At 37.4% G+C, this 140,969-nt stretch overlaps 3 protein-coding genes and 5 pseudogenes across 3 annotated transcripts; 6 read left to right on the top strand and 2 right to left on the bottom strand.

The window, feature by feature from the left end:
- Nucleotides 1-17,692: 17,692 nt before the first annotated feature.
- Nucleotides 17,693-18,137, bottom strand: LOC140531470 (small ribosomal subunit protein eS24 pseudogene; annotated as a pseudogene).
- Nucleotides 18,138-31,776: 13,639 nt separating this feature from the next.
- Nucleotides 31,777-32,715, top strand: LOC140531469 (olfactory receptor 6C2-like; annotated as a pseudogene).
- A 12,483-nt stretch (nt 32,716-45,198) lies between these two features.
- On the top strand, nt 45,199-46,138 carry LOC140531468 (olfactory receptor 6C2-like; annotated as a pseudogene).
- Nucleotides 46,139-67,261: 21,123 nt separating this feature from the next.
- On the top strand, nt 67,262-68,205 carry LOC140534203 (olfactory receptor 6C2-like; annotated as a pseudogene).
- On the top strand, nt 68,064-96,278 carry LOC140534202 (olfactory receptor 6C2-like). The gene is made up of 3 exons (XM_072654942.1): nt 68,064-68,233; nt 79,315-79,593; nt 95,322-96,278. The coding sequence occupies exon 3, from the start codon at nt 95,340-95,342 to the stop codon at nt 96,276-96,278; it is 939 nt and encodes a 312-aa protein (XP_072511043.1). The 5' UTR covers nt 68,064-68,233; nt 79,315-79,593; nt 95,322-95,339.
- A 3,273-nt stretch (nt 96,279-99,551) lies between these two features.
- Nucleotides 99,552-100,051, bottom strand: LOC140532000 (four and a half LIM domains protein 3 pseudogene; annotated as a pseudogene).
- Nucleotides 100,052-109,190: 9,139 nt separating this feature from the next.
- LOC140531467 (olfactory receptor 10P22-like) lies at nt 109,191-110,120 on the top strand. Its single transcript, XM_072650407.1, has one exon. It carries the CDS (start codon nt 109,191-109,193, stop codon nt 110,118-110,120), a length of 930 nt encoding a protein of 309 aa, XP_072506508.1.
- Nucleotides 110,121-128,545: 18,425 nt separating this feature from the next.
- Nucleotides 128,546-129,421, top strand: LOC140531466 (olfactory receptor 10P22-like). The gene has a single exon (XM_072650406.1). It carries the CDS (start codon nt 128,546-128,548, stop codon nt 129,419-129,421), a length of 876 nt encoding a protein of 291 aa, XP_072506507.1.
- The last annotated feature ends 11,548 nt before the right edge of the window (nt 129,422-140,969 follow it).

Here is a 140,969-nt window from a genome sequence, read left to right as displayed (position 1 = left end):
CATTACCCTTAATGATTTTCAAAAAATATTAAGTAAAATATTAACAATGAGATTACAGCAACAAAGGAGAAAGATACACTATGTTCAGGTTGCATTTATATTAGAAAGACTGCATTCAATATGTATAAATCATTATGTAAATGTAAGTCATAATGTACAACATTACAGACTGTTAAAAAAGAAAATGACATAATTTTATTAATATAATTGAAAAACTTTGAAATAAATGTCAGCGTTGATTTCTATTAAAATCCATGGACACTTTTTATGTCAATATTAATACTTCCACTCACAGGTTGTGGTGAGAAAGTGCTTTGTTAACTTCAAAGTGATATCTATATCTCTACATATATATACATCCCCATATCTTATAACAAATAAAATATATATTGTGGGTATCCTGAGGGGTTTGACTAAGTCATTCCCAATCAGTTAGGTATCCCCCAACCCACATGTTGAAATTTCACAATGTAAGGAGCTGATACGCAAGACAAAAAATTATTAAAATGTGTTCCATTCAGATTTTCGAAGTGGCTCACAGCCAGGGTGATGTATTCACTGATTATATAAAGGGTATGAAACTGGGAGTGATCTATTGGCTCATCTCCTTTGGATTTTGTTGGGCCTCTTCAAAGCAAGTCTGAAGAGGCGTTCGTATTTCTTTTCTCTTTTAGGAGGTGAGAAGAAATGCTTCAGTCAGAAGAATAATCAAGGTCGTGGAAGTTAGATCTCTTTGCTAATCCAGATGAGAATTAGATGGAAGAACCTAGCTCATGAGAGAGCATCAAAGGTCTATGTGGTACCTGCGTTGCCTAGCTATAGTTACTGTTCTTGTCTTAGCTTTTACCTCCCTATAATTTCTTTAGCAGTGGTAGTAGCTACAGCTGGCAGCTGTTGTGGCAGGAAATATATCAGTACTGCTGCTTCTGGTGGTATCCTCATCTTCCCTCTTACACTGTATTCTGCTCCTTTTACTCTCAGGTTACTTTTGCTCCAGCTTATAGTGGCTATGATTCTCTCCAGATTTCCAGCATAGTAGCTAAGCTGTCATATCATCTGTCTGCCAGACCTCTTGCCAGCTTGCTGTGTATAAAATGTTTTTAAACTCTGCTTCACATTCTTTTTAAAAATATTTTTATATTAATTTTATTTATTTTCAGAGTTTTACAATCACTACCATATAACTTAGATTTTTTTCCCCTCCCTCCGCCCTACCTTTATCCTCCCTCTCTGAGACAGTATACAGTTTTATATAGGTCCTACACATATATTCCTATTAAGTACATTTTCACCATAGTCATAATGTATAGAAGAATTAAAATGAATAGGAGAAATCATATAACAAACCAAAATGTAATACAAAAGAAAATGATCTGCCACATTTTGGGATTGAATTCCATAATTCTTTCTCTGGATGAGGAAAGCATTTTGCCTTAAAAGATCACTGGGAATTTTTTTAAGTCCCTTCATTACAATGATGTTCCAAGTCTACCTGAAAAAACTCTCCTACATTGTGGTTGTTGCTGCGCACAAAATTCTCCTGGTTCTGCTCATTTTGCTCAGCATCAGGCCTCTCTGAAGTCTTCCTCTTCATCATTTCTTACAGCACAATAGTATTCCATTACATTCATATACCACAATTTATTCAGCCATTCCCCAATTGATGGGCATCCCTTAGATTTCCAGTTTTTGGCCACCACAAAGAGTGCTGCTATAAATATTTTTGTACAGGTGGAATCCTTTCTCATTTTTATGATTTCTTGGGGATACAGTTCTAGAAGTGATATTGGTGGATCAAAGGGTATGTATATTTTTGTAGCCCATTGGGCATAGTTCCAAACTGCCCTCCAGAGTAGTTGAATCAGCTCACAGCTCCACCAACAGTGAATTAGTGTTCCAATTCTCCCACATCTTCTCCAACATTTATCATCTTCCTGTTCTGTAATGTTAATCAATCTGATAGGTGTGATGTGGTACCACAGAGTTGTTTTGATTTGCATCTCTCTAATCAATAGTGATTTAGAGCATTTTTTCATATGACTATAGATATCTTTAATTTCTTCCTCTGAAAACTGCCTGTTCATATCCTTTGACCGTTTATCAGTTGGGGGGTGACTTGTATTTTTGTACATTTGACTCAGTGCTCTATGTATTCTAGAAATGAGGCCTTTATCACAGACACTAGCTGCAAAAATTTTTTCCCAGTTTTCCATATCCCTCCAAATTTTGGTTGCATTGGGTTTGGTTGTGCAAAACCTTTTCAGTTTAGTGCAATCAAAATTATCCATCTTGCACTTCATAATGCTTTCTCTCTCTTCTTTAGTCAAAAATTCTTCCCTTCTCCATAAATCTGATAAATAAATGCAGAAGATTTGTGTGGGTTTATTTTGTAACCTGCAACTTTGCCAAAGTTGTTTATTATTTCAAGTAGTTTTTTATCTGAACCTCTGGGATTCTCTAAGTATATCATCATATCATCTGCAAAGAGTGATGACTTAGTTTCTTCTTTGAGTACTCTAATTTCTTCCATTTATTAATCTTCTCTAATGGCTACAGCTAACATTTCTAGTACCACGTTGAATAACAGTAATGATAATGGACGTCCTTGTTTTACCCCTGACATTATTGGAAATGCATCTAGCTTATCTCCATTGCATATAATGCTTACTGAAGGTTTTAAGTAGATACTGCTTATTATTTTATGGAAAGTTCCCTTTTTTCCTGTGCTCTCCAGTTCTTTTACTAGGAAAGGGTGTTGTATTTTGTCAAAAGCTTTTTCTGCATCTACTGAGATAATCATGTGGTTTCTGCTAATTTTCTTGTTGATATGATCGATAATGCTAAGAGTTTTCCTGATATTGAACCAGCTCTGCATCCCTGGTATGAATCCTACCTGATTATAATATATTATTCTCATGATAAGTTGCTGTATTCTTTTTGCTAAAATCTTATTTAAAATTTTTGCATCTATATTCATTAGAGAAATTGGTCTAAAATTTTCTTTCTCTGTTTTGTCTCTTCCTGGTTTAGGTACCAAAACTTTATTTGTAACATAAAATGAATTTGGGAGTTCTCTTTCTTCCCCAATTTTCCCAAATAGTCTATATAATATTGGAATTAACTGTTCTTTAAATGTTTGATAGAATTCATTTGTAAATCCCTCTGGCCCTGGAGATTTTTTCCTAGGGAGATCATTGGTGGTTTATTCAATTTCTTTTTCAGAGATGGGGTTGTTTAAGTATTCAACTTCCTCTTCTGTTAATCTGCAATTTATATTTTTTAAAATACTCACCCATTTCATTTAGATTTTTGTATTTATGGGCATAAAGTTGGGCAAAGTAATTTCTAGCTATTGTTTTAATTTCCTCCTCATTAGAGGTGAGTTCACCCCTTTCAGTTTTGATATTGGTAATTTGGTTTTCTTCTTTCTTTTTTTAATTAAATTGGCCAAAGGTTTATCAATTGTATTAGTTTTTTTCATAAAACTATTAGTCTTATTTATTAATTCAATAGTTTTCTTAATTTCAATTTTATTGATCTCTCCTTTGCTTTTAAGTATTTCTAATTTGGTATTTACTTGGGGATTTTCAATTTGTTCTCTTTCTAGCTTTTTCAGCTGCATGCCCAATTCATTGATCTCCTCTTTCTCTATTTTATTCATGTAGGCATTCAAAGATATAAAACTTCCCCTAAGAAGTGCTTTTGCAGTATCCCATAAGATTTGGTAGATTGCCTCATTATTGTCATTCTCTTGAATGAAGTTGTTGGTTGTTTCTATAATTTGTTGTTTAACCATTCATTCTTTAGGATTAGATTGTTTAGCTTCCAATTAATTTTTGGTCTATCTTTCCATGTCCTTTTATTACATATGATTTTTATTGCATTATGATCTGAGAAAGATGCATTGACTATCTCTACCTTTCTGCACTGGATTTTGAGGTTTTTGTATCCTAGTACATGGTCAATTTTTGTATATGTGCCATGTACCGCTGAGGAAAAGGTATATTCCTCTCTATCTCCATTCAATTTTCTTCAGAGATCTATCATATCTACCTTATCTAGAATTTTATTCACCTCCTTAACTTCTTTCTTGTTTATTTTAAGGTTAGGTTTATCAAATTCAGAGAGGGGGAGGTTGAGGTCCCCCACTAGTATAGTTTTGCTCTCTATTTCTTCCTTCAACTCCCTTAACTTATCCTCTAAGAATCTGGATGCCATACCACTTGGAGCATATATATTTAGTAATGATATTACTTCATTTTCTATGGTGCCTTTTAGAAGGATATAGTTTCTTTCCTTATCTCTTTTGATTAGATCTATTTCTCCTTTTGCTTTGTCTGAGATTAGGATTGCTACCCCTGTTTTTCTTACATCAACTGAAGCACAATAAGTTCTGCTCCAACCTTTTACCTTTACTCTGTGTATATCCCCCCATTTCAAATGTGTTTCTTGTAAACAACACATTGTTGAATTATGACTTTTAATCTATTCTGCTATCTGTCTCCATTTTATGGGAGAATCCATCCCATTTACATTCACAGTTATAATCAGGATCTGTGTCTTTCCCTCCATCCTCTTTCCTACCATTTGTGCTTTCAGTTCTCCATTTTCACTTCCCCTCCACAATAGAGTTTTAATTTTTTACCACCATCTCCCACAGTCTTCCCTTCTTTCTTTCAGCCCCCCTCTCTTTTACTGCCCTTTACCCTTACTACTTCTTCCCTCCCTTTTAGCCTGCCCTCTCCTTTCTTTCTCTCTTCCCCTCTTACTGCCTATAGAGCTAGTTAGATTTATATGCTTAATTAAGTTTGTTGTTTCCTCCTTGAACCAAATCAGATGAGAGTACCTCTCAAACAATGCTCATCCCCCTCCCCTCTTTCTCTCTACTGTAATATAATTTTCTACTTCTTCCTGTAATGTAATTTACCATTTTTTGCTTCCTCCTTTTCACATCTTCTATTACAATCCCTTCATATGCTTAAATCACATTTTTATCATCACATAATTTACTTTATACCTGTTCCCTCTATCTCTGTATGTCCCTTTTATATTTCATAATAGATATACAATTGTCAAGATTAACAAGTATCATCTTCCCTTATAGGGAGGCAAACAGTTTGCCCAAATTGAGTAACAAGTTTTCTTTTCCCCTGTTTACCTTTTTATGCCTCTCTTGAGACCTGCATTTGAAGATTGAGTTTTCCATTGAGTTCTGGCCTTTTTATCAGGAAAGTCTGGAAATCCCTCATTTCATTGAATGTCCATCTCCTTACCTGAAATGTTATGCTGAGTTTTGCTGGGTAATTGATCCTTGGTTGTAGTCCCAGCTCCTTTGCCTTACGGAATATTGGATTCCAACTCCTTTGATATTTTAATGTAGAATCTGCATGGTCCTGTGTGATCCTGACTGTAGCTCCTCGATATTTGAATGGTTTCTTTCTAGCTGCCAGTAGCATTTTCTCCTTCACTTGATAGTTCTGGAATCTGGCAATAATATTTCTTGATGGTTTTTAGTTTTGGATCCCTTTTGGGAGGTGAATGGTGGATCCTTTCAATGACTATTTCACCCTCTGAATCTAGCACTTCTGGTCAGTTCTCCTTGATGATTTCTTGGAAGATATTGTCCAGACTCTTTTTTTCATCATGGCTTTCTGGTAGGCCAACAATTCTTAAATTTTCTCTACTGGATCTATTTTCCATGTTAGTTGTTTTTCCAATGAGATATTTTGCATTTTCTCCTATCTTTTCATTCTTTAGATTTTGTTTGACTGATTCTTGATGTCTCATAGAGTCATTAGCTTCTACTTATCCAATTCTAATTTTTGTAAAATTGTTCAGTTAACTTTTGCATCTCCTCTTCCATCTGTCCAGTCATTCCTTTTAGGGAATTACTTTCTCCAGTTAGTTTTTGTACTTCCTTTTTCATTTGTCCAATTTTCCCTGTTAGGTTTTATGCTTCCTTTTCCATTTGTTCAATTTTCCTTTTTAAGCAGCTGTTCTCTTCAGTGAAATCTTTTCCCATACTTTTAAAATCATGGGCCATTTTTTCTTCTATTTCCTTCTTCAGCTGTTCCAGGAGTGTTTTTGTGCATGCAAGCAGTTCATAGTCCCTTCTGAAGTTTCAGATGGGAGTACATTCTCAATACTGACCTCTTTGGTATTCATGTTTTTGGTCCTTGTCCCCATAGAAAGAGTCTATGATCTTTTCCTTCTTCTTTGCTTCTTGCTCATGATGGTGAGGCTTCGTGTGTGTAGTTCTTTCAGCTAGATACTAAAGAATTTGGTGCTGATCTGGCTGGTGTGGGAAAGGAAAGGTGAATTCTGTTTGTGTTTCCTCAGGTTAGCCCTGGAACTAGCTTATAAGTGTGGGGGAGGGGTGGTTTGGTCATGGGAGATCTCCTCAGCTGAGCTAGTGCAAAGGTAAGCTCAGTGCTTGGTGATCCCTGCTGCTCTATTGTCTTCCAGTTTCCCCTGGAGTGCTGAGGCATGCCTGGGTCCTAGTCAAGGCTCCACCTCCGTCACTCTGACTATCTGGGACAGTTCTGTTCCTTGGCTACAGTAAGAGGAATATTCTTTAGCGATTTTCCTACCCTCAGGTGCTACAAGACTGTTTACCCCTTCTGCTGCTCCCACTGATCCAGGATTTTTTTTGGGAAATATTTTATGGTTCTTTCAAGGTCAACAAGCGGAGGAGAAGAGAGCATTTATTGATCACTCCACAATTTTGATTCCCAGAAGTTCAAGTAGGTGACTTACAGATATTTAATCTGCGGGCTGATAGTCTCAGGAGCAGCTGTTGCAGAAACCTGGGCCTCCTTCTGTGGCTCTCACTTGCTTGGCTCCACTTGACTCTTGCCCTGAGCTGCTATCCCACCATGCCACCACTTCCTCAGACCTCCCAGGGGCTTTCCTGCTCAGCTGTCCTGCAGCAGGGATGCTGTGCTGTGCTTTGTATGCTCCTCCACCCTCATGGAATAGATTCTTCCCATTGGTCTTCCAGTCTGTCCTTGGCTGTGAAACTGCCTCAGTCTGTCTCCTACTGGATTCTGCACCTTCAAAATTTGGTCAGATTCTCTTTTTAGAGGTATCTGAGGGAGTTTGTCTAGCAGCTTAGGTGAGTAGTTGCTCTCACTCTGCCATCTTGATTCTGCCCCCCCCCCCCACCTTCACACATTCTTGATGAAAAGACCAGAGCTGAATAGAAAATTTGACTTTCAAAGACAAGAATCAAGAGAAGCATGAAAAGGTAAACAGGAAAGAAAAATCATAATGATCTTACTAAAATTGAACTGTTTACATTCCTACATGGAAAGATAATATTTGCAACTCTTGAGAATTTTCTCAGCATTTGAGTAGTTGGAGGGATTACGTACATATAGAGAACACAGGATGAGTTGAATAGGAAGGGATGATATCTAAAATGGGAGAGGGATGTATTGGGAGGAGAAAGAGAGAAATGGGATGGAGGAAATTATCTCTAATAAAAGATTCAAGAAAAAGCTTTTTCATTGGAGGGGCAACGGGGGAATGTGAGAGGGGAAAAGTGAAGCTTATTCTCACACATTTGACTTATGGAGGTAATAACAAGCACACTCAATTTGGTATGAAAATCTATCTTACACTACAGAAAAGTAGAGGTGAAGGGGAGAAGTGGGGTAGGGGTATGATAGGAGGGAGGTCAAATGGGAAGAGGGAGTAATTAGAAGTAAACACTTTTGGGGAGGGACAAGGTCAAAAGAGAGAATAGAATAAATGGGAGGAAGGGCAGGACAGAGGGAAATATAGTTAGTCTGCCACAACATAACTATTATGAAAGTCTTTTGTATAACTACACATGTATAGCCTATATTGAATTGCTTGTTATCTCAGTGGAGAAAGGTGGGGAGGGAGGAAGGGAGAGAAGTTGGAACTCAACGTTTTAGGAATGAATGTTGAGAATTGTTTTTGCATGTAACTGGGAAAAAAGAAATACAGGTAATGGGGTATAGAAATCTATCTTGCTCTACAAGAAAAGAGAGAAGATGGAGATAAGGGAAGGGAGGGGTGTGATAAAAGGGAGGGCAGATTGGGGAAGGGGTAATCAGAGTGCTCAGTGCCTTGGGGTGGAGTAGGGGAGAGATGGAGAGAAAATTTGAAACTTGAAATCTTGGGGAAATGAATGTTGAAACTAAAAACAAATAAATAAAATTTTAAAAAGAGTACAATTGACCAAATGGAAAAGAAAGTACAAAAGCTAAGTGAGGAAAACAATACCTTAAAAGTTAGAACTGGGCAAGTGGAAACTAATGAAGTTATGAGACATCGTGAATCAATCAAATAAATTAAAAAGAATGAAAAAAATGGAAGAAAATGTAAAATACTTCATAGAAAAAAAAACAACTGACCTAGAAAAAAGATATAGGAGAAAGGAAATCAGAATCATTGGACTACCTGAAAGTCATAATCAAAAGGAAGACTGGATAGCACCTTTCAAGAAATTATCAAGGAAATCTGCCCTGATATCCTGGAACCTGAGGGCAAAATAAGCATTGAAAGAATACACTAATCACTTCAGGAAAGAGACCTCAAAATAAAAACCCCAAGGAAAACCATAGCCAAATTTCAAAACTATCAGGTCAAGTAAAAAAATACTACAAGTGGCCAGAAAGAAACAATTCAGATACTGGGAAGTCACAATCAGGATCACACAGTGCTTGACAGCAGCATCATTAAAGGATCAGAAGTTATGGAACATGATATTTCAGTGGACAAAGGAGCTAGAATTACAAACAAGAATCACCTACCTGGCAAAACTAAGCATAATACAACAAGGGGAAATTGTGCATTCAATGAAATAGAATTTCAAACCTTCATAAGAAGAGGACCATAACTAAACCAAAAATGTGACCTCCAATAACAAAACCAAAGAGAAACATAACCAGGTTTAAAAAGGGGTGGGGGAAGAAATATAAGGAATTCAATAGAACTAAACTATTTATATCCCTACATGTGAAGATGCTGCTTGGAATTCTTAAATATTGTAATGCTAACATTACAGATGGAAGGACTATACATAGACAGAGGGTACAGTTATAAGGTGAATTTGAGGGAATGACAGAAAAATATTAAAGGATGGGAAAAAAAAGTAAAATGGGCTATAAAGAAGGCAGAGATAGAATGGAGTAAATTATCTCACATTAAGAGGTGAGAAAGACCAATTATAATGGAGAGGACGATAGGAGGGTGGACAATGAGCATTGTTTAAAGCTTACTCTGAATATTGTCTCAAAGAGGAAATAAGATAAACCATCAATTGAATATAAGAATATATCTCACCAGACAGGGAAGGAGGAGGAGAGGAGATTAAGTAAAGTAGGGGGTGAGGGGACTGACATAAGGGTGGGCAGTATCAGGGAAAGTAGTAGACAGAAGCAAAACACTGGTGAGGGTATGAAAGAGTGAAAAGAGAGAGAGTTAAAACAGAAGGAAGAATAGGATGGAGAAAAATACACAGATAGTAATCATAACCGTGAATGTGAATGGGATGAACTCTCTCATAAAATGGAAGTGGATAGCAGAGTAGATCAAAAACCAAAATCCTACAATATTTATCTTACAAGAAACACACTTGAAGCAAAGAGATGCATACAGAGTAAAGGTAAGGGTCTGAATCATAATCTATTATGGTTCAGCTGAAGTAAAAAAAAAAAAAAAGCAGGAGTAGCATTCCTGATCTGACAAAGTAAAAACAAAAATAAACCTAATTAAAAGGCACTATAGATAATGAAGCAATCAAATTGGATGGGCAAGGAATGGTTTACCTGTTGAGTCTATGGGGAGAGGTAGAACTCTTGCTCAAACAAGGGATATAATTACTCTATGTTCATATTACATTATGTACATATAGATATACATAGTGTACAAAGTGTTCACATTACACTATGAAATGTAGAATAAATAATTTTTATCAGATTAAATTGAAAAGTTTTTGTTCATACAAAACAAATGCAAACAAGATTAGAAGGGAAGCAGAAAGCAATTTTTGGCAAATAATTTTAACTACAAGTTTCTCTGATAAGGGTCTCATTTCTCAAATATATAGAGAACTGAGTCAAATTTATGAGAATACAAATCATGTCTCAATTGATAAATTATCAAAGGATATGAATAGGCAATTTTCAGATGAAGAAACCAAAGACATCTGTAGGCAAAGGAAGAAGTGCTCTAAATCACTTCTGATTAGAGAAATGAAAATTAAAACAGCTCTGAAATACCACCTGACACCAGTTAGATTGGCTGACATGACAGAAGGAAAATGATGAATGTTGGAGAAGATGTGGGAAAATTGGGACATTAATGCATTGTTGGTGGAGTTGTGAACGGATCCAACCATTCTGGAGAGTAATTTGGAATTATGTCTAAAGAGTAACTGAACTGTACATACACTTTGATCCAGTAATACTACTATGAAGTCGATATTCCAAAGAGATCATAAAAAATTGAAAAGGACATACATAGTCTTTCTCATAATGGAAAAAATATTGGAAATTGGGGGGGAAATTGGGGGAAATTCCATCAATTTGGAAATGCCTGAACAAGCTGTGGAATATTAATGTAATGGAATACGATTGTGCAATAAAAAATGATGAACAGTCACATTTCAGGGAAATAAAGACTACAAAGGCATATAGACTGGTGCAAAGTGAAATGAGCAGAACCAGGAAAACATTGTACACATTATCAGCAACTTTTTGTGATGAACAGCTATGAATAACTCAGCTCTTCTCAGCAACACAATGATCCAAAACAAGTACAAAGAACTTGTGAAGGATAATGTTACCCTTATCCAGACAAAGAACTGATAGACTCAGAGTGTAGCTCAAAGCATATTTTTCCACTTACTTTATTCTTTCTCATGGTTTTATTGCCTTTTGATATGTTTCTTCTTCCATAACTGTGATGAATATGGAAATGTTTTACATGACAGAACATATACAAACTTATATAAACCTGCTTACCCTTTTCAGAAGAGGGGAAGGATGAGATGGAGGGACAGAAATTTGGAACTCAAAACTTGTACAGATGAATGCTATAAGTATTTCATAATATGTAATTGGGGGGAAAATAAAGTGCTATTTAAATTTGAAAAAATCAAACAAGAAAGCTTAAAAAGTAACAAAGCATATTTGCATTATCCTAACATTTTGTTAATCAATTTCAGTATAGCTTATCATTACAACTGTATGAATACATATTACTTTGCTTATAAGTTATTTTAAATGAACAATGTAAAAACAAAAAACCTAATTTTGGGATCTTTTCCCATAAAAAGGTGAACAGGAAAGAGAAATCATAAGGGAATTAATAAGTTTAAAATATTTACATTCCTACATGGGAAGATGATATTGTAACTCATAAGACCTTTCTCATTAATAGGGTAGTTAAAAGAAATATATAGAAAGAGAAGGCACAGGCATGAGTTGAATATGAAGGGATGACATCTAAAACCTAAAATTAAGGTGTGTGAGAAAGGAATGTATTGGAGAAAGAGAAAGGGAGAGGTGGAGTGGAGTAAATTACCTAACATAAAGAGTGGAAGGGGGGGAGGTGAGAAGGAGTGAGTGAACCTTACTCTCATCAGAATTGATTGAAAGAGGGAATAACATACACACTCAATTGTTTATAGAAAACTATCTTTCCAGACAGGAAAGTAGGAGGGGGAAGGGATAAGAAAAGCAGGGAGGGTGATAGAATGGTGGCAACATTGGGGAGGTGGTAGTCAGAAGCAAAACAGTTTTGAGGAGGGACTGGGAGAAAGGAGAGATAGGATAGAATAAGTGAGGGAGAAGTAGGATGGCGGGGAACAGCAATAGACAGTGTGAAAAAATTTTAAGCAAATTTCTCTGATAAAGGACTCATTTTTCAAACATATAGAGAACTGAATCAGATTTATAAAAGTCAGAGCCATTTCCCAAGTGATAAATGATTGAACGATATGATCAGTTTTCAGATAAAGTAAACAAAGCTATCTATAGCTATGTGAAAAAATACTCTAATTCACTATTGATTGGAGAAATGTAAATTAAAATAATTCTGAGGTACTACATCATGCCTATTAGGTGTGCTAACAGGACAGAAAAAGTAAATGACAAATGTTGGAGAGGATGTGGGAAAAATGAGACTTCAATGCAATGTTGGTAAAGTTGTTCAGTCATTCTTTAGGCAATTTCGAACTATGCCCAAAGGGTATAAAACCATGCATACCCTTTGACCTAGCAAATCTCAAAAGAGATAAAAAACAAAAAGGAAAAGGACCTATATGTACAAAAATATTTATAGCAGCTCTTTTCTGGGGGTAAAGAATTAGAAATCAAGGTGATACCTATCAACTGGAGAATGGCTGAACAAGTTGTGGTATGTGATTATGATGGAATGCTATTTATTGTACTATAAAAATGATGAGCAGGATGCTGTCAGAAAAACCTGGAAAGATTTGCATGGGCTCATGCAAAGTGAAATGTACTGTGTACAAAGTAATAGCAATATTGTAAGATGATCCACTGTGAATAACTTAGCTATTCTCAGCAATACAACACTCCAAGACAACTTTGAAGGACTTAAGATGAAAAATGTTATCCATACCCAGAGAAAGAACTGATGGTGCCCGAATACAAAATGAAGCATATTTGTTTTTATTTTCTTTGTTTTTCTTGAGTTTTTTGTCTATTTTTTCACATCATGACTATTATGCATATGATTAGCATGATTACACATGTATAACCTTTATTAAATTGCTTACTTTCTCTGTCAGTGAGGAGGAAGAAGGGAAGACAATTTGGAATTCAAAGTTTTAAAAACAAATGTTAAAAAGTGTTTTTACATGTAGCTGGGGGAAAAGAAAATACTAAATAAATATTACATAAAAAAAAAGAAATGATGAGCAAGATGCTCTCAGAAAAACCTGGAAAGACTTGCATGGGCTCATGCAAAGTGAAATGTACTGTGTACAAAGTAACAGTTTTGATGTAAGATGACCAGCTATGAATGACTTAGCTATTCTCAGCAATAAGATAGTCCAAAACTACTCTGAAGGACTTAAGATGAAAAATGCTATTCATCCCCAGAAATAGAATCAATGGTATTGAATACTGATTGAATTATTCTTTTTATTAACTTTATTTTTCTTAAGCTTTTTTTCTTGTCTATGTTTTCTTTCACAAGTTGACAATTATGGATGTAATTTTTTAATTGTAGTCATGAAAATTTTATACAAACCTATATTGTGCAACCTACATTGAATTGCTTACCTTTTCAATGAGGGGGGAAGGACATGGTGAGGGAAGAGGGGAGAGAATTTGAATCAAAGTTTTAAAAATGAATACTAAAAATTGTTTTTACTATAGTGGAAAATAAAATACTAATTAAAAACTAAAAAGATGATCTAATTCAAAGTTTAATAAAATAAAAGAGATTAGAAGCTCCTTTTTTCAAAGATATGTTTTGTTTTGCTAATAATCTTTAAGAGTAAAAAATAGATTTCCTTATAATATTATACAACTACATTTTTTGAATTCTATTGCCATTTCTATGTTTCTAGTGATACTCTTGGCTCATAAAAATTATAAGTTACTAGATAAGGTACCCACATAGAGAATTTTCTTTGTCATCCTGAGTCAATGTGCAGAGAAGGACATTTCTTCACAGACCTAGATCCAAGAAGAATTATTATAAAGGAAAATGTTAAGTTTTGCCTCTAACCCCTGAGACCAATTTGGATAGATCTTAGAAGCAGGGAAAATTGATAAGAATGACACAGAATAATTTAGTAAGTAAGACCCCTTTCTGTATATAAGAAAGGCCCACAAGTCCTACTTGTAGGCTATTTTTCTTTTTATTGGCCTGCTTCCCAGTTTTTGGCATTTATACGTTTATACTGGTGAGATCAGGAGAGGGCCCAAAGTCAGAGACTCACAAAGGCCTAAAGAATCATACTGCTTCTAGAAGCCCTTAAAAAGACCTATCTTTCTTTTTTTTATTTTTGTAAATAATATTTGATTTTTTCCAATTGCAGTTAAAGATAATTTTCAACATTCATTTTCCATAAGATTTTGAGGTTCAAATATTCCCCCCTTCCTTTCTCCTCTCCCCCATGCCTAAGATAACAAGCAATCCTATAAAAGTTATACATGTGCAATTATATCAGACCTATTTCCACATTGGTCATGTTGTGAAAGAAGAAACAGAGCAAAAGAGAGAAAAAAACAAGAAAAAAATTAAAAGACTATGTTTTTAACTGCATTAATATTCTATAGTCCTTTACCTGGATATGGATGGCATTTTCCATCGTGAATCTTATGGAACTATATTAAATTATTTTATTTCTGAGAATAGCTAAATTCATCATAGTTGGTCACTGCACAATGTTGCTATTACTGTGTACAGTGCTCTCCTGGTTCTGCTCACTTCACTCCACATCTAGATTTTTCTAAAATTCATCTGTTCATCATTTCTTATAGCACAATAGCATTCCATTGCATTCAAATACAACAAGCTGCTCAGCAATTTGATTGATAGGCATTCCCTCAATTTCCAATTTTTTGCTCCCACAAAAAGAACTGTTTTCCCTTTTTATGATCTCTTTGTGATATAGATCTAGTAGCAGTATTTCTGGATAAAAGGATAAAAGGCTTAATTGCCTTTTGAATGTAGTACCAGAATGGTAGTCTCCAGAATGGTTGGATCACTTCTCAACTCAACCAATAGTGCACTAGTGTTCCAAACTTCCCATATCTTCTCCAACATTTATCACTTTCCTTTTCTGTCATATTAACCAATCTGAGAAATATAAGGTGGTGCTTCACAACTGCTTTAATGTGCATTTCCCTAATCAACAGTGATTTAGAGCATTTTTTCATATGACTAGAGATAGCTTTAATTTCTGAATCTAAAAACTGTCCATTCATATCTTTTAACCATTTATCAATTAGGGAATGACTTGTATTCTTATAAATTTGACTCAGTTCTCTAAATACTTGAAAAGTGCAGCCTTTATCAGAAAATATGCTGTAAAAATTGTTTCCGAGCTTTCTGCTTTTCTTTTAATCTTGGTTGCATTGGTTGTGTTTGTGCAAAACCTTTATAATTGAATATAATCAAAATTATCCATTTTGCATTTCTTAATGTTCTCTATCTCTTGTTTGGTCATAAATGCTTCCCTTCTTCTTAGATCTGACAGGAAAAGTACTCTTTACTCTCTTAGTTTGTTTATAGCATCAACCTTTATCTCTAAATATTATACTCATTTTGTCTTTATCTTGGTATAGGGCGTAAGATGTTGGTCTATGCCTAGTTTCTGCTATACTATTTTCTAGTTTTCCCAGCAATTTCTCTTAAATACTAGGTTCTTCTCCCAGAAGCTGTTATCTTTGTTTATCAAACCATAGATTTATCAATACAACTACTACTGTGTCTTGTGTACATAATCTATTCTATTGATCTGCCATTGTATTTCTTAGCCAGTACCAAATAATTTTGAAGATTGCTGCTTTGTAATATAGTTTGAGATATGATATTACTAGGTCACCTTCCTTTCCATTTTCTTCATTAATTCCTTTGATTTTTTTTTTATTTTGTGCTTTCAGATGGATTTTGTTACTATTTTTTTTCTAACTCTATAAAACAATTTTTGGTAATTTGATTGGTAAGGCACTAATTAGGCAAATTAATTTAGGTAAAGTTGTTACTTTTATTATGTTAGCTCTGCCTACCCTGCAAAAATGATATTTATCCAATAGTTTACATCTGAATTTATTTGTATGAAAAATGTTTTGTAACTATGTTCATATAGCTCCTGGGTTTGTCTTTGCAGGTAGACTCCCAAATATTTTATATTATCTCCAGTTATTTTAAATGAAATTTCTCTTTTATCTCTTATTTCTGGGCTTTGTTGTTAATATGTAGAAATCCTGAAGGCTTATATGGGTTTTCTATCCTGTGACTTTGCTAAAGTTGCTAATTATTTCAAGTAGTTTTTTAGTTGATTCTCTAGGATTTTCTTAAGTACACTATCAGATCATCTGCAAAGTGATAGTTTTGTTTTCTCATTGCCTGTTAGAATTCCTTCAATTATTTTTCTTCCTCTATTGCTAAGGCTGACATTTCTAGTACAATATTTTATAAAAGTGGTGATAATGGGTATCCTTGTTTCAACCTTGATCTTATAGGGATAACTTCTTAGGTTATTTCCATTACAGATAGTGCTCGCTATTGGCTTTACATATACTACTTATCATTTTAAGGAGAGCTTCGTTTATTTCTATGCTTTCTCATGTTTTTAATAGGAATGGGTGATGTATTTTGTCAAACGCTTTTTCTGAATCTACTGAGATAATCATACAATTTCTGTTGGTTTTGTTATGGATAAGGTCAATTATGCAGATAGTTTTCCTAATACTAAACCAGCACTGCATTCCTGATATAAATTCCTCCAGGTCATAGTGTATTATCCTCATGTTAAATTGCTGTAATCTTTTTGCTATATTTTACTTGAAATTTTTGCATCAATATTCATCAGGAAAATTCCTCTATAATTTTCTTTCTCTATTTTGTCTCTTCTTGGTTTAAGTATCAGCACTATAGTTGTGGCATAAAAAGAATTTGGTAGGACTCCACCTATTTTCCAAAATAGTGTATATTGTATTGGAATTAATTGTTCTTTGAATGTTTATTAGTATGTGCCTGTAAATGCATCTGACCTTGAAGAATTTTCCTTAGGGAGTTCATTGATAGCTCATTCAATTTCTTTTTCTGAAATAGGATTATTTAAGTACTTTGTTTCCTCTTCTGTTAATCTGGGGATTTTATATTTTTGTAACTATCCATTTCATTTAGATTGTCAAATTTATTTCTCCTACAATTGCTTAAAATAGCTCTTCATTATTCCTTTAATTTCCTTTTCATTGGTGGTGAATTCACAATTTCACTTTGATACTGGTAATTTGGTTTTCTTCTTTTTTAACCAAATTAACGAAAGGCTCGTCTATTTTATTGTTTTTTCTCATAAAATCATCTCTTAGTTTTATTTAATTTAATACTTTCCTTACTTTCAATTTTATTAATCTCTCCTTTGATTTTCTGGATTTCTAACTTGGTATTTAATTCAGGATTTTTAATTTGTTCTTTTTCTAACTTTTTTAGTTGCATGTCCAATTCATTGATGCTTTTTCTTTATTTTATTGATGTAAGTATTCAGAGATATAAAATTTCCTCTATGTACTACATTGACTGAATCCCGTAAATTTTGATGTGTTCTCACATTATTGTCATTCTCTTTGATGAAATTATTAATTGCTTTTATGATTTATTGTTTGACCTACTTTTTAGGATTAGATTATTTATTTTACAATTAATTTTTAATCTATCTTCCTATGACCCATTATTACATGTAATTTTTATTGCATCATGATCTGAAAAGGATGTATTTAACATTTCTGCTTTTCTGCATTTGACTCTGAGGTTTTCATGCCCTAAAATATAGTCAATTTTTGTGTAGGTGCCATGTATCCCTGAGAAAAAGATATAATACTTTCTAAACCCCACTGAATTTTCTCCAGAAGTCTATCATATCTAAGATTTAAAGAAAAAGTTTTTACATAGTGTATTTATGCTCTGATGAATAATTATCTTTATGGATAAACAACATCCATAGTGCCTTTTATTCTTTCTTTTTTTCAGCACCAGCACTTGCCTTTGCAGTACCCCTAGCTTTCTTTGTACTGTTCTTGCATTCCTTTCACTGCTTTCTTGATGTCTCTTTCTTCTCATACAGGCCATGCCTTGTAAGTCTGTGCTTTGGTTCATTTTACTTTGCATAGGCAAGGGAATAATAAATCATGCCAAAGCCTGTTGTTTTGACATCACCAAAATGGATTCTGAATCCAAAGACAAAAATGACATCTGGAGTTGTCTTGTATTTCTTGATCAATATTTTTTTGAATTTCAGTCTTGGGCACTATGGCCTTTCCAGGATGAAGGACATCTATAATCATCTGTTTGTGCTGAAGAAATCTGTTTGTCATGAACTTCCTGGTTCTGATGATTACAGTGTCATTCATGGTGGCAGATGGCTTTTTGAGCTGCAGGTGAGAGGAAAAGTCATTTCTAAGTTTTTAAAATTCTATTTACCTCCTTAACTACTTTCTTGTTATTTTGTGGTTAGATTCATCTAGTTCTGAGAAGGGAAATTTGAGGTCCCCCACTAGTATAGTTTTACTGTTTATTTCCTCCTCTAACTTATTTAATTTTTCCTTTAGATATGTGGATGCTATAACACTTGGTGCATATGTTTAGTATTCTTATTATTTCATGTCTATGGAACCTTTAGCAAGATATGGTTTTCTTCCTTATCTTTTTGAATTAGATCTAGTTTTGCTTTTGCTTTATCTGAGATCAGGATTGCTATCCCCATTTTTTTTTTTAAAATTTCAGCTGAAGCATGACATATTCTGTTCCAGCCTTTTACCTTTGCTCTGTATGTGTCTCTCTGCTTCCGATCTGTTTCTTGTCAACAATATATAGTAGGATTCTAATTTTTAATTCATTCTGCTATCTACTTCCATTTTATGAGAGAATTCATACCATTCACATTCACAGTCATGATTGCTAACTGTGTATTTCCCTCCATCCTATTTTCCCCGTTTATACTTTTGTCTTTCTCTCCATTCACCCTGTCCATCCATACAGTGTTTTGCTTCTGATTGCCAACTCCCTCAATCTGCCCTCCCTTCTATAAATCCCACCCCATTTCTTTTCTCCTTCCCCTCTTACTTGTCTATAGGATAAGATAGATTTCTAAACCCAATTGAGTGTGTATGTTATTGTAATGATAATTTAAATGGGGAGAACTTTTCCATTCATTAATAGGCCCCAGTGACCTGTTTAAGTCATATGGAAGTCTAAATCACATGAGTTTGAGTCACATGAAGCCTGTGGTGGGGGGAACTTGCTGAATGGGTGGAATAGGAAGGGGTAGAGAAGGGAAGTTGGAACAGGAAGAGGTGGAGCTAGAGGAGAACTGAAAGGAAGTTAGTCAGGATAGTTAGAACTGAGGGAGAGAGAAAGCAGGCAGCTGGCTAGTGTGAGTGAGTGGGAAAGCTTGTTTGTGCTTTGTTTAAGGGAACTGGTTTGTGGGAAGACCCTAACAGGAAGAAGGCTTGGGGATGGTGTTGCTCTCTGCATTGTTATTGTGTATAGATTTCTTTGTTATTATGGTGAATTTATTACTGTGGTGAATTTTGGTGTTGGGATTTGCCTTTCTGATATCTGAATAAACATTTTGGTTCTGTCTTCCATGTGGAGAGTCTGTCGTATTTCACTATTCAGAATTGCATTGGCATATTCATGGCCACTGTAGGTGCTGTGAATATCACATTGGCACTACAGTTATTTCCGCTTTGAGTCAAATTTGATGACAGTAAGATTCAATGTTCACTGTCCTCCTTTCTTTCCCTCTACATTAATAGGTTTTTTGTACCTCTTCATGTGATATAATTTATCCCATTCTGGTTCCCCCTTTCCTCTTCTCTCAGTACAATCTTTTTTTTTCACTCCTTGATTTTTTTCTCATCACGTCAAAGTCAACTTATACCCATACCCTTTGTCTACGTATACTCCTTCTAACAGCCCTAATAAAGATAGTCTTTTTAAGAGCTACAAGTATCATTTTCCCATGTGGACATGTAAACATTTTAATCTTATTGAATAAGATTTTTTCTTTGCTGTTTACTTATTTATGCTTCCCTTGAGTCTTGTTTTTGAAGAAAAATTTTCTATTCAGCTCTGGTCTTTTATCAGAAAAGTTTGAATGGCCCCTATTTCATTGAAGGTTCACTTTCCCCCAGAAATATTATGCTCATTTTTGCTCAGTAGTTGATTCTTGGTTGAAAAATAAGTTCCTTTCCTTTCTGATATATCATATTTTAAGCCATCTAGTACTTGAATGTAGAATCTGCTAAATCCTCTGTAATCCTGGTTGTGGCTCCTTGATAATTTTAATTGTTTCTTTCTGGCTGCTTGCAGTATTTTCTCCTTGATCTGATAGTTCTAGAATTTGGTTAACATATTCATTTGAGTTTTCATTTTGGGATCTCTTTCAGGAGGTGATCAATGGATTCTTCCAATTATTATTTTACCCTCTGGTTCTAGGATATCAAGGATATTTTCCTTGATAATTTCTTGAAATATGCTCCAGGCTTTTTTTTTTTTTATCATACTCTTCAGGTATAAATTCTTAAATGATCTTTCCTAGATTTATTTTCCAGGTTAGTTGTTTTTTGAATGATGTATCTTATATTTTCTTCTATTTTTTCCATTCTCCTATGTTTTTGTTTGACTGCTTCTTGATGTCTCATAGAATCATTAGCTTCCACTTGCCCAGTTCAGATTTTTGAGGAATTATTTTCTTTAGTTAGTTTTTGTAGCTACTTTTCCATTTGTCTGTTTCCACTTTTAAAGGATATTTTTCCAGTGGATTTTTTCCATTTGTCTATTTTTAAGGAGTTGTTTTCTTCACTCAGTGTTTGTGCTTTCTTTCCTAAGCTGTTGACTCTTTTTGTCGCAATTCTTTTGCACAACTTTTATTTCTTGTCCCAGTTTTTCTTCTACCTCTTTTATTCATTTGTTAATCCTTTCTGAGCTCTTCCAAAAGAATTTTTTGGCCTTGAGACCAATTCATGTTTCTCTTTCAGGTTTTGCATTAGGCTTTTTGACATTGTTGTCCTATTCTGAGTTTGGGTTTTGATCTTCCCTGTTACCATAGTAGCTTTCTATGGTCAGGGATCTTTTCTTTTAAATTTTTTGTTAATTTTCAAGACTATTTCATGGTTTTTACAGTTGAGCTCTGCTCCTGGGATGCAGAGTGAACTGTCTCAAGCTTCTTGCCTACGAGCACACTGGATTGGCCCATTCTCATCATAATTCTTATATTCAAGCTTCCTGAGCAGGCAGTGGACCTGCTGTTATTGGGCTGGAAGTCTTATAGCTAGCCTACTGTGCCACTGGACTGCTGATCCAGGATCATGGGGCCTAGGATGCTGATTTGCGCTGTGGCTCAGAGGTTCCTTCTGGTTTACCTGACCTAGGCTATTCTCTCCTTTTACACAAGAAATACAGATCTTTGTGAAGTAATTCAAAGTTATCTTGGCTGAGAAATTTTTTCATTCCATCTCTGTGGGTTCTGTCACTCCCAAATTCATTTGGTAACTTGATTTAATGTTGTTTCTGAGGTAAACTGGGGAAAGTTCAGGCAATTTCCTTGCTTTTTTTCTGTGACCTTGACTTTGCTTCAAAGGGCCTATCTTTCAAAAGCTTTATTCTTACCTATTTGAAACCAAGGGAAAATGAACTGAATTCCAAAATATCCTTCAATAAAATAACTTCAGACATATGTATTTTGAACATTAGCTGTCTTTCATTTCTTTGGTGTGTCCACTGCTATTCCAAAGGTCATTCAAAAATCATTTACTACTAAATGGTAGGTAAGAAGTAGAGGAAGGCTGAATTACACTGTATATGGAAGGTTTTGTAATATCAACCTGGCAAATTAGGCTGTACACTGAATGTCAAATTTGAGGTTGAAAAGGGTCTATAATTTAGAAAAGGAGACTGGAAAACATTCTTCACATTAAAAGGCAAAGAAGAGAGAGAAAACCTCAGAGAAATAAGTATTTCTAGTTGGAGATAATTAGCAATACCAAAAACTGAAGTAATATTAAGAAGGATGAGGAGTGAGATAAGGCCAAGAGTTTTAGCATTGGAAGGATCATTGAAAGTGCTTCCATTTAGATGGTCACCTGGTAGATGACACAAAAGTCCAGTTCTCCCATATTTTCTCCAACAATTACAAAGAAGGAGCATCAGATTAAATGATGATTAAGAAATCCAAAGAAAAACCTGAGTAAGATTATTCATGCCATCCAGGACTGCACAAAAAAACCAGACAGAAGCTATAGACAAAGAAAGCAAAGTGCTGTCAGAGAAAGAGCAGAAACATAAGTAAATAAACTGGAAATCTGAAGCAACACCACATGGGAAGCCTCATGGAGTTGAGAAACCACCCAATGTCCTAATAGTGGAAACCACAGGAGTAGAATTCTAGAAGCAACTGTCTCCTTAATAGGTAAGTCCCAGAAGGAAATAAAAGACCACACAGCACCCTGATCATGGAAGATCCATGGCTCCTAGTACCATGACCATATTAACTTCAAAGGAGACAGAAGATGCAACATATCAACTAGGGAAAACCCAATTATGAGCAGAAATCCATGCAGCACCATAATGAAAGCCACTTTGGACAGGAAGAAAACTATGTAGCACTCTGATCAAAGAAGACTCAAAGGAAACAGACCATTCCTAATCAAGAAATCTTCAAAATTTTGTTGAGTCATTTTTCAGTTATGTGTGACTCTTTGTGACACCTTTTGGGGTTTTCTTGGTAAACATACTAGAGTAGTTTATCATTTCCTTTTCCAGCTCATTTTAAAGATGAAGAAACTGAGGCAAACAGGATAAGTAACTTGCCCAGGGTCACATAGCTAGTAAGTGACTGAGGCAGAATTTAAACTCATGCCTAGATGACTACTGGTCAAGTGCTCTATCCACTGTGCCACCCAACTGTCCTGCCCTCAGAATAGAGTCTCTAAAATGTCCTTATCTAGGAAGCCTCAATAGCAACAAAAGACTACTCAGTACCCTGAATCAGGGATTACAAATTGCAGAGCAGGGAAGGAGAAAATTGAAGCCTGTCCTTCGTGAGCAGACAAATAGAGGAAAATAGAAACCAACAGCAGGAATAGAGAACAGTAAGATTAAGACCAAACAGAACTTGGACGTTCCATGCAAAATATTAAAAAAGATTGCACATCACCAGGTGTTATTTAGAAAAGGAATGAAGAGTTGATTCAATATGAGGAAAATGATAAATATAAAACATATTAATAAAAAAATAAAAACCACAAGATTACTACATTAGATGCAGAAAAATGCTTGTGGCACAATAAAGAACTGATTTTTTCATTAAAATTTCTTCACTCATAAAAAACATGGTAATAAGTGGAACATTTATTAATATGGTACATAGTATTCATCTAAAACAAGCATGGACAACATAGGCCACTTGTGGTCCACCAAAGGATTTCTTGCATTCTGCAAAAAATGTAGAGCATGTAAAACTGGTCTGCACAACATACCACCCATGGGACACTTTGGCAGTCCACAAGTGACCCATGGGCCATGTGTTGTACAGGCCTTATCCAAAACCAAAAGGTAATATTAACTGGGATGGAGAAATACTAGAAGGCCTTCCAGTAAAATCAGAGATAAAGCAAACATGTCTATTATCACTATTATTATTTGATATAGTTTTAGAAATTCTAGCTGTAGTAATATAAGAAACAATGTAATATTATTTGTAATAATCTTGTATTGCCAAAGAGGGAATAATCATAGACAAAGAGAAAACAGAATTATCATATTTTGAAAATATGATTGCTTAGAGAATACTAAAGATTAAACTAAAAAGTCATTGAAACAACAACTTCAACAAAGTAAGAGGATATAAAATTCTCATAATTCATCAGTTTTTCTATACATCAACAACAAAATGCAGCATGAAGAGATAGAGAAATTCTGTTAAAATACTACAGAGTGCATAACATCTGAGATTCCACCCACCAAGAAACAAGGGCACTATGTGAATATACCTACAAAATATTCTTCATAGAAATAAACAAAACTAAATAATTGGAGATATATTAATTGCTGATGCTTGGATCATGCAAATGTAATAAAAATGATAATACTTGCAAAATTTACTTATTTATTCTGTTGCATAGCAATCAAGGCACACAAGATTACTTTATAAATCTAAAAACAATAATAATAAGAAAATTTATCTAGCTAAAAAAAGTCCAACTCTCAAAGTAAATAATGAAAAATAATGAGAAAGAGGCATAGTAATAGCAGATCTCAAAGTGTAATTCAAGGAAGTAAATATCATAACCATTTGGTACAGGCTGAAAAACTAGAAAAAAATGTTCAGTAGAATAGATTAGTTATACAATATATAGGTGCAAATCAGCAGAGTTGCATTATCTCTGATAAATACCATTGTTAGAATGATCCATTATTCCACAGAAACTACTGGGGGTGGGGAGCACAGAAAAGAAAGAAGTCTGAAAGAAATTCGACTTAGACCAAGATTTCACTCCATATATCACAATAAGCTCTGAATTCAAACATGACATAAGATATTTTTAAAAATCATATTATAGACAGATCACAGAAACACAGAAATGTCAGACCACTCCAATGTCTTTACCAAGAAAAGTTTAAAAAAGGAAAAGAAAGAAAAAAAGAAAGTCCATGAGATCACAGAGAGTCAGACACAACTGAACAAGAACAGTTCATTTAGAAGAGGGTTGGCAAAAGAGGATGTTCAGTTGGAAAATGACATGTCACATGTTTTTGGAGTTTAGAATTGTAGCAAACAGAGCTTAAAAGAATGTCCTTTTTTTTTTTTTTTTTTTGGTAAAGAATTCCTTTGCTGAGAATAAAGGGTAAGAGTGAAGTAAGAAGCCTGAGGAGAGTAGAAAAGGTTTGGAAAGTCCCTCTTATGATAAGATAATATAAATTTATAGTGACTTCCATTGGCACAGTTGTGTAATTTGAAATAGCATGAAGTGGCGCTTCAGGAGGACAAGAAAAAGAAGATTATGGGGATGAGCTAGCTAGTGTTTTCTTTTTTAAAATATTTACAAAGTTAATTTGATCCTCACAGTTCTGTAAGTGCGTAATGTGAGGAAGTCAAAACTTTTTCACTACATTTTTGTATTTATTTCATATTTTATTTTTCTCCAGTTACCTGCAAAAATAATTTTTAACATTTGTTTTTAAAACTCTGAGTTTCAAATTTTCTCCATTCCTCCCTCCCCACCACCTCCCCATTGAGAAGGTAAGTAGATATAGATTATATACCTGTGCAGTCATGCAAAACATGTCCATGTAAGTCAAGTTGTGAAAGAAATCATAAAAAAAACAAAAAAAAAAAAAAAAGTAAAAAATGATATTCTTCAATCTGTGTTCAGACATCATTAGTTCTTTCTCTAGGAATGGATAATATTTTTCATCATAAATCCTACAGAGTTGTCTTGGATGTTGTATTGCTGAGAATAGCTAAGTCATTTGCAGCTGATCATCTTACAATATTGCTGTTACTTTGTACACAGTACATTGCACTTTGCATGAGCCCATGCAAGTTTTTCCAGGTTTTTCTGAGAGCATTCCACTCATCATTTTTTATAGTATAATAAATAGCGTTGCAACATAATCATACCACAACTTGTTCAGCCACTCCCTGATTGATGAGCATCACCTTGATTTCTAATTCTTTACCCCCAGAAAAGAGCTGCTGTGGATATTTTTGTACATATAGGTCTTTTTCCTTTTTGTTTTTTACCTCCTTTAAGATACAGACCTAGTAGCGGTATTATTAGGTCAAAGAGTGTGCCTGGGTTTTTAGCTCTTTGGGCATAATTCTAAATTGCTCTATGGCATCACTGAATCTAACTGTTATTATTATTTATTATTTCCAGGATAAAATATAAATTCCTCTGTCTTTTACAAAGGCAGTCTCTCTCTCTCTCTCTCTCTCTCTCTCTCTACATATATATATGTAAACATATATGATGTATATATATTGTATGTGTGTATACATATGTGTGTATATATATAAACACAGATAAGTAGATGGCTTTGATTTAATAACACTCATCTTTTGATGTTCCTCACACAAGACACTGTCTCCCAACTCTGGACACTTTCACTGGCTGTCCACTATACTGGGGAATTTTCTCTCTCCTCATCTTCATTTCTTGACTTCCTGAAGTTCCAACTAAAATCCAACCCAATACAAGAAGTCTTTCCCTCTCCCCTTAATACTAAATATCTTCTCTCTAACATTATCTCCAGTTTATCCTACATGTATCTTGCTTATAATAGTTGTTTACATATTAGATTCTTGGTTCCTTGAGGATGGACTTTTATTAAAAGTTTGCTCTTATTTGTAATACTTGTGCTTAGTGCAAAGCTTGACACATTGTACCTGCTTAATATATAATTGATTGCTTAACTTGATGGTCTTGTCAATGAACTCATGCTTCTTACTCTCATTTGTTCATTTAAGTGCTTCTTTGAGTGCAGGAGAGTTGGAGTCTTTCAGCTTTGCTCGCAGAAAAGAAACATACTGATTGTAGGCATCTGTAAGCCACTCCATCCTTAGAGACATAAAAGCACAGGTGAAATGGTACATGGGGTCCTCACTCAAACATTAGAAGGCTGTGGTTACTCTTAAGGCAAAGCCTGTGCTATTCCTTACCCAGGATTCCCCATCTCCCACTCAAAGTGACTTTGAACTGGGATTCCCTCAGATCTAGATCTCTTAGATTCCCTTGATGCTACTCAAATTCCACCTTTAGCAAGAAGCCTTTTCTGCTCCTATTTCAACTTCCCTACTCAATGCCTTCTCTCTGAGATTACTTTCCATATATTCTCTATATATTTTATATGTAAAGCTATGCTATCTACTCCTTTAACAAATCTTTTAGGACAGGGACAATGTTTTTGTGCTTTTTAACCCAAGCACTCAGATACTAAGGATTTAATAAATGCTAGTGACTGACTTTCTGATTCATTAATAAAGTAGCATATTGCTTAATATGTAAATATGTGTATGTGTTTGTGCATGAAGTGCATATTCAATTTTTAAAACTGATATAAGTGGAGGATCAAATAATTTTGGAGGTCACTATCATAAACAATGTGGGGAGGAGCAACGAAATGTCACTCTTCCATCATTCTCACTGCTACATACCAATTCTGTGTTAGATGTTATTGTTATTTTTCCCATTCTTTATGGGTACTGGCCCCACAGCTGCCTGTTTTAAGCTTTTGCCAGAGTTGATTGCAATAGAGATTCATTAGTGATTTTTGAACTTGGGTCCCCAAGGGCTCTTTTGTTTGTGAAGTCAGTTGGTTCCCATGAACCTGCAGCACATTGGACAGATGAAACAAATATCCTCTGCTGTTAGTGTACAGTTTGGAGGGAAACCTGTCTCCCTGCCCAGACAGGTCAGACCAGGGGATCCAAAGAAAGACAGGACCTAAGACTCCATTCTCTTTCCAATCATTCTGTTTTTCTTTCGGCAATATGCGGCTTATCAAAATATTTCCTGCATTTAAAGCAGGACATCTTCTCTGATGCAGAAGAATTTTAGAGTTGGTCGAGAGAGAGAGATTGGTTCATTCTAGAATATGGGAACCTAGGAGAACTCCATTCTATCTGTTAGGGTGAGGTCATGGGTTTGTGAGATAGTGTGACCAGAAGTAGATATGTGCTTTTCCACTAATTATTGCTGTTCAACTTTGAATCTTTCCAGGGACTTTTAGGCTAAAACTGCTTGCTGAGACCAGAAGAACGGGTGGGAAAGTAAGATCATTGTTTTAACCTATTTTTTAGCTGTAGGGTTAGAAGAGATGTGGCTGATTCCCCATAGAGAACAGAGAAACCAAACCTGTCTGGAAGAAGGAAAGGAAGGAAGAAAGAAAGAGAAAGAAGAAAAATCTGTCAATTGTAGTATATGTTTCAGAGAGAAAATGAACAGTCATTTCTGAAAGGCTACATTCTGTATTGCATGACCTTTGACATATGCACTTTGGTGGGAGTACTTTAATAGGGTCAGCTTCATACCTTCATGGATTACATAATGGTCTTTGCAATTTGAGGGATTCATGAGAGCCTCTCACCAAAAGCTATCTCTCCATTCTCATGCTGTACACTTCCTAAAATTCACAATTAGAGATATTTTCTTTGAATGAACAAGCTTCCTCACTGAATAAATCAGCATCCCTGAGAGGATTAATACATTAAGTAATTTGATAATTGCACAAGAGATTGAATTAGTTCAAACATCCTTTCTAGCCAACGTCTAGCTGGGAACAGAGTTCAGAGAGAAAGAGGTGGGGAGGGAGGAAGGGAAGGTAATTTGAAAAATGGGGCATTCACTCCCATGGGAGGGGGAAAACAGTAGAGTCCAGAGTGGGCAGTGTGAGGTCACTAAACTCCTGGAGATGGGGCTTACAGAAAGAGGAAGATCCAGAGATAATCTTGGAGGCTGCAGTTTTGACACAAGTGGACTCTCTGTGATCTTCCTTTGAGGCAGTACTGATGGGAGGATATTTCATTTTTCTTCTAATCATGGCTCTAGTTGATGCACATCAGCACATTGCTTGTGAGAGTGCCTTTAACCTTGGACCCTGCATTACATGACATGGGCACTTAGCCCAAGGTGACCCAAACCATCTCAACTGCCAAAAAGAAGCTCTGTTTCTCCAAGTTCAGGGGGGAAAGTACTCAGGGTTCTTGGTGGAAAATATCTTACAGTAGTCATGTAGAACTGATCCCTATAACTAATTGAGTTCTCTTGAGGAATCCTATTCACACTCAGAATAGAAAAAAAATAACTGAAGTGTAGATGGAAAATATTTGTTTAGCTACAGAATATCATTAATTAGTGATTAATGAAAAAACATTGTGAGGGAGTTAGATGGCACAGTGGATAGAGTACTGACCTTGGAGCCTGGAGGACCTGAATTCAGATGTAGCCTCAGATCGACCTTGGGCAAATCACTTTATCTCACTTGCCTCCAAAAAAAGAAAAAAACAATTTCTAACCCAAACAGAGGGAAATTTTCCTTTCTCTGGTCATAGAATCACATATACAAAAATATTGAAAAGAGGCAACATCAACAAATAAACAAAATCATCAGTGAAATGTGATACCTAACTATCTGCAGCCAATTGCAAAGCCAACAGTAACGGGACAGAGGGGCCTCATTATGCCTAAGAAAAGGGTAGACAACAAAATTATCCAATAGATTGATCTAAACCACAAGAATATGGGCTCTCTTCCAAAATCCTTTTTATTGCACCATCACACAGGCCATCCCCTAGCACCCTGAAAGTAAAAAAGGAATTCTGTGCTTTCCACAAACAAAAACATCTCTTTTAAAACCCCCAAAATACTATGGGTATTCCAGAATGGAGTCCAGCATCTGTATGAAGAAGTTATTCTTCTGAATTACATGAATATTGACTTTTGCCCTTTGATGGAAAGTGGGTCCGGCTTAGAGCTTCATAGATAGGTGAGCTGCCTGTGTGACAACAGTGGTACAGGGAACTTTCTCTTTTACCATGTGCTATTCATTTCTTGAGTTTCTTCTATTATAGTTATTTCCTTTGAATGAAAGCTTCCTTACTGCGAAGGAAAGCAACCCTAAAAGACTTGACACTAGGGGACAATTTTTCAAACATGGGAGTATAAGTTACTCAGAGGAAGGGCCCTCTGTTAGAAGAATAAGATAGGGTAACGCTTCTCAGAGAAGAAAGAATTGTTTAAAGTGCACAGGAAGTCCTAGGTATGAGAGGAGGTAGTTTGTCAGGAAGAAAAACTCAGAGACAAGTTTCTACTAAGCCACAGTGCTGGCTGCAGAAGTCGTTCTATGTGAAATCTTTTCTACAAAACCTAAACCAAAGAAAAATTGCTTCTCCACTGGTCATATATGTAGGAAATCAAGGTCAATGTTCAATGTCTTTGAGGTTGTCTGCAATTCTAGGTTCTTCACTGTGTGAACTGGTCATTCTGGGATACAGAGTCTTCACTTCTCAAAATCCAGGAGAAATACGCCCTAGAGATCTTTGTGCAGAATGTTTTATAGCAATCAAGCAAAATCCATTCCTACAACTAATCGAGTTCTCCTAAGGAAACCTAATCTAGGGAGCATGGAGGAAAATTGCATGCAGATGGGAAATGTTTGTATAGCTCCTGAATGGAATTAACTAGTAATTAGCGAAAAGCAAATATGAGAAAATCCTCCTCACAGCAAGTTAGATCACCCATCCTTTAACCTTAGAATCACAGTGACAGAGTGAACTAACAGAAACGACATCTACAAAGGTACAAAGTGTCACTGGCAAGAAGTGATGCTTGACTAGGATTTCTTTGCATTGCCATGCTCTACTCTGATGGAGCAAATAAACTCTTCCTGTCTGAGATGAACATAAAATATGCAAAGATCACAACAAAGATTCTGAAATACAGGGGAACTCCATTAGGAACCTTGTCACAACACTCAAGCTGCCATCTCTAAGTAGGGAAAGAGAGAATTCTGGACTTTACTCTCCAATATCCAGAGCCTTTCAAGAAATAAAAACCATCTCAAACTCCCTGCTCTACTCAACTAATGCAAGACAGTTTTACATTTCCTCTGTGACTCTTCTTGTCTCTGAACTTGGCCTCCATCATTGTACGTAGAAATTGTTTTACACACTGATAAAATACATACTTAACATACTTTAAATACATACTTAAAAGATAGGGAAAGGGACAGCAGGGGAGGAATGTCAATTAACCAACATTCCCCACTTAGCTCGATTTTCTGCAGAAGCAAAATAGGTTGTAATCTTCATGGTGAGGGTGTATGTGCATTCATCCACTTTCAAATAACAATAATAACATATCCCCTTCTAAAGGTCAAACTATTCTTTGCAAGGGGCCATTATCAACTATTACTCCTGAGCTTTATTAGGTCTTCTGTTACTTCATTGCAGAAAGAAGCAATTAAATAGGGAGTCCAGTGCCAGGATGTAGTGGAGGCTGTAGGATGGGAGAAATGGGCAACGGCATTGAAACCAGAGAAAGCATTAGGAGACAGTTTGGAGAGTGGAAGGAAGCCCCCTTAAAACTCTAATGGGAACCTATTGTAATTGGGATCTTTCTTAAGCTAATTCTTCTTTTCTTTTCTTTGAAAGGTCTCAGATAAAAAGACCAGAGGACAGCCAGGAAGTACAGAAGAGAGAAGCTGGTGAGCTAAGGGAACACAGTTGCTGTTCAGTCATGTCCAACTCTTCTGGACCCAATAAAACATACTGTACTTGGAGTTTTCTTATAAAGGAAACTGGAATGATTTCATTTCCTCCCCTGGTAGATTCAGAGGACCTTTTGTCAAACAGAGGTTAAGTGACTTGTTCAAGATCACACAACTGATAAGTGTCTGAGGCTCAATTTGAACTCAGCTCTTCCTGACTCCAAGCAGAGCCTTCTATCTCCTGAGCCACCGACTGCTTCTAAGGTAAGAGAGAAGCAGGCAAAAAAGCTGGTTCACAGTCAAAATAAAATGGCAGCTATAAATGAGACAAAAACATCTTGGCATGCACTATCATAGATGGTCACCAGGTTGATCTTGCTCAACTGGTTTTTTTTTAGATTGCAAAGAGAGATCAGTGAAGAAAGTGTATTTTCATATGACTATATTGGGAAAATAAAAGGAATCAACAAATCAACACAACCAAATTAAAGTTGATTTGGAAAAAATGGGTTAGAAGTAAAGAATTGGAGTTAGAAAATATATTGGAGAAAAAAGTCTTTACAAAAATGCTATGTCAGTTGCTGATACACAGCTCAAAGTCATTAAGAATAGTGAAGTGTTGGCATGATTTTTTATTTAGCCAGTGAAAGAAAAAAATGGTCTAAGAGGGACTTCTGAGGATCATCATCATCATCTTCATCATCATCATCATCATCATCATCATCATCATCATCATCATCATCATCCTCTCTCTCTCTCTCTCTCTCTCTCTCTCTCTCTCTCTCTCTCTCTCACAGATCTATCAAAAGACAGAGGGCAGATATGAGAAACCATACAGGAATAACATTATTCATTCTTTGGGGATTGACAGATGACCCACAGCTGCAAGTTCTGCTTTTTATCTTTCTGTTTCTCACTTACATGCTGAGTGTTACTGGAAACTTGACCATCATCATCCTCACTTGGGTGAATCCTTACCTTAAAACCCCCATGTATTTTTTCTTTAGGAATTTTTCCTTCTTAGAATTGTTATTCACAACTGTCTATATTCCCAGGTTCCTGTACAACACGTCAACTGGGAACTATACGGTGACCTATAATGCATGTTTCACTCAAATATTTTTTGGAATCCTCTTTGCGGTCTCAGAATTTTTCCTCTTGGCTGCCATGTCTTATGACCACTACGTAGCTATCTGCAAACCTCTACACTATACAGTCATCATAAACAACTGAGTTTGCAACCAAATCCTTTTGGGTTGTTGGCTTTCTGGGCTAATGGTCATCCTTCCACCACTTGGTGTGGCTCTTGAACTAGAATTCCGTGACTCCAATATTATTGACCATTTTGTCTGTGATGTGGCACCAATACTGGAAATCTCTTGTTCTGATACACAGTTCCTAGAAAGAATGATTTTAACATGTGCTGTACTGACACTCATCATCACTCTAGTGTTAGTGGTTCTGTCTTATGCCTACATTGTCAGGACTATCCTCAGATTCCCCTCAGCTGAGCAAAGGAAAAAAGCCTTCTCCACTTGTTCCTCCCACATGATTGTCTTCTCCATGACTTATGGAACCTGCATCTTCATCTATATCAAGCCTTCTGCAAAAGAAGGGGTGGCTTTGAATAAGGTGGTGGCAGTACTTGCAACATCAGTGGCACCAGTAATGAACCCCTTTATTTACACCCTGAGGAATAAACAAGTGATACAAGCTTTTAGGGACACATTAAAGAAGGTCGTATTGATTTCAAACCTATGAGAGACTATAGACATTGAGGTGCAAAATCAGTAAAAGAAAACCTGAATACCTTTGAACTCTTTGCTCTGGGTCCTGTGACCCAATTTTGTTATCTTACTAATGCCACCTTACCCATGACCCAAATTTCACAGCTCTTTTCCTCTCCTATCTAGAAATCCTCACTGATTAAGGCTTTCCCCTCTCTACTCCATCCCTCTTTCTTAAGGATTTCACTTGTTTTCAACCACTTCAATCACCACTGTATTTCTATAAAATTCAATGAACATGTATTTAGAATCAATTATGTATATGATACTTGTTATCAAGAATTTTCCAGCCTCTTATTAAATAGTCAATATTCCTTTAAGTATCATACAAGCCACTGTCCTAAGCACAAAGATACAGATAGGAAAAAAGAAAGACAATTGCCCCACAAGAAGGTAAAACTTAATTAGGAAAACAACACACAAAAGAAAGTTGAAAAATGGGAGAGAGAGGGAAGGTGCATGGCTCTACCATCCAATCAATCCGAGTCAGAGAATAGGGATGAGGTGGACTACCAAGGCTAAGGAGATCCTACAGGATGATTGTCTTCCCAGTAATAAACTTCCTGGGACATGGTGGAGATATCAGTCAGAAAATACTCAAAGTAATGCAGCCAAGTGAGAAATCAATTTTGCATGATGATCCATGGTATAAAGCATGAATGCCCAAATACTGAAATCTCCTACCCGAACCCTGAATTTAGTCTTATGTAAATTGTCATATAGGGTTTTGGGCTTAAAACCTTGGAAGTTAAAAGACAAAGCCTCAAAATAAATCATATCTTCCAGACTGAAAATCTGGAGGATGCCCTGAAACAAGAAATCAGAAATTATTGTCATTCATCATTTACTAACCATCTCTTTTACCCTCAGCTGTATCTTATGGATTTTGTCCTTCCTTTAAAAATAAGCTATTTCCCCTTGCATTCCAGACTCACTTATATTTTATATATTTATTTATTACATTTTTACAGACCTGTAAGTGATAAATTGTTGGTCACATGCCCAGAAATGATAGTTGAATACAGGCTATAGGGAAACTTGGTTAATAACTTTCCCCCCAAAAATGCCTTTTTTTGCATCAGGAAGTATATGAAGGTGAAAAATAACTTTTTACAATTTCCTGTTTTCTAGAGTCCAGTGATTTTAAAATGTTATTAATGACCTTTATTCATATGTATTGTTTCCTCTAATCAGACCTTTGGATCTATTAGCATGTATCGGCAAGTCTTTATGTACTCTTGTTTTTTCTTCCCTCTAAGACAATTACTTGAGAGGATAGTTGACTAGAGTCCTGGCATTACATATATGTAGCACTTTCAGGCATCAGTACAGCCTACAAAGTGGGTCCCCTGAACAGGTCATACCATTTTAAAGGGGGAAATATTTTATTTCTACTTTTCTTTCTATTCTGTCACACTGAGTCCTGTTGTTTTGAACTAATTGTGTCTTTGACCTGACAGAGTCAAACATATTGGAGGGGTGGATCATAATCTACATGCTGTTTTTGAATGAGGGTATACCTACTGTGCAGCACCTAGAGGTACCACTCCAACTCACAACATCAGTCCCAACACCAGGCTACATGAGGTTTGAAGTACTCTCTAGGTTGGGATTCACTCAAAACCATAATTTGCTAGCTTCCACCAATAAAAATAAAATATTGATGCCTGACAGTCCTATGTAAATAGACATGTGGAAGGATATGGAAGCCAGGAGCAAGAACAGAGAAAAAAAAGATAAAGGTCAAACAGAACTTGACTATACTTTGGAAAATATTAAAAAGATTATACATCATGACCAGGTCTTATTTAGAAAAGGAATGAAGAGCTGGTTCAGTTAGGAAAACTATACATATAGCACACCAATAATGATAACAAAAACAATAAAAATCAAAAAGTTGCTGCAACAGAGGCAAAAAATGCTTTGTTAATATACAGAAACTATTTCTGCATAAAATTTAAAAGTTATAGGAATATATGGAACATTTGTTAATATAGAACACAGTATTCATATAAAACTAAGAAGCAACATTATATATAATGGAGAAATGCTAGACTTTCCAATAAGATCAAAAAGAAAGCAAGAGTTTCCATAATCATTACAAATATTATTTGATTTAGTTTTAGAAATTCAAGCTTCAGCAATATAAGAAAAAGAAATTGAGAGAATAATGATGAAGTATAAACAAAACTGCCACGCTTTGTAAATGTGATGGTGTACTTACAGGCATGGTGAATCTGTGGCCTCAAGGCCCATGTGACTCTCTAGGTCCTCAAGTGTGACCCTTTGAATCCAAACTTCACAGAACAAATCCCTTTAATAAAAGGATTTGTTGTAAAACTTGGACTCAGTCAAAAGGCCCCACTCAAGGACCTAGAAGTCCACATATGGCCTCAAGGCTGCAGGTTTCCCACTCCTAATTCAGGGAATGCTAGAGATTCAAATAAAAAGTCTTTAAAATGACAGCTTTAACAATGCAGGAGAAAATAAAATGAACTCACAAAATCTTCAGGTTTTCTGTACGTTAACAACAAAATGCAGTATGAAGAAATAGAAAGAAAAACTATATTGAAAATATCTACAGAATGGATGGCATATTTGAGTCAACCCACAAAAAACCAAAATAACTATGTGAATATGCCTAAAATATTCTTCATAGAAATAAATAGATCTAAATAAATGGGGATACATTAATTACTGATGCTGGGGTCATGCTAATATAATTAAAATGACAATACTTCCAAAACTAACTTACTTGTTCAGTAATGCTCAGTAGCAATCAAGCTACACAAGTATTATTTTATACACCTAAAAACAATAATAATAACAAAATTGATCTGGCAAAACAAAAAGTCAAAATGTCAAGGGAAATGATGAAAAAAATGGGGAAAGAGGCATAATGATACCAGGTCTCAAACTATTACTCAAGGAAGTAAGCATCAAAACCACTTGGTACTGGCTAAAAACTAGAAAAAAAAACTGATCAGTAGAATACATTAATTATTCAGTATACAAAGGCAAATCAGAAGAGTAGCATGGTCTTTGTTAAATTCAGTTGCTAGGATGACTCATTATTCTAAAGGAGGAAAGGAAGGAAGGAAGGAAAAAAGAAAGAAAGAAAAGATCATTTGTTAAGTGGTTACTATGTATTCAGAACTGTCTTAAATTCTAGAGAATAAAATCCTGAAATGAGTCAGTCTCTGTCACCAAGAACTTTACATTGTAATGTAAGGGGTTCAAGACATGTAGGAGAGTGTTGGCAAAGGAGTGTTTAGTTATAAAATTACATATCAAAGGTTGTTTCAGTTTAGAATAGGAGACAAAAGAGATCTCAAAAGGATGTCCTTTACTTTTTGAAAAGTAAGAAGTCAGGTGGTGCGCTGAGAGGGTGATGTGAAAATGGAAAAAGAGGTCTGAAGAGAGAAGACAAGTTTGGAAAAATCCCTCTTTTCATAAGATATATAAAGTTGTAGTGACCTCCATGAGCACAGTTGTGTACCTTGAAATATCATGAAGTAGCCTATAAGCAAGACCACAAAAAGAAGATTTTGAGGATAAACGAGGCTGGATTTTCACAGGGTGTGAATAGTAATGGGAGAATGAGGCAAGAACAGAGAATAACCTTTGGCTGAATTAATTAATTATAGGGTCGAGATTGTGAAGTAAAAAAGAATAGCTGCTGTACAAGTTAATGATGGTGAGAAAAATGGGGAAGAAGTGTGACAGGAAGGGATTTGTGGCAGGGTACTGTCTGTTGCTCATATAGATTATATGTGTACACAGGTCTATCTACATAAAGTTCACAGGAAGATATATATATATATGTATATATACATATATATGTATGTCTGTATGTCTGTCTCTCTGTAGGTATTTACTGTCTTCCGGAGACCCTTCTCCAAGGGAAACTTTGATTCCTTCGAAGAGGGGAGGCAGAAGATTGGCATCAGATGCTAGATATTCCAGTCTCCTCAGAGAAAAGAAAACATTCCTGAATTACATCTATTCAGTCCCCTAAAGGAGGTGAGGTTCAAGCTGAGCTCCTGGTTGCTATCACTTAATGAAGAAGTACTCTTAGCTAGCTATCTAAAACTTGACCCCTTTTATGTCATTTTACAATAAATATGCACATAGCAAATAGCAAATAAACCATTTATCCAAGCTAATAGCAAAAAGAAATCAGGGAATGTAAATAGACCAGAATAAATCAGAAAATAAAGAGTGAATGAGCTCTCCTATGGAGAGTAAGATATCTCAACTCAACCAAGAGACTTCTAAATCTCACACAAGGGGAGATTCTCCAAAGTCTCTGATGTGGTAAACAGGGATGGGGATACCATCAATCTTCCACCTCCTCCACATATTGACTTCTTCCTAAAGTCTTTCTTTCCCAGCAGGGACTTGAAGAGAATCTGGAACTATATGTTTTTTTTTCTCTCAAAGTTGGAAGCCAGAAGAATGAGATTTCTCTTCTCCCAAGTTCTTACCAATTCTGCCTCTTGTGCAGGCACAGAGCATTGAGTAATTAATCTCCACCAATAAGAAGAGTCTTATACAAATGGGTTTTGAGCTTCAGGTTACAAATGGAATAATTTGAAGTCCTTGTGAAGATGAATAAGTATTTTGTACTTTTTAAAAGAGTGACACAGATCATATACCTAACATAAAAGCTAGGGGACACAAGTAGCATGTTTAATGAACCCAAAGACCTGAATTACTGGTAGAAGTAATCACTATTTGATAAAAATTGTTGGGAAAGTAGTCTGACAGAAATCAGATTTAGACCAGAACTTACACCATACTCCAAGGTAAGTTCCAAATGGATATATAACCTAGACATAAAAAGTCACATCATAAATTAGAGAACAAAAGAAGAAATCACCTTTCAAATGTATGGTTTAAAGAAGAGTTCATGATTAAACAAGTCATAGAGGAGATTCCACAAGATAAAATGAATGAAATTTTATTATATAAAATTTAAAAGGTTTTATACAGGTAAATTGAAAGTAGTAAAAATTAGAAGCGAAACAAGTGAATTGACTTGAGCAACACATTCCTAACTGAGTACTTCACATTGCAATGATGAATGTGGATATGAAGTGGAATAATGTTTTATTTGAATAAAATTAAGAATTGTATCCTAATCAATTTTATCATAAGTTGTATTTGTTGCATTTTATCACTTAATGCATTCTAACTCCAGATCTGAATTCTGGACTGGTCTGAATTGATCCTAGCACAGGATAAAAGCAAAATCAAAGCAATTGTGAGCTCAGTAGTTCTACATAATATGCAGAAACAGCAGCATCTGTGCAAACCAATGAGCAAATACTTATTAAGGTTCTATTGTTTATAAAACTGCAAATCTATTATATGCAACTGGCTATTCGTTTCAAAGATCCAATAAAGTTATCATTTAACTTTCTTCTTTTTACTTCTTTCCTCCCCTCAGCCTCCCTCCCCCCCCAGTGATGGCTACCATTCGACACAAATATGTGTGTATATGTGTGTGTGTATGTATGTATATATGAAAAATCATTCTATCCATAAGTGCCTTAGTCACTCAAAGTTGTTCTTAAAACAATATTGCCATTATTGTATACAATGTTCTCTTGAATTTGCTCATTTCACTCTTTACTATTTCCTGCCAGTCTATTCATGTTTTTCTAAGATCATCAAGCTCATCATTTCTTACAGAACAGTAGTATTCCATCATAATGATATACCACAGCTTGTTCACCTGCTCCCCAATGGACTGGCATTCCTATAATTGTCCATTCTTTGCCACCACAAAGAGAGCACTTGTAAATATTTTAGAACACATAAGTCCTTTCCTTTTTCTCTAATTAGCATTGGAAACAGAACTAGTAGTGGGTAATACTGGGACAACATCTATAGGCAGTTTAGTAACTCTTTGGACATAATTCTAGACTGTTCTCCAAAATGGTTGGATCAGTTCACAGTCTCCATTTTTCCACATTCCCTCCAATATTTGTGGTTGCCCCCCCTCTATCATTTTAGTTAATCTGATAGGTGTAAAATGATATCTCAAGGCTGTTTTAATGGAAATTTCTCTAATTAATAATGATTCAGAGAATTTTTATATGACTATAAATCATTTTGATTTCTTTATTGGAAAAATACCTGTTCACATACTTTGACCATTTATCAATTGGGGAATGGTTTCTGTTTTTATAGATTTGTCAAATTTTTTCTACTATGTTATAGAAATACTTGCTTTATTTCTTAAATTAAGAATACAACAAATATTTTAAAAACAGAAAATATATTAAACATTAGCACATTTTTCATTTTTAAATAGTCAATGAATTCTTAATCAAAAAGAAAAAGATAACTATTTAAACATTTAATGGAACTTTAAAAAATAAGAAGCTCCTGTTTTGTACTAAGCACTGCGCTTGATACTGGAGACGTAAGTACAAAGAATGAAAGCACTCCTTTAAAATAACAAGCATAATGTTAATAATAGCTAATAAAAATAATAGCTAATAAGATATATTAGTTATAAATAATATCTAATAGTAGCTAATAACAAGTGTCAAAGCACAGCTACAGGCAGATGAATCTACAGTGTCTGAATTTTATTAATTCAGGGCTAATTTGACATCTGATTATAGCATCTTAAGTTAGTCTGGTCACGAGTCAAATAGTTCTGTCTGAGATCTTTTGACCAATCTGCTGCCCTTTAACTAGTTGATAGTATGGGGTAGTCAGATTCTTCATCGGAACTATAGCCATGCATCTTTAAACCTGCTCTTGTGGTAGACTTAGTCTAGCTAGCAACATTGCAACGATCTATACAATATGTCTGTACTCTAGGAATCATTATAGCTGAAGTTCTGGGCAGAAAAGCTATTGCTTCTAGGTTTAATTCTCCCCCTGCCCCACAATTTGAATTGTCTAATTTAATAAATTCTAGTTAACTAATTGACTGTGTCATATATTAATAAAGTAGAATATTACATGACACATACGTATTTACATATATACATACACACTACACACATATATGTATGTACATATACACATACAAATATGTGTGCATATAGATACATATACAAATATATGTGTATGTATATACATATATATACATACACATGTATATATTAAACTCCATCTTCTCTTGACATGTCTGCTTCGAAGATATTGGTTCATACTAACTTTCCACAACTGGCAGATTGTTTCTCTTCTTTAGAGTCTACTGAAGTATATGACCACCAGTCATTACCTGTTCACAAAGGAGTCTAATTACTTGACCTATGGGCAATAAGGGGTTGCAGAGAATTGTCTTCACAAGGTACCTGACAGAATCTGGAGTTATTGGAGGTATTGGTACACTTGGATATATTAATAAGTATATTGCCCAGTCTGTCTACCATTATCTGCTTGTGTGTGCCATGAACACCAAGATTTTCAGCAAAATTCCATCCTCTTGTTTAAGGATTAAAACTAATGGCTCTAGGATTAAATATAAAATCTGCTGTCTTTCTAAAAGACAGTTATTTTGTATGTGTATATATAGACATATAGCTATAAATGTATACGTATATGTATATCTATGTAAACAAAGATATATGCACATATAAACACATACATTCATATATGTGTGTGTACATATACGTATATATATATCTTCTGTGATTCATTGACACTGATCTCCTAACACAAGACACTCCATTGCCCAACTGTGGGTCCACTATGCCTGGAATTTTCTTCCTCCAAATATTTATTTCTTGGCTTCTTGACTCTGTAGAGGACCATGACATCAAGATGATGACATGACTTGCAGTTGACTTTGATTTGAGTGAGGGAGGGCTATGCAAGGTCACCAGCTTCACTTACTCCTCCAGAGTCATCTGAGTCCATTGGCTTGATATTCATCAGGGTGACTGGAGATGACCCAGCTGGCTTCCTGAAGTTCTAACTAAAAACCCACCTTCTACAAGAAGCCTTTCCCTCTCCCACTTAATGCTAAGTATATTCCCCCAGATTTTATCTCCAATTTATCCTATAAACATCTTGTTAAACGGGAAGCTAAGCAGAGCAGTGAATGGAGTGCTGGGCCCAGAGTCAGGAAAAATCATCTTCCAAAGTTTAAATCTGGCCCCAGATCTAGTCACTTAACCTTGTCTCCCTCAATTTCCTCATCTGTCAAATGAGCTGGAGATGGAAAAGGCTCCATTTTCTTTGCCAAAGATATCTTATGGGGTTATGACATAACAGAAACAACTGAACAACAAAACTCTACAAGGATGTTATCAATATGATTATTTACATTTTATCTCCTCCATTGAAATGCAAGCTCCTTTAAGACAGAGATGATGTTTTTGTATTTGTTACCCCAACACTCAGCCTAGTGTCTGGTATATACTAAGCATTTAATAAATCCTAGGTAACTAATTTACTGCATAATACATTTAAAAAGGAGTATATGTATAAATGTGGAGTAGAAAGATAGAAAGATATACATATATATGGCATGCATGTATTCCATTTTTTAACTGATGGAGGTGGAGAATCAAATAATTTTGGAGACCACTATCTTGACAACGTGAGGAAGAGCACTGAGATGTCACTCTTCCTCTATCACCTCACTCATTGCTGTATGCCAAGCCGGTGTTGGATGTTATTGCTACTAATGTCATTCCCTAGGGCTACTGGCCCCATAGCTGCCTGTTTTAATCTTTTGCCAAAGTGGATTACAACAGAGATTCGTTAGTGACTTTTGAATTTCGGCCCCCAAGAGCCTTTTTGTTTGTGAACTCAGTTGGTCCCCCTGCACCTGCTGCACATTGGACAAATGAAACAAATATCCTCTGCTGTTAGTGTGCAGTTTGGAGGGAAAGCTGTCTCCCTGCCCAGACAGGTCAGATCAGGCCATCCAAAAAAGGCAGGACCTGAAAGTTCATTCTCTTTCCAGTCGTTCTCTCTTTCAGGAACATACAGCACATCAAAATATCCCCTGCATTTAAAGAAGAAGATCTCTGGTGCAGCAGCATTTTAGAGTTGGTAAAGAGAGAGAAGATTGGTGTATTCCAGGATATGGGAACCTAGGAGAACTCCATTTGGTCTACTAGGGTGAGGTCATGGGTATGTGAAATGATGTGACCAGAAGTGTATACATGATTTTTCTACTAATTCCTTGCTGCTCAGCTTTGAATCTTTCCAGGGACTTTTGGGCTATAACTGCTTGGTGAGACCTGAAGTCTGGGCAGGAAAGTAAGTAAGATAATAGCTTGTCACATCACTAATCATTCTTCTTTTTGTGGGGATAGAATGGATGTGGCTTATTTCCTACACAATAGCACAAAAATAAGACCTGTCTCAAAAAAAAAAAAAGGAAATTCATCTATTAAAATACATGTTTCAGACAGGAAATATATAGTCATTTCTGAGGTGCTGCTTTTATCCTGTATCATGTGAATTTTGACATGTGCTCTTCGGGGAGAGTATTTTCATAGGACCAGCTTCATATCTGCATGATTTACATAATTTGAGGGGTACATGAGATCATCCCACCAAAAGCTATCTCCCCACTCTCATGCTCCACACTTCCAAATTTGACAATTGGAGATATTTCCTTTGAATGAACAAGCTTCCTGACTGAATAAACAGCATCACCAAGAGGATTAAAATATGAAGTAATTTGTTAATTACACAAAAGAATGAATTAGCTAAATGATCCTTTTTAGTCAATATCTAGCTTGGAATACTGCTCAAAGAGAAATAAGAAAGGGAGGCGGGGGTAAAGGCGACTTTGAAAATGTGGCATTCCCTAGCCAGTGAACAGAGGAGGGTCCATGGTGGTCAGCGTGAGGTCACTAGGCTCCAAGAGATGGAACTTATAGAAAGAGGGTGTGGGTTGGTCCAGAGATAAGCCTCTTGGAGGCTACAGTTTTGAACAGGTGCTCTCTATGTGATCTTCTTTTGAAGCACTAGTGATGGGGGGATATTGCATCTTCCATCTAATCATGATTTTAGTCGACCAAGGCCAGAGCACCTTGCAATGCCTTTAGCATTGGATCCTGCATTATGTAACATGGGCACCTGGCCAGAGCCGACTCAAACCATCTTAGCTACCAGAGTGAAGCTCCATTTTTCCAAGTTCAAGAGAAAAACCCCTCAGGGTTCTTGGTAGATAATATATTACAACAGTCAAGCACATCCTATCCCTATAACTAATTGTGATCTCTTGATTAAGCCTATTACCTTGCAGAATGGAGAAAAAAACATTAACTGAAGTGCAGATGGAAAACGTTTGTTCAACTCCTGGATATCATTAATTAGTGAATGTTGAAAAACAATTGTGACCAGGTCTTACCCCAAACAGACGAAAATTTTCTGTTCTCTGGCCTTAGAATCATATATACAGATAGAGTAAACAGAGGCACCATCACCAAAAAGCAGCATCACCAGTGAAAGGCGATGCCTAATTATTTCTATGACCAACTGTCCCAACAGTAATGGGACTAATGAGCCCTTTTTGACTAAAAACAGGCTAGAGACCAAAATTATCAGATAGAGTGAAGGAAACCACAAGGAAGAGGGCACCCTTCCAGAATCCTCTTTACTGCACAGGCCAATGCCCACCTCCATGGAGGAAAAAAGAACTCTGTGCTTTGCTACAGAAGACACAAGTTCTTTTCAGAAACAAAACCTCATTTTCTTTGATCTTAGAAATAGAAATCACAATGACTATTTTTAAAATTTCTCCATTTATAAATGGAGAAAGAAACTGACAGCATGGAGATGCCCTCAATAATGCTTTGATCATAGAATCATATATTTAAAGTTGGAAGGGAGAATAGAGGCCATTGAGGCCAATTCTCACTTCACTGATAAGGAAACTTTCTGAGACCCAGAAAGGTAAGGGTTTTACCCACAGATGGTAAATGCTGAGATGGGATTTGAACCCAGGTCTTACTGAATCAGAATCCTATGACCTATGCATTATGCCACAATACCTCTTCACTGGAGTTCCCTTTTTGGATAGGCAGAGTAGATAGAAGTTTCTATAATGTGATTTTAGAACACTGTGAACTGTTTTGCTGCCTTACACCTCCTAAAATGATAATTCATTCTCAAAGTTAAGCTACAAATTGAAAGGTGCCATTATCATCTATTTCTATCCCACTGTAAATCAATTTATTGAACCCAGTACATAGAGTAGCCTTTGTTTATATATATATAAAGCTTGAATTGCTAGTTGAATTGATTGAAATCTTTTTCATCCTGACAGCTACATGAAAGCAAAAATGCAGAAAGATATGGATATTACACAAATTTTAACAGAAAGTAGTGGAAAAAGATGTGTACAAATCCATGATTAATATATTATAGGTAGCCAAGGGACAGTATTAGGAGTAATGGGGAGCTGTCAAGAGTAGCACTTTGGAGAGAAAACTTAAGAATGTATTATTTTTTGTTTGCCTTTTGGTGATCCTGGTGATTTACTGGTAGGTGATTTACCCACCCCCAACATATACACAAAAGATTATTGTTATGAATATTTTGCAAAATATAGGATCTTTCGGTCATTGATTTGTCATTGTTCTCCTTGGGGTATATGAAGGGTATAGTAGTAATTGTTTTAACAACCAGTTTTCCCAGAAAAAAAAGTAGGACTCACTTTAAAGTTTAATCTTCATTATCAACACTTTTGCATCACTTTCTTCTAGACATTCAATAAAACATTAAATCAAGTCCTAGTTCGTAGAATTTGTGAGTTTCTAAGGTATAAATGCTCATACTAAAATATTTAATCCATGTTTAGTAGCTGGGTTCAGATGGCTTTAGCACATGCCTATAATTTTTCAATTAACTAGACTACTTGATCTAAGAAAATAAACTGGAGACTTTTGGAAGAAGTGTAACTTTAGGAATGCTGGTTAGACCACCATACCACTTCTCCCCCCACCCCAAAATAAGCATTTGTTCCCTTCTTTAAATTAATCTTGTAATTGTGCTTTATATTATGCTATCCATACCTCAATGTGAAGCAGTCTTTCTGATGACTGTTAATTGTTCGTAACTCATCTATTGACCATATCCTGTAACCAGTTATCTATTAGGGAATCCTCTTAGGGTTATTTATTTGTGTTCCTTCCTTAAGTATAACAGACTCTTGTCAAAGATCTTTGATGCAAAAATTTTTTCTCTGTTTGACACTTTCTTTCTTTCCCTAGTTACAATGATTTTTGTTTTATCCTTTATGATTTCTTCCATTCCAGGTTTAGTTAAGAACTCTCCTTGACCATAGCTGTGAAGGTATGATCTGGTCACTGGAAGGATTTTCTCTCAAGTTAAAGAAGAAGGGGTACCTAAATTATTTGGCTTTTCTATCAAAATTCCATTGCTGGCTCATTTTGTCTTCTTTTTCTTCAGTTCTAATCTGTTTGTTTTTATACATAGGTCCACCAATAGTCAGAAACCAGGGATGAGAAACCATTCAGGTGTAACATTATTCATTCTTCGGGGACTAACAGATGACCCACAGCTGCAGATTCTGCTTTTTAGCTTTCTGTTTTTTACCTATATGCTGAGTGTAACTGGGAACTTGACCATCATCACCCTCACTTTGATAGATCCCCACCTGAAAACCCCCATGTATTTTTTCCTCCGAAATTTTTCCTTCTTAGAATTGTCCTTTACAACTGCCTGTATTCCTAAATTTCTACATAGCCTGTCCACTGGGAACAATACCATTACTTATAATGGATGTGCCACCCAAATATTTTTTGTCATCCTCTTTGGAGCAACAGAATTTTTCCTCCTGGCTGCCATGTCCTATGACCGCTACGTTGCCATCTGTAAACCTCTGCACTATACAACTATCATGAATAGCAAAGTTTGTAACCAGCTCATCCTGAGTTCTTGGGTGGCTGGGCTGATGATTATCCTCCCGCCACTTAGCCTGGGCCTCCAACTGGAATTCTGTGACTCCAATGTCATTGATCATTTTGGCTGTGATGCAATCTCCAATGCTGGAGATCACATGCTCTGATACAGAATTCATAGAAAAGATAATTTTAGCTTTCGCTGTGTTGACACTTATCATCACTTTAGTGTTAGTAGTTCTTTCCTATGGATATATCATCAGGACTGTTCTAAGATTCGCCTCAGTCCAGCAAAGGAAAAAGGCCTTTTCTACTTGTTCCTCCCACATGATTGTTGTTTCCATCTCTTATGGCAGCTGCATCTTCATGTATATGAAGCCTTCTGTGAAGGAAGAGGTGGCTCTGAATAAGGTGGTGTCAGTGCTCACCACCTCAGTGGCCCCTGTGATGAACCCTTTTATTTACACCCTGAGGAATCAGCAAGTCATCCAAGCCTTTAAAGATTCAGTCAAAAGGATTGCATTTCTCTTCAAGCAGTAGCAGACCAAAAGCTGAATAACTCTCAGGGAAGAATTCAGGAACCTGTTTCTTTTCTCTTGCTGATCACCCTTTACATGCAATCTAGTCAGTTTAGCCTTCTCATAGTTCCTTTGCTTACACTGAGGAACCAAGAGTGATCAAGCACCTCATCCCCTTTGTCAATATCTATCCCATGCTGTGGCATCAGATCCACTACTCCAGCCAAAGTAGCTATCTGCTCTTAAAAGTAAACTCAACTTCATTCAATGTGATCAGTTCCTGCCCATGGCAGAACTTACGCATGTATGTGCATATATATACATATATATATATATATATATATATATATATATACACACATATATGTGTATATGTGCATTATTTATAAATACAAATATACACATGTGTGTTTATCTATATGCATATATAGATAACATACACTGAGAGAGAGTTACTAGGATTTAATAAAGGTGAACTAAGGTGCAGAATGCTGAGTTTTATCAGTTTTATTAGCAAGGTATGAACCTGTTAACAAAGTAGGTGAATGGATACTTCATTTAGATAAATGACTCAGAGGGGCAAGCACAGCTCATTTTTATAAGCATAGACCAAAGAACAGAACTGGTTAGGTGAAGGGTAATAATCTGATTGGTGCACAGGGATGGCAACATCATAGGGGTGGGCATAACATGATTGGTTCCATCAAAAAGAGCAAGTTAGTACCTATGTAAGGCTGGTAACCACCCCACTCTGTCATAAAGGAATGATTGATTGGTGTATGGAACCCATTTGCATCCTGAGGCTACTGATAATAGTCTAGGGATAGCAGACTCCCTGGCTCTCAGGAGGGAGATAAGACCCTCCTTAATTGTACAAGGACAGGTAAGGACAAAAAATATATCTTATGAAAATAGTCCAGATCAACTTGTAGGCCTACAAAGATAGCAGACAAATGTCTGCTTTTAGAATTTTCCGGGAGCTAAAGGTATGAGGGATAACAATTTTTCTTTTAATTGTAAGTTTAAACTGACTCAGAGAAGGTTGGATTTCTCAGCTGAACTCATGGATTTAGCAAGGCAACATTAGTAATCAAAGTATTATTAATTTAATTTTCTTCATAGAAAAAGCAAGCACATAGATAAAGTAATCATAGAAATATTCACTGTCAGAGTTCAAAGGGTTTTGAGAGATCATTTCTTTGAACCCGTTTGTCACCATTTTGAAGTTCCTGCATTTTGATGTCCACACCTGTTATCCATATTCCTTACCTGGATTCTGAACATTGTAGGTTCTTTTTAGAGATTCTTGGTGAGGTGATTTCAAAGGGTAGGGAATGAGGATGTCATAACCAAATCCAGCCTCCCCCAGTATAAACAGATCCCAGAATCAAGACCACCTGAACCCAGTTGTAATGAAACTTCTAAAATGTTGTAGTGAACCTGCTGATCTGCATTGGAAAAGTGATTTTCCCCACCTGGGAGTTCTATGTATCAATGAAAGCATAGGGCCATTCCATATCCCTATCCATATATGGTGGAACAGAACAGTTTTGACTATGTGTGAATCTTTGAAACTTGTTTAAATAACAGGAATTCCAACTAACAGCTAGCTCTACTCTGTGAATTGGAAATGCTTCCTTTTTGGACTTTGTATTGAGCCCAGCTCCCCAACTTCTCTAGGTAATCACTGAACTCTAGGCCTCTAGTAGCCTGCTCCATATTTTCCCCTTCTTAAATCTATGACTTTCCCCAGATTCTCCTTTCCTGGCCCAAGCTTTTTCTAATTGATGCAATGCTTTACCACGGTTCCTGAATAGGATAATTAGTGTCATTAGTCAATCTGCCTGCTCTTGGGAAAAACTTACAGTACTGGGAAGAGTTCTTAGCTGCCTCCAGCTGCTTTATTATGGGCCAGCCTTCTTTTACGCTTTTAGTTGAGCCTAGATATCCCACAAAATCTATGTAGCCTACAGCTTATTGAAATTTCTGAAAAAATGGGACCCTGAGTATCTGCTGAATATGCTCCTTACTTAACACCTAATCTTTGGGCACCTCATCAGTGTTTTCTGAATTCTGAAAGCCTAGATCCTGAAACTCCAAAAGGCAGTTCCATCCGTATTTATCACCCTTCTTCATCCAGACCCCACAGGTCAGGAGGTCTTATTGTCACTAGAGCTATGAAAATAATCCTTTTGATAAGCCTCTCAGTCTCTCAGTCTCAAGGTGACCTCAGCAATCTATCACTGAAAGCTTCCTTGACTTCAAGAAACCGATTGTCTATTCTCTCAGTCATTGATGTCTGACTCAGTTGACTCTTGAATTATCAAAGACTGACTCTGAGTGTCTTGAATCATAGAAACTGACCTCTGTTATCATTGAGTTACAGAAGTTTGCTGGTATTGTTAACAGAAACCTCCAGAACTTTCTTGTTTATCAAGAACCACAAAACTCTGTTCCTGTTGCTTCCCTAGATCTATTCTACTTACTTTGGTATCTCCTGGTTACAGATGTGAGTCTTGTTCCTGGTAATTCCCAGAAATTTTGCAGAATCAGCAAGTCCAAATTCAGTCAATTCCTCTAACCCAGTTCCTCTAAATTCAAGATCTATCACTGAACCTTAAAAAAGTTCTTGTCAGAATCCTGGAAATTAGATATAAATGAATTCTCTGAAGCAGGCACAGTGCCTCTCCCCCTGCCAAAAATGGGAAAATCACTACCTGCTATGTTCCTGAAGTCCCACAAATATTCAATAGAAGATTCTCTGTGCTTTTTTTGGAAAATATTTCTGCTAGAATTCTCTAACAGAATTCTCTAACCCAGGGTAAGCACCTCCATGAGCAAAGGATCTCTATTGCCTTTTTGAGTCAATAAAAGGACAAAATTAGGCAAGATGTGGTGGCACATATCTGTAATCCCTGCTGCTGGTGGCTACTAAACTGGCATAACATTGGAGCCCAGGAGTTCTGAGCTGCACAAAGGACAGAGGAGGCCCACCAGGTTGCAGAAGAAGGAACAATCTGACCTAATCTGGAAAACTGAGCAGGTTAAAGTTTTCATGCCAATCAGTATTTAGAATCAGCTTTGTCAGGGGCCATAGCACTTTTAACGTAGGCAAAATAAGGAGACATTTCTAGATAGAGGGATAAGTAGATAGATAGACAGACAGACAGATTAGATAGACAGATAGACAAGTAAAAGAATAAATAGTAGACAAATAAACCTATAGGTATAGATTATGAATTAATTAAAATATATAGACAATAAAGATGTAATGAGTTGAATGAATGAATAAATGGATAATATATGAGTAAATGAATGAATGAAAATATATATGAGTTAATAGATGAATAAATAAGTACATTGATATAGATTGGTTGGTTGGTTGTTGTCCTTCATCTTCGAAGACGACCAAAATGAAATCACTATGATAAAGTGAAATTTCACAGTGTCTGACTGTGGCTGATCAGACCAATAAGAGCTTGGGATGCTCTACCACAGCTTGGGCACAGATAGTCCATGTGAATATTTGGGGTGGATATCCCAAATTTGTGCATTTTAGGTTTACTTTGTGCTGTCTCAATTCTGCTTTACTCAAAGAGCACAGCACCCTTTCTGATGTGGGCACGCCATACTGAGTGGTCCTGTGTCAGTGTCTTCCATGTTGCACAGTCAAATCCAAAGTTCTTGAGAGAGACCTTGAGAGTGTCAGATTGATATAGAGATAGGTACATAAATATATAGATCAATTGATACATATAAACTCGAAATTAGATTCCAAACCTATTCTGAATCCCTTTGTGTATTATCAAATACAATGAGAAAAAGCCATCTATGGTGTCTGAGGGTTTGACCACACCCAAAAAGAGATTCCTAGACAGAACTCTGGAACTTCTTCAGTTTTATCAAATTAGGTTGAAATGTCCTATGTTGAAGAAATAGAGCAATTATATCTAAGCATAAAAACAAACTCTCCAGAAATTATACAGATGCTGGTCCCATCTCTTTCCCGCTCCCATTGCACTTCTTTCCCCAGTCCTTCCTTGGATTTTATACCTATCTTTTGGCCCTATTCATAGGGCACTTTTAAGTCTTGGAGGGAAGAGCAATACCTCCAACCTTCCAAGCTCCTGGAAGCTTGTCCCTGACTTTGAGGTTAAACAAATTCATGGAAAGGGAAAAGAATATCAAGAATCCTTGGTAAAAGTGAGGCAGCAGAGGGGATTGAAATGTGACTGTGGTGGGGAGAAGGCAAGGAAGAGGTCAGATCAGAGTGAGAGAATTTCTGGCTTGGAGCAAGGGATGAGGGAGGTTGTTGTACAATAAATTATAGGCAGAAAGGATCTTGCTTTGATGAACTTTCCCTCCCTTTCACTCTTCTGGAAGAAGTCAAATTTCCTTGTCCCCAGAGGGATTGGGAAGCTTTGTGCTTTTTTCCTCCCTTATCTGTTTAATTACTATCCTAACATCATTAACCCATGATAAAGCTTGTTGACTAATGAAACTCAAGCTGTTTGTGGCACAATTAAACACAGAAATAAAAAAAGAGAGAGGCTAAATTCCCCTTTCAGAGAGAAAATACGATTTGTTCATTAAGACTGACCTGAGGAGTGGAGCCATCCTGACTCAAGCAGAAAAAGGGGCTGGTGTCATAGAGTCCACATGAGCCTTATAGAAGAATCCAAAAACAAATATAGAAATTATATATGTATATTTATATGAACATACATATGTGCATATATATATACACACATACACCCATTTCTGAACATAATTTTACCTTTTTTTAAAAAGACAATGAATTCAGAAATCAACACACTGTGAGTAAGGGCCATTGCCATTTCAGTCTGAGAATCTTGGATATCAGGTATTGAATGCAGCTCACTATGAACTGACCTTGCCTGATCCCAAAGCTACAAAATGGCTGAGGGTGATTGAAACAGTTAAAAGAAAACTCTCGAAATTAATTTTAGAAAGAAAAGAAAAAAGGAGTATACCATTCTGACTTGATGTTAGCACTCCTAAGCCTCACTAGCCTTCTCTATGGACTTTTAGTTATTGCACAAAACAATTTATGTAACAGCTTCACCAGGCTATGCTTCAATGAGGCTCCTTCACTGCTGAAATGTGTTTAAAAACTGCCCCAACTGCCACGATGCAGTGTGATGACTCCAGATTGCAATCCCTTCTCCTTGATTAAAAGATCCTTTTTTTATTGCTTGCTACTTTGGTAGTCCTCTTTAATTTAAGTTGACGTATCTGGTATCAGAAGTGGGATTCAAAGACTCCTGCCTGGCTGGCCACTGCTTTAAACTTTAGATGCCCAGTACCAGAAGGGAATTCTTGTGTTCCAACCCTGATTTGACTCAGTGGTTTTGCCTGGGTAAGGGATCTCTTGAATTTCTGAGCTGAGCTACCATCTCTTTTTTGGTTGAGTTCCTGGCTCTTTCATCAAGGGTTTGTTAATTGTAAGTTTTTACATCCACTCCAATTTTAAGTCCACTTGAACTGGTCTCCCTAAACAGATAGCTGCTGAGTACATGTTTTTTAACTTATGGATCATCTATTTGCAAGTACTTGGGAAATTACTAAAATTGAAACAAGTTTGACTCCCACCACTGCTGGCCACAATGAGGTTCTTTTGATCTCAACAAAAGCAAATCGAGTCTAGAAAAGATGAGGCTTAATATATGTGAGGATACCAGAATTTCACCTAAAAAGGAGTATTTTTGTACACACAAAATTATTTTTAAGAAGCTTTGCCCCAACGTTTACTGTCTTAGTGTCTGTCTTTGTGGGGCACTGTTTATATTGTGTGTGTGTTCACGAATAAAAAGAAAGCTGCTTTTTTTCTCTTCACTTCCTGTGGTTTAAGCAAAAAGGGAAAGGGAGGTACAGTAATAGCTGTACCTTTGCCTTTAGATCTATCTCTAGTGAAAACTGAAAGGTTTAACCCTAGGTCACATTTAAGAATTTCTACATATAACAAGAGCTTTGGCTTTGGTTAGGTTGATGAACATTGTGTACAGAACTCTGTCCTGGTCTTGGCATTTCTCCTGGAGTTATCAAGCAGCAAACAACATATCAACTACTATTCAGCTTTTTCTGAAGCCACTCTGGCTCTCAGTTATCTTCCAGGTAAAGGATTCTTCTATTAAGAAGAATTCTGGCAAGAATTTTGTCAGCAATGACTAAGAGAAAGACATTCCCCCCACTCCCATGATTATCACGAGACAACCTATTTCCTTTTCCTTTATAGAGAGGGACAATGGAAACATCCTTGAACTCCTGGGGGACAACCTCCTCTTGCCATATAATCTAGAAGATTTCAGCTAGCTTTTCTCTGAATAATATGCTCCCTGCCTTGTAAATATCAGTTGGAATAGAATTAGTACTACATAGTTTGTCACATGAGATGAGGCTAATGGTATTCAAAATCATTTCTTCTGTTGGAATTTTGGCTAGATAGGGATTGGCTTCAACCCGAGGTATATGGTCAATGGCTTCAGCAATGGTTGGTAATAGTCTATTGAGAACATTATGGAAGTGTTCCTCCCATCCTTCCAGGATCATGTCCTTATCATTAATCAATGTGGCTCTATCAGCACTGAGTATTTGGAATGCAACATAGATCGTTGGCCCATAAATAGCCTTCAAGGCATCATAACAGCAATTTCAATTATTGCTATTTTCATAAAACTGAATTTCCTTGGACTTCATTCTAAGACAAGAATCCTTCATCTGTCTAAGCTTCACTTGCACTTGACTTTTGATGGAATTAAATGTTGCCTTCTTAAAGGTAGATGAACTATCCTGCTGGTAAACCTTGTGGAGTTCTCATTTTTCTTTTAGAAACTTCTGAATTTCTCCATCATTTTCATCAAACCAATCCTGATGTTTGTGAGTGTTTTGGTCCAGATGTGTAAATGTAATTCTGCACACCAGATCTCTGAAAGTTGCCCATTCCTTTTCTGCAACCATATGTTGGCTTAGCTTTCCCTCCAAGTTAGCAACAAATTGTTCAATTGTGAAGTCCTCTAATCTGTTGACATTAAGTCATTAAGATAATCATCTAGCCTTGGGGCCATTGCTTTTGATGAATATGGATGTTTAACTTGGAAAGATAAGTCTGTGATTGGTCCAGCACTCTGCAACACACATCAGCTTCATCACTCTCACATCTACTCTGTTTCTTCTCCTTATAATGACAATCTATTAAATGCCAATGTTCTCCATGAGGGTATGACAATGAAGTTTTATAGCATTAAAGTAGGTGAAGGACAGTATTGGTGATAAGATCATGAGATGCAATCGTAAGTGACCATTGTTGCTGCTATTTCCTACTCAATTCCTCCAAAGAACTCCTTGCCACATCTGGTACTTCATGCTTAATCTGGTATTAAAATCACCGAGAATTATAAGGTTGTTCTCTTTTGGCACATTGATGATGAAGTTCTCCAGGTCTTCATGAAATTTTTCTTTGACCTCATCAGGGTTCATCATGGTGGAAGTATATGCACAGATGATGTTAACTTGGCACTTTCCTGCAAATGGCAATTGCATTGAATTGTCATTCATTCTTTTGAAAAGGCATACAAGCTTGTTGGCTAGATTAGTTTAGATTTCAAAACCTATACCAGCTTCATGAGGCTCCTCATCATGGCACCTACTTCAGAAAACTGTAGATCCAGCTCCATCTTTGGTAATCTGTCCTTCATTTGCCGGCCTTTTTTCACTCAAGACTGCCATTTGGATGTGATATCTGCTGAATTCTCTCACTAGAGCTGTTAATTTTTCAGGTCTATTGGATTTCACGTTGTCCATATGCATGAACACATTCCATGTACCAATGGTGAGTGGAAACATCTTTGCAAAAGTTCTGGTACATGTTTTGTGTGCATTTCAATAAGAATGGTATCCCACCTGGCACAGTAACCAGGTAAGGGTAAGCAGGTAATGATTAAGGTGAAGCAGACAATTTGTAGGCCACCTTTTCTATCCTCTTCTTCACACCAGGAGATAAGTAGTGCAGTCCTCAAAAAAGGCTGCTCAGACACCCATGAGGTGCCAAATTCCACTGCTGCTTCAGTCCAGTGTGAACATGACCCTATGGCTTGGGCCACCTTTGTACAGGGTTGGGACTTCAGTTCCCACTATACCCACATCTGTTGCTTCATCATTTGCCTGTCAACATAAGACTTCAAGGTAGGTAAAAACATAAAATGATATAGGTAATGTCTTTTGACTCACCCATAAGTTGGATTTAAGTGAGGTAGAGTTGCACAAAGTCATTGACCTTACTCTTTCTTCCAGACTTTGATCTTCCAGATTAAAGTCCAGTGGCCAAACAAAAGTCAAGATGACTGGTGATAACTCAGGAGGCAGTGGATGACCTTGGCCTCTTCAATATCTTACAAAGGTCTAATCACTCCATAGTTCCTGCTTCTGCCCATTGGAACAAATTGTTCACATTCACCTATTCTGCCAAGGAAGTTTTCACATGCTTGTGTTGGATATTTCACCTAACTTACAGAAAAGTTTGAGGCTCACTGTTTACATTCAACCTGGTTTAGCTCTTCTATTGAAATGGTTTTTGCCAGGTTATGCCTGCTGCACGTGCTACAGCTTCTTGGAGCTACAAGTGAGAGTTGGGTAGGAGGTAGACACCAAAGGTGGAAAACTGCCCTAAAAAGAGCTTAGCAATCCTCACAGTAGAGGTACTAGTCTTCCCTTAATACTCTGTACACTCAGTGTAAATGGCAAGAAAATTTTGAAAAAAAATCTGAAAACTGGAGGATTCCTCAGTAAGCTTGGGAAACTTTTTTTCAATCTTTTGTGAAATGTTTATTTATTTATTTTTCATTTTCAACATTCATTTCCATAAAATTTTGAGTTCCAAATTTTCTCCCCATCTCTCCCCTCCCCTCACCCCAAAACACCATGCATTCCAATTGCCCTTTCCCCCAATCTACCCTCCCATCTATCACATCCTCCTTTCCTTATCCCCATCTTCTCTCTTTTCATGTAGGGCAAGATAGATTTCTATACCCCATTGCCTGTATTTCTTATTTCCCAGTTACATGTGAAAACAATTCTCAACATTCATTCCCAAAACTTTGAGTTCCAACTTTTCTCCCTTCCTCCCTCCCCACCCATTCCACTGAGAAGGCAAGCAATTCATTGTAGGCTATATATGTGTTGCTTTGCAAAAGATTTCCATAATAGTCATGTTGTGTAAGACTCACTATATTTCTCTCCATCCTATCCTGCCTCCCATTTATTCTACTCTCTCTTTTGACCTTGTCACTCCTTAAAAGTGCTTACTTCTAATTACTCCCTCCTCTCATTTGCCCTCCCATCCATCATCCCCCTTACCCCAATTATCCCCTTCTCCCCTACTTTCCTGTAGTGTAAGATAGATTTTCACACCAAATTGAATGTGCATGTTATTCCCTCCTTAAACCAAATGTGATAAGAGTAAGCTTCACTTTTCCCCTCTCACCTCCTTACTTTTCCCCTTCATTGAAAAAGCTTTTTCTTGGGTCTTTTATGAGAGATAGTTTGTTTCATTTCATTTCTCCCTTTCTCCTCCCAATATATTCCTCTCTCACCCCTTAATTTTATTTTTTTAGATATCATCCCTTCCTATTCAACTCAGTGTGCCCTTTGTCTATGTGTGTGTGTGTATGTGTAATCCCTCCAACTACCCAAATACTGAGAAAAGTTTCAAGAGTTACAAATATGATCTTTCCATGTAGGAATGTAAACAGTTCAACTTTAGTAAGTCCCTTAGGATGTCTCTTTCCTGTTTGCCTTTTCATGCTTCTCTTGACTCTTGTGTTTGAAAGTCAAATTTTCCACTCATCTCTGGTCTTTTCATCAAGAGTGCTTGAAAGTCCTCTATTTCATTGAATGACCAGTTTTCCCCTTGAAGTATTATACTCAGTTTTGCTGGGTAGGTGACTGTTGGTTTTAATCCTAATTCCTTTGACTTCTGGAATATCATATTCCAAGCCTTCAGATCCCTTAATGTAGAAGCTGCTAGATCTTGTGTTGTCCTGATTGTATTTTCACCATACTTGAATTGTTTCTTTCTAGCTGCTTGCAATATTTTCTCCTTGACCTGGAAACTCTGTAATTTGGCTACAATATTCCTAGGAGTTTTTCTTTTCAGATTTCTTTCAGAAGGTGATCAGTGGATTCTTTCAATATTTATTTTATCATTTGGTTCTAGAATATCAGGGTAGTTTTCCTTGATAATTTCATGAAAGATGATGTCTAGGGTCTTTTTCTGATCATGGTTTTCAGATATTCCCATAATTTTTAAATTGTCTCTTCTGGATCTATTTTCCAGATCACTTGTTTTTCCAATGGGATATTTCACAGTGTGTTCTATTTTTTCATTCTCTTGATTTTGTTCTGTAATTTCTTGGTTCTAATTTTTAAAGAACTATTTTCTTTTTTTTTTTAAAAAATTTATTTATTTAACTTTTAACATTCATTTCCACAAAATTTTGGGTTCCAAATTTTCTCCCCATTTCTCCACTCCCCCCACCCCAAAACACTATGAATTCTGATTACCCCTTTCCCCAATCTGCCCTCCCTTCTATCACACTCCTCCCTTCCCTTATCCCCTTCTTCTCTTTTGTCCTGTAGGGCCAGATAACTTCTATACCCCATGACCTGTATTTCTTATTTCCTAGTAGCAAGAACAGTACTCAACAGCTGTTCCTAAAACTTTGAGTTCCAACTTCTCTTCATCCCTCCCTCCCCTCCCATTCCCTTTGGGAAGGCAAGCACTTCAATATAGGCCATATCTGTGTAATTGTGCAAATGACTTCCATGATAGTCATGTTGTGTAAGACTAACTATATTTCCCTCCATCCTATCCTGCCCCCCATCACTTTTATTCTCTCTTTTGATCCTGTCCCTCCCCAAGAGTGTTGACTTCAAATTGCTCCCTCCTCCCATTGCCCTCCCTTCCATCATCCCCCCCACCCTGCTTATCTCCTTCTCCCCCACTTTCCTGTATTGTAAGATAGGTTTTCATACCAAAATGACTGTGCATTTTATTCCTTCCTTTAGCTAAATATGATGAGAGTAAGCTTCATGTTTTTCTCTCACCTCCCCTCTTTTTCCCTCCACTAAAACATCTTTTGCCTGCCTCTTTTATGAAAGATAATTTGCCCCATTCCATTTCTTCCTTTCTCCTCCCAATATATTTCTCTCTCATTGCTTAATTTCATTTTTTTAAGATATTAAAAAATATAATATTAAATTGTCTCTTCGGGATCTATTTTCCAGATCATTTGTTTTTCCAATGGGGTATTTCACATTATCTTCCATTTTTTCATTCTTTTGGTTTTGTTTTGTGATTTCTTGGTTTCCCATAAAGTCATTAGCCTCCATCTGTTCCATTCTAACTTTGAAAGAACTGTTTTCTTCAGTGAGCTTTTGAACTTCCTTTTCTATTTGGCTAATTCTACTTTTTAAAGCATTATTTTCCTCATTGGCTTTTTGGACCTCTTTTGCCATTTGAGTTAGTCTATTTTTAAGGGTGTTATTTTCTTCAGCATTCTTTTGGGTCTCCTTTAACAAGCTGTTTACTCATTTCTTATGATTTTCTTGCATCACTCTCATTTCTATTCTCTCCACCTCTCTTATTTGATTTTCAAAATCCTTTTTGAGCTCTTCCATTGCCTGAGACCATTGCATATTTATTTTGGAGGTTTTGGATGCAGAAGCCTTAACTTTTATGTGTTCCTCTAATGGTATGCATTGTTCTTCCTCATCTGCAAGGATGAAATAAAATACCTGTTTACCAAGATAGTACCCTTCTATAGTCTTATTTTTTTCCTTTTTTTGGGCATTTCCCCAGCCAGTTACTTGACTTCTTAGTGCTTTTTCAAGAGGAAGGTATACTCTAGGTTTTCATTTCCTCCAAGGTGGCACAATCAAAAGAGAGGAGTTTACTCCTCTCCTGGCCTGTGCACTAGTCTGGGAGCAACCACAAAATTTTCCGCCCAGGATCTGCAAGTAGAATTCCCTCTTCACAACTGCCTCTAGCTCCACCACCCCAGCCATAGCAACTCCTCACCCCAGGGCCACCAGTCGAGGCTGAGATTCAGATCAGCAGCTCAATTCCCCTAGCGTCTTTAGACCAAGGGCTCCAAAAACGGACACTGCTGCTGGCAGGGCCAGACAGCATTTCCTTCTCACCCAGGTGAAAGAGATTTCTCACTGACAGTTGAAGCTGTTTTTGGTGTTTGTGGGTTGAGTAATCAGGGAATTGCAGCTGCTGCTGTGCATTCCATGCTCTGAGGCCTGCTCCAGCCCTGTTCCTCCTGTTGCCACATGGCCAAGGCTGGGCTGTGTTCCACTCTGAGCCTGTCATGATAGACATTTCCTGTCAGCCTTCCAGGCTGTCTTGGGCTGGAATTCTCTTTTACTCCTTTGTTTTTTGGCTTCTGCCTCTCTAGAATTTGTTTAGGGTCATTTTTTACAGTTACTTTATGGTCTATGGGGGAGAGGTTTTACAGGTCTCTCCTCCTCCAGCATCTTGGCTCTGCCCCCAGCCTGGGAAACTTTTGTTCCACTTAGCCTTATTGTTACATTTGACAGTTTTTCTCAGTAGCTCTATGTAGTATTTTCTTATTATAAAGTCAGAAGAACACATTTAAATTCTTGAGGTCAAAATGTGAATTTGGAGGAATAAGAGATTTTTGATGCAAGTCTATATCTCTGTGAAGAAGTTTTTGGTCTCCTACCCTTTAATTCACTTGAAAGATTATCACATACTTTACTCTTTTATGCGTACATGTTTCTTCTTTTCATTATAGTGAAAGTGGGTATTGTTGCTCTTTGAAACTGCATTGATTCTACCCATGGGCAATCTATGTATAATAAGAGAAATTCAATTTACTGAAACTTGAAACATCCTACAACTGGATGCACTCTATTCTGAAATAGGAGGAGAGAAGATTAAGTAAAGAGGGGGAAGGTTGGGGACTGACAGAAGGGGAGGGCTGGAGACAGAGGGAGGTGGTAGACAGAAGCAAAATACTGGTGAGGTGTGAAAGGGTAAAAGGAGAGAGAGGACAAACAGGAAGAATAATAGGATGGAGGGAAATACACAGGTAGTAATCATATATATGTATATATATATATATATATGTATATATATATATTTCTATATTCAATTAATTGCCTGGTTTAAGAGTGATTATCAGTAGTAACTGTTGCTGTTTCCCTCCAAACCTGATGTTATTTTTCTTTGCCTCATTCAAGGGGCCATCCCCTGACTATTTCTTAAACAGGCCTATTCACTGAATGGGTGTTACCTCACCCTAAATGAGAATCTGAATAGACTTTGGTCTAAAGGGGCCAAGGTCTCCCATTGCATCCTGGGCCATCTCCAGTTATCCTGATGAATATCTGATCACTGATTTCAGATGGCTCTGGAGGAGAAGTGAGACTGGTGACCTTGCACAGCCCTCCCTCAGTCAAAACAAAATCAAATGCAAGTCATGTCATCATTTGTCTGATGGCATGGTCTTCTTCAGCAATGAAGGACAGACACAACAACAACAATCTGTGATTGTCTATATTATTCCCTCTTTGAACCAATACTTATGAGAGTAGAGTTCAAGTGATGCCCATCACCCACTGTCCCATCTTTCCTTCTACTGTAATAGGTCTTCCTCACCTCTTTATGTGAGATAATTTACAGCATTCTGCCTCTCCCTTCCTTTTGTATCCATTGTGCCTTCTCATCCCTTAATTTTTTTGTATCTTTCCCTCAAATTCACCTTATACCCCTACCCTCTGTCAATATATATTCCTTCTATTTCTATTGTTAGTGGCATACTCATTGAGAATTACAGGTATCACCTTCTCATGTGGAGATATAAACAATTTAGATCTATTGAATCCCTTATCTTTTCTTTCCCCTTTTTACCTGGTTATGCTTCTCTTTGATCTTAATATTAAAGGTCAAATTTTTGGTTTAGTTCTGGTCTTCTCCTTATGAAAGCTTTAAATCCTTCTATTTGGTTGAATGGCCATTTCCCCCTGCTGTATGAGGCTCAATTTGGCTGGGTAAGTGATTGTTGGTTGTAGTTCTATTTCCTTTGCCTTTTGAAACATGTTTTATGACCTCCAATCTTTTAATGTTGCAAACTGCCAAGTCCTCTGTGATCTTGATTGTGACTCCCTAATATTTGAATTGTTTCTTTCTGACCACTTGTAGTATTTTTTTCTTGACCTGATTGTTCTGAAATTTGGCTATAGTGTTCCTTGAAGTTTTTATTTTGGGATCTCTTTCCTGAGGTGATCAGTGGATTCTTTCAATGACTGTTTTGCCCTTTGGTTTCAGGATGTCAGGGCAGTGTTCCTTGATAATTTCTAGAAAGATGCTTTCCAGGTCTCCCTTTTGATCATGACTTGGAGATAGTCCAATGATTCTGATATTGTCTCTCCTAGATCTATTTTCCAGGTCAGTTGTTTTTCCCATGAAATATTTTACATTTTCTTCCATTTCTTCATGCTTTTGAATTTGTTTGACTGATTCATGATATCTTATAGAGTCATTATCTTCCACTTGCCAAATTCTAACATTTAAGATGTTTTCCTTGCTTATCTCTGGTACTTTCTTTTCCATTTGGCCAGTTGTACTTTTTAAAGAGTCGTTCTCATCAGTGGATTTTTTTTATCTCCTTTTCCATTTGGTCAATTCTACTTTTAAAGCAGCTTTCCCCAGCTACTGACTCTGTTTTCATAATTCTGTTGCATCACTCTCATGTCTTTTTCCAATTTTTCTGTGACCTCTCATATGGTTTTTAAACTCTCCTTGAGCTCCTCCATGAGTCCTTTCTGGGCTTGAGACCACTTCCCATTTTTCCTTAGTGTTTTGCCCACAGATGTCTTGACTTTGTTGTCCTCTTCTGAGTTTGTGTCTTGGTATTCCCTGTCAGCATAATAAATTTCTGTGATCAGATTATTTTTTGCCATGTTCCTTTCTTTTAAATCTGATCTCTGGTCCCAGGATGGAAGGGGTTCTGTCTCAGGTTTCTTGTGCCCTGGATGCTTGCCTGATTCTGCACTGATGTTACCCTCACTACTCCCTCACCACTACAATTTCCCTTCTGTCCTATTGCTGGGGACTCATTCAGAACTCTGCAGACCTTAGCCATCTTGTTTCTCAGTCATTTTCTAGGCACCCAGTCTTTATCCAGTCTACCTTGCTGTTGGAACCTGGAAATGGGACTATTGCAAAAGACACCTGTACAAGGATGCCCATTATCCCAAGTGGAAAGGACCCTACCATGTGCTCTTGACTAATCTCTCCATTGCCAAGCTTAATGGAGTTGGCAGATGAATGTATCTGTCTCATCTAAAGACAGCTCCAGCCCTGACTAGATAGCCCAGTCCACTACTGGTGAGTTCAAGCTCTCTCTCCCAGAAAAAGAAGCAGATAATTGTAGTAAACCACTGCCCAAGATGCTGGTTGTGGGCTGACTATACTGTGTTCTTTACTCCTTGTTAAATTGTCCATTTAATCTTCCACAGCACGTCCTATGTCATCTATGTAGTATGACCCTGTTGTTCTTCTTTGCATATGGTCCCCTCCCCTAAGCAAGCTCTCTCCTCATGTCCCTTTCGTTCTTTTTGTGAAAAATTTCTGTAATTATGGCAGGTGGTCAGCGGAAAATATAAGCACAATATTAAATCTTTTTCTAACAGGCTATTACTAGACACATCTAAGCTACTGCTTATTATACTACTTATGCTATTATACTATAATTATATTATATACAATATATGTATGAATAGTATACATATTATACTATTCTATCATTATTCTGCTCATTATAATAAGATACAGGTATGGGCAATCTTAACTGTTCAACCTGAAATTACAGCCCAGTCCTTGAAATATCTCACAGGGTTGTTGTCGGGGGAGTTCCCTTTCATAAGGGATTTAAGATGATTCCAAACCTCTCTTTTCATCTGTGATTACCTAGAGATACCAATGACTATTGATTTATTGACTATTAGCTAGCCTAATTAATAAATTGATAATTACCTAGAATCTGTCTTTTGAAGGTTTTCATTCATGACAGCAGGGATCATGGAAGATGAGAGAGAATGGGAAAGATCACAATCTATACTGTCTGGAGGCATTGCCCACATCATTGAGTTAGAGATACATGAAAATACTCATATGGCACCACGATAGTGGGAGAAAAACTATCTGCAAAAGAAGATGATTGTTGGGGGTGTAAACTCAGTTCCATGTGGACAGTCTCAGGCAGGTAAAAGTGAGGACTTCTAAACCTTAGAGTTCTCATGAGGCCCCCCAGGGAACAGCAGGGAATTGAGGTGTGAGACCGGGCTATCTCGTGCATTTCCGCCTCTTCCCGTGGGAAACGCTGGGAGAGAGCATCCCCGCCCTCGAGATTGGCCCGGATCTGAGCACACCTATTGTTGTCTAACAGGCATGGTATTCAGGTGCAAACTATGCAGCAGGAGAGCTTAAGTAGGGTCAGGAAAGCCTGAAGGCGCTCTTAGCACTGAGGGGCCCTTACAGGACAGAAGGCCCCTCTTCCTTCTCTCCTCTCTTCGCTCTTCCTTCTCCCCTCTCTCCCCACTTCCACTTCTGCTTTCATTCTCTTACTGTAAGATCTTTGCCTCCTTAGGAGATTTCTCTCTCTCTCCTAAGGAAGAGTTCCCCCTGCACATGTAACCAAGACCCTGAATAAAGCCTAACCCTTGTTCGACTCTGGAAAGTCTCTTCTCTCATACGTTTATCCGGTTTGGCCAGCCGAAGACCTGCGATAGGTAAGGTAAGACTCGGGTAGCCCTCAGGCCTCTAGGCCTGGCAGATGATGACATATCCTGGAATCCCATGAGACACAGAGTGATTAGAATTCATCTGAAATCTGTTCTGCTCCAGGGAATTCCCAACAAGTTCTCTCCTGTTTTGGGACTAAAAATCCATGAAAACATAGTGAAGAGTGATGAGATCAGAAGCTTGTTCACTGAATACCCATCATGGGTGAGCACTGTATATGATGCTATTATAGTACCCTTGGGTGTCCATGGGAACCAGCCAAAGCTGGTTACATGGGAGATTCATTAGTGTTGCTTAAACCCAAGTCCCTAAGGAGCATTTTGTTTCTGCTCTCATTATCCTTATGAGCCTGTAACAGATTAAACAACTAAAACAAATGTTGTTAGATGTCATTCATGTTAAATTTATAAAGAATCAGTTTCTCTACCCATACAGATCAGACCTTCTATTGTGAAATACAAAGAAATGAATTCATATATTATCATTTTTTGTGCTTGACCTATCTTCCTTTTAGGTATAAAAACTACAGAGAAATATGACCCACTTTTAAAGAAGAAAAGAATCTGTGGGAAAGAATGTTGACACAGAATCAGTAAGTTGAGCCAGGATCCCTGGATGTCCTGGGAAATGGAAACTAGTACCAGAGCTGTCTGTGAGTGTAATATTCTGAGTTCTAGAGACAAAGCATGGTCAGAAATTTGCATATAGTTAGGACTTTAGGATTAAAAATAGAAAAGAACACAGAGATCACCTCATCTAAATCTTTCATTTATAGATAAGGAACCTGGGGCTCATTGAAACCGAGAAATTTTACCAAGGTAACACATCATAAGTAGCAGAGCTGGGACTCAAAGAGTACGAATCTACTTATTTCCTATTACACCATGCTGCCTCCACTTCTATATTATTACTCAGCACTGAGTCATGTCAGATCAGAAACCTTTGGACCTACTCTACCTAATGAAGTCCAAGGACTGTCTGAAAAGTAAGTATGAACATAGTTTTGCATGTCATAAATTTTCATTTTGGATTTATAAAGATGGAAAGTGTGGGACTGTATTTGTAAAAATCCCAAGATTTAGACAAATATTATGAATGTTTCAGGGTAAAACTCAACAGTCATTTCTGAGATTGCACTTTTCCACTGAATAGTAAGACCTTTGAATTTCACCCTCTAATCAAGGATATGTGGGCCAGTTTTAGGAATAATGGATTACACACCTCTGTTAAGGGGAAACAACACATAGGTATAACATCAAATATAAAATACAACCAAAATAATTTCAGGAGATAGCAAATGAGGTATCAAGAGAAGCTTCCTATAGGAGATGACACTGGAGCTGAGCTTTGAAGTAAGCTGAACATGCCACAAGGTGAAGGAGAGGAGGGAGTGAATTACAGGCATGGAAAACAATCTGTTTAAAGACAAAAAGATGGCAACTTGTAAGCCACGTGTAGGCAAGAGCAAGTAGAACAGTTTGTCTAGAATAGAGAGAATATGATGAAAATAGCATACAATAAGCCTGGAAAGGTAGGCTGAGGCCAGATTGGAAAGGACTTTAAAAGACAAATAGTGGAGCCAATATTTTATCCTAAAGGCAAAAGAGAACCACTATAGTTTCTTAAGCAGGAAACTGACAGAGTTCAACATTTGCTTGATGAATATTATTTTGATAGCTGTATGGAGAATGGATTAGAAATTTGAAGCAGGCAAATCAATTAGGCCCAAGGAGACTATTGCAGAATTCAGTGTCAAAGATGGGAGCCTGAACTGGTATGATAGCTATGTAGGTAAAATAAAGGAAGTAAATATGACACGTATAACGGTAGTAAAATAAATAAGAACTTAGCAAATATTTGGATTGAGAAACGGAATGGATTATGATTTCTAAACCAAAGAATGGGGCCAAAAGAACCTCCACTGGCAACATCCACACAAACTCAAACAATTAAACGTCAACAAAGAAATGTCAAAGGGCTAAGTTGAGCCCATTTGTTTACAGAGAGAATAATTCATGATTATGCCACAAAATCAGATCATTGCAACCAGAAACAACAAAAATCTCATTCTTAATGGGCCCAGACTAAATGATCAATGCAGACTTTACAAAGAAATGGCAGAAACTGCACCATATCACTGCTGGTTGCAAAAATGGAGTATGTATTGAATACCCAGAAACAAATATTCATGTGGCCAAAATTGTACATCTAACTAAGCTCCATTGAAAATAAAGATGAGAACAAATGATAATAATAGAAGCAAGAAGAGCATATATTTATCCAGAGACTCAAAACCCTGAGTACAGTTTTAGTCCATTAAATGTTGTGGGGGTCCCTTAAACTATCACTGCCATGATTCATTTAGTGTTTGGTTTGTGGGTTCTAGGTCCCTTTCTTTTGATGTGTATAAGGATCTGTTTGCTGTTTAGCATTTTTGACCTGTAAGATCCTTCCTTCCTCTAGAGGTAGCTGGTGACAGGGGTAGATATGGGTATGGAAGCAGGAAAACCTGCGTTCAAATCTGACTTCAAATGTTTAGTAGCTATATGACCCTGTGAAAGTCATTTAGCCTCTGTTTGTCCCGGTTTCCTCAACTGTAAAATAAGGATAGTAATAGCACCTAACTCCCAGGATTGTTATGAGGATCAAAAGAGATAATATTTGTAAAAAAAGTGCTTAGCACAGGACCTGGAACATAGTGGGTAGAGCATAAATAGCACACACACACACACACACACACACACACACACACACACACCTCTCGGAAATTTACATGAATTTATATTGTTAGAAAATATATACATACAAATATACATTTACACATAGATAAATAAATTAATACATTTCTCTCTTTTTTTAGGACCTTGGCATCATTATTGTAAAATCCTGAGGAAGAAAGCCATTAGCACCTCCATAAACCCTTTGATTTTCACTTTCCTGGCACCAGTCAGACAATTTAAAAGGAAGAACTCCCTTGGAAGATAGACTTATATCCACATTAATTGGCTATCACCTTTTATATCTACATAATTTTAATTTCTTACTGCTTACTTTTGGTTTCACCACTCGAACTAGCCAAGAAGGTATCCTGATTTTCCCAATTAAAATTGCATAAACCTATGTGCCCTGTAACATGTGAGATCCCAGATAAGAACCTTTATTTCCTACTTCTTAAGTAACCTTGAGTATACTGGGAAACATTCCAATCTCATTATCATTTTCATTCCTCTCAAAGAATACTAGCTCAAAGATCTCAAAGCATGTTACGGAATAATTAGAGGAAGCAGATAATAACCTTTTGCCCCATTAGGCACCCTCCTGAAGTCTTCACAAAGGAGGGAGCATATCTAACCCAAATAAGAGAAGGGATTTTTTCCTATACAAAAAGGAAATTATATGAAACCTTCTTTGTTATAAGTTGTCACACCATTACATTGCCCCAGTCTAGACACAATCTGGAAACATTTCTCCTCATCAACTACCCAATTCTCCACTTGGTCGTAAAAAAAATGTAATATCCACGAATAAATCTCTTTTGTATGTCTTGTACATCAACATCCATCCCCTCTTCCTTCCTTAGTGTAGATGCTGGATTATCATATAAACCATTATTTGGGATTAAATTTGCCACTAAATGTGGTAATTTAAATGGGTGAGAGAAATTAATCATGTCTCCTTATTTTAAAATTCCTTGAACTGACTCAGTGAGCCCTTCATTCAGCTGGTACAAGGAGTGACCTTATTTAAAATAATATTTTAATTTTGCAAAGTAAACAATGCAAATATTACTGACCTCATCTTACTAATGAGAAGTAAACTCCAAGACTGTCCACAATCACAAGTAATAGGCTTCAGAACCAGGAATGTAAAACAAGATGCCCTGACCCTCCGGTACATGGTTAAGGAAAAGGAAGGGTATTAAGATTTGGGGTGAAAATTAGTGAGACTTTTAAAGGGGGCTGAAATGCAAGGACTTTGATTAATAAAAAGATTTGGAAGGAATATATGTAGATAGACAGTCTAGACAAGGGTGGTACAGAACACTAGTTAAAGAAAATAATCTCTAAACAAACTTTGTTTATTTTTCTCCCTAATTATTGTTACTTATTCTCCCTAATGTATAGTGGAGATATGCTCAGGTCAACACCCCAGTGATATTGCTCCTAATCAGGTAAAATGAAGTTCCAGTAACATCTTGCCTGGCTTTTCCATCTGATTCCCAGAGCTAATACATTTTGTTACCCTTCTCTGCACGTCTAATATCTTTCTTCTTTTATACACAGATCCATCAGAAGCCAAGAATGAGAAACCATACAGGGATAATGTTATTTAACCTTCAAGGACTAACTGATAATCCACGATTAAAGGCTCTGATTTTCATCTTTCTCTTTTTCACATATATTTTGAGCATAGTTGGGAACCTGATCATTATCATCCTTAACTTGATGGATGAACAGCTTAAGACACCCATGTATTTTTTCCTCCGAAATTTTTCTGTTTTATAAGTGGCATTCACAACTGCCTATATTCCCAGATATCTCTACAGTTTGTCAGTTGGTGACAATACCATTACGTATAATGCTTGTGCTGCCCAAATATTTTTTGTCATCCTTTTTGGGTCAACAGAATTTTTTCTTCTGGCCACCATGTCCTACGATCGCTATGTGGCCATCTGCAAACCTCTGCACTACACAACCATCATGAACAGTAAAGTCTGTAATCAGCTCCTCCTCAGTTCTTGGCTGGCTGGGTTGATGATTGTACTCCCACCAATTAGCTTAGGGCTTCAGCTGGAATTCTGTGACTCCAATGTTATTGATCATTTTGGCTGTGATGCATTTCCCATATTAAAGATTGCATGCTCAGACACACAATTCATAGAGAAGATGGTTTTGATCTTTGCTGTGTTGACTCTCACTGTCACCTTATTCTTAGTGTTTCTGTCCTATGCACACATTATCAAGACGGTTCTCAGATTCCCCTCAGCTCAGCAAAGGAAAAAGGCCTTTTCCACTTGTTCCTCCCACATAATTATTGTCTCCATCACCTATGGCAGCTGCATCTTCATCTATATCAAACCCTCTGCAAAAGAAGGAGTGGCTTTGAATAAGGTGGTGTCAGTGCTCACAACTTCAGTTGCTCCTGTTCTGAACCCCTTAATTTATGCCCTAAGAAACAAACAAGTGATACAAGCTTTTAAGAATTTAGCCAAAAAGATTTTCTTCTTCTCAAAGCAATAGACAACTATTGACTTAAGGATGTCAAATGGTAAGAGAAAATTTAAATAACCTTTAATTTTCTGTCCTGGATTCCATTACCCTTTTTCATTTCCTTTCCTAATCACCTTTGACCATAGTCTTGTCACTGTAACTTTCTCACACTTCCTTTCTCTTAAATTGAAAATCCTCCCAACTCCCAAATTATAAAGGTTTCTTCTGACCCTCATCCTCTATTGTCAGGATCACTTTTAAAATAGCACCACATTCTCTTTTACAGCCTGCAAAACCACCATCCCCCCACCTGTAGGCAGTAAAACCAATTCTTTTTCTTTCCCAAGATCAAATATAGGGAGCTCCTATTTGGGACAGCTGTGGAATCATCAGTTCTGCCACTGGAAGTCACCTGATCCAATCCCTTTGGCACTGTATTCATTCTTGTTGATATGCATACCTGTTGCCAATATTCCTTAACTCCTTTTTCTTCACTTTCCTTGACTCATCACTTAATTCCCTTTTTCTTTTGTATGTGTGTGTGTGTGTGTGTGTGTGTGTGTGTGTGTGTGTGTGTGTGTGTGGAGAGAGAGACAGAGAGAGAGAAAGAGAGAGAGAGAGAGAGAGAGAGAGAGAGAGAGAGAGAGAGAGAGAGAGAGAGAGAGAGAGAGAGAGAGAGAGGAGAGAGAGAGAGAGTCTAATTCCTTTTTCCTGATCACATCTAAACAGTTTTATGACCAGGAAGGACATGAACGTGATTTTACAAAACGATCACTGAGGCCTAACCAATTAGAAGCAAGTTGCTTTTCTTCAGAAGTCCTATAACTCTACAGCTGTACCTTTCCTATGCACTTAAGCACTCATTTTGTTCTAGTTTGTATTACAACAATTTTTATACTTACTCTTTTCTCCCCAACTTGATTGGAAGCTGATGAAAGACAAGGACGAGGCATTATTCATCTGCAATAAAAAATAGTATGCAGGAACTGATTCTAGAAAAAGAAATCAGTGAGTTCTACTCAGTTAGATAATTGAAATAACCACTAGGGCTTAACCAAGCTTCAGCAGCATAAAACCAAGTTCTGACTTAAAGAAAAACAAAAGGGGGAGGCAGCTTAATACAAAAGCATCATATTCTGGAAAAGCCAAGCTGGACAATTATAACAGCACATGTGAAAGGATAATACTTGTGAAACTAATGAGAAAAGTTATAAGATAATAAAACTGAGCAATTTGCTTCATATAAGAAATCTTAAAAATGATGAAAATGGGGAGCAGGAAAAAAAGTTTTCTCAACATAATGCAATTCCAAAGTTGAGACAGTTGCATTCATGACTTCAGATTAGACAAAAATAAAAATTCATAAGGTCAAGAGAGAGAAACTGAAAAATTATATTACGTTTTAAGCCATCACAATGAAAGAATTTGGTTAATTATATATGGATCAAGTTGCATGGCATTAAATATTGGCACTTTATAAATGGAAAGATAACTTGATCAAAAAAGATACATATTGCAACAATAATTGTAGACTTTAATTTTTTTTTAAGAAATAGATAACTCTAAAAAATAGAAAAGAGCTAAATAAAAATATATTTGAAAAACTCATGGTCTTTTCTGAATAAGCATATTAAAGATGCTACCTATTAATAAGTATAACATGGGAAAATCCATTAAATTAAAAATTATTCTATAAGAAAGACAGAATATATTTGCAATACCAAAGCCCATTAAAATAACAATGAATTCAGGCAACATAAATAACAAAAATCTCACAATATCCTGAATAGTGAATGGATCACAGAAACCAAATTCATTATGCTTTTATGAAAAGAATTATAACAATAAGAAAGCAAACCAAAAATTGGGGGATGCAGCTAACCTGGATCTCAAAACCAAATGAAGTTCACAAATCAATCAATCAATCAACAAGCATTTATTGAACGCAACAGCCGTTTATTAACCAATTATAACATACTGGCCAGAACAGCAGGTTCTGGGGACACAAAGACAAAAAGGAAACAGTCCCTATCCTCAAGGAGCAGACATTCTACTTCGGCAAACAACATTTTCACAGAGAGACAAATGCAAAAAATATCTAAAATAAACATAATTTGGTGGGATGGGGGAGTGCTAACAATTGAGGGAAACAGAGCAGGCCCCTTCCAGAGAGGTGAGCTATATACTTCAGCCTTGCATTAAGTCTGGGACCTTAAGAGTCAGACATGAAACAGGAGAGCATTCCAGGCATAGGTACTGAGGGGTGCTTGGGCTCAGGCCTCAGCTAAGACCACATCTCTGGAAGTAGCCCAGCCCCACCACTCTCCATGAGAAAATCCTTCCCTGTTGCAAACGTATCCAGGCCTGATCCTACAATTCCTTCGATAAAGGCTATCAATACAAGACACAGAGGTGCTGACCCAAGGACTGTCTCTGGTGATTGTCCAAGGACCATGCCTCTGGCAAACTGAACTATCTTGTCCCTTCAACAAAGTTATCTCTGCTGACTCCCTGAATTTTCGCATACATGCCTCTCCCTGTCCCTTTTCCATATAAGCTTTAGCTTCTCTCTTGTCAGGTTACAAATTCCCTAAGGAACTTCACCTGCTTTGCCACTTGACTGGAAGAGTATTTGAGAGTGTGAATTCATTTCATGTGGCACCTCTCTGTATCCTGACATTTTGGGGGTTCAAGTACCCCTAAACTGTATCAATTTCAGTTTCTGTAAAGATGTAAAGTTACAAGACAGAACGTCATGTATAAAGTACAAAAAGCAGGACATTTTGGCCGTGACATGGAGTAAATGAAAACAAATCATTTATACTTATGCTAGATAGTTGGAGTCAGATTACAAAATAACTTCCCATGCCAAAAAGAAGTTTCTTTTTTCATCTTAGTAGTAATAGGGAGAAACTGAATTTTCTGCATCAAGGAAATGATATGGTCAGACCTGTGGAATGTCAGTTTGGCAGCTATGTATATAATGGATTGGAGTGGAATGATGCAACAGATAAGGAGACCACTTAGGTGGCTATTGAAGTAGATCAGATGAGAGGTGATATAAGTTTACAGAAAATGAGGGAGGGAAAATATGTCATGAAAAGAAAAACTGACAAGAAATGGCAGCTGAGTCAATATGAGGAATGAATGAAAGTGAAGAGTTGAGGATGTATGCTTCATAGATTGTAACACTGAGTGAGTAGAGGAAAGGTGTGCCCTTTGTCAAAAGCAGAGAAGAAGGGAGGAAGGTGGCTTTGTAATGAAGATTAATAAAGTCTTTTCTGGAGTTTGTGGTGACTATGGGACATACAATTGGAGGTGTGCAGTACGAAGTTGGAGATGTGGGATTCAAGGACAAGTGAAAGATAATGGTTCGATGTGTGTGTGTGGATAAGAATTTGGAAATTATCTGCATATGGTTTGATATTTGAACACACTCTAGCTAGTGAGATCACCTGAAGACATAATGTAGTAATTAAAAAAAAAGAAGAGACCCCAGGAAAGAGTAATGGGATACACCTTTGGTGATAATCTTCAAAAAGGTAACTGAGAGCTAGATATTCAATGATAATCTCCATGCAGCAGATTTATTCACTTTCTTGACATCGATTCTCACATGATTGGATGTCTCACAGACATCTTAAACTCAGTAATTTCAAAACTGAACTCATTACTGTTCCTACCAAACCTTTCCCTCTCCCTACCTTCCCTATTACTGCTAAAGGACTTGTCATCCTCCCAAACATCCAGGCTTACAACTCAGATTTCATCTTCATAGCCTCGCTCTCACTCCAGCCCTTTATTGCAGAGCCTGACACATATTAAGCATTTAATAAGTGCACGTTTATTTGGATAGGATAGGCTGGGAAGACAGAAGACTGGAAAAAAATATTTTTTAAAATACCAAGGAGGAAAGGAAAATATATTTTTGAAAACACATGAAAAAGCAGGAGGTGATTGGCAGAGTGGATAGAGTCAAGAAGACCTGAGTTCAAAATCAGCATTAGATACTTACTAGATGTGTGATCCTGGGCAAGTAAGTTATTCCCGATAACCTCCACAAACCAAAACAAAAAAAGTAATAAATAAACAGAGTATAAAAAGAAAAAATTAAAAAAGACAATAAACAAACTGAAAAATCTTTAAATTGGGAAATAAAGTTTTAAACAAAAGACTGATATACAAAATTAACAGATTTTTAAAAGATAAATAAATCTGATTAACCATTAGCTAATAGAATAGGGTATAAAAAGAAGAAAAGCAAATTACCAGAATTAAAAAGATGAAAAAACTCAAAATGAACAGAGGAAATAAAAATTATGAACAAAATAAGGTAAGTGAATTATGATCTACAAAAATATATGTGACTCATAGCTCAGGGCCCTCTCTGAGAATCCAGGTCAAATCCTGGAAACTGACCTTGTCTCTCTTTAGCTCATTAAACTTCCATCTATAGTTTGCTCCAAGATCTTACTTATAGCTCATAGATATGAGCTATACTTCATACAGTGCTCAAATATGAGAAGCCAGAATTCCTCACTCCAATGCTAGCATTCAAGATAATAAACTACATCAGGTATTTATTTATTTCATGCCACAGAAATTGTAGATAATACAATAGTCACAGAAACCCCTAAGAGAAAAATATCAAAAGCATTCATTCTAATTCATAAGCTCCCTTTTGAGACTAAAACAGTTGGTACTTCTGGACTGCTAAATAAGCAATCTCCTTCCCAGACCTATATTGTCCAAGCAACTCACTGTAAAACTAGGAAGACAATGTCAAGGTACAGACCTCTTCCTTCCCCAAACCGCAGAACTCCTTTACTGCTCCTCAGGTCTTAGGAGAATACATGGATGATGGGTTCTCTTCCTATTCTAAAATTCAGTACTCAAGAAATTCTCTTCTCTCTCTGCAGTTCTAATTCTAGAATTCTAAAACCTAGGGTTTACCCATTAGGAAACTCCAAGGCTATTACTGCCCAGAAAATGTCTTCATTCGCTAAAAAGCTAGATTCCAGGATCATGGTGTTCAGGAAATTCAAAATTGTCTCCCTTTTGCACAGCAGGTTGGTTCGGACTCAGTAATATTGTCAGTCAGTTCATCAATAAGCATTTATTAAACATTTGCTATGCACTAAGCATCACACTAAATGATGAGGATATCAATGAAGGCAAAAAAAAGTCCTTGTCCTCAAACAACATTGTAATGAGAGAAATAACATGTAAAAAAAGGATGTGTATAAGATATATGCAGAGTAGATGCAACGGTGATACTACCACTGCCTGAACTTTGCTCCCTTGGTTGGTTCAATGTGGCAGCTATATCAGGGTACATTAATTTTGTAGTCGTTTTTCACATTTTAATCAGGCTTGGGAACTAGTGAAAGTGGAGTGCTTCATTTCTATACACTTCTTTCTTTTCTACTCATCTGAACTCATTTACTGCAGAGTTTCTGGATTTTTTCCCACAATCTGAGGAAATCATCTAGATTTGTCCCTCATCTCTCACCTTAAGGGTATTCAAACCCATAATTAAAGCAGACTACATCATTTTTCACAAACAAAGAAATTTCTGACCCACAGCTGATTTGCTTTAATGAAGACATTGGTCTCTTTTGATCTAGTGATTTACTGTGGTACTTCTGTGGCAGTGAGATCATCATATACAAGGTTGTTCTGTCTTGATACTTTTTCTTTCCCAGTGCCAACCTGACAGGAAGCAAATCTTCAATTTTACTGGTGTATATATCTAATTTTGACAGCCTTGAGGAGGATCATCTCCAGTTCCATTCAGGATGGTTCTAGCCATGGAAGGTCAGATACATTGTAGTCACACTCAGCCTTCTAGCTGGGCTCATTTAAATCCTATTTCAGAAATCTTTGCCCTGTTTCTGCATTTGACCCTCATTTCAGCTGTCCATCCAGTTTTTACTGTCTCACTGCTCTACCCTGTAAATATCCCATCAAAACATATTTTTATTATTTTGTTTTAGACTCAAATGCCAGAACACAAATACAGAATAAAAAAAAAGAACCAAAACCATGTAATACACTTAAATATTGGAACTTAAGTACAAAGTTAAAAAGAAAAAAATATGATGTGGATAGTACAACATAAGAGAGGATTCAAATTATGTAACAATAAATTTTCATTTCAAGAAAGCCTGTAACATAAATAATACTTGTTGTGTCGAAAATTATCCATCTTTTCTTTGCTTCCTTGTGACTTATTTTGTTCTCTGCTGTGCACTTTTTTACTTTATTCATTTTTCCCTAGTTCCCTTACCCCCAGCCCCGGGCTACAATAAAACTTAGATATGTTTAGAGTTATAGATATATACATACACATATACAGGTAGACATACATATATAGACATATACTTTCCCAAATATATTCTACTCCTGATCTTTGTTTTTTGTATTTGTGCATCTCTTTTGTTTCCTATCCCTCCTGCCTCCTCTACTTGACATCTACCCACCACCTTGCCTTCCTATTACTTGCCTACCCCTCTCCAAGGATCCCACCCCTATTCTCCCATTCCCATAAATCTAAACACTGTTCTATACCTGCCTTTTACCTATTTCCTCTAAAAATCCCTCTCTTGTCCTCTTCCCCTCCCTATGTCCCTACCATTTTATTTTTTCTGAATTTAGAAGACATATTCTTCTAAATATATATGTAATGTTCTCTCTTAAACCCATTCTCAAAGAAAGCACGTTATCATAACTACCAGCCCTCCTCCCTATCTAATTCCTCTGTATCAATTCTTTCTTTTGCACCTCATTTGTATAAAAGAATTACTCTTTTTAGCTGTTCCTAAATGGTTTTATTTTAAAAATCATGTCCTCTTCAGGTTTTCCCCAATCTTACTTACGAGCTGCCCAATTATTAACAAGACTCTTAGACATACATTTTACATTATATGTATAGGTGTGTGTATGTGTGTGTGCATATATATATATGTACGTGTATATATACACGTAAAATAAAAAGTTAACAGTCTGTCCTTATTAATCCCTTATAATCAGTCTTTGCTATGTACTTTATATTTGTCTTGGTTCTTTTATGTCAAATCTTCTATTAAGTTAAGGATTTTTTCAACAGAGTCTTGCAAGTCTGAGAGTTTATCAAATGTCTATTTTGTTTTCATTCATGATAATACTTAGCCTTGCAGGGTATGAAATTTTTCACCAGAGTCGCAGTTCTTTTGCTCTTCAATATATTCTGTTTCAAGGTCCTTTAATGTTTCTGCTGGTAGGTCTAGTATAAGTCTAATTGTGGCACCACCATATTTAAATTGTTTTAATCTTGATGTTTTTAATGTTTTATCGTGGAGCTGGGGCTTTCAGAATTTGACTGTGATATTCCTGTGAGTTTAACTGATAGGATCTCTTTAATGTGGTGATAGATGGGTTTTTTTCTATTTCTACTTTCCCCTTTGTTCTAATGCTTCAGAAAAATTTTCTTTAACTATTTATTATCATTGTATCAAGATTCTTTTTTGATCATAACTTTGGTAGTCTGATTATTTTTATATTTTCTCTTTTTGATCTATTCTTCAAAGCTGTTGTTTTCCTTATAAGATGTTTCACTTTCTGTTCTATTTTTTCATTATTCATATTTTGGTTAATTATTTCTTGATTTCTTATAATTTCACTGGCTTCATTTTGCCTAATTCTAATTTTTATGGTGCCATTTTCTTCCTTAAGATTCTTGATTTCCTTTTCTAATTGGTTGACTTTTCTTTCATAACCTTCTAATTTTTCTTGGATTATTCTTATTTTTTTAAATTTTTTCCTCCATCTCTGTCATAAAGACATTTAAAAAGTCTTTTTTAAAGATCTTCTATGAATTCTTTTTGAGCAGGTGACCATTTGACATTACTCTTTGGGGGATTCTTCATATCAATATCCTCCTCTGAAGATGATCCCCAGTCATCTCTATGCCCATAATAGCTTTCTATGGTTGGATTCTTTCTCCTTTTCTTGTGCAATTTTTGGGGTAATAGCTTAACTTTTGTAATCACTTCTAGCCCTGGGGTATAAGGGATGGTGCCTCTTGCCCCAGATCTTTAGTTCTCCCCTCCTATTTGGAGCCAAAGCCAAATCTCCATCCTCCTGTCAGTGCCTAGCCAGGGGCTTTCTTCCCCAATGGTTCTGCACTCACCGAGCTTGTGCTGGTTCCTTCTTGCCCCTGCTGCTCTTTGCAGCACAGCTGGGTCTGGCGTTCCTTATCAGCAGAGGTTCCCTCAGTCTTCCCAGGCTCAAACGCTCAAGCCCCCCAACTACCTCCAGGGTGAAAAGTGCCTGTGGTTGGAGCCAAGGCAGCCTCTCAAACCAGCGCCAGGACTTGCTGCTTTTTGTTTAAGCAGCTTGTCACTTTGTTGTTAAAATGGAACTTAGCCTGAAAGTGCTTACTCTTCACAGGGACCAAACTTTGTCCTGGGATTTTTCTTCTGATATTCTCAAATTGCCCCAGGAAGACCCCTGTTGTGCTCCTAGTCTTATCTCCACCCACACTTTGTTCACCCTAAGGTGCTGTTTTAGCTCTTTTGTGGGGGAAAATCTTGAGGGCTTGGAATTTTCTGACCTACTGCACCATCTTCCCAGAATCCTCCCCCCCCCCATCAAAATTTGTTAAGTAAAAGTCAGCATTACCTTATACCCATGTAATGGTTGTTGTGGGTCCAATGAATTTGTCACATCCTGTCCTTTTTATCAAATTTATGAAATAAATGTTATTTATTGGTTTTTTTCTAGCTTGAGTACTTTCCAAACAACAATTTAGTTTCTCTTTTTGTAATTGGTTTCATTTATTTCTCTTTTCCCCAAATTTGAGATTTTCAATAAAATGTTTTAAATTTCTTTGTTTTGCTTTAGTTCCCCAGTATGAGTCATTCCTTCTCACGTGAATAGTGATGATTTGAATTCATAAAATGGTCATACCTGCAAAGTACCTTTTTTAATACTTCCAGTTACTGAATTAAATGCCTGTTTTCATAATGTTGGGGTACTTGGGTGCATGTGCTTTGGTCCCAATTCTAAAATCACACTTCTCTTTAAAAATCACATTTCTCCTTAGCCTCAAAAACTATCCCAGGCAGTTTCTCCCCAGGTCAAGGACAGCCTGCCCCAGCAACAACTGTTATATCCCTTCCTGACACAGCAACCAGTTGCACCTATAGAATTTATTAATCTGAATCAGCTGTGTACTGGCTGAACTGACTGTGTACTGGGTAATAATGACATTTACTAGTCACTGACCAACCATATGTATCCTAGATTTAGACATACGTTATACTCCCTTGCATTTATCTTGTCTAACAAGACATAGATGAGAGCAGTCTGACTCTTTCTCACTCAGCCCTGATGGTTAGTTAACTTAGTGAAGTTTCAGGCCTAAAACCATGTAGCCCCATTTTGGGCTATTTCTCAATGAACTCTAGGTAAAATAGCTGTGCAGTAGATACAAAAGTACATGTTCCTTTAAGAACTAACCACTCCCTAATCCCACCCTGAATCACCTAATTAGCATACTTGTTACATGTTATACTATAGAATATCCTATATTTATAACATTCACCTGTACCCCTCTAAGGTTGCAGGTTCCCTAAGAACTCTCGCCCACTGAAATGTGTAATAAATCTTTACCTTGATCTCAACAATGCTTGAGTTTGTGAATTCTTCTCCAGATGACCCATACAGGGAATTCCAGTCTTGGAGTTACTGTACCCAAACCCCCTCTTCCAGACCTCATCAGTAACACTGTGCAAGTGTCATGAGATGCTGATTTAATAGGTGTGTATACCTGAAGAAACAATAATGATAATAATAGCTAATATTTATATAGCATTTCAAGGTTTGCAAAAAACTTTACAAATATTACATTATATGATATTATCTTCAATTTGCAGATGAGGAGACTGGGGTGGAGAGGTGTCAGTTGACTTGTTCAAGTTCACACAGCTAGTCAGGATAGCCATATTTGAACTCCAAGCTAGTGACTTCAAGTCCAGGACTCTGTGCCACCTTTAATATTTTGATACAACTAATAACTGTCAAGTCCACAATTGGTATACTTGATTTTTTATTCAATTTGGATCAGTTGTTTTCAGGTGTCTCATTCCACTATTGTGACACAAAATTCCCTTACTAGGGTTTATATCCAACAAATGGCTTGCTGAATCCTATAATTATAGAAAAGATTGGAATTGAATTGGTTGAAATGGATTGCCACATTATGCATATTGAAATTCATATAGGTGAGGAGCAGCTAGGTGGTTGAGATAGAGCATCACCCCTGGAGTCAAGAGGAATTGAGTTCAAATTCAGCCTTAGACAGTTGACACTTTCTAGCTGTGTTACCCTCGGTAAGTCACTTGACCCTGATTGCTTTGCAAAAAAAAGGAAGAAATTTGTAGAGGTCTTGTGATATGAGGAGTGGGTAAAAATGTAGGCATGAAAAAGAAATTTTGCCTTTCTAAACACTTTCATGTGTTTAGAGAGTGCAAGGTAGATAATAATATCAGATCTAGGAAACTACTCAAAAAATGCTGTGTAAATTACCCAATCATTTTAACCATTCAAAAATATCTAACATACTAACAGTGAGAGATAACTAGGTTTCCTTTTAAAGAGTTAAAATAGGTAAAGAGAAGAGAAGCTATAATGAGGGAGGGTAGACAGCAAAAAAAAAAAAAAAAAAAAAAGGAGAATGTTACCTCAGTAGTAAGATCACCTGAGGGCAAGGTCAAAGCTTAGCTCCCCTATGGCAGAAAGAGAAACATCACCTGTGCAAAGGGTCAAAGAAACACAACATACAGAAAAAAGAGGAATATCACCTAAGAAGCAGATTTAGACATCTGAGCTAAACAAGATGTACCATTTGATGGAAAGGGTTAAAGAACTTGCTTTTGAATTTATGTAGTCTCTGAATATAGAAAACAGCAGAATCACACATCAGTAATACTGGCAAAAAAAAAATCGACTTAGGACCTCAGCAAGGGTGTTAGAAAAATGAAAGCATTCAAGAAATGAGTAGAGAGTACATAAGGAAGACCACCCTGAGACAACTCAATTGCAGCTACTTTTCTTTTCCTCTTTTCTTTTTCTTTTCTTTTTTCTTCCTTTTTGCAGCTACTTCTAAAACATTTTTGTAGGTATGGGCCATCGAAGCAAAGCAAGAGACGCATACTACAGATGAGATATGCAGGCAGAAGACCTCATGAGAGAGGGGATCATGAACAATACCATGCCACTTGGAAGGATAAAAAGCCAATGGAACAGAGACTCCCCACAATCTACAAGAATGTCACCATCAGGATAAAACCAGAAAGACAGAATTATCTTCTATGGCATCAGAAAGGAAATGGACACAAATGAAGCTTTGGTAGAAACTGACCTTCATCAGAAAAAGTAGGTAGTGACAGGGAAGAGGTCTCACTTGACCTTCAAAGGGCAAGTAGGATTTCATCCTCAATTCCTACTAGGACTCATAGAGCTCCACATAGAGATTATGGTAAAGATAAAGAATGTGGCCTGTACTGCTTCCTAGACAGTGGATCTCAAGGGACCATTACTTTCTCATCATTTTATGAGACATTTAGGAAAAGTTATTTTACAGCTATGGTTTTAAAGATACGGGGATGCATCAGAGTAAGTTTCCTAAGGAAGCAGTGAACAGGAAAGTAGACATTGTGACTCAGTCATTGTAGCTCTGTTTGTTTATCCACATATATAATTATGCTTTGCATGTTTTGTCCTTTTATGGGCTTACTGATTGCTATTGCTGATTTTAACTTTTTGCTGTTCTGTTTATTTGTTAGACAGAATAAATAGCTATGTCAGTTAGGTGATGCAGCAGACAGAGTTGCAGGCCTGTAGTCAGGAAGACTTAGCTTCCTGAATTCAAATTTGGCCTCAAGACACTTACTAGCTGCGTGACCCTGTAAAAGTCATTCAACCCTGTTTGCCTCAGTTTCTTCACCTGTAAAATTATAAATATGATATATATATATAACGATAGATATGATAAATATTATCAAGATTTTTTTAAAATTTAAAAATGATAAAAAAAGAAGAAAATGGCAAATCACTCCATTATATTTAACAAGAGAACCCCAGCTGGGGTATACATACACCACTGAAATGACTGGACCACAAGCTTTTTCAGTTGTTAAATCAATTCATTGATTTTATTCTTTCTCTGTTTTATTGATGAAAGTATTTATAGATACAATTTTCTCTAAAGAATTGCTTAATTACCTCCCACAAGTTTTAATGTATTGTCTCATTGTTTCAATTTTTATCAACAAATTCTTCTGTTGCCTCTATAACTTGTTCTTTGACATATCAATTCTTTAGGGTAAATGATTTCTTCTATAATTTATTTTGAATACTTTCTTTAATGACTCTTAAGAGAATATAATTCTATTTCACTATGATGAGTAAATGTATTTAATATTTCTGCTTTCCTGAATTTTGGTGAGATTTATTTGCCCAAATATATGGTCAGTTTTGTGAAGGTGCCATATATGGATCTCTGTTCCAATTCAGTAAGCATCTCTAAATTTTCTAAAATTCTATTCAGGTCCTTAATTTCATTTCTGTTTCAATTTTGGTTATATGTGTCTATTGTCTGAAATAGTACATTGGGATTCTTCATTATTACATTTTTACTGTCCATTTGCCCTGCAATCTGATTAATTTTTCCTGTAAGAATTCAGATACTATGGGATTTGGCACATATATACACATATATATGTGTGTACTGACATATATTATATGTAATGCTGATACTGATTGATTATCTATGGTCCTTTTTCAACCTTTTGATTTTTTGAGAAACATTTCTTGTGCTGTTGAGTCTACATTTTCTGTTTGGCTCATTCTAATGATAAGGGAACTGAATTCTTAAGTATGGTTTTACACTATATTTCTATGTGATGCCTTTATTTTCTTTTTTTAGTATACAAAATAATGTTTTTAATACGATTTACTGTTGCATATGAAAACATTCTGGAAGGACTGCAGGCCTTTAAACACTATATTAGACATAAGAATAAAACCATTCTTTTTTAAAATTAATTTATTTGTTTTCAATTTTCAACAATCACTTCTATAAGTTTTAAATTTTCTCTCATTCCCTCCCTCCTCCCTCCCCAAGATGGCTTGCAATCTTATATGGGTTCTATGCCTTTATTTTCTAAGGCAACAATTCTCCTTGTCATGAATTCCTCCCTATATATTTGATTTGATATCCCTTGTATCATCTCTTAAAAATAACCTTTTAAGTCCTTAAAAATAACCTTTTAAGTGAGAGGTTGGGTTTTTCTTAATTCAAGACTCTCCTTAGTATCATGGGAATGCAATGTCAGATCCTATTTTGAATAACTTTTTCTTTGTTATGGGGTAGGATCCTGTGGGAAATTATTGTGCTGTTTTTAAAAGGTATCATTAGAACTTTAAATTAAAAAAGCAATGTAAAGATCTCATAAGAAACGTATAATCAGAAATGTAAGTCAGAGGGCCATACAGCAAAAGTCAGAGGTAACAGATGGACAGTCCAAATGTTGTGCTGGGCATAAGAAATGTTGAAAGATCTAGAAAATGGCTTCCAACTCATTTTCCTGAAGGTAAATCTTTCATGAAGGACTTGTGGGAGAATCACAAAAATGAGAGGATGTGGAAGGATTACAATCTCTCCCATGTAGAGTTATAAAGAGTAATCAGAGAAGTTGAGAGGGCATGGAAGCATCATGATCTATAGGCACTGTATGAAGGCACTGCCCCCATCAATGAGTTAAAGATCCACTCAAGGACTCACATGGCACGATGGTGTCAGAAAAAAGACTGTCTGCAACAGAAGATGATGACATATCTCAGAATCCCATGGGGCACAGAGTGATTGGGATTTCTCTGAAATCTGTCCTGCTCCTGAGAATCCCCAACATCTTCTTCGCTTCATTTGGAGTAAGAATGCCTCTGATTACATACACAAGAGTGATAGAATCTAAGGCTTGTTTCATAGTTGAGGACTGTATCTGATGCTATTATGTCATTCTCTGATCTCTGTGGGCAGCATCCAAACTTGATTACATAGGGGATTCATTAGTGCTGCTTAAACTTGACTCCCTAAAGATTGTTTTGTTTCTACACTCAGGTCATCCTAAGCACTGAGCAGTTTAGGCAGATACAACAAATGTTATTTTTTGTCATTCATGGTAAATTTATAAGGAAATCTGTTTTATTACCCACATAGATCAGAATTTCTATTCTGAAATAAAAAAGAAATAAAGTATTACTTATTTTTACACTAGGCTTACCTTCCTTTCAGGTAGAAAGAGTAGAGAGATATATGCTTAAGAAATGGGAAATAGTCACAGAATAGCCTGTGAGTGTAGGAGTCTTGGTTCTAGAAACTAAGGGTGACCAGAAATGTCCATACAGTTAAGATTTTAGGATTGCAACTGGAAAAGAACTCAGAGACTATCTCATTCAAACCCTTCATTTAGAAATGAGGAAACTGAGGCTCATTGAAGAAAAGCAATTTACCCAAAGTAACACATCATAAAGAGCAGAGGTGAGACTTCAAGATTTCAGATCTACTACGCTATTGTTCAGTATTGGGTCATGCTGGGAATCTTTGGGGTTACTCTATCCAGTGAAATTCAAGGATTGTCAGAAAAGTAAGTAAGGGAATGATTTTCCATGGCATAAATTTTCATTTTGGATTTCTAAGGATAAAAAGTATGGAACTCTGCAAAAATCCAAGATTTGGACAGATATTATTAATGTTTCAGGGAAAGAATTGATAGTCATTTTTGAGATGTCACTTTTCTATTAAATGATAAAAACTTTGAATTTCACCCTCTAGTTAGGAGCAAGTGACTCAGCTTTAGTGATAGTGAATTAAATATTTGCTTCTGTACTTTGAAGGCTCTATATCTTCCTAGCTCTACTGCATCCAAAGATATCACTTCTATTCTTCTATTATGCACTTCCTGCAATTCTGCAGCTGATGGTGATTCTTTTGTACTACCCAGCTCCCATATTTAAAATGCACCAACCCTTATACGACAGAGTGGTTTGGGGCAATAATAAAGTAATACAAATTGGTTAAGAATCTTTCTTTCTGAAACATCTCATTTGACCCCACTAGAAAGAAAACATAAATATTATACTAACAAGGAGCTAGATACCCTTGGTACCTTCAGTGTACCAAAGCCTCACTCAAATCAGTCAACTGCAAGTCATGGCATCATTTCCCTCATGTCATGATCCTCTTTGAAAATGAAGGACAAACACGATCTGTGCATAGACTAAGCTGCCTGAATGGGGACCCAGTCAGCTGGGTAACTGAGCTCATCTTACCTCTCTCTCCCTCTCCAAAAGAAGGTAAATTTTGATGGCAGGAAGCTATCTTGTTAGCTTGAGGTTTACTGGCTAGATCTTCCTTCCTTCCTTCCTTCCTTCCTTCCTTCCTTCCTTCCTTCCTTCCTTCCTTCCTTCCTTCCTTCCTTCTTCTTTCTTTCTTTCTTTCTTTCTTTCTTTCTTTCTTTCTTTCTTTCTTTCTTTCTTTCTTTCTTTCTTTCTTTCTTTCTTTCTTTCTTTCTTTCTTTCTTTCTTTCCTCCTTTCTTCTTTCTTTCTTTTTCTCTCTCTTTCTTTTCTTTGTTTCTTTCTTTCCTCCTTTCTTCTTTCTTCCTTCCTTTATTTCTCTCTCTCTCTCTTTCTTTCTTTCTCTCTTTCTTTCACAAAACCTTAAACACAGTTCCCTCTGAAGCTCATAGATTGGATGACAGTAGTTCCCTGCTGAAACTTCGCTTACTGGGTGTATTTTGGGCCCTCCTGGCCTGGAGTGAATGTCAATAGTAACTACTTCTCTTTGGAACAGTAACCCTGAGGGTCTTTCCCTCTCTGCTTCATTTTTTCTCTTTTTTTCTAATTAAAGGGGCCATCCCTTGACTCACTTCTTAAAGAGGCCTATTCACTGAATGTGTATTACCTCACTCTACGTGAGTACCTGAAAAGGCCTTAAACCAAAGGGGCCAGGGTCTCCCATTGCATCCTGGACCATCTCCAGTCATCCTGATGAATATCTGGCCACTGAACTCAGATGGCTCTGGAGGAGAAAGTGAGGCTGGTGACTTTGCACAGCCCTACCTCACTCAAAGCAAAGTCAAGTGCAAGTCATGTCATCATTTCCCTGAAGTCATGGTTCTCTTTGAAAAGGAAGGACAAGCAGAAGCATCTTAATTGTAGGGAGAGTTGTATCTAGCTATGTAAATTCTGACATATACAAGGCTGTAGAAGAAACAAATTAATATCACCTACCCACTCCTGCAAAAAAGGACAAAATCATTTATGTTTACTGTTTTTCTATGTTTCTGGTTACAGACTTCTTTTTTTTATCCTAGGGAAAAAATAAGAATAATTCATTATCTAAAAAAATTGAAGAGAAGGAGGAGACATCATTTTGATTTGAACTTCCATCAGAATCATATTTATCTTACAGATAGAAAAAAGAAATTGCCATAATTTTGCCATTTTAGGAGTACTATGTATATACTAGTATACCTACCTTGCTCTCAAACAATACCAATTCAACTCAGTGTTCATAAAATGGTACCTCTTTATTCATTCAACAAACATTTTCTGTATCTCCTATCTCACAGTCATGGTACCAAGTACTAGACATTCAAAGACAAATATGCAATAATTTTATCTTCAAAGAACTGATATCTTACTAAAAGGAAACAACACATAGACAGAAATTTAAATACAAAATGCCTCCAAAGTTAGTTCTGCAGACAGGGCACTAGCAAGTAAGGACAGAGAAACCTCCTGTAGCAGATAGCCCTGGAGAGGAGTCTGAAGGAAGCTATGGACTATACAAGTTGAAGGAGAGGAGGAAAAAAATTACAGGCATGGGAAACAATCCATTCAAAGACAAAAATATGGCACCTTGAAGGCCATGTGGACGCAAGAGCATGGAGACCTTGTTTTCTGGATTGGAAATAATAGGAATGAGAATAATATACAATAAACAAAGATAGGTAGGCTGAAACCATATTGGGAAGGGTGTTAAAAGCCAATAGAAAAGCCAGTATTTTGTCCTAGAGGCAAGAGAGAGATATTGTAGCTTCTTAAGGAGGGAAGGGACATGGTCCAACATTTATTGGACAAATATCACTTTGATAGTTGCATAGAAAATGGAATGGGAAGGGGAAAAAATCTGAGGAAGATATACAGATGAGGCCCAAATAAGCTACTGCAAAATTCAAAGGAAGAGTTGAGAGCCTAATTGGCATAATAGTTAAGTGAGGATGAATGAGATATGTAGTAGAGGTAAAATAAATAAGACAAGAATGAAGAAAATTAAAGAGTTGAAGATGACTCCTGTGACAAAACTGGATGACTTGAAGGAAGGTGGCGTCATTAAGAGAAATAAGAAAGCTTAATAAGGAGGAATATTTGGGCAGAAAGATGATAACTCACATAGAGTCTAATATACATCCAAGAGACTGGGCTGGATATAAAGGAGAATGGAGGTGGGACATTTGTGGGTGGCTATGAGACTGAAGGTATGGCCATGTTTATGTTATTTAATTGGTATGAATAGGTTGATGAACTAGAAGGTAAAAGTATATGAGAAGATATTAGAGGTAAATTTTAGTTTCCAAGTATAAGAAATTATGAGAAGGACTTTGCATGAAATACAAAACTCCTTGAGAAAAGAGGAAGAATCCTCTAGGGACTAGAAGGTAATAGCCAACAGGATTTAGATAGGAATATTTGGATAGAGTTAACTTCAGAAGAGTAGATGTTGCTGAGTGATTGTGTTAGGGGTACAGTATGAAAGTGGCAGTGAGGAGCAAGAAACATGTTAACACCTGCAATACAAATGTATTGGGAGACATCAATGAAAGCATATCAAAAGCTGAAGGGGGTGACCAGGAATGCAAAGTATTTTGAAAAAGTCAAATTTTCCTAAAGGTTAAGATAGAGGGGTAACTTGAAAAGAACAAGATTAGCATAACGAGAGTTTATTCCCAATAAAATGAGGCATTCATAGGAGATAATTGAAGTGGAGGGTACATTACAGGAATGAGAAATTACCGTGGAATAAGGACACAGGAGGCTTGTTGTCTGAAAGAAGTAACAAGTATAGTAGTAAAAGTGGGCTGGAGAGTATGCAGAATGGGAGAAAGAAGACTAAAAAATTAAGGAACTTGGTTATGAAGGTATTTGAAAGCTAAAAAGAGCATTTTATGTTTGATCTTTGAGGCAATAGGGAGTCATTGGAGTTTGTTGAGTGTAGAAGGGACAATGAAATGGAGGGACCTGAGTTTTCAGAAAATCTCATTGCTAGTTGAATTAAGGATAAATTGGAGTGGGGAGAGACTTAAAGAAGAAAGACAAACCTGAGAGTTATTGCAATGTCCAAGTGTGAGGGTGATGGCAATGTCAGAGAGATGGAGGCATACGGGAAAGATGTGAGTGAGACTTGATAACAGATGGATACATAGGGTGAGTGGTACTGAGAAGTTGAGGCTGAAACCAAGGTGGCAAGTCTGGCTTATTGGGAAAATAGTAGTATCCTTAATGGTTTTGGGAAAATTGGAAAGAAGGGAGACTTTGTGGATAAAGATAAGAAATTCTGACTTGGACATGTTAATTTTAAAATATCTGTAAGACATCCAGTTTAAGATGTCCAAAGGGTCATGATGTGGGACTGAAGTTCAGAAGGGAGATTAAAGCTCATTATGTAAATCTGGGAATCATCTGCCTAGAGTGAAAATTTGAACCCATGGAAAGTGATGTGATCACTAAGAGAGATAATACAGGCACAAGATATTAATTTGGGGTCCACAGATTCCCACTGGGCTTATGGAAAAGTTTAAGAGGGTCTGTGATCTTGGATTTGAAAGTAGTTTTATTTCAATATAATTGGCTTCCTTTATAATAATAGTCATATGCATTTTATTTTATGCATTAAAAGCTATTCTGAGAACGGATTCCTAGACATCCTCAGATTGCCAAGGGTGTCCAGAACGCTTTGTCACAAAGAAAACAGAGTAAAATCAGTTAAAATAGGTAGGAGGACCAAGATAAATTTGTGTTATAAAAAGTTAGAGAAAAAAGAGTGTCTAGAATGAGAGACTGACAAAGTGACTACAAATAGGTCTAGAATGATTGGGTTTGAGAAAAGATGATTAGATTCAGCAATTAGAAGATCACTGGTAACTCCAGAGAAAGCAATTTCAGGTGTATGTTGGCTTGGAAATAAGGTTGCAGAAAGAGTTGAATGAGAGAACAGATGGTGGGAGCATCAAATATGTTTGGCTTTTTCAAGACATTTGGACAGGACACTAGGCTGTGTCCAGTATGGGGCAATGTAATATTGTGGTAAGTTTTACTAATGAAAGCTTCCTATCATTGACTTTTTATACAGGAAAAGTCTCTTCTCTACTTTATTTTAGATATGGTTCCACCTTTGTGAGTGCTCAAGAAGAGTGGCAAAAAGTATTATCCACTCCTTCTAATTCCAGTTCCCAAATGGCACTAAAAATGTCTGCTTCATTGGATATTCTATTAGATGAGTAAAACTTGGGTATTGACACCTAGATCCTCTCCCTTTTCTAACATAAAAGCTGGATTACCACATAATCCATCATTTGGAATGATATTTGCAACTAAATTTAGCAATTACAATGGGAAAGAAACTGATCATACCTTCAAATTTTAAAGTTTTTTAAAAATTTATTTATTTTTAGTTTTCAACAGTCATTTCCACAAGATTTTGAGTTCCACATTTTCTCCCCATCTCTCCCTTCCCCCACCCAGGACATCGTGCATTCTGAGTATTCCTTCCCCCAATCTGCTCTCTCTTCTCTCACACCCTTCCCTTCCTTTATCCCCATCTCCTCTATTTTCTCGTAGGGCAAGACAGATTTCTATACCCCGTAACCTGTTGCATGTAGAACAATTTTTTAACATTCTTTTTTAAAACTTTGAGTTCCAACTTCTCTCCCTTCTTCCCTCCCCAGCCATCCACACTGAGAAGGGAAGCAGTTCAATATAGTTTATACATGTGTAGTTATGCAAATGACTTACATAAAAGTCATGTTGTGAAAGACTAATTATATTTCCCTCCATCCTATCCTGACCCCCATTAATTCTATTCTCTCTTTTGACTTTGTCTCTCAGCAAAAGTGTTTACTTCTAATTACACCCTCCTCCCATTTGCCCTCCCTTCTATCATTCTCCCACACTACACTTTATCCCCTTCTCCCCTACTTTCCTGTAGTGTAAGATAGATTTTCATACCAAATTGAGTGTGCATGTTATGTCCTCCTTAAGCCAAATGTGATGAAAGTTTCACTTTTTCTATCACCTCCCCACTTTTCCCCTCCATTGCAAAAGATTTTTCTTGCCTCTTTTATGGGAGATAATTTGCCCCATTCCATTTTCCTTTCTCCTCCCAATATATTCTAGTGTCAGCCCTTAATTTTATTTTTTAGATATCATCCCTTCCTATTCAACTTACCCCGTGATCTCTGTCTATATGTATATAATCCCGCCAACCACTCAAATACTGAGAAAAGTCTCAAGAGTTACAAATATTACTTTTTCATGAAGGAATGTAAACAGTTCACCCTTAGTAAGTTCCTCATGATTTTTCTTTCCTGTTTACCTTTTCATGCTTTTCTTGATTTTTGTGCTTCAAAGTCAAATTTTCTATTCAGTTCTGGTCTTTTCATCAAGAATTCTTGAAAGTCCTCTATGTCATTGAATGACCATTTTTTTCCCCTGAAGTACTAGTCTCAGTTTTTCTGGGTAGGTGACTGTTGATTTTACTCCTAGTGCCTTTGACTTCTGGAATATTATATTACAAGTCCTTGGATTCCTTAATGTAGAAGCTTAATTGTATTTCCACAATACTTGAATTGCTTCTTCCTGGCTTCTTGCAATATATTCTCCTTGACCTGGCAACTCAGGAATTTGGCTATAATATTCCTAGGAGTTTTTGTTTTCAGATCTCTTTCAGGAGGTGATCAGTGCATTCTTTCAGTATTTATTTTACCCTCTGGTTGTAGAATATTAAGGCAGTTTTCCTTTGTAGTTTCATTAAAGATAATGTCTAGCCTCTTTTTTTGATCATGGCTTTCAGGAAGTCCCATAATTTTTAAATTATCTTTCCTGGATCTGATTTTCAGGTCAGTTGTTTTTCCAATGAGATATTTCACATCGTCTGCTATTTTTTTTTATTCCTTTGGCTTTGTTTTATAATTTCTTTATTTTTTCATAAAGTCATTAGATTTCATCTCCTCCATTCTAATCAATAAGGAATTATTTTTTTCAGTGACCTCTTGGATCTCCTTTACTATCTGACCAGTTCTGATTTTTAGTGCATTCTTCTCCTCATTGGCTTTTTGCATCTCTTTTGGCATTTGAATTAGTCTATTTTTTAAAGTGTTATCTTTCTTCAGCTTTTTTTTTGGGTCTCCTTTATTAAACAATTGACTTGTTTTTCATGGTTTTCTTGCCTCACTCTCATTTCTCTTCCCAATTTTTTCTCTGCTTGTCTTACTTGATTTTCAAAATCCTTTTTAAGCTCTTCCATGACCTGAGACCAATTCATATTTTTCTGGGAGGCTTTGGATGGAGGAACTTTAGCTTTGTTGTCTTCTGTTTGCATGCTTTGGTTTTCCTTGTCACCAGAGTAAGATTCTATAGTCTGGTTCTTTTTCTGATTTTTGCTCATTTCCCCAGGCATTTACTTGACTTTTGAACTCTTTGTCCAGGTATCTCCTTGCTTCCAGCAGGGGTCGGGATGTATTGTCAGTTGCTCAATAGCCCCACAATCTGTGGGCCTAGAGCTCCTGAAGCAGTGGTTGCAACTGCCCCTGCTGCTGCCATGGCTGTCAGGTGTTCCCCAGCTCCCTTCCTCCTCTGCCGTCCTGGGCCTGGGGCCTGACTGCTCCACTCTCCTACATTGGTCCCACAGGCTTTTCTCACTGACCTTCCAATTTATACTTAGCATTTAGGAATCGTAAAGTCTGGAAACCACCACAGGTGCGAGAGATTTGGTTTCCTCAAGGCTTGCTCAGGTCCCCTCTGTGCACCTGTGGCCAACAGTGGGCTGCGCTCTGCTCCCAACATGGTGTGATAGACACTTTCTGACAACCTTCCAGGCTGTCTTGGGCTGGAGATCTGCTTCACTCCATCATTTTGTGGGTTCTACAGCTCCAGAATTTGTTTAGAGCCATTTTTTACAGGTATTTGACTACGTTTGATGGGACCACTCTAGAAAGTGCATGCTGTTACTCCACCGTCTTGGCTCCACTCCTTATTTTAAAATTTCTTCTCTTATTTTTAAATTTGTTTTAATGTTCTACAATCATTTCCATATAACTTAGCTTTTCTTCCTTCTTTCTCTTCCTTTCCCCTTCCTTCCCCTTTCCTTCCCCAACTTGGCAAACAATTTTATATAAGTTTTACACATACATTCCTATTAAGTACATTTTCACCTTAGTCATGTTGCATAGAAGAATTAAAATGAATGGGAGAAATCATAAAACAAACCAAAACATAATACAAAAGAAAATTATCTGTTTCATTCTATGATCAAATTCCATAGTTCTTTCCATGGATGTGGAAGGCATTTTGCCTTAAGAGCCCATTGGAAATATTTTAAGTCTTTGCATTGCAATGAAGTTCTAAGTCTACCAGAAAAAATCCTTGCACACTGTGATTGTTGCCGTGTATAAAATTCTCCTGGTTCTTTCCCTTTCACTCAGCATCAGTTCCTATAAGTCTTTCCAGGCTTCTCTGAAGTCTTCCTCTTCATCATTTCTTACAGCACAATAGTATTCCATTACATTCATATACCACAATTTATTCAGCCATTTCCCAATTGATGGGCATTTCCTTGATGTCCAGATTTTTGGTTTTGTGGTTTTTGGTCACCACAAAAAGTGCTGCTATAAATATTTTTGTACATATGGGACCCTTTCCCATTTTTATGATCTCTTGGGGATACAGTCCTAGAAGTGGTATTGCTGGGTCAAAGGTTACACAGATTTTTGTAGCCCTTTGGGCATAGTTCCAAATTGCTTTCCAGAATATTGGATCAGCTCACAGCTCCACCAACAATGAATTAGTGTTCCAACTCTCCCACATCTTCTCCAGCATTTATCATCTTCCTGTTTTGTCACATTAGCCAATCTGATAGGTGTGTTGTGGTGTCTCAGAGTTATTTTGATTTGCATCTGTCTAATCAATAGTGATTTAGAGCATTTTTTTCATATGACTATAGATAGCTTTGATTTCCTCTTATGAAAACTGCCTGTTCATATCCTTTGAGCATTTATCAATTGGGCAGTGACTTGTATTCTTGTACATTTGACTCAGTTCTCCACATATTTTAGAAATGAGGCCTTTATTACAGATACTAGTTGCAAACATTGTTTCCCAGATTTGTGCTTCCCTCTCGATCTTGGTTGCATTGGGTTTGTTTGTGCAAAAACTTTTCAATATAATGTAATCAAAATTATGCATTTTGCACTTCATAATGTTTTCTATCTCTTGTTTAGTCAAAAATTCTTCCCTTCTCCATAAATTTGATAAATACACTATTCCTTGCTCCATTAATTTGTTTATAGTATCAGTCTTTATACCTAGATCATGAACTCATTTGGACTTTATTCTTGTGTACTCTGTCAGGCATTGGTCTATACCTAGTTTCCACCATACTGTTATCCAATTTTCCCAGCAATTTTTGTCAAACAGTGAGTTCTTATCCTAGAAGCTGGGGTCCGTGGGTTTATCAAACAGTAGATTGCTACATTCATTGACTACTGTGTCTTGGGTACCCATTTTAAAATTTCTTAAGGAGATACAGAGAGTTCTTCTTCCAACTATTGCAATGGGTCCCTATTTAATATAGCCCCTAAATTTTGAAAAGCACTTTGCTCATAATTACTCTATGAGGTAAACAATGTAATTATTACTAACTTAATTGTACAGATGAGAAAATGTTGATTACCCAAAATCACAAGTAAGATGCATAAGAGCCAAGAATTTAAAACAAGGTCTCCTGCCACTCTGGTGTGTGGTTACGGGAAAGGAGGTGAATAGGTAAAATTTTGTCATATTTCACTCTTCTCTCTGAACCTGAAAGGAAGATGGTGTAGTGTTAAAAATAAAAAAGACAACTTTTTTTAGAGATCATCTAATAAATTTTTCTTTTTTCTTTATTATTTATTTTAAAATTTATTTATGCTTAACATTTTTTTTTTAATTTTGGAGTTCCAAATTCTCTTCCTCCTTCTAGTCCCTTCACAAACTCAATGAGAAAGCAAGCAATACAATATCAATTATACATGTGAAATAATGTAAGGCATATTTTTATGTTGTCCAGGTTGGAAAAAAATTAAGGTAATAATTTTACTGCAATCTATATTTTGAGTTTATCAGTTCTCTTGCTGAAGATGGATAGTATTTTTCATAACAAGTCCTTTGAAATTTTCTTCCATCATGGTATTGATCAGAGTAGCTAAGTCTGTCACAGTTGATCATCACTACAATATTGCTGGGATAGTATACAACATCCTCCTGGTTCTGCTCACCTCATTTTCCATCAGTTCATATAAGTCTTCCCAGGTTTTTCTGAAACCATCCCGCTCCCCATTTCTCATAGCAAACTAAGATTCCATCACAATCATATGCCATAAGTTTTTTCAGATATTCCTCTATTGATGGGCATCCTCTGAATTTCTAATTCTTTGCCACCACAAAAACTGCTATAAATATGTTTGTACATATGGGTCCTTTTCCTTTTTTCTTTGATCTCTTTGGGAAAAATATCTGGTACTGCTATGAACATGTATAATGCCCATCACATAGTTCCAAATTTTTCTCCACATTAGTTGAGCCAGTAGTGTCCTAATTTTACCACATTGTCTCCAACATCTGTCATTTTCCCTTCTGCCATACTAGCCAATCTGAGAGTCATAAGGTAGTATCTCGAGTTGTTTATAATTTGCATTTCTCTAATTAATAGTGATTTAAGCATATTTATGTGACTAAAAATAGCTTTGATTTCTTCTTCTGAAAATGGTTCATAACATCCCACCATTTATCAATTAAGGAATGGCTCTTATTTTTATAAATTTGACTCACTTAACTATATATTTGAGAAAGGATTTTGATCATTTATCTTTATCAAGTCACTATCAGAGAAAACTGTTGTAAAATTTTTTTCTAGTTTTCTGCTTTTCTTCTAATCTTGGCCACATTAGAGTTGTTTGTGCAAAAACTCTTTAATTACATAAAATTAAAATTATCCACATTACTTCCCACTATCCTCTCTATTCATATTTTGGTCATAAATTCCTTCCCTTGCCCTGACATTTAAAGTTTTCCATGCTCCCACAATTTGCTTATAATATCATCATCTATGCCTAAATCATGTACCCATTGTGACCTTATCTTGGTAAACAGTGTGAGATGTTGGTCTAGTTTCTGTCAAACTGCTTTCCAGTCTTCCCAGCACTTTTTGTCAAATAGAGAGTTCTTTCCCAAATTTTGAAATCTTTGGGTTCATCAAATACTAAATTGCTATGGTCACTTGTTATTATGGTTTTTTATGTGTAATCCATTCCACCAAGTCACTACTATATAAAAAGCTAATACCAGATTGTTTCTATGATTATCACTTAGTAATATAGTCTGAAATCTGGTATTGCTAGGCTGTCTTCCTTCATATTTTTTCGAATAATTCTTTTGACATTACTGACTATGGAGTCTTCCAGAATGATTTTGTCGTTGTTTTCTCTAATTCTATAAATTAATATCTTGGAAGTTAGATTCATATGACACTGATAAGTAAGTTAATTTAGAATTATCCTTTTAATTATATTGACTTGATCTACTCACGAGGAATTTACATTTCTTCAGTTGTTTAGATCTCTATTTGTGGGAAAAATATTTTGTAATTTTCTTCATATAGCTCTTGGGTTTGTCTTGGCAGAGACTTCCAAGAATTTTATATTGTCTGCAGTTATATTAAATGGGATTTTTCTTTCTGTCTCTTCCTGCTGGACTCTGGAGTTCATAGAAATACTGTTTATTTTGTGGGATTATTGTATATTGTGAAAATTATCCAAACCTATTAATTATTTCAACTAATTCTGGGAAAAACTTCTAGTTTATCCCTATTACAGATAATATTTGGTGATGGTTTTAGATAGATACTACATGTCATGTTAAGGAGAGCTCCATTTATTCCTAAGCATTCTAATGCTTTTAGTAGGAATGGGTGTTGTATTTTGTCAAAAGCTTTTTCTTCATCTACTCATACGATTTTTGTAATTTTTTTTGTTGATCAATTATGTTGATAGTTTTCCCAAAATCAAACCAGCCCTGCATTCCTGGTGTGAATCCCACCTGGTCATAGTATATGATCTCTCTGATAAATTGCTGTAATCTCTTTGCTAGCATTACTTTACATTTTTACATCAATATTCATTAGGGAGATTGGTCTATAGTTTTCTTTATGTTTTTGTTTTTCATGATGTAAGTGTCAAATCCATATTTCTGTCATAGAAAAACTTTGTTAGGACTCCTTCTTTGCCTATTTTTCTAAACAATTATATAGTACTGGAATTAATTGTTCTTTTGATATTTTGAAGAATTCACTTGTAAGTTCATTTGGTCCTGGGGATTTTTTCTTGGGTAGTTCACTTCTTACTAAAATTCTTTTTCTGAGAAACGGTTATTTAAGTATTCAGTGGTTAGATTTTGAATGAAAATTAATAACAAGATTTTTAAAGGGATTGAAATGCAAATGGTATTAACCATAAAGACGTATGGACTGAATGGATTCAGATAGTCTAGACAAGAGTAGAGAACAGAATATTGTTAAGGAATACTAATAATCTTTAAACAAAACCATTATATATTCTCCCTAATTTATAGCTGAGAGATGCTCAGGTCAACACTTTAGTGATGTTGGCTTTTTACCAAGTAAAACAAAAGTCCAGTGATAACTTCAATGGCCTTTCCCTCTAATTCACAGAGCTAATACATTTCATCATCATCCTCCTCAGACCTAATCTCTCTCTTCTTTTACACACAGATCCGTCAGAAGTCAAGAATGAGAAACCATACAGGGATAACATTATTTATCCTTCAAGGACTAACAGATGATCCATGGCTAAAAGTTCTGATTTTCATCTTTCTTTTTTTCACATATGTTTTGACTATAATTGGGAACCTGATCATCATTGCCCTCACCTTGATGGATGCACAACTTAAGACCCCCATGTATTTCTTTCTCCGAAACTTTTCCTTTTTAGAAGTGGCATTCACAACTGCCTATGTTCCTAGATATCTCTACAGCTTGTCAACTGGGGACAATATCATTACCTATAACGCTTGCTTTGCCCAAATATTTTTTGTTATCCTTCTTGGGGTAACAGAATTTTTTCTTCTGGCCATCATGTCCTATGATCGCTATTTGGCCATCTGTAAACCTCTGCATTACACAACCATCATGAACAACAAAGTCTGTAATCAGTTCCTCCTGGGTTCTTGGATGGCTGGGTTGATGATCGTCCTCCCACCAATTAGTCTGGGCTTCCAGATGGAATTCTGTGACTCCAATGTTATTGATCATTTTGGTTGTGAGGCGTTTCCCCTGATAAAGATTGCATGCTCTGATACACAATTAGTAGAGAGGATGGTTTTGATCTTTGCTGTGTTGACCCTCATTATCACCTTTTTCTTAGTGCTTCTGTCCTATGCACACATTATCGGGACAGTTCTCAGATTCCCCTCAGCTCAACAAAAGAAAAAGGCCTTTTCTACTTGTTCTTCCCACATCGTTGTTGTCTCCATCACTTATGGTGGTTGTATCTTCATCTATATCAAACCCTCTGCAAAAGAAGGAGTGACTTTGAATAAGATGGTGTCAGTACTTGTAACTTCAGTTGCCCCTGTTATGAACCCCTTAATTTATGCGCTAAGAAATAAGCAAGTGATACAAGCTTTTAAGGACTTAGCCAAAAAGATTCTCTTCCTCTCAAAGCAATAAACAACTATTGACTTAAATCGGATGCCAAATGATAAGAGAAAATCTAAATTACATTTAATTATCTCTCCTGGATTCCACTACCCTTTTTTATTTCCCTTGACGATCACCCTTAACCACAACCCAATCATTGTAACCTACTCACACTTCCTTTGTCTTAAAATGAAAATCTTCCCAACCCCCAAATAATAAAGACTTCTTCTGACCCTCATCCTCCATTGTCAGGATCACTTTGGAAATAGCCCCACACTCTACTACAGCCTCCCAAACCACCATCCCCCTCACCTACAGGCACTAAAGCCGATTCTTTTTCTCTCCCAAGATCATATATAGGGAGCTCCTATTTGAGACAGTTGTGGAATCATCAGTTCTACCACTAATGTGTCATTAGAATTCATCTAGTCCAATCCCTTTAGTACTGTATTCATTTTTCTTGCTGACATGCATGTCTGTTGCCAATATGCTTTACCTCTCTTCTTTTTCTTCACTTTACATGACCCAATTCCCTGTTTCTCATTCTCTATATATAGACTCCTGGTTCCTTCTTCCTAATCACATCTAACCAGGTTTCTGTTCAGGAAAGAAACCAATATGATTTTCCAAAAGTGATTACTGATGCCTAACCAATTAGAAGCAATCTGCTTTTCTTCAGATCTCCTATAACACAACAGTTGTACCTTTTCTAGTTTGAATTACAATAATTTTTATAACAATTTATAATTATTTACAATTACAATAATTTACAATTGCAAGAATAATTTACCATAATTCTTATACCTGTTCTTTTCTCTCCAACTGGATTGGAACCCAATGGAGGGCCAGGACTAGGTATTATTCAACTGCAACACAGCTACATAGAAGTACTTGAAAGAGTGATGTGGTTTTCTGAATAAGAATATTAAAGATGATACCTATTAATAAGTATAACATATAAATATCCATCAAATTAAAAATTATTCTTATAAAAAGACAGAATAAATTTTACATGTGAAAGCCCATTAAAATAATAATGAATTCAGCCAACATAAATAATGAAGATCTCACAATATCCTGAATAGTGAATGGGTCATAGAAACAAAACTCATTATGCTTTTATGAAAAGAATTATAGGATGCAACTAAACTGGATCTCAAAAGAAAATGAAGTTCACAAAACAATCAATCAGTAAGCATTTATTGAATTCAACAGTCATTTATTCATTGACTATAACATATGAGGTGAAACAGGCAGTTCTGGAGCTGCAAAGACAAAAATGAAACAATCCATATCCTCAAGGAGCGGACTTCATACGTGAGCAAACAACATATTCATAGAGGACAAATGCAAAATATGTCTAAAATAAAATAATTTGGTGGGATGTGGGGAGTACTAACAACTAAGGGAAATAGGACAAGCTTCTTCCAGAAAGGTGAACTATAGTTTAGCCTTGAATGGAGTCTGGAGCCCCAAGAGTCAGGCATGAAACAGTAGAACATTCTAAGCATAGGCACTAAGACCACATCTCTGGAAGTAGCCCTGCCCCACCACTCTCTATAAGAAAATCCTTCCCTGTTGCAAATATATCCAGGCCTGACCCTTCAATTCTTTTTATAAGGGCTGTCAGTACAAGACACAGGAGTGTTGAACCAAGGACTGTCTCTGGTGATTGTCCAAGGACCATGCATCTGACAACTCTTTGTGTAAATTGAACTATCATGGCCTGTCAAGAAAACTATCTCTCTTGACTCTCTGAATTTTCCCATGCATGCCTTTCCTGTCCCTTTTCCATATTAGCTTTGGCATTGCTCCTGTCAGGGTGCAAGTTCACTAAGGAACTTCACTCACTTTGCCTCTTGACTGGAGTACCATGGGAATGTCTGAATTCATTCTAAGTGATACCACCTTGTACCCATACATTTTGGAGGATCAAGTACCCCTAAACTGTGTCAGTATCAGTTGGTGTAAAGATGTAAAGTTAGAAGATAGAATGTCAAGTATAAAGTACAAAAGGTAGATGAGTTTGGCTGTGATACGGAGTAAAGAACAACAAATTATTTGTACTTAGGCTAGATAGTTGGAGCCAGGTTATGAAAGATTTCATATGCCAATGAGAGAAGTTAATTTTTTTGTCTTGGCAGTAATAGGGAGAAGCTGAATTTTCTGCATCGAGGAAATGATATGGTCAGACCTGTGGAATTTCAGTTTGGCAGCTATGTATATAATGGATTGGAGAGGAAACAACACAGCACAGAAGGAGATCAGTTAGGGGACTATTAAAGTAGATCAGATGAGAGGTAATGAGGACCTGCCATGTTCATAATCATGATGTAAATTTACAGAAAATGAGGTAGAGGAAATATGTAATGGTAATAAAATCTGACAAGAATTGGCAACTGAGTCAACATGAGGAACGAGTGAAGGACAAGATCTGAGGATGCTTCACAGATTATAAAGCTGAGTGAGTAGAAGAAAGATGGTGGCCTTTGACAAATAAGCATTGCTCCCCACCATGGACTCTGTGTTCTAGCCAAACTGGCTTATTTGCTTCTCCCCAAATATGATAGTACAGCCCCTACTTTTCTCCTCCTTCTCCTTTTCCTTCTTGTCCTTCTTCTCAGTTTCTTCACCCTTTCATCACTCAATTTCATTCATTCAGCAATAAAGGAGAGGGAGGATGAATGGTGGTTCCCCCTTCCCCTTTACTCCCCCAACTCCAATTAAGGCCCTCCGTGTCCTTTTCTCCTCACCCTCCAACCCCAAACCAATTTACTCCTCAGAGTCAAGGCCACTCCAGATAGTTGAGGACAGGGAAAGCTTGTGTCAGGCCTCTGCTGATATGGCTTGGTTTTACGGCCTTCTGGGAGCATGAAGACAATCTTTGAGTTGTGAGGCCCTCTGTCCTGGGTTTGTTGTGGGCAGGAGTGGTCTCCTGTTTAAGGACGTTTGATTAGATACTTGGGGGGAGGGGTTAGAATTTCAGGCAGGGCAGAAGGCTGTTAGTGAGGGACTCAGGTTCCATTGACTCCTAGAGCTAGAAGGGACCTCAAAGTTTTTCAGTCCAACTCCTAACTGAGAAGGAAGATTGTTCTACAACATCCTGAACAAATGGTCATCCAGCCTCTGCTTGAACACTTCCTGTGACATGGAGCTTATTATCTTATGAACTGGGATTGGGGAGCTGGAGGTACAGGGGCATCCTGAGTTTGGGATGAGACAACCAAGAAGAGGTTTGGGTTTATAGGAGACCCCAGTTTTGAGGTGGGATTATACTGGGAGCTCCCCAGTTAGGAGGTTCCCTCAGAGAACAGCTTGGCTACATCCTTGGCAGAGAAGTTGATCTCCATCAGGTATGAATCCCTGATCCACAAGTGAGGTGGAGCAGCAGGCACAGGAGAAGCAGCTGTGGTGCCAGTGGCGGTCAAGTCCTGCTGTGATGAGTGACTTGCAGCTGCTATATTTCAGTGCATAGAGTTCCCCAAAGCAATTCATGCAATAAGGGTCATCGTCCTGGGATGTGAACTGTTGGCCATCTAGGGGAGTTTGGCACCCAGTGCAGACCAGGCACTCTTAGTGCCAGGGCTGGCCAAGATTAGTCACTCCATCTTGCGGAGTGTTAGTGTCTTACTGCAGCAGGCACATTGAGGGGCAAATTTGTTTTTGTAGTAAGGCATACAGTAGTGAGCACCCTTGTCAGACACAAAGGAGAAGGAGCCTAGGGACTGCTCACAGCCACTGCAGAGCAAGCAGTGTTCATACCAAGTCTGACCCCCATAATCTAGTTTCTGAGACCCAGGCATGATGGTCTCCCCACAGGCTGAGTACAGCAAAGAGAAGGCAATGCATTAACACTCATTCCACAAGAGCTCATTGTCCTGGCAAGTAAAAGGGTCAGCTGTCAGGGATTTCTCACAGTGGCAGTAGCAGAAGCAACCTTCATGGTAGTGGCGATTTTCATAGAACAGTTCTTAAGAGTCATGTCCAATAAGCTCCTTGCACTTGGCATATGTGTTGGAGAAGGTGCCATCATAGCAGTGGGGGGCCACCCTCTGGCTGGCTGGCTCAGGAGGAGAAAGTGAGGCTGGTGACCTTGTACAGCCCTCCCTCACTCAAAACAGAGTCAAATGCAAGTCATGTCATCATTTCTCTGATGTCATGGTCCTCTTCAAAAATGAAGCATGAACACAACAACAATAAAATTTCTGGCCACATAGGGACTCTCCACATTTGGCACAGTTGACGCCTCTCTCGTGGTGGTATCAAGGGCCCTGGGAGGCTGGGGCTGACTTGTGGCTCAGGAGACTCCTGTCCAGAGACTGTGTGGGTGACTCTTGTCTGCTTCTTTACAGATTATTTCCTATGTCTGGAGTGTATTCCTTCTTCACTTCTGTGTCTTAGAGTCCTTAGCTCTCAAGAAGGATTAATTTGAGTGTAATGATGTCCTACATGAAATCTTTACCAATCTCCCCAGTCATTAATATCATTCCCTTGAAATTGCATTCTATACTCATTGCATTTCCTTCTCTGGTACATGCTGTTTTACCTCAGAAGAATGCAAGAACCTTAAAGATAGAGACTGTTTTCTTTTAGTTTTTATATCTATAATTCTTAACATAGTTGCTGGCACATAGTAGCTCTAAATAGATACTTAATTTAATTACAATCTTTCTTCTTTTGATGAGTGTGCTATGCCTCCCACCTGGATCCTTGACTTGGGTTGCCTTTGATTTACTGTCCAGAGTGGATCGAGTACAACTCTGTCTCTTTTAGTATGGCCAGGTCTTCTTGAAGTTGAACATGGACCATATAGTTCCAGTTGTTAGCATATATGCATAGTCATTAATCACAGAGCCACAGAAGGTAACCAGATGACCAGAGTGACACTGCCCACATTTACAAGCACTGGGCAGCCTTGGTCACACCACGAAGGTCAAGGAAATATGTTGTTTGATGTCATTAACTGTTTGACTTACTTATTGTAAAAGGAAGGACATGAGTGTTTTATAAGCTTCTATCATGTGCTAGGTGCTTTCCATATATTGTGAATATTTCTCAAGGGTCAGAAAGGAGATTATATGGAAGACAAGGACCCTTAGTTATTTCTCTCTGGTTTGGATTGAGTGCTGTGTGTGTAGAAGGAGGCATGAAGCTAAAATCAAGGAAGTACTTTATGATAAGAAGGTTAGTTCTCTCCATAAGCTGACTGCCATTCACCTTTCTAGACTCATTTCAATTTTTCCTCCCACCAAGTTCCAGTTAAATTGGCCATTTAGCCTCTTATCTTTGTTTTTTCTCAAGATGTACTCCCTTGTTGGAATGCCCTTTGTTCTCATCTTCATCTTTTAGAATTCCTGGTTTCCTTCCAAACTCAGTTGAAATATCATTTCCTACATCATCTTTTTCCCAATCTTTCCAGCTGCTAGAACCTTTCCCTGACCTACCAAAGTATCTTCTATTTATTTTGTATACACATATACTCTATCTCCCCATAGAAATATAACCTCCTTATTGTATCCCTAGCATCTGGCACATGTCTGGCAAGTAGTAAGTGCTTAATATTTTCTTTCTATTCCAGATAAAGCCATGTGAAAGGTGCAGTGGACTCAACTCTCCCACTTTTACTACAACGATAATTTAACAAGACACAAGATTAAGCAATAATCCCTAAATCCAAAGTGATCCTTCAGCAAGTTGATTCATCCAATCCAGGGTAAAAGAGAAAGATGAGCAGAAGCTAAGAGCCCTGGAAGAGGAAATAGTCCAAAAGTTTTCAACTCAGGGGAGTCCCAGAAGTACTCTTACTGGGAAAACTCCAGCATTAGAGTGAATCTGTAGTAGGAGCAGAGTTGTCCTGAAAGGGCACAGAAGAGGCAGGATCCTGACCTTGGCAGCCTCAGAGGGGAGAGAAGACCATCCAGTGTCCTGACCAGGAACAGCCACCCACAGAACTTTAGCCTCACAGTGAGAATGAAAGAGCAAGTGGCCTAAGGTGGTGATTAAGAAGAAAAGGAGAGAAAGGGAAATATATTAGGGAAAAATGAGGAGAAAGGGGAGGAAACTTACTATCTCATATAGCTAGCAATGATGATGAAGAGTTTGTAAATATGGAGGAAGGGAAGGAGGTATGTGTGATGTGAATCTCACTTTCATCTGAACTGTACAATAGAGGGTTTAACATGGTTTCACACACACACAGACACACACAGAGTTTTGGTGCACAAATACATTCACCTCAGCAGGGAAATATTGGGATAGCAGGGGAATGGGATGGTTTAGAGGCAGTGTGGGGATGGTCTAAGCAAAACAAAATCTAGTGTGGTTGTGATGGATCATGAAGAGGAAATTCAGAAGAAAAAAGAATAAGAATTTGAATTGGGGACTAGATAAGAGGATGAGAAGAGGAGTAGTGGGGCAGAGAGATCACTTCAGCTAAAGATCACTAAGTATTAATCAAACTCCTCTTTTTATCACCTTCTTTGTAAGGAGAGGGTGTGGCATAGAAAAAAAAGACTAAGAGAAGAGGATGGAAGGAAATACACAATCGATATTTATAATCACAAATACGAATGGGATGAAGTCACCTATAAAATGGAAGAAGGTATGAATATAGTTTGGAGAACAGAGCCCAACAGGTTGTGTACAAGAAACATATAGACTCACACAGAAGTATACTAAGCGACTGGGTGAAAATCTAATTCCATTTCAGATGAATTCAATTTAATTCTTTGAGTTGTATTTTAAAAAAGCAAGAATAGTAATCATGGTTTCAGACAAAACAACAGTATACATAGACAGGATTAAAAGAGATATACAGGGAGTAATGAATCAACATCACTATTTAATATGTGAAGAGGCACCTAGAGGTAGCAGGCTGGTGATGTGGATAGAATGCTAGACCTGGAGTCAGGAAGACTAGAGTCCAAATCTGGTCTTAGTACCCACTAGCTATGCAACCCTGGATAAATTTCTTAATGTTTGCTTGCCTCTGTTTCCTCATTTATAAAATCTGGATAATAATGTCATCTACCTTTCAGGGTTGTTATGAGAGTTGAATAAGATAATATCTGTAAAGTGTTTAGCACAGTTCTTGACTTTTAAGTGGTACTTAATCAATGTCTGCTTCCTTCCTATCTATCTAGCTGCACTGAATGGTATAGCATCTGAATACTACTGGGCAAGTAGGTGTTAGGTAGCTAGGTGGTGCAGTGAGTAGAATGTTAGATTCAGGAAGACCTCAGTTCAAATCCAGACTTAGGAATTTATTTGTGAGCCTAGGCGAGTCACTTAATTTCCTTTGCCTTAATTTCCTTATTTTAAAAGTAGGAATAATAATAGTACAATCCTTCCTCAGAGACATTTGAGATTCTCTTTGAGATCGCTGCAATAAACCAGCACTGCAATAAAGTGAGTCACACCAATTATTTGGTTTTCCAGTGTGTATAAAATTGTATGTATACTATAATATAGTCTATTAAGTGGTATTATGTCTAAAAAAAGTCAACACACGTACCTCAATTATAAATACTTTATTGCTAAACCTGCCTCCCCCCAACTTCATCTGAGTCTTCAGGTAATCTTTTTGCCTGTAGATGTCTTGTGTAGATATTGATGGCTGTTGACTGATTAGGTTGGTGGTTGCTGAACATTGAATTTCTTAGAACAAAACAACAATGAAGTTTGTTCCACCTGTTGACTCTTCCTTATACTTGAACACTTAGAATTCTTTGTAGGGTTCTTAATTAGTCTAATTTCAATATTATTGTGTCTCATGAAATAGGGAAAACAGAGGATAATGAGAGACAAGGGGAATAGCTGGTCTATGGAGCAGTCAAAACAAAGAACATTTATCAATTAAGTTCAGTATCTTACAATTACAATAGCAACCTCAAAGATCACTGATCATCATAACAGATACAATAATAATGAAAATGTTTGAAATATTATGAGAATCAGCAAAGATGACACAGTGCTATAATGTTCCTTGGTGTTGGAAAAATGACACCAGTAGACTTGTAACATAGGGTTGCCAGAAACCTTCAATTTATTAAAAATGCAATAATTGCCAAATGCAATAAAATGAAGTATGCCTATATATACCACCCTTGATAAAATAAGGTAATATTTGCAAAATGCCCTACTAATTTTAAGGGGTGATATAAATGCTATTTATTTTTCTTATTTCAAGGAGAAACTTAAGTGGGAAGTATAACTGTACCCTTTTCTTCTTAAATCTAACCAAAAGATAAATAAGAACAAAGATAAAGACCTAAATAGAATTTTAGAAAAGTTCGATATGAAAACTCTCTTTTGGCTTCTAAACTTAAACAGACAAGTTTCTTTCTCTGGGCAGTGGTGCCATAGCAGCGAGAGTGCTGGATCTGGAATCAGGAAGACTGAAGTTCAAATACTATCTCAGCCATGAACTGACTGTGAGACTCAATCCAGATCCCTTAATTTCTCAGCACCAGGTCCCTGATCTGTAAAACTGGGATGATAAAAATAGCAGTTATATAATAATTTTGCAGATTAAATGAAATAATGCCTGTTAAACTGCTTTTCAAGCCTCAAAGAATTCTACAGATGCTATTGCATGTTTTCAGCAATGCATAATACCTTCACAAAAGTCGGTCAAATATTAGGGCATTACAAACCTCACTAACAGATTAAGAAAAGCGGAAATATTAAACACAACCTGTGCTGAAGATGATTCAATAAAAGTATATACAATGAATGAAATTTGGAGAAAGGATATGAGACTAAATTAATTCCAAAGAATTCATAGGTCAAGGGACAAATGATACAACACTAGATAATTTCATAAAAAAAAAATGGCAATAATGGGAGGGGCGGAATCAAGATGGCAGAGTAAAAGCAGAGACTTGTTAGAGCTCTCTCCACCCAAACTCCTTCAAATATTTGTAAAAAATGACTCTAAACAAATTGTGGAGGTGCAGAACCCACAGAATGATGGAGTGAAGCAAATCTCTAGCCCAAGACAACCTGGAAGGTTTACAGGAAGCATCTATTGTACTGGGTTGGGAGAAGAGTACTGTCCAGTGTGGGCTACACCCGACACAGATGGCACCTGATCAGGCCTTGGGGGGGAGGGGGGAAACCGAATCGCTGACACCTGTGGTGGTTTCCAGACTTCTTGATGCCAAACAGCCAAGGACAAATTGGAAAGTCAGTGAAAAACAACCTGTGTGAGAGAGTAGAGTGGTCTAGGTCCAGCCACAGGGTGTCAGAAGGGGAAGGGGAGCTCATGGCAACAGTGGCAGCGGCAGCAGGGGCAGTGGCAGTAGCAGTAGCTGTTTCTGAAGTTCTAGGCCTACAGATTGTGGGGGATTCACTGGCTAACAGAGCACCCCCACCCCCACTGGAAGCCAGAAGTACCTTGAAAAATACATATAACCAGAAGCTCCTACATCCAAAGACTCCAAGAAAAATATGAATTGGTCTCAGTCCATGGAAGAGTTCAAAAAGGATTTTGAACATCAAGTGAGTGAAATAGAGAAAAAATTGGAAAGAGAAATGAGAGTGATGCAAGAAAACATGAAACAATGATTCATTGGTTTGCTAAAGGGGGCCCAAAAATGCTGAAGAAAATAACACCTTAAAAAATGGAAAATGGAAGCAGAAACAACAACATTATTTTGTGATGTAAGCAAAGCAACCTTAGTGGAAAATATAAATCTCTAAACTCTTATTCTGAAGCCTGAAAGATTGGAATAATCACTTGTCCATGCCTCTAAAACAATCAGAAAAGCAACAAAGCAAATAGCTCCAAGTAAATAAAAAACTAGAAATCCTGAAAAATCAAACGAGATACTAAAAAATTTGAAATGAAAACAGCAGCAACAGCTCATCAAATCGAAAAGTAAAATCAGGAACTGACATTATGAACAAAACAAATCAAATAGCTAGTGGATCTGATTGAATGAAGAAGAGGAAAATCTAATTGCCAGCATCAAAACTTTTCAAAGAGAACTCAGAAGAAATGTAGATAAAATAAAAGAAGTGATGAAAACCTATTTTGGCCAGTTGTACACTAACAAAACTGTTGATGTTAATGAAATTCATGGATTTGTACAGAAATACAAAAGTTTCAGATTAATTGGAGAAGAAATAGACAATTTACATTATCCACAAAAAGAAAGTAAATTGGCATAAATGAACTCTCAAAGTGAAATCTGATGGATTTGTAACTATATTCGTCAAACATTAAAGGACTGTTCATTCCAATATTAATTAAAATGTTTACAAAAATAGGAGATGATAATTCTACTAGACTTTTTCCATGATACAAGTATTTGCTTGATATCCAAATGAAACAGAGAAAAAAAAGAGAGCAATGTATCATTATCCTTAATGATTTTCAAAAAATATTAAGTAAAATGTTAACAATGAGATTACAGCAACAAATGAGAAAGATACACTATGTTCAGGTTGCATTTATATTAGAAATACTGCATTCAATATATAAAAATCATTACGTAAATGTAAATTATAATGTAAAACATTACAGACTGTTAAAACAAAAAAAAGACATAATTTTATTAATATATTTGAAAACCTTTGAAATCATGTCAGCATTGATTTCCATTAAAATCCATGGACACTTTTTATGTCAATATTAATACTTGCACTCACAGGTTGTGGTGAGAAAGTGCTTTGTTAACTTTAAAGTGACATCTGTATCTGCCTCTACATCTATATATATCCCCCTATGTTATAACAAATAAAATATATATTGTGGGTATGCTGAGGGGGTAGACTAAGTCATCTCTGATCAGTTAAGTATCCACTGACCCACATGTTGAGATTTCAAAATGTAAGGAGCCGATACACAAGACAATGAAGTATTAAAATGTGTCCCATGCAGATTTTCGAAGTAGCTTACAGCCAGAGTGATGTGTTCACTGATTATAAAGGGTATGAAACTGGGAGTGACATACTGGCTCATCTCCTTATCTCTTTTGGATTTTGTTGGGCCTCTTCAAAGGAAGTCTGAAGAGGCATTCATATTTCTTTTCTCTTTTAGGAGGTGGGAAGAAATGCTTCAGTCAGAAGAATAATTAAGGTCATGCAAGGGAGATCTCTTTGCTAATTCAGATGAGAACTAGATGGAAGAACCTAGCTCATGAGAGAGCATCAAAGCTCTCTGTGGTACCTAAATTGCCCAGTTATAGTTACTGTCTTTGTCTTAACTTTTACTCCAGTGGTGGTAGCTACAGCTGGCAGCTGTTGTGGCAGGAAATATATCAGTACCACTGCTTCTGGTGGCATCCTGATCTTTCCTCTTACCCTGTGTTCTCCTCCTTTTGCTCTCAGGTTACTTGTGTTCCAGTGTATAGTGGCTATGGTTATCTCGAGGTTCCCAGCATAGTAACTAAGCTGCCACACCATCTGTCAATCTGACCCCTTGCCACCTCGCCCTGCCTGAAAAGTTTTTAAACTTTCCTTCACATTCTTAAGAGCAATGTGAGGTTGTGGCTTTCTCCCTTGGCATTAAGAGAAGAAGACTTGCTTGTCAATCAAATTCTGGCTGCTTTAGTCTATAGGAGTGTTAACTGCCTAAAGGCTAAGGGAGAAAAACTAGGTGATTTCCATCTTGACCAGCAGACATGCATCTTAAAATTCCACATGTCCTTAGCATCCTGCAAGGCCTCTACCTTAGACTCACTGGGTAACACTGCTTGTATATTTGCCTCTTATTGGACTTCTATTTGTCCATGAACTTGACTTACTCACTCAATCTCTAATCTTTTTCATGGAGTTGGTGTGACAGAGATGAGACTGAGGTGTCTCCTGACCCAGATCTCTGTATCTACATTGCAAGGAGCTCAGGGAGCAGGAGCAGCTGGGTAACTACTGATCACTTCTCCTTTGGAATGTCAGGTCCTCAGGGCAAAGCTTGTCATCTCATTTCCTTCTTTATTCTAGATTACAGTTTGATCTCTCTTTTTCCTGCTTCTCAGTCAGGGGATCATGAGTCCCCAATGGGTTTTGACTCAGGGAATGAACCACATGGGAATGGCTGCTAGCAGCTCTTACCTCATAGGGGCTCTGGGAGAGCCACTCATGGGCAATGGGGATCATATCTAAATTTTAAAGCTCCTCCTATTTTCTTTGTCTTCTATGTTTCACTCTCTCTGACTCAAAGGGTTCCTCTGCTCTCTCCATTCCCTCTGTTTTCTCTCTCCTTTTCTTTTCTCTTTTCTCTGGCCCCTCCCCCCTCATAATATTTCTCTCTGCTGGCCTACATCTGTTCACATTGCCAGTTGCCTTTAAAACTCAAAGACTGAGGTTTCTGCTTATAGAAATGAGGGCTTTGTGAGGTGGAAGAGGCTATACTGATGTTCTAGACAGCAATTTGCTTCCTGTTTCAACTCCATTTTACTTCTGATAAGTAAAAAAATATATTTATTGTTTTCTCAGAAGGGACATTTTAATATCTCACTACTTATCCATCACATTTTTCATAGTTGGGAAATTCTTGTCTTGTCTTGCCTGGATCTTAATGTGTGTGTTCATCCTTCCTTGCCAAAGAAGACCATACTATCAGAGAAAAAAATGACATGACTTGCACTTGATTTTGTTTTGAGTGAGGGAGGGTTGTGCAGGTCACCAGCCTCATTTCTCCTCCAGAGCCATCTGAATACAGTGACAAGATATTTATCAGGGTGACTGGAGATGACCCAGGATGAGGCAATTGGAGTTAATTGATTTGCCCAAGGTCACACAGCTAGTGAGTGTCAAGTGTCTGAGGTGAGATTTGAACTCATGTTCCCCTGACTCTTGCACTAGTGTTCTATCCATTCCACCACCTAGCTGCCCCTTAGCCTGGATCTTAATGTAACAGTTTGTCTACTTCTTTCTTTTCTTTGTGACTATTAATAACTCTCCCTTGGTGCTGTTGCCAGACACAGATTTAGGGACATGGATGATGTTAATGAGACAGGAGTGAGTGAGTTTATTTTGTTGGGATTCTCATATTTGGGGGTCTACCAGGGTGCCCTCTTTTGGGCAGTGCTCTTCATCTACTTAATCACTTTGCTGGGCAACTCCCTGATCATCACCCTTACCCTGCTGGACCCAGCCCTGAGAACTCCCATGTATTTTTTCCTTCGACATCTCTCTGTGATAGAGATCCTTTATACTACAACTATTGTGCCTAGGATGCTGATTGATCTCCTCTCCTCACATCCTGCGATGTCTCCTGCCAGCTGCTTCACTCAGATGTATTTCTTTGCCCTCTTTGGCATTGCTGAATGCTGTCTGCTCACTGTCATGGCCTATGACCGTTATGCTGCCATTTGTCAGCCCCTGCATTATGCCATGTTGATGAAGTGGCAGGTATGTGTGGGTATGGTGGGTGCTTCCTATCTGATGGGTATCACCACAGGCACCACCCACTCCATATTCATCTTTACCTTGCCCTTTCCAGGCACCAACATTGTTCATCACTTCCTATGTGACATTTTGCCTGTTTTGAGACTGGCACATGGAGACACATTCTGGGGGGAGGTTGGGAATCTTGCTGTCACCCTGCTCTTTATCATGACTCCCTTTGCTCTGATCCTGTTTTCCTATGTTCGAATTCTCATTACCATCCTTGGGGTAGCCTCTGCTCAGGGCCGCCAAAAAGTCTTCTCTACTTGCTCTTCCCACCTGATGGTTGTCACACTCTTCTTTGGGACCACCACCCTTACCTACATGAAACCTGGATCCAGTGCTACTCAGGACACCGACCAAATCATCTCCCTTTTCTACACAGTTGTAACCCCCATGCTCAACCCTTTTATCTATACCCTGAGGAACAAGGAGGTGATAGGAGCCCTGAGGCGCAAGGTAACCAAACACCTTTGAAGTCCATGCCTGGTCCAGTGGTTTGCTTGGCTTCCTTTTTGGTGAGTTGAGAGATTCTTGTCATTCTTTGCTTTTCCTGTAATTTTTATACTTTTAACTAACACATTTATTTGATCTTACATCCCCATGCTCCTGCCACCACTTTCTTGTAAAGAAAGAAGAAAATCCACACACACACACACACACACACGCATACAGATACACACATATGTAGTCAAAGATAGCTAATTCTTAAACCAATTTTGCCCCAAAGTGTGTCTCATCCTGCGTATTTTGTGTTTTTCACGACCATGACCTGATATTTCCAAAGGGTGGTCTTGGTGGTGGGTCTGAAGTCCTAGATATTTGGCACAGTAAGGAAATTCCTGGAGGATGATGACTGACATGGGCCTGGTCTTTCAGAAAGACAACCTTCCTTTTCTCAGTTCCCAGAAATTTCTGTCAGTTTTCATGTAAAATGCTGATCTGGTAGCTGTTTTCAGATTGGTGCTTCAAGTCGAGGCTCAATGATCACCTTTGGAGGGATATTCAGGTATGGGTTGGACTAGATGGACTAGCAAGCCTGTGTCTGAAGGACATAAACACGTATATTGACATCTCCAAGTAGAAGGGCAGTGGTTGGGGTGGAGGAGGCTGTGAGCTGGACACTGCCCTCCTTAAGGTTCTGTGATTTGGATTCTGTGATATTATTGGGGGTGTTGAGTATATAAGTGTGAGCTGAATCTGGTGCTGCAGTTTGAGAGGGATTCACATGGATTAACAAACACAACATAAATGTTTTAATGTGATCATGCTATACCAGCTTTGACACATATGAGACACCACTCGTTGAGGGCTTGGGGCCCCTCCTTAATGTAAAATCTTGAAATAGAGCCCTCCTCTTAATGGTAAGGCATTCCATTGGCTATGTTTAGTGCCAGCAGCTACCTTGGTGGTCACAACTATCAGAGAGTAAGCTCTATAAAAGTTTATCAGAGTCAGGGAGTACTCACATCAGTTTAACCAGCATCCATTAAGTGCTTACTAGGTGGAAGTCATAGTACAAGGGACTGAGTACACTGAGACAGATATAACAAGGTCTCCTTTAAGGAGCTTGGATTTTACTGGAGGAGATGCAGAATTTTCCTTGATCTAAATTAGGAGGAAAGTCTTGTTTAGATTGCTCATGTTTATGGCTACTTCCCTCTAACTTCTCTGATTTCCATCATCACTATGAAATGAATATTTTCTCCCCAGATCTGTCCTTTTGAAACCATTAACTCCATGAAGTTCTGAGTCCTATTCTGAACTTGGATGGATCTACAGTCTGTGTTTAGCTCCCTTGGTTCTGGCATCAGAAGATGTGATCTAAACTCTATCTCTAACTCAATTTGCCCTATATAAAAAGATCACCCTAATGAGATTCTGGTGGTGGTTATTTTCTCATCCCTCATATCATTTCTTAGGCTGACAGATTTCATTTCTTTTTGGAAGCTTTTGGAGTTGAGTGACTTGGCTGTGATTACATAGCTAGAAAGTGTCTAATGCTGGATTTGAACTCAGGTCTTCTTGACTTCTGGGCTTGTACTCTATTCAGTGTGCCATGTAGCTGACTTTAGCCATAGAACTGTCCCCAGACATAGGTTTGAACTTGTCATTCCTTTGTTGAAGAACCTTTAGTGGCTCCTTTTGACTTTTAGGATAAAATACCAATGCCTGTGTTTGGTATTTAAGGCCATTCACAATTTGGCTCCAACCTATTTTTCTAGAGGAAATAAACATTGCTCCCTGCCATGGACTCTGTGTTCTAGCCAAACTGGTCTATTTGCTTCTCTCCAAAAGTGATAGTACAATCCCTAATTTTTCCCTCCTTTACAGGCTGTTTCCTATGTCTGTAGTGTACTCCTTCCCCACTTCTGTCACTTAGAATTCTTAGCTCTCAAGAAGGATTAGTTTGAGTACAATGATGTTCTACATGAAATCTTTACCAGTCTTCCCCGAGCCCAGTCATTAGTATTTTTCCTGTGTTGTATCAAACTGTGTGTTATGGGTCTTGAGGCCTGGAAAGTAATCTGTCAGAGACTTGTCTTAAGAAAGGCAAAAAGGAGTTTATTGCTTTCTCATGCAAAAGGCTACCCCCCCCCCCCCACCCTCTGTCCAGGGAACTGTCCAGGGAATAGCACTGTCCAGGGAACAGAACGTGGTTACAGAAAGCAAGGTCTATTATACCCTACCTCGAGCTCCCCCTCCCTAACCCCCTTCCCCTTATCCGATTGACTGGGCTTCAGGGGATACACTGTATTCAGGGAAATCTTCCCCAGCATCAAAGAATGCACAAACTTTTAAGAGCAGGGACATTTCAGGGGAACATCTCCCTAACTTCATGTCAATTTCAGGCAGAAGTAGATTGACAACTCTTACTTAGTGAGACTTAAAGTTTGTTAGGTGTCAGTGGGGAAATTGAATAAGGAGAATCCTACCTCAGCTCAAGTGGAAAAGTTGTTCTCCCAACCTTCCTATGAGATCACCTTTTTGTAGTTTATGCCAGTATCTCACAGGCTCTCTGGCATGGTTCAGTGGCTCAGACAGTCTTTCCTTATATCCACACCTGGAGTTAGATTTAGAAGAATAGTCAGTTAAGAGTTCCATAAAATCTTAAAATAGCAAGCTCCAATAATCAGTCAGTCTCAGATATGACTATAATCTCACATTGGTTGAAGAACTACTAAAGCAAGTCTTAAGTAGCTTGTGTGCCTTTCTATATTTGTTCTAAATCCTGAATAAATAACATAAAATCAAATTTGTCATTTAACTCATAAGTTATTGCTCTGTTAGATGTATATCTGTTTCCCAAAGTTCTCTATCCCTTTCTAACCATGCGCAGTCTAAAAGAATAAGATGCACAAATGATAAGCTCAAACACTTACTTCATCTAATGTCCATGAAATTAATTCAAATCAAAACAGAAATATTTAACTTTTCCACCAATGGAAAACATTAACAGAGGCTATCTGTCTCTAAGCAACCTAGACTGAAATTTCCCCGTTCCCCAAACTGAAGATATATCTCATTTAATACAAGTAATTAATTCAGTCAATTGTATCAAAACCCAATTGCTTGTATATAATTTTGTAACTATAAAAACCTTATTCCATACAGATTTACCTCTATTACTGTTAATTTTAAGCCCTAAACTTAGCCTATAGGATAATGATTCAACATTGTGTTTGTATCTTTGTTTCCTTTCTTTATCCTATTGTTCCTGTATCATTCAGAAATGTTCTTATTCCAGGGAATTTATCCTTTGCAAAATTATACAAGAATACCAATTCACCCAATTATTGGATTGAAATTAGCACAAGTTTGTATTGTGCTCACATCTTCTACTACTTGTTTTAATTTCAGAAACATCCCCTAAAAAGGAATAGCCAAGGACATGACGAGATAATTTCACTCAGGAATAACACTTACATACTCTCTCTCTCTCTGTCTCTGTAGCTAACGATATTCCCCTAGATTCTGATTTAATGTAGACAACTATATGTAAGTTCAAAATCAAAACAACATTACCTGTGGTTCCAAGAGCTCAAACATCAAGTTTCACCAATCACAGCTTAGAGGCCAATACAGTTATTTTTCATTGTCATGGAGTTGCAATAAGCAATAAAGGTTTGCCAGGACTCACATACATAAAGGATTCCATTTAACATCTTTTCTTCTCAAATTTACATTTGTCCTGGTGTAAAAACCAATTGCTAAAATTCCTTTCCTTCTTTAGGAAATACATAACCCAAACAAGTTCTCTTCCTGGGGCTGATGACCTTGCCCTCACAGATGGCTTCCAAGGGCCTTGGCAATCTTACAAAAAAAGGGGTACAGACCCCAGAGAGAGGGCCTGATTCTAGTGCTCCTGCCTGCTGACTCTTTATACCTACAGGAGGACTGTTCTAAATGGGTAGAAACAATAAAAATAAAGTCTTCACCCAATCTCCTCCTTTCGCCTCCTTTCCATACACAGTAATCAATTAACAATTTTTGGTTCTAGCATTAAAAACAGTAACTTCAAATAACTTAGTTAACAATCTCAGGAATTTCACAAGTGATAACAAAATAATTTTGACAAAAACTTCTCCCTTAAAGCAAAAATAAACTTTTAAACATTGGAATTCATTGAAACCACTTCAACTCTTATTTATTCCTAAATTATTGCAGAATGAATGTAGTAGAACAGAAACCTCCAGATTAACATACAAAAATATATCCTTAGAAGAAATAGACTTAAAAGTCACACATTTTCTTTCAAGGATTCCCATGTTCTCAATAAAAAATTTACAGCACAGCAATTTTTACACAGAATTCATAAAAACCTCTCCTTACTTAACAGCTTCTTAACCCATTCTTCATTAATTTACAATGCAAATCCTAATATAACAACATATAGGCAAATTACTATTATATATTTAAAACTTGATGCAAGCAATTATCTAGGTGAATGCATTTCCACATCATCTTGCCCAGAATTTCATCTCCTCACCAGCACATGGACACACAGTATCACTTGATAATCATTTAATATAATTTCTTGATTATAGAAATTTGCTAGGCTGTGTCAGCCTGCAGTCCATGTCATTTTGTTATATGATAACTTAACTATCCCTGTAATAAGAGGTTAAAAAAATGGTAAATTGCATTCCCATAAAGTAATTTTTCTGTCCTCTTAAAATACTTACTTACACCCTCACAATATACCTACACCATATAAAATTATCACAAAGGTCCAGAACAGGATCTAGGGACAGGAGGGGTTTGAATAATCCCCATTTGTTCCCAAACCTTTTCTGGCTCCATATTTTCAACCAAATCTTTATTCATCTCTTCAAATCTCTCAGTTCCATTACTCAGACTATCCAGCTTTCCTTTACATTTTAATCAAATGATATGACAGCTTGTAAGTTATTACTTTTTATTTAAGTTCAATCTAAATAATCTTTCTCCTTTGGGTGAGGCAGGAAATGGTTAAATGCTGATTGGCCTGCCTTTCTTTGGTCTGAGAGAAAAAGAGAAATTCCCTCCCTCCTTTTCTCCCCACTTCTTTCAAGTTATCTTATCACACAGTATCCATGCTCCTCTAGTTCCTACCTGCTTACACTTTCTCGCCTTTCCCTCTGATGGGCTTTGATTATAGCCCCTTTAAAATCACACACAACTTATTTCTTTCTACTCCTGACCTGACACTTCTCCTACATTCTTTTGCTTCCTCTTACCAAACATATAAACTAAACAGTAAAATAATTTTTCTCTTCCTTTCTCTCCCTCCTTGTCCCTCCACTCCTCTGAAACTGATCTGGGAGGGTTGAAAAAGGGAGGTAAATTGGCATTTCAAGGACAGTCCAGTGCAGCCTTTCTGCTGTTGCTGGCTGGGTAAATTTGCAACATTACAAAGTATGAGATAAAACAGAGACACAGACTTTTATTCACACAGAATATCAACGCAACATATACAAATAAGACATTTGACAAAACATCAAGGAGTGCACATATAGGTTTAAATTTTTTGGCAAACCCAGTCCTTGGAGGACTTGTACTTTGGCCAGAAGAGATTTCCTCAGAGCTGAGTGCCTGCCCAAACTAAACAACGTTTAATCATTTTTTCTTTATCTTTTCCCTGATAATTTGGTAATTTCCAATTACTAAGCCTATAACCTAAAGGACTGTCTTTTGGGACTTTTGGCAGACTATCGTCCAGAATTTTGGAGGGAGACTCTTTTTCTTTGTTAGATTTAGACTGAGCTTTCCCCATGGTTCACAAGTTCTTGCTCTCTCTTTTCTCGAAAGTGAAGCTCACTGATCTTGCCTAGGGGAGCAGGTCACCCAGGTCACCAAGCAGGTCACCAATATTACTCTCTAAGAGGACTCACAGGTCTCGCTTTCCTGGGTCTGTGAGCACAAATTTAAGTGACCTTCTTACTTTGGTCTTTTCTCCCCTGTTGTATCTTCACTAACACGATCAGGAGCTCTGTGTTCCTTTCATTTTTTGCCTCTTGAGATTGTCTTTCTTTGGTTGCATTCCGTAAAAGTGAAAGGAAATCCCCCAACGGTTCCAGGACCACTGCAAAGTGACCAGGGACACCTGTTCTAGGACAGAATGGGAGACCCTTCAGCAAATAAGGGGGAATCCCAGACAAACCCTCAAAATGTGTGGCATGGGTCTTGAAACCCCCGAAAATAATCAGAGTTGTCTTAAGAAGGGCAAAAAGGAGTTTATTGCTTTCTCATGAGAAAAGGTACCCCTGCCCCCAATGATAGTCCCAGCCAAGGAATACATGGTGGTTACTGAAAGCAAGATCTATTATAGCCTAACGTGAGCTCTCTCTCCCTAACCCCCCTACCCTTATCCCATTGGCTGGGCTTCAGGGGGTACAATCTATTTGCTGAAACCTTCCCCAGCAAGAAAGAACGCACAAACTTGGTAGGAAATTTTGCAAGGGTTAGCAATTTAGGTTGGGGGGTGGGGTAGAGCATATGCTATTCTTTCTGTTCTGTGCTTAAAAACAAGATCGGGATGAAGGGGAGTTGGACAAAGTACAGGATATGTTACCTTAGCGTGCTTCTCCACAAGGTCAGCTAGGTGAAGGTACAGTTTTTCACGGGAGTGTGTTTCAACAGCGCAAGAAACAATTAACTCTTTGAGGAGGTTTCATTTCTGAGAGATCATCTCTCACATCCCCTTGAAATTACTTTTCATATACATTGTACTGCCTTATCTGTGTATATGCTGTTTAACCGCAGAAGAGTGTAATAACTAAAGATAGAGACTGTTTACCTTTTGTCTTTATATCTATAATTCTTTTTTTTAACAATGGGTACTCATAAATAACTTATTTGGAGATAAGAATTAAGCCAAGGAGATAGAATTTCTCCCCCTGTTTTCTTTTTTTTATGCTTTTAAAATTTATTTATTAGTTAATTTATTTATATTTATTTACTTAGTTTTATTATTTATTTTTAGTTTTCAGCATTCATTTCCACAAAACTTTGAGTTCCCAATTTTATCCCCATCTCTTCCCTCTCCCCACCCAAGCATTCTAATTAACCCGTCCTTCTTACCATCCTCCCTTCCCTTATCCCCATCTTCTCTTTTGTGTTGTAGGGTAAGATAAATTTCTATACCCCATTACCTGTATTTCTTATTTCCCTGTTGTATGCAAAAACAATTTTCAACATTTGTTCCTAAAACTTTGAGTTCCAACTTCTCTTCCTTCCTCCTTCCCAACCCATATCCACTGAGAAGCAATTCAATATAGGCTATATATGTGTAACTTTGCAAAAGTTTTCCATAATAGTCATATTGTATAAGACTAATTATATTTCCCTCCATCCTATCCTGCCGCCATTTCTTCTATTCTCTCTTTTGACTTTGTCCCTCCCCGAAAGGGTTTACTTCTGTTTTCTTCCTCCTCACATTTGACCTCCCTTCCCTCATCTCCCGACCCTTCTTATCCTCTTCTCCCCTACTTTCCTGTAGTGTAAGACATATTTTCATACCAAATTTAGTGTGCATGTTATTCTTTCCTTGAGTCAAATGTGATGAGTGTAAGCTTCATTTTTCCCTCTCATCTCCCCGCTTTTACTCTTCATTGAAAAAGCTTTTTATTCTGTATATATATATATATATATATATATATATATATATATATATATATATATATATATATATATATATATATATATATATATACACACACACACACACACACACACACACACACACACACACACACACACACACACACACACACACAAACACACACATACATACCTACATATATATATGTATATGTGTGTGTGTGAACTGAGAAAAGTCTCAAGAGTTACAAATATTACCTTTCCATTTAGGAATGTAAACAGTTCAACTTCAGTAAGTCCCTTATGATTTCTCTTTCCTGTTTACCTTTTTATGCTTCTCTTGATTCTTGTGTTTGAAAGTCAAATTTTCTTTTCAATTCATCAAGAATTTTATGAGCTGTTGGGGAAGAGCTAGAGTATGTGTGTCCTTCTACCCTGCCATCTGGCCTCTGCCCCCTATATCTATAATTCTAAACACAGTTGCTGGCACATAGCAGCATTAAACAGATAATTTAAAAATTTAGTTACTTTCTTTCTTCTTTGAATAAGTGTGCTATGGCTTCCAATTTGATCATTGACTTGGTATGTCTTTGATCCTCTGTCCAGAGGGGATGAAGTGGAACTCTGTCTCTTCTAGTATGGCCAGGTCTTGTTGAAGGTGAACTTGGAAGATGTAGCTCCAGTTAACATATGTGCATAGTCATTAATCACAGAGCCAGAGAAGGCAACCACATGATCAGAGTGGTACTGCCCAAATGTACAAGCACTGGTCAGCCTTTGTCACATCATGAAGGTCAAGGACATAAAGAGTTTGATGTCAATAATTGTTTGGCTTATTTATTGTAAAAGGAAGGATATGAGTGTGTTATAAGCATCTACCATATGCTGGGTGCTTTCCAGATATTATATGGGGGAATTCTGAATTGTGAATGTTTCTCAAGGCTCAGATAGGAGATCATATGAAAGACAAAGACCCTTAGTCATTTCTCTCTGGTTTGGATTGAGTACTGTGGGTGTTGAAGGAGACATGGGGCTAGAATCAAGGAAGAGATTTATGATAAGAAGGTTAGTTTCCTCCATAAGCTGACTGTAATTCACCTTTCCATACTTATTACTCATTCCATTGTTTTCCTCCCACCATATTCCAGTTAAATTGACTGTTCAATCTCCTATGTTTGTTTTTATTCCCAGGATGTACTCCCATGTTAGAATGCACTTTGTTCTCATCTTCATCTTTCAGAATTACTAGTTTTCTTCCAAACTCAGTTTAAATCTCAATTCCTACATTATCTTTTTTCCTGTTCTTTCCAGCTGCTAGTGCCTTTGCCCTGGTCCACCAAAGTAACTTCTATTTATTTTGTATTCACATATATTCTATTTCCCTATAGAAATATAACTTCCTTATTAGCAGGGATTGTGTCATTTTTATCTTTGTATCCCCAGAATCTGGCACAGTGTCTGCCATATAGTAAGTGCTTAATATTTTCTTGCTATTCCAGGTAAGGATGGACATGTGAAAAGTGCAGAGGCCTCAACTCTTCCACCTTTATTCCACTGATGGTTTAAGAAGAGCATCAGATCAATCAATAGCCCCTAAATCCAAAGTGATCTTTCAGGAAGGTGATTCATCCCATCCAGGGTAAAACAAAAAGGAGCTAAGAGCCCTGGAAGAAGAAACAGTCCAAAAATTTTCATCTCAAGGAGATCCTAGAAGCTCCCTGACTGGGCAAACTCCAGCAGTAGAGTGGATTAGTAGTTGTACTCAGAGGGCACAGAAGAGGCAAGATCCTGACCTGGGAAGCCTCAGAGGGGAGAGAAGGGCACCAAATGGCCTGATCAGGGAAAGCCACTCACTGGGCTTTGACCTTGAAGTCAAAATGAAAGAAAAAGTGGTCTAAGAAGGTGACTTAAAAAAGAATGCTCTTACGGAACAGGATGGGGAGGGAAATAGGAAAAAATGAGGAGATAGGGGAGGGGACTTCTTATAGCATATAACCACAGGATGATGATGAAGAGTCTATAAATATGGAGTAAGGGAAGGGGGAATGTGTGATGTGAACCTCACTTTCATCTGAACTGGACAGTTGAGGGTTTATCATAGTTCCTCCCCTGCACAGAGTTTTGGGGGACAAATTCATTCACCTCAGCAGGGAAATATTGGGATAGCAGGGGAATTGGGTTGTTTAGAGGCCTTGTGGGGATGGTCTAAGCAAAACAAAATCTAGTGTAGTTGTGATGGGTCATGAAGAGGAAATTCAGGGGAAAGGAAGAATAAGAATTTGAGTTGGGTACTAGATAAGAGGAAGAAAAGAGCAGTGGGACAAAGAGATCACTTCAGTTATAGATCACTGAATGTTGAGAAAACTCTTTTTTACCCTTTTTTGTAAGGAGAGGGTGTGGGGCAAAAAAGAAGAAAAAGACTAAGAGGACAGGATGGAGGGAAATATACAAATGATGGTGATAAACATAAACATGAATGGGATGCAATCACCTTCAAAATGGGATAAGGTAAGAATACCATTTAGAAAGCAGAGCCCAATGAGTTGTTTATAAGAAATACATAGACTCATGCAGAATTATACTGAGGGTCTGGGTGACAATTTAATTCTGCTTCAGGTGAATTTCATTTGTTTTTTTTTAGGCTAATTAAAAAAAACAAAAGTAATCAGGATTTCAGACAAAGCAAGAGTAAAAATGGACAAGATTAAAAGAGGTAAACTGGGAATTTCATTTTATTTCAATTCACCATGAAAAATTAATCAGTATCATTGCTTAATATATGAAGAAGCAACTAGAAGTAGCTGGATGATTCCTTTGGATAGAATGATAAGCCTGGAGTCAGGAAGACTAGAGTCCAAATCTGGCCTTACAGACACCCAGTAACTATGCCACTCTGGGAAAGTTTCTTAATGTCTGCTTGCCTCTAAGTCCTCATTTATAAAAATGGGGATAACAATATCACCTATCTTGCAGCGCTGTTATTAGAGTGAAATGAGATAATATCTGTAATGTGCTTAGCACAGTTCTTGAGTTGTAATTGGTACTTAATCAATGTTTATTTCTTCCTTTCCTATCTATCTAGGTTCACTGAATGGTATAGCATCTGAATACTTCTAGGCAGGTAGGTGTTAAGTAGCTAGGTAGTGCGGTGAGTAGAGTGTTGAAATCAGGAAGACTTCAGTTCAATTCCAACCTTAGGCATTTATTTGCTGTGTGACCTTAGGGCTGTCACTTAACCTCTATCTGCCTTGATTTCCTGATTTTAAAAGTAGGAATAGTATTTGCACAACCCTACCTCAGAGACATTTGGGTTTCACTTCTAGATCACTGAAATAAAGCACATATTGCAATAGTTAGTCGCACAAATAATTTAATTTTCCAGTGCATATAAAGTTCTATTTATAATATACTGTAGTCAATTAAGTTTGCAATGAAATTGTGTCTAAAAAAATTAACACAATTCATACGTCAAAGGACAAATCACAAAATACTAGATAATTTCATCAAAGGAAATGCCAGCAATAAGAAAACAACATTTTTGTGATTCAGGCAAAGAAGCCATAATGGAAAATATAAATCTCGAAACTCTTTCTTAATCTGAAGACTGAAACATTGGAATAATGACCTGCCCATGCCTCTCAAATAATCAGAAAAGCAATAAATCAAAAAGGTACAAGTAAACGGTAAACCCAAAATCCTGAAAAATCAAAGATGATACTAAGAAATTTGAAATTAAAACCACACCCACAATTCACGAAATTGAGAAGTAAAGCCGGGAGCTGACATTATGACCAAAAGAAACCACACAGCTAGTGGAGTAGATTAAATGAAGAAGGCACAATTATAATTGCTAGTATGAAACCTGGAAAAAAGGAATTCAGATGAAATGAAGACAAAATAAAAGAAGGTATAAAAATCTATCTTGGCCAATTGTATGCCAACAAAACTGTTCCCATGGATGATATTCATGGATCTGTACAAAAATCCAAAATGTTCAGATTAATTGGAAAAGAAGTAGAGAATTTATCTATTTTCAGAAAAAAGAAAGTAAATTAGTCCTAAATAAACTCTCAAAGTGAAGCAAGATGGATTTACACATGGATTTATCAAACATTCAAAGAACTATTCATTCCAATATTGCATAAAGAGTTACAAAAAAAGAAGAATAAATTCTCCCTGACTCTTTTTTTATTGTATGAATATTGGCCTGATATCTAAACCAGACACATAGAAAAGAGAAAGAGAACAATGTATCATTATCCTTAATGATTATAAAAAATTAAGTAAAGTATTAGTAGTGAGGTTACAGGAACAAATTAAAAAGATTATACACTATGTTCAGATTGTGTTTATATTAGAAATACTGTGTTCAATGTATGCAAAATTATGAACATTGCACTTTGAATTAATAAAAGTAATAAAAATGACATTTCATATAGTTGAAAAACTTGAAAAAAATTTATAATTTATTTATTTATCACTTCTTCACATTTACTTCCACAAGAATTTGAATTTAAAATTTTCTCCCCATCTCATTCCACTCCCATCCCAGGACAGTATGCACTCCATCCACCCCTTCCTCCAGTCTGTCCTCCTTTCTATCACCCACCTTTCTTCCATTTCCCTTCCCCTATATTTCCCTGTTGGGCAAAATAGATTTCTGTACTCCATTGCCTGTATAGCTTAATTTCCAGTTGCATGCTAAAACAATTTTTACCATTCACCCTTAGAGCACTGAGTTTCATATTGTATCCCTACCTCCCTACCCATCCTCATTGAGAAAACAAGCAATTCGATATAGGTCATACATGTAACAATGCAAACCACTTTCATAATAGGTGTGTTGTAAAAGACTAACCATATTTCCCTCTGTCCAGTCCTGCCCTTCATTTAGTCTTTTCTATCCCTTCACCTGTCCTCCCACAATAGAGTTTGCTTCTTGTTATCCCTGTCCCCAATTTGCTGTTCCTTTTCCTATCCCCCTCCCTCCCTGTCTTTCTGCAGGGTAAAATACATTTCCATATCCAATGGAGTGTGTGTTATTCCCTCCTGAACCATATCCCATGAGAGTAAGGCTCAGTTATTTCCTTTAATCTCCTCCTTCTTCTCCTCCGTTGTAAAAACTCTTTCTTCTCTCTTATGTGAGATGATTTGCTACCTTCTACCTCTCCATTTCTCTCACTCCTAGTACACTCCATTCAATAGTAAATTTTTCTTTTGGTATTCTCCCTTCATGTTCAGCTCACCATGTGCCCTCTGTCTATCTGTCTGTCTCTCTATACACATACATATACATATACACCCTTGTACATACCTATACATGTATGATATGCACATACAGACACACCTATACACACACCCATATATATGTGTATATATATACGTGTGTGTGTGTATATATATGTATATATATATATTCCCCCTAAGTACCCTAATAGTGAAAAAGGCCTCATGAGTCAGAAACAACATTTTTCCTTGTCGGAATATAAACAGTTCAACTTTAGTGAGTTCCTTAAGGCTTCTCTTTCCTGTTTATCTTTTCATATTTCTCTTGATTCTTGTGTTTGAAAGTCAAATTTTCTATTCAACTGCGGTCTTTTCAACAAGAATGCTTGGAAGTCTTCTATTTCATAGAAATTCTATTTTCCCCCTGAAGTATTATCTCAGTTTTGCTGGGTAGGTGATTCTTGGTTTTAATCCTATCACCTTTGGCCTTTGGAGCATCATATTCCAAGCCCTTTGAGCCCTTCGTGTTGAAGTTGCTAAATCCTGTGTTGTCCTGATTGTATTTCTGCAAAACTTGAATTTTTTCCTTCTGTCTGCTTGTAATATTTTCTCCTTGTCCTGGGAACTCTGGAATTTGGCTACAATATTGCTGGGAGTTTTCCTTTTGGGATCACTTTCAGGAGGTGATATCAGTGAGTTCTTTCCATTTCTGTTTTACTCTCTGGTTCTAAAATATCAGGGCAGTTTTCCTTGATAATTTCTTGGAAGATGATGTCTAGCCTCTTTTTTTGATCATGCTTCTCAGGTAGACCAATAATTTTAAAATTATCTCTCCTGTATCTCTTTTCCAGGTCAGTTGTTTTTCCAATGAGATATTTCACATTGTCTTCTACTTTTTCATTCTTTTGTTTTTGTTTTATAGTTTCTTGGTTTCTCATAAAGTCATTAGCTTTCATGTGCTACATGGAGCTTTTTAAAGAACTATTTTCTTCAATGAGCTTTTGAATCTCCTCTTCCATTGGGCCCATTCTGTTTTTTAAAGACTTCTCCTCATTGGCTTTTTGGACCACTTTTGTCACTTGGGTTATTGTATTTTTACAGGCATTATTTTCCTCAGCATTTTTTTAGGTCTTCTTTAGCGAGCTGTTGACTCACGCTTTATGATTATCTTTATCACTCTTATTTCTCTTCCCAATTTTTCCTCCCCATCTCTTTTTTGATTTTCAAAATCCTTTTTGACCTTTTCCATGGCCTGAGACTATTGCACATATATTTTTTGGAGGTTTTGGGCTTAGAAGTCTTGAATTTTATATCTTCCTCTGATGATATGCTTTGTTCTTCCTCATCTAAAAAGATGGAAGAAAATACATTTTCACTGAGAAAGTAAACTTTTATAGTCTTATTTTTTTCCCTTTTTTGGGGGCATTTTCCCAGCCAGTGACTTAACTTTTGAGTCCTTTTTCAAGTGGAAGGTATACTCTAGGGACCTGTAAGTTTTCAGTTCTTCCAAGGTGACCCAATCAAGGGAGAAGAGTTTACTCCTCTCTTGGTCTGTGATCTGATCTGTGAGCAACCACAAGCACTCTTTTCTGCCCAGGATGGGCAAGTATGAGTCCCTTTTCACTACCACCACCAGCTCCACCACACCAGCACTCCTCCTAACCCCTGGACTGACAGTCAGAACTGGGACCCAGATCAGCCACTTGATTCCCCCAGGGTCTTTAGGTAGAGGGCTCCAAAAGTGGAATCAGCTACTCCACTTGGGTCTGTAGCCAGACCACACTCCCCTCTCACCTAGGTGAAAGCTCTTTCTTATTGACCTTTGAAGCTGTATTTGGGTTTGTAAGTTTTGAAATCTGGAAACTGCAACTGCTACCGATGATTTCACACCCTGAAGTCTGCTCTAGTCTTGTCTGTACTGTGCGGCCAAGGTTGTATAGTGTTCTGCTCTGAGTCTGGTGAGATAGGCCTTTCCTCTCAGCTTTCCCAGGCTCTGTTGGGTTGGAAATCTCTTTCACTGTGTCTTTTTTGTGGCTTCTGCTGCTCTAGAATTTGTTGAGAGTCATTTTTCACACGTGTTTTATGGGCTATGGGGAGAGAACTAGAGCAGGTCTACTCTGCCATCTTGGCTTGGCCCCCTAGTTGAAAAACTTTCAAAGAAATGTAGCACTGATTTGTATTAAAAATCCATGGATAGTTTTTATGTCAACAGTAATAGCTTCACTCACAGGTTGTGGTGAGAAAGGTGCTTTGTTAACTTTAAAGTGACATATATATCTGGCTCTACATACATATATATCCTCACATGTATATAACATATGTAACAAATATTGTGGATATACTGTGGAGAGGGGGTTGATTAGGTCACCTCTGATCAATTAAGTTTCCCTCAAATCACATGGTGATATTTCAGAATATAAGGAGCAGATATCTGTGTTCATCTTTCATTTCCAAAGAAGACCATGACACTAGAGAAATGATGACATGACTTGTACTTGACTTTGTTTTGAGTGAGGGAGGGCTGTACAAGGTCATCAACCTCACTATCTTTTCCAGAGCCTTCTAGGTCCAGTGACCAGATATTCTTCAGGATGTCTGGAGATGGCTCAGGATGCAATGGGAGATCTTGGCCTTTTTAGGTTGGCCTTTTTACTTAGAGGGAGGTAATTCCCACTGAGTGAATAGGCCTCTTTAAGAAGCAGCCAGGGCCCTTTTAATGAATAAAAGAAAAAATAACAATGAACAGGTGTTTCCAGTGATAACCACTCCAAGCCAGACATTAAGCGGGGCTTAGGCAGGGACCTACTGTTGTCTAGCCCATAGGATTCAGAGTGCACTGTGTTTAAGGTTTTGAGAATGAGAATGAAGGAAGGTGGGAATGAAGGAAGGAAGGAAGGGCGGGCATCTAGCCAGTAAACCCCAAAGTCCCAAAGGAAGTGGAGAGGGAAACGGAAGGGAAAAGAGGAGTTGGGCTACCCAGCTAGCTGAGTCCCCACTCAGGCAGTTCTGTCTACTCATGCTCTGTGTTTGTCCTTCATTTCTGAAGGAGATCATGCCATCAGGGAAATGATGGCATGACTTGCAGTTAACTTTCTTTTGAGTGAGGGACCCTTGTGTAGGGTCACTAATCTCACTCTTTTTTCCTCTAGTAGTAGATAACCAAGGTAGCAAAGTATTATCATGTTTCCCTTTCAGATTTTGGAGGGGTTACATTTATAGTTTGAGTGGCTCACATGCAGAGTGATGTATTCACTGATTATAAAGGTTATGAAATTGGGATAGAACTATTGGTTTGCCAGGCCTAGAGGCCTGAGGGCTACCCGAGTCTTACCTTACCTCTATCAGAGGTCTTTGGCTGGCCAAACCAGATACTCGTATGAGAGAAGAGACCTATCAGAGTCAAACAAGGGTTGAGCTTTATTCAGGGTTCTGGTTACAAGTGCAGGGGGAATTCTTCCTTAGGAGGGAGCGAAGAATCTCCCAAGGAGGCAAAGATCTTACAATAAGAGATTGGAAGTAGAAGTGTAAGTGGGGAGAGAGGGGGAGGGAAGAGCGGAGAGAGGAAAAGCGGAGCCTTCTGTCCTGTCCGCTCCGCGCCCCTCCCGCCTAAGAGCGCTTTCAGGCTTTCCTGATCCTAATTAAGCTCTCCAGCCGCATAGTTTGCACCTGAATACCATGCTGTTAGATAACAATAGGTGTGCCCAGATCCGGGACAATCTCGAGGGCAGGGAGAGCTCTCTCCCATCACATTTCTCACGGGAAGAGGCGGAAATACACGAGATAGCTCGGTTCACCTCGATTCCCAGTCGTTTCCTGGGGGGCCTCGTGAGAACTCTAAGATTTAGAAGTTCCCACCTTTACCCGCCTGAGACTGTCCACATGGAATTGAGCTTCTATCCCCAGCATTGGTTCATCTCCTTTAAATTTTTTGGGCCTTTTCAAAGGAAGTCTGAAGAAGCATTTATATTTCTTTATCTCAGTCAACTTAAGGGAAGTTTATGTCCCTTGTTACAGAATAATAACCAAGTCCATGGAAGGGAGATCTCTGCTAATCCAGAAGAGAACTAGATGAAAGAACCTAGCTCATGAGAGAGCACGAAAGCTCTCAGTGGTGCCTGTATTGCCTAGCTTTAGTTACTCTCCTTGTCTTAGTATCTTAGTTTTTTCTCCTCTGCCAATTTGCTGGCAGTGGTAGTGGGTGAAGCTAGCAGCTGCTGTGGCAGGAAGACCCTAGCACTGCTGCTACTGGTGGCATCTACCACTTTCCTCTTGCCTGGTATTCTTCTTTTTACTCTAAGCTTCTAGCTTATGGTGGAGTGGTAGTTATGGTTATCTCTAGATTACCTTTACAGTTGCTATGCTGTCATGCCATCTGTTTGTCAGGCTTCTTGCCACCTTGACCTGAATTGATTTAAAAAAAATTTTAATCAGCTCCACATTCTTCAGAGCAATGTGGGCTTGTGGCTTCCTTCCTTTGTATCAGGAGAAGACATTTGCTTCTCAGTCAAATTCTGGCTTCTTCAGTCTGTGTTGAGTGTTAACTGCCTAAAGGCTGAGGGGGAGAAAACTAGGTGATTTCCATCTTGACCAGCTGGCATGTGTCTTGAGAATTCCCATCTTCCTAACATCCTCTAAGGACATCTATCTCAGACTCAGTGGGTCATACTGGGTGTGTATTTGCCTCTTTCGGGACCTCCATTTCTCCATAGGCTTGAGACATTTTCTCCATCTCTAATCTTTTTGGTGGAGTATGGGTGACAGAGAGGACACTGACGTATCTCCTGACCCAGATCTCTGTACCTATATTGAAAGTAACTCAGGGAGTACAAGGAGTTGGGTAGCTACTGTTTACTTCTCCTTAGAAAGGTCAGGGCCTAATGGCAAAACTTCCCTTCTAACTTCCTTCTTTCTTGTATATTACAGTTTGATCTCTCTTTTTCTTGCTTCCCACTCTGCAGACAGTAAATCAGAGAGCCACATGGGAATGGCTGCTAGCAGCTGTTCCCTCTAATAGGGTTTCTGGGAGAGACACCCATGGGTGATAGGGATCATATCTAAAGTTAAAAGCTTCCTACATTCTTTCTCTTTATTTTATGTCTCACTTTGTGTGACTTAGTGTTCCTCTGTTTCTTTTTTGCTCTCTCCTCACTTCTCTCTTCTCTCTTTCCTCCTGGGTTCTTGCCACGCTCTTCCCCTTTTCTTCTGTCTTTTCTCCCCCTCTCATATTTCCCTATTCCTGCTTATATCTGTTCACATTTTCAGTTACTTTTAATCCTGAATGACGGAGGTTATTGCTCATAAAAACAAAAACTTTGTGAGGTGAAAGGGAGCACCTTGATGTTACATACCACAACCTGCTTCCAGGTTAGATCCCATTTTCTTTTTAAGAGGTTTAAAATAATCTATATTATCGTTATCTCAGAAATGACATTCTAATATCACACTGCTTATCCATAACAATCTCCACGCTTGGGAAATTCTTTTCTTCTTTAACCCAAATCTGTCTTACTACAGCAATTTGTTTATTTCTTTCTCTTCTTTGGTCCTATAAACAATTCTCTTTTGGTCCTGTCCCTAGATGCAGATGTAGGGACATGGATGATGCCAATGGGACAGCAGTGACTGAATTTATTTTGTTGGGATTCTCATACTTGGGGGCCTACCAGAGTGCCCTCTTTTGGGGAGTGCTCTTTGTTTATTTGGTCACCTTGCTGGGCAACTCCCTGATCACCACCTTAACCCTTCTGGACCCAGCCCTGAGCACTCCCATGTACTTCTTCCTTCAACATCTCTCTATGATAGAGATCCTCTGCACCACAGCCATTGTGCCTAGGATGTTGACTGACCTCCTCTGCTCTCATCCTGTGATTTCTCCTGCCAGCTGCTTCACTCAGATGTATTTCTTTGTCCTTTTTGGCAGTGCTGAATGCTTCCTGTTCACTGCCATGGCCTATGACCATTATGCTGCCATTTGTCAGCCCCTGCATTATGCCATGTTGATGAATCAGCAGGTATGTGTGGGAATGGTGGGTGCTTCCTATCTGATGGGTAGCATCACAGGCACTACCCACTGCATATGTATCTATACCTTGCTCTTTCATGGAACTAACATTGTCCACCATTTCCTATGTGATGTTTTGCCTGTTTTGAGACTGTCAAGTGGAGACACATTTTGGGGTGAGGTTGCAAATCTTGCTCTCACCTTTCTCTTTATCATGACTCCCTTTGCTCTCGTCATATTTTTCTATGTTCACTTTCTCATTACCATCCTTGGGGTAGCCTCTGCTCAGGGTCACCAAAAAGTCTTCTCTACCTGCTCTTCCTACTTAATTGCTGTCACACTCTTCTTTGGGACTGGGGCCATTGCTTACATGAAACCAGGAGCCAATGATACTCAGGACATGGACCAACTTGTCTCCCTTTTCTACATAGTTGTAACCCCTAACTCAACCATTTTATCTATACCCTGAGGAACCAGGAGGTGATGGGAGCCCTAAGCTGCAAGGTAAGAAAACACATTTGAAGTCCTTGCATGGTCCAGTGGTTGGCTTGTCTTCCTTTTTGGTGCATTTACAGATGCTTCCCGATGTTTTCTTTTTCTTTAAATTTTATATTTTTCAAGTAGCAAACATTTCTTTGTTTTTCTACTCCCATACTTTCCACTAAAGGGAAAAGAAAAACAAAATCTGTGTTGCAATATGGATAGTCAAAGAAAATAAATTTCTAAATCATTTTTTGCCCCAATGTGCATATCATCACACCAATTTCATCTTCTGCACCAACTTGTCCTGATCATTGTACAAGGAGGGGAGCCCAAACTCCTAGATCTTCTACATAGTAGGGGGATTCCCATATGGTTAAGGTTGAGATGGGCCTCCTCTTTCAGAAGGATATCTTTCCTTTTTTGAAGATCTCAGGAATCTCTGTCAGTTTGCGTTTAACATCCTGATTTGGTAGCTGTTTTCAGGTTTGTGCTTCAAGTGCAGACTTATTGAACAGTTTTGGAGGGATATTCAGGTATGTGTTGGAGTAGAGAGACTAGGAAGCCTGTGTCTGAAGGACATAAACATGTATCTTGAAGTCTTCAAGTAGAAGGTTAGTGCTTGGGGTGGAGAGATTGTGAGATGGACACTGACTTCCTTAAGATGGCTTTTAACACTACTATTCTATGATTTGAATTCTGTGGTAATATTTGTTTGTGTTTAGTATATGCTGAGTCCAATGCTACTATTTGAGAGGGATTCACCTGGATTAAGGAATTCAATTTAGTTTGAATATGATTTGTCAGGTTTGACATACCTCAGGCACTACTGCCTGTGGGCTTGGTACCCCTCTCTGCACTAGAACCTTATAATGGAGCCCTCTCCTTCCTCTGTGGTTAGGCATTCCATTGACTGTGTTCAGTGACAGCAACTGCTTTGATGGTCAGAACTATAACAGGATAAGCTGAAAAAAATTTTCCGGTGACAGGGAGTATTCCTGTCAGTTGAACAAGCATTTATTAAGTACTTATTATGTGGAAGTCATTGTAAAAGGGTCTGAGGACACTGAGACTCAGATATAAGAAGGTCTCCTTTAAGGAACTTAGATTTTACTGGAGGAGATGAAGAGTTTGGCTTGATCTAAATTAGGAGGTAAATCTTGTTTAGATTGCTTCTGTCCAGCTCCTCTGATTTCCATCATCCGTATGAAATGAACATTCCCTGTCCAGATCTATCCTTTGCAGTCATTAACTCCATGAAGTTCTGAGTCCTACTGTGAACTTGGATGGATCTACGACCTGTGTCTAGCTCCCTTGGTTGTGGCATCAGCAGATCTGACCTAAATTGTAGCTTTAACTCAATTTGCCCTATCTAAAAAGATCACCTTAAAGATATCCTGGTGGTTGTTATTTTCTAAACCCTCAGATAGTTTCTTAGACTCAATCTTAATTTCTTTTTGGAATCTATTTGGGTTGAATGACTTGGCAGTGATTACATAGCTAGAAAGTGTTTAATTCTGAATTTGAACTCAAGTCTTCTTGACTACTGGACTGGTACTCTATTGAATGTGCCATGTAGCTGACTTTAGCCATAGAACTGTCCCCAGGCATAGGTTTGAGCATGTCACTCCTTTGCTGAAGAACCTTTAGTGGCTCTCTTTTATTTCTAGGATAAAATTTGATGCCTGTGTTTGCAATTTAAGGCCATTCACAATTTGGCTCCAACCTATTTTTCTCGAGGAAATAAATATTGCTCTCTACCATGGACTCTATGTTCTAGCCAAATTGGTCTATTTGCTTCTCCCCAGATATGAGAGTACAGCCTCTTATTTTCTCCTCCTTTCCAGGCTGGTTCCTATATCTGGAGAGTGCTCCTTCATTTCTGTCTCTTAGAAACCTCAGTTGTCAAGAAGGATTAGTTTGAGGGTGAGGATGTCCTACATGAAATATTTAACAATCTTTCACCCCCAATCCTTAGTTTTGTCCCCCTGAAATTACTATTGCCATGCATTGTCTTTCCTTAGCTGTGTGCCTCCTGATTTACTTCAGAAGAATGTAAGATCGTCAAAGACAGAGACTATTTCCCTTTTGTTTTTATATCTATTCTTAATACATTTCCTGGTACATAGTGGCATTATGCAGATACATTAAAAATTTAATTACATTCTTTCTTCTTTTGGTAATTGTGCTATGTCTCCTTCCTTGATCCTTGACTTGGGATGGTTTTGATCTGCTGTCCAGAGGGGATGAAGTACCATTCTGTCTCTTCTAGTATGGACAGGTCTTGTTGAAGGTAAACTTGAAACGTGTAGTTCCAGTTGTTAGCATATGTGCATAGTCATTAATCATGGAGCCAGAGAAGGCAACCAGATGACCAGAGTGACACTGCCCAAATTTACAAGCACTGGGCAGCCTTTGTCACACCATGAAGGTCAAGGAAATATGTTGTTTGATGTCAATAACTGTTTGGCTTGTTTATTGTAAAAGGAAGGATATGAGCGTTTTATAAGCTTCTATCATGTGCTAGGTGCTTTCCAGATATTATATGGGGGAACCCTGAATTGTGAATATTTTCCAAGGCTCAGAAAGGAGATCATATGGAAGACAAGGACCCTTATTCATTTCTCTCTGGTTTGGATTGAGAACAGTGAGCATAGAAGGGTGCATGAGGCTAAATCAAGGAAGAGCTTTATGATAAGATTAGTTCCCTCCATAAGCTGACTGTCATTCACCTTTCCAGATTTTTAAATTATTTCATTTTTTTCCTCCCACCATTTTCCAGGAAAATTGACTGTTCAATCTCATATCTTTGTTTTTTTTCCAGGATGTACTCCCATGTTGGAATGCACTTTGTTCTCATCTTCATCTTTTGGAATTCCAAGTTTCTTTTGAAATTCAGTTTCAGTGTCATTTTCTACATCATCTTTTCCCTGATCTTTCCAGTTGCTAGTGCCTTTGCCCTGGCCCACCAAAAAAATTTCTATTTATTTTCTATAGGCATATATTCTATCTTGCATAGAAATAAATCCTCTGTATTGGCAAGGATTGTGTCATTGCTTTTATCTTTGTATCCCCAGGATATGGCACTGTGTCTGGCATATAATAAGTGTTCAATACTTTCTTGCTATTCCAGGTAAAGATGACCATATGAAAGGTGCAGTGGACTCAACTCTTCCACCTTTATTCCAATGATGATTTAACAAGAGCAGCAGATCAATCACTAATCCTTAAATCCAAAGTGATCCTTCAGGAAGGTGATTCATCCAAACCAGGGAAAAGGAAAAAAATGAGCCAAAGCTAAGAGACCTGGAACTAGAAACAGTCCAAAATTTTCAGCTCAAGGAGTTCTTAGAAGAGCCATGACTGGGCAAACTCTAGCAGTAGAGTGGATCAGTAGTTCTCCTGAGACGGCATAGAAGAGGCAGAATCTTGATGTTGAAATCCTTGGAGGAGAGAGAAGACCACCCAGTGTCCTGATCAGGGACAGCAACCCAACAAGTTTTAACCTCAAAGTTGGAATGAATGAAGAAGTGGCCTAAGGAGGTGACTTAAAAAGAATGCTCTTAAGGAAAAGGATGGGAAGGGAAATATATTAGGGGAAAAAATGAGGAGATAGGGGAAGGAAATTACTATCTCACATAACCAGAGGATTATGATGAAGAGTCTATAAATATGGAAGAAGATAAGGAGGAATGTGTGATGTGAACCTCACTTTCACCTGAACTGGACAGTAGAGGGTTTAACATAGTCTCTCCCTCTCTCTCTCTGTCAAACACACACAGACACACACAGACACTCAGAGTTTTTTTTTTTTTAAATTTATTTATTTATTTAACTTTTAACATTCATTTCCACAAAATTTTGGGTTCCAAATTTTCTCCCCATTTGTCCCCTCCCCCACCCCCAAACACCGAGCATTCTAATTGCCCCTGTCACCAATCTGCCCTCTCTTCTATCATCCTTCCCTTCCCTTGTCCCCATCTTCTCTTTTGTCCTGTAGGGCCAGATAACTTTCTATACTCCTTTACCTGTATTTCTTATTTCCTAGTAGCAAGAACAGTACTCAACAGTTGTTCCTAAAACTTTGAGTTCCAACTTCTCTTCATCCCTTCCTCCCCACCCATTCCCTTTGGAAGGCAAGCAATTCAATATAGGCCATGTCTGTGTAGTTTTGCAAATGACTTCCATTATAGTCTTGTTGTGTAAGACTAACTATATTTCCCTCCATCCTATTTTGCCCCCCATTGCTTCTATTCTCTCTTTTGATCCTGTCCCTCCCCAAGAGGGTTGATTTCAAATTGCTCCCTCCTCCCATTGCCCTCCCTTCCATCATCCCCCCCACTTATCCCCTTCTCCCCCACTTTACTGTACTGTAAGATAGGTTTTCATACCAAAATGAGTGTGCATTTTATTCCTTCCTTTAGTGGAATGTGATGAGAATAAACTTCATGTTTTTCTCTCACCTCCCCTCTTTTTCCCTCCACTAAAAACTCTTTTGCTTGCCTCTTTTATGAGAGATAATTTGCCCCATTCCATTTCTCCCTTTCTCCTCCCAATATATTTCTCTCTCACTGTTTAATTTCATTATTTTAAGATATGATCCCATCCTATTCCATTCACTCTGTGCTCTCTGACTCTCTGTCTCTCTCTGTCTCTCTCTCTCTCTCTGTGTGTGTGTGTGTGTGTGTGTGTGTAATCTCACCCACTACCCAGATACTGAAAAGTTTCAAGAGTTATAAATATTTTCTTTCCATGTAGGAATGTAAACAGTTCAACTTTAGTAAGTCCCTTATGACTTCTCTTTGCTATTTACCTTTTCATGCTTCTCTTCATTCTTGTGTTTGAAAGTCAAATTTTCTTTTCAGCTCTGGTCTTTTCATCAAGAATGCTTGAAAGTCCCCAATTTCATTGAAAGACCATTTTTTCCCCCTGAAGTATTATACTCAGTTTTGCTGGGTAGGTGATTCTTGGTTTTAGTCCTAGTTCCTTTGACTTCTGGAATATCATATTCCATGCCCTTCAATGCCTTAATGTAGAAGCTGCTAGATCTTGTGTTATGCTGATTGTATTTCCACAATACTTGAATTGTTTCTTTCTAGCTGCTTGCAATATTTTCTCCTTGACCAGGGAACTCTGGAATTTGGCCACAATATTCCTAGGAGTTTCTCTTTTTGGATCTCTTTCAGGCAGTGATTGGTGGATTCCCTGAATACTTATTTTGCCCTCTGGTTCTGGAATATCAGGGCAGTTTTCCTTGATAATTTCATGAAAGATGATGTCTAGGCTCTTTTTTTGATCATGGCTTTCAGGTAGTCCCATAATTTTTAAATTGTCTCTCCTGGATCTATTTTCCAGGTCAGTTGTTTTTCCAATGAGATATTTCACATTATCTTCCATTTTTTCATTCTTTTGGTTTTGTTTTGTGATTTCTTGGTTTCTCATAAAGTCATTAACCTGCATCTATTCCATTCTAATTTTGAAAGAACTATTTTCTTCAGTGAGCTTTTGAACCTCCTTTTCCATTTGGCTAATTCTGCTTTTGAAAGCATTCTTCTCGTCATTGGCTTTTTGACCCTCTTTTGCCAATTGAGTTAGCCTATTTTTCAAGGTGTTATTTTCTTCAGCATTTTTTGGGGTCTCCTTTAGCAAGGTATTGACCTGCTTTTCATGCTTTTCTTTCATCTCTCTCATTTCTCTTTCCAGTTTTTCCTCCACCTCTCTTACTTGATTTTCAAAATCCTTTTTGAGCTCTTCCATGGCCTGAGCCCATTGGGTGGGCTGAGATACAGAAGCCTTGACTTCTGTATCTTTCCCTGATGGTAAGCATTGTTCTTCCTCATCAGAAGGGATAGGAGGAGATATCTGTTCACCAAGAAAGTAACCTTCTATGGTCTAATTTTTTCCCCCTTTTTCTGGGCATTTTCCCAGTCAGTTACTTGACTTCTGAGTGTCCTCTCCACACCTACCTCACCTATAGATCCGCCCAGTCAGCGCTTGGCGTCTGAGATTCAAATGCTGCTTCCCAGCCTTAGAGCTTCAGCGGGGTGGGGCTGCTATTCAGTGTGAGATTAAGTTCAGGTGCTCAGATGGGGTCAGGGCCATCACAAGGGGCTCAGTTCCCTCAGGGGGTTTATGTGGAGACCTTCAACAATGGATCCAAACTCTTCCCTGCTTTGGGAGCCCTTGTCTGCTGCTGCCTCCACTGCTGACTCCCGAGGGGGCCTGGGTTATGGGGACATCCTGCTCTCCTCTCAGAGAGCTGGAAAGACTCTAACTGACCTTTGGCACCTGTGGGTGGAGGGTCCTGCGAGGCTGCTGGAGATTCTGTCCCTGAAGCTTGCTTGGATCTGCTCCTCTCAGCACTGTGTGGCCAAGGCAGGGCTGGGCTCTGCTCCGGGTCTGGTGTGTGGCAGACCTTTTGGGTCAGTTTTTCAGGTCTTTCTGGAACAGAAATCTCCTCCACTCCATTGTTATGTGGCTTCTGCTGCTCCAGAATTTGTTGGGAGTTCTTCTTTACAGGTATTTTATGGGCTGTGGGTTCGGGGCTAGCATATGTGTATCTTTGTACTCCGCCACCTTGGTTCCTCCCTCCTTAATCAATTTTTAAAAAATTTTATTCATGTACCTTATTTTTATGTTACAGAAGTGTACAGATCACTCCCATCTTGCAAGACATCTCTTGCAGCAAAATAAAAGTTAAGAAGTGACCTCATCTGAAAGTGCTTGTAGTATTTCACATATGTAACACTCTCCCTCACATCTTGCTATAAAAAATTACAGAATCTACAACTCTCTCACTCCCACCCTTCATCCAATCAAAATTTAATAATAAGATTCTTGTCACAAATATAGTCAAGTAAAACAACTTCCATTAAAATACAGGATATGTACTTATGTATAAATCCATATTTCTTTTTTTTAAATTTAACATAGTTTTAACATAGTTAAACATAGTTATATTTTTAACATAGTTTGTAACAGATAAAACAATTCAAACTTTTGGTCAAGTGATACTGCTTTTTAAAGCATTTGCAATATGGACCACAAAAGAATTTTTTAAAAACATTAACCAACTGAGACACAAATAATATTTATGTTTGCTAACTTCACAAGCTCTTGACCTAATTGTCTCCACAGTATTTCTAAGAATTAAAGGACCTTAACTTATTGTTGTTGGTCTAAAGTCCTAAACCTAATAGCTTAATTTTAGACTTAACCTTGGATCTTCCCATACCAATAATCCATAATTTAATAGATCTGGTATTAAGCTTACAAACCTTTTGACTATAGGAAATTGCCACCAATAGTAGAGACATTGCAAGGAAACAATATCTCCCCAAATTCATGTCAATTCCAGGCAGGAGTAGATTGCAACCTGCATTCAGTCAGGTTTAAAGTCTTTCAAGTGCCAGTGGGGAAATTGAGTCAGGAGAATCCTACCTCATTCCAGATTGAACAGCCATTCTCCCACCCTTCCCATGAAATCACCTTTGCAGTTCATACCAGCATCTCACAAGCTTACTGGCATCATGAATTGCAGGCTCAGACAGCCTTTCTTGCTATCCATATCCGGAGTTAGACTCAGAAGAACAGTCACTTAAGAGTCCCATAGTATCTAAAAATAGCAAGTTCCAATAACCAGGTTTCAAATATGATTGTAATTTTACTTTGGCTAAGGAACATCTTTTGAGGCAAGTCTTAAGTGGCTTACATGCCTTTCCATACATGTTCTAGTTTCTGATCAAATAACAATCATAAAATCAAATTTACATTAAAACCTTAATGTTTCCATCAATGCCAAATTTTACTCGAGGTTACCTTCCTCTAGGAAATTTAGTCTAAAATTCTTTTCCCCAAACCAAAGATGTCATTGATTTGTTCTCAGTAATTAATTTAGGCAATTGTTTTAATACTAATTGCTTTTACCTCACTTTATAACATGTCTAATTTTTCTCCCCATCACTCCCCTCGCCCCACTTCCTAATACCTTGAATTCTGATTACTCCTTCCCTCAATGTACCATCCCTTCTATCACACCCCACCATTCCCCTATCCCCATCTTCTCTCTTTTCTTGTAGGGCAAGATAAATTTCTATATTCCATTACCTGTATTTCTTATTTCCTGATTATATGTAATAAAAATTCTCAATATTTGTTGATAATACTTTGAATTCCAACTTCTCTCCTTCCCCCCCCCCCCCAACCCTACTGAGAAGGTAAGAAATTCAATACAGACTAAATATGTGTCATTTTTCAAAAGACTTCCATAAAAATTATGTTGTGTAATACTAACTATATTGTCCTCTTTCCTCCTCTATCACCCCTTATATTGTTTCCCCTTCAATTGACCTTGCCCCTTCTGGAATATGTTTATTTCTAGTAACTCCCTTCTCTCATTTGCCCTCCCTTCTATCATTCCCCTCACCCCACTTGTTGCCTCCTCCCCTACTTTCCTGTGGTGTAAGATAAATTTTCATATCAAATTTAGTGAACATACTATTCCCTCCTTCAGCCATATGTGGAGAGAGTAGCTTCACTTTTCCCCTCTCTCCTTCTCCCTTTTCTCCTCCATTGAACAAGATTTTTCTTATCTCTTTTTTTGAGTTATAGCCTGCCCTGTTCCATTTCTCCCTTTCTCCTCCCAGTATTTTCCTCCCTAACCCCTTAATTTTTATTTTATTGTATTTTATGTTTTTGTGTAGTATCATCTCTTCTGGTTCAACACACCCTGTACTCTTTGTCTATATATATATGTGTGTGTGTGTGTGTGTGTGTGTGTGTGTATGTACAATCTCTCCATCTACCCAAACACTGAGAAAAGATTAAAGAGTTATAAATATTTTCTTTCCATGTGGTAATGTAAACAGTTCTGCTTTAGAAAGTCTTTTATGATTTTTCTTTACTGTTTACCTTTTCATACTTCTCTTGATTCTTGTATTGTAAAGTCAAATTTTTTATACAGATCTGGTCTTTTCCTCAGTATGAATGATTGAAAGTCCTCTATATCATTGAATGACCATTTATTCCCTTGAAGTATTTTACTCAGATATGCTGGGTAGGTGATTCTTGGTTTCAATTCCAGTTCCTTTGACCTTTGGAATATCTCATTCCAAGCCCTTTGATCCCTTAATGTTGAAGCTGCTAGATCCTGTGTTATCCTGATTGTATTTCCACAATACTTAAATTGTTTCTTTCTAGCTGCTTGTAATATTTTCTCCTTGATCTGGGAACTCTGAAATTTGGCCACAATATTCCTAGGAGTTTCTCTATTTGGGTCTCTTTCAGGAGGTGATCAGTGGATTCTTTCAATATTTATTTTGCCCTCTGGTTCTAGAATATCAAGGCAGTTTTCCTTGATAATTTCACGGAAGATAATGCCTAGGCTCTTTTTCTGATCATGTCTTTCAGGTAGTCTCATAATATTTAAATTTTTTCTCCTGGATCTATTTTCCAAGTCAGTTGTTTTTCCAATGAGATGTTTCACATTATCTTCTATTTTTTCAAACTTTTGGTTTTGTTTTCTAACTACTTGGTATATCTCAGGTCATTCATTTCCCTGAACTCAATTCTCTCTTTCAAAGAACTATTTTGTTCAGTGAGCTTTTGAACCTTCTCCTCCATTTGGCTAATTCTGCTTTTTAAAGCTTCCTTCTCCTTATTGGCTTTTTGGACCTCTTTTTCCAATTGAGTTAGCTTCTTTTTAAAGCTGTTATTTTCCTCAGCATTTTTTGGTTCTCCTTTAGTAAGCTGCTAACTTGTTTGTCAAATTCTTCTATTGTCTAAGAGAAGTTGAAGTTCCCTTTGGAGGCCCTGGAGGCAGGGGCCTTGACTTCCTCTTATAGTATGCCTTGTTCTTCTTCATCCTAAAGGATGGATTGAGAGACACCTGTTCTCCAAGAAAGTAACCTTTTATGGTCTTATTTTTTTCCTGTTTTGGGCATTTTCCCAGTCAGTTACTTGACTTCTGAGATTCGTCTCCACAACCACCTCGCCTCCAGTTCTGACAAGCCAGCACTGGGGCCTGAGAGTAAGATGAACTGCTCCAATCCCTCAGGGTCTTTAGCACTGCCAAGATAGATTCAACCAGTTCTAAAAGGCCTGTGTCTAAACAAGAAAGTTTAGTAATGGGAGCAATATCACAGTACTAATGGTTTATAACATTGTTTGAATAGAAGTATTGGTGTTTTACTGTGATAATTGCTGTTAGAGAAATTAAGAACCCAGTCAACCAAGAGCAAAGGATGACCAGGGCACAGACTTAGTTGCTTGTGATGGTTGTATGATGTAGGGGTTTCCAGATGGCACTATACTGATCATAGGACATGACAGCCAGAAAGTAAAACTTGGTGGCCCCCAGAAATATTGCAAAACTAATCAGTGATGGAGCTAACAAAGCAAATGGTTTTATTTCCTATAGAGATACCATGGCAGGAGTCTGGTGGTAAAAAGAGATTTGAAGAGAATGTCTAAGATGGAGAAATTCTGAAGGACAAAATCCATGAGGGTTTGGAGGTGAGAGTCCAGCAGAGACAGCAAGATGATGGTCAGATTGTCAATGATGCTTAATATGTAAGTGAAAAAGAGAAAGAGGAAAAGCACAACTTGGAATTGGGGATACTCTGTCAGACCCAGCATGATAGTCATTAAATGTGGTGAGGATTTTCACTGTGTCCTTGACTGGATCTGAAAGTGAAAAGATGAGCAATCAGGAGCAAGAGTGGGAGTGTTGGGAGCCAGGTTGAGAGAGGAATGGAATAAGTTCCTAAAAGTCCTTTATGTCATATTGGTATTGGTTTCTCATAAGCTCCATTTCCTTTGGGTCCTGTATAGTACAATTGGTCTTGAAAGTCCTTATCAGTGATTTCACATTGTACTCCTCAAATAGCAACCACATTTCATTATATTCACATAATACAGTTTGTTCAGCCATTTCCTATTTGTCTAAAAAACTTGTCTTGGATTCTGTTTTTTTTCTTGTCCCCTCCTCTTTCTTTAGCTCTACTTTTAGGATCAGGTACTTTATTTTGGTTGCAGTTATTGCCTGCTCTCTAGTATTCTTTTTCTTACCTTCTTTTCCCTCTCTAACCCCATTTTAATCTTTTTGTTCAGGAAATTGTATTTCTATATGAAATTCTTATGCATCTGTGCGTATGTTCAACTCTCCTTTCTCCATTTCAGATAAGAGTGAGGTTAATCTAATGCTTACTTCTTCTCTCTTTCCTCCATGTTTGCATCCTTTTCTTAGGCATTCCAATAATGAACAACAGTAAATTTAATTAGCTTGTACCTCTCTCTCTATGCTATTATTTCCCCTTTATCCTTCTTTCTTTTTCTCTTCACAGGACTCTTGGAATAGATCTTATCAATCCCCCCATGACCTCTGTTTTTCTTATTTACCTGCCACAGTATCACTTGAAGACATTCAGCTTGTGAAAGGACACATTTCTTCTCTATCACAATGTTAGCAATACATTATCATATAGCTCCTTTCCATTTTTCAAATAAATTTACCTTTTTAGGTTTCCTTGTTTTCTTTT

The sequence above is a fragment of the Notamacropus eugenii genome, chromosome 3 (assembly GCF_028372415.1).
Source record: "Notamacropus eugenii isolate mMacEug1 chromosome 3, mMacEug1.pri_v2, whole genome shotgun sequence".
NCBI classification, from domain to species: domain Eukaryota; kingdom Metazoa; phylum Chordata; class Mammalia; order Diprotodontia; family Macropodidae; genus Notamacropus; species Notamacropus eugenii.
Note: the sequence above shows the minus strand (reverse complement) of the source record. Positions and strands in the feature narration are given on the sequence as shown.

What these genes read in the sequence shown, in the direction of transcription:
- LOC140531466 (XM_072650406.1), top strand. Translation starts at nt 128,546, where the DNA reads ATGGATGATGCCAATGGGACAGCAGTGACTGAATTTATTTTGTTGGGA.
- LOC140531467 (XM_072650407.1), top strand. Translation starts at nt 109,191, where the DNA reads ATGGATGATGTTAATGAGACAGGAGTGAGTGAGTTTATTTTGTTGGGA.
- LOC140534202 (XM_072654942.1), top strand. Translation starts at nt 95,340, where the DNA reads ATGAGAAACCATACAGGGATAACATTATTTATCCTTCAAGGACTAACA.